General features: G+C 45.6%; 1 protein-coding gene and 1 pseudogene across 2 annotated transcripts; both read left to right on the plus strand.

Moving 5' to 3' along the window:
• Positions 1-100, plus strand: part of LOC137217365 (translationally-controlled tumor protein pseudogene) — a 676-nt pseudogene extending 576 nt beyond the window's left edge.
• Positions 101-9,161: 9,061 nt separating this feature from the next.
• On the plus strand, positions 9,162-121,640 carry CD99L2 (CD99 molecule like 2). Of its 2 annotated transcripts, XM_067723027.1 has the most exons (12): positions 9,162-9,295; positions 66,368-66,427; positions 75,584-75,652; positions 76,716-76,790; positions 95,512-95,580; positions 95,696-95,791; positions 97,899-97,964; positions 112,166-112,204; positions 112,687-112,806; positions 116,559-116,576; positions 117,858-117,923; positions 119,080-121,640. In XM_067723027.1, exons 1-12 carry the CDS (start codon positions 9,229-9,231, stop codon positions 119,142-119,144), a joined length of 810 nt encoding a protein of 269 aa, XP_067579128.1. In that variant the 5' UTR covers positions 9,162-9,228; the 3' UTR covers positions 119,145-121,640. The 2 variants fall into 2 exon arrangements, with proteins under 2 accessions (XP_067579128.1, XP_067579130.1); XM_067723029.1 differs by lacking the exon at positions 116,559-116,576.
• The last annotated feature ends 256 nt before the right edge of the window (positions 121,641-121,896 follow it).

Here is a 121,896-nt window from a genome sequence, read left to right on the forward strand (position 1 = left end):
TTCGTTGTCACTTTGGGTCTATCACCTGCTCATCATAACCGGCTGGCTACTGCCTTTCATCCACACAACACCGGGACTTAGACAAATGGGACTGATGTCATCTGGAGCTCTTCATTTTTTTTTTTTTTTTTTTTTGCGGTACGCGGGCCTCCCACTGCCGTGGCCCCTCCCTCCGCGGAGCACAGGCTCCGGACGCGCAGGTCCAGCGACCATGGCTCACGGGCCCAGCCGCTCCGTGGCATGCGGGATCTTCCCAGACCGGGGCACGAACCCGCGTACCCTGCATCGGCAGGCGGACTCCCAACCACTGCGCCACCAGGGAAGCCCTGGAGCTCTTCATTTTGATGTTGATTTGTTTGGAGCGGAGGCATTGTTTTTGAGAAAAAAAAAAACATGTCATGTAGGTTGTCTAAAAATAAAATGCATTTAAACTCAAAAAAAATGTGGTGCGTCCGTACAATGGAATATTATTCATCCATAAAAAGGAACGAGATCCTAATACACGCTGCAGCATGGATAAGCCGAGAAAGCACGTTATGCTGAGTGAAGGGAGCCCGACGCAAAATGTCACATATTATGTGATTTATTTGTATGAATTGTCCAGCATAGGCAAATCCATAGAGACAGAGAGGAGATTCATGGTTGCCAGGGGCTGGGGGAGGGGAACAGGGAGTGAGTGCTAATGGGTTGGGGTTTCCTTTGGGGATGATGGAAATATTCTGGAAGTGTTGTAAATAGAGGTGATTGTCATGCAATACTGTGAATGTACTAAACGCCACTGAATTGTATACTCGAAAAGGGTGAAATTTACCTCCGTTTAAAAAGAAAGAAGGCTTCCCTGATGATCCTATCATGTCACTAGGTTTGAGAACCAGGGGACCAGTGGAAGGAGACAGCAAATTTCAAAGCAGTAAGCCGGAAGTGAGGTAGAGTCCAGCGCAGAGGCCTTGGGAGTAGAAAGAATGGGCCCTTAACCCTTCCTGGGCTGGGAGCGGCAGTGCGTTCTACTAAGGCCTGAGGGGTAGAGTGGAGCCAGCTGGAACGGCAGGAAGGTCACTGCCGACAGTGGCAACAGGTAGGAAAATCTGGCGGCACGGAGCAGTTCAGCCGGCTCAGGCCAGCTCACGTAGGGCATTGTAGGCCGTGGACAGGAGCTTCGATTTGCTCTGATTGAGATGGAGAGCCCTTCACATGAGACTGACGGATTTGAAGCAAAGGAAAAACATGATTAGATTTACCTTTTAAGAGGCTCCCTCTGGCTGCCGGGTGGAGAACGGGCGGCAGTTATTCCCGACAGACACGGGTGCGCACGTCCAAGGTTGGTTAGGGGACAGAGTTTGCAGGCCTTAGTCATGGAGTGGGTGAGACTAGGAGAGGGGTTGAAGCTGCTTCCTAGCTTTGGGGCCCCAGCAACTGGGAGATCGTTGGTGCCATTTCCTGAGATGGGGACCACTCGAGGGAGTGGCAGGATGATTTTGGGGACAAGGCTGAACAGTCCTGTTTTGGACATTGCAGTGCCCCCTGAAAAGCCATTAGACAGGAGGCGATGCCTATTGAAAACCGAAAAGAGGTATTTTTAAAATGTTTTTAACTTTTTATTTATTTATTTTTAAAATTCATTTTATGCATTTATTTTTGGCTGCGTTGGGTCTTCGTTGCTGCACACGGGCTTTCTCTAATTGCAGCGAGTGGGGCCTACTCTTCGTTGCGGTGCGCAGGCTTCTCATTGCGGTGGCTTCTCTTGTTGTGGAGCACGGGCTCTAGGTGCGCGGGCTTCAGTAGTTGTGGCTCACGGGCTCAGTAGTTGTGGTGCACGGACCTAGTTGTTCTGCGGCATGTGGGATCTTCCCGGACCAGGGCTCGAACCCGTGTCCCCTGCATTGGCAGGCGGATTCTTAACCAATGCACCACCAGGGAAGTCTGACAAGAGGTATTTTTGAACACAATGTTATTACTATTAATCAGATGCTGTTTCCACACTTGCGTTCTGTAACTTTTTCCGGGAGGTTTCTTCAACTGCTTCGATGACATGCAAAGATATAAAGAGGCCAAACGCTGGTTTCTGTGGTTTGAGTCTCCCGAGTGCTTCAGGGAGACTTCACCGGATGCGTTAAATAAGGTCCATGTTTGGGAGGCAAATGTCAAGTCCTAGTACTTCAGAGGTCAGGGTTCAGAGTGGGAAATGCTGCCTCACAAATATTACAGAGAGATAAGTTATTTTTTGCCAAGTGCTTATGCAAATTCCATATTAACTCGACTGAGCACTAGGAAGAAATTTACAGAACAGTCTCTTGAATTAGGAAAATATGCAGGTATAAGGCTTTGCCCTGCTTGACTTGGCACGCAGGCTTCCAGAAGACGGGTTGGTGTTCTGCATTTAGATTTCCAGAGCAGAGGACTCCTTCTCGTGGTAACGAGCCTTGAAACTAGGTGGTGGCCCACTGCCATTTTGCACCTGTCTTCTTTTTCTCCTGGATTCTTGTCACCGTGACCATCATTGACATGATCGTCACTGTAGTGTGGTCCTCGATGTGTTAAGAAAACACTTCAAACACGCAATGGGAATTCTAACAGGGATCAAAAAGGATGAGAGGATTTGTGTCTCCTGGGAAGTTGTTGCACTGGATTACAAAATGCTCCGGTCAAAGGGTCCCTTCCAGGGGTGAGCAACTGTCGCATGCGGTAGCCATAGGAGTGAACGAGGGAGGGGGTTCTGTGGAAACACGGGATGCAAATCTGCCCACTGTCTGTGAAGCTGAAGCTCCTGGCCGGCCACACTGCCTTGTCTCCAGGCGACAGAGCTGGAGAGCGGAATCCCAGCCCGCCCCGAGGCAGATGCTGGGTTCTGTACAGCAGCGTCCTGAGTCTCCTGAAAGAAGTGGAACCATGAAATACCAATCTGATCTCGTCACCCTGCAGCCTCACCCCAGCCCCACTTAAAACTCTTTGGGGTTCCCAGTTGCGTTTGCATAGAGTCCAAACTTCACCTGCTCTAGGAACCCTGCATGACCTGGCTCCAGGCAGTTCAAATTCAAAGGCTCATTTCTCGGCTTTTGCTTCAGCGGTTCTCTTGGAACCCACATGCCCCGCCATCGGCACGGTGAACTATTCCTTTTCCTTTAAGTCAGCTCTTCGATGCTCCCACAGTGCCCTGTGCTCCCCTCTCTAACTGCCTCTATCACCTGACTGCTTGTTGCCTGTTTCCTCCCCACAGGGCACCCTGGACATCCTTTGTTCCCTGAGAACAGGGCCAGGTGGACACAGCCATCCTCTCCTTTCTATGGCCACTGTTGCCTCTGTCACATACATAGCCTGAATCCAGACACTTCTCTTCAGCCCCAGGCTCCCAGCTTCTCCGCCAAGATGATGCCAGTAGCCACTCCTGTGGACCACTCTCCCTGCCCCTCACTTTCCCTGTCTTTCTGCTGCTTAATGCTTACAACCCTTCAGCGGCTTCCCTCTGTTCTCGGGATCAAAGCTCTGCTCATTAGCATGGCATTCAAGGCTCTGCCTGACCTTGCCTTACTAGAAGATCCAAGAGAGGAGAGAATAGGAACATTGTGGAGAGGAGGAGGCGACCGAGGGATAATTCGCTTACAACTCGAAAAATATGAGAGGGAACATTGTTTTAGAATCCATTTTCAGGGCTTCTGTTTACACATGGGGTGTGTTCCAAAAAATCCCCATGTATCAGGGCCCTGGATGGGCTAAATATTGCTGGCATAGCCAGGGCTTCGCAGACTTGTGAATATCACTGGTGAGTAGATTTCTTTATTTTAAATTTGGAGATGGGCAGGGTTGCCAACATTTTATTTTGCAAAGCAGGCACATTGAACAAAACACTGCCATCTTTTCGTGAAATAAAGGACTTCTGTGTACCCAGAAAAGTCCATGATTTCAGGATAAAGGTCAGCACTCTCGCTTTATGGGGGGGAATTACCACAACAGTCTCACTTTCTCCTATCGCCTGAGACTGGTAAAGACTCGCCCCTGCTATCAGGCATTTGGGGAACTGTTGTAGCCCCTGGTGCACTGGCTCCCGCAGCTGGCTGTCTGCATTCCAGCGGTTTGCAGGGAGGCTATGTCTCTTTTTTTTTTTACATCTTTATTGGAGTCTAATTGCTTTACAATGGTGTGCTAGTTTCTGCTTTATAACAAAGTGAATCAGTTATACATATACATATGTTCCCATCTCTCTTCCCTCTTACGTCTCCCTCCCTCCCACCCTCCCTATCCCACCCCTCTAGGCGGTCACAAAGCACCGAGCTGATCTCCCTGTGCCATGCGGCTGCTTCCCACTAGCTATCTATTTTACATTTGGTAGTGTATATATGTCCATGCCACTCTCTCACTTCATCCCAGCTTACCCTTCCCCCTCCCCGTGTCCTCAAGTCCATTCTCTACGTCTGTGTCTTTATTCCTGTCTTACCCCTAGGTTCTTCATGACACTGTTTTTTTCCCCTTAAATTGCATATATATATGTGTTAGCGTACGGTATTTGTCTTTCTCTTTCTGACTTACTTCACTCTGTATGACAGACTCTAGGTCCATCCACCTCACTACAAATAACTCAATTTCGTTTCTTTTTATGGCTGAGTAATATTCCATTGTATATATGTGCCACATCTTCTTTATCCATTCATCTGTTGATGGACACTTAGGTTGCTTCCATGTCCTGGCTATTGTAAATAGAGCTGCAATGAACATTTTGGTACATGACTCTCTTTGAATTATGGTTTTCTCAGGGTATTAGTGGGATTGCTGGGTCATATGGTAGTTCTATTTGTTGTTTTTTTTTTTTTTTTTTTTGTGGTACTTGGGCCTCTCACTGTTGTGGCCTCTTCCATTGCGGAGCACAGGCTCCGGACGCGCAGGCTAAGCGGCCATGGCTCACGGGCCCAGCCGCTCCGCGGCATGTGGGATCTTCCCGGACCGGGGCACAAACCCGTGTCCCCTGCATCGGCAGGCAGACTCTCAACAACTGCGCCACCAGGGAAGCCCCCTATTTGTAGTTTTTTAAGGAACCTCCATACTGTTCTCCATAGTGGCTGTACCAATTCACATTCCCACCAACAGTGCAAGAGTGTTCCCTTTTCTCCACACCCTCTCCAGCATTTATTGTTTGTAGATTTTTTGATGGTGGCCATTCTGACTGGTATGAGATGATATCTCATTGTAGTTTTGACTTGCATTTCTCTAATGATTCTGTCTCTTAACTGGCCCGCATGGTGGGGGGCTGGGTGGGTGGGGGGAGTGCTGGTCCCTTTCCCACCTACTCTGGAGCCCATCCCGGCCCCTCAAACTACTTTGGTTAAAGGGATTAGGACCCAAGGCTGTGGGAGGAGAGGAAGCAGACAGAAGGACTGCTGAAGCCCTGAGCACAAGCTGAGCTGCCTTGGGTCCCGGGGCCAAAGGGTGACCCTGAGTCGGGGCAAGTCCTTTGCCCTCGCCCCTGCCCTCACGTGGACTCCGTCTCCACTCTGGTGCCCCAAGGATCAGGAATCGGCTGCTGACATGGACAGTGGTGCCCTCCAGATGGGCACCTTCAACAGTGATGGGGCTGATGGCAAGGCCATTCCAGAGGTCTGGTGGGCAGATGCTACCAGGTGGGTCTAATTTTGGCCACAGGTGAGGGTGGCCCCCTTGGGAGACTTTGCAAGGAGCGGTTTGTGGCACTTGGGAGCAATAACAGGAACTCTGTGCTAACAGTGAGAGACTAGCTGTTCTGTTCTGGAATTTAGAACACATCTTCCTAAGGACATGGTGGGGTGTGACGGAAGACCAGGTTTGCTCTCAGAAGCCTATGTAACTCAGATTAGCGTAAGCCCTCCCAGCTCCATCTGTGCCTCTCCTGAACTCCCAGACTAGCCTGGTGGCCATCTGTCCATGTCACACTTCTCTTCCTAGGTCAGTGCTGAGGAGAGGTGGGTGTTTTAGGAGAGGAGCTCGTCAGGCCAAATGGTTTTCCAAGTGGTGAACACCTGCAGGATATGAGAAGTTCAGGAAGGGGAGAGGAGTAGAAGGAGGGTGGTGTGGAGACAAGGCAGGCTTGGCGGGGGGTCAGTCCCAGCACCACATGCACCGGCAGTGGGGAGTGTGTGTATTCAGGGGGCACAGAATCATGGTTTCTAGGTGTAGAATTTCCTGTAGGTAAATCAGCTCCACGATCAATTGCAGTTCAGCAGGGTAGCAGCTACTGGAGAGGCTCACCAAGTTCCAGGGAGGTCCTTAGCCTGGTAGGTGATGTCATCGGTTCCCTCAGACTCACACTAACCTAACTTATAAGAGACTGAGAGACAAACCAGCGCTCGGATGAGTCATTTTACATAGGGAGAGTTATCTGGCAGGATAACTGACCTCGGACATTTGCAATATTTTGACTAAAGGCCTGTTTTTTTGTTCTTTGGGTTCTTTTGAGTGGGTGTCTTTTGGCACATGATAAACACGATCCTTTTCTGTTGCTTCTTGTTCCGGTGCCAGCTCCTGTGCTCATCCCCTGTTCTACAGGAGCACACTCTTTAGGCCCCGCACCATCGCCTGTTACTATTCATCCTTGCCATAGTTCAATTTGCTAGAATGGAGGCCAACACACTTTTTCTGTAAAGCGCTAGGTAGTAGATATTTTAGGCTGTGTGGGCTCCATGGTCTCTGTTGCAACTACTCAGTTCTGCGGTGGTAGCAGAAAAACAGCCACAGACAATACAGAAACGAATGCGCGGGGCTGTGTTCCCACCACTTCATGGATCCTGACACGTGAATTTCGTCTAAACGTCCCCTGTCACAAAATAACCTTCTTTTGATTTTTTCAACCATTTAAAGGTACAAATAGCATTCCTAGTTTGCAGGTCATACAAACGGGCGGGTGGACTGTATTTGACCTGCAGGCCGGTGTGCCAACCACCCCTGAGCTAGAAAACAGGCTTCCTGCATGTTACACTGTGGCCAGTGTCTTGCTGCTGGGATTGAGGTATCTCTACTACACATCGACCAGTTAGAGCCCCAGCTGCGAGTGACTGAGATGCCTCACTTAGAGGCCGCATTTTCCTCACTTCCTCAAGCCTCCTCAGGTAGCTGAGTGTGTAGGTGCTGAGGTTCACCCATCAGAGCCTGAAGGGCTCTAAAAGAGCATGATGTCTAGTGCCCTCCTTACAGGTGGGACTCCTGAAGCCCGAGGGCAAGGGAATGGCACAGGGCACCTGGAGTTAGTGGGAAAACTGGGGGCATATTCGCATCCTGGAATACACAGCAACTGCCCAACCTCACAGTAGCCAGTATTTCTTTAGCTGTTACAAGAGTAACAAGTAATGCGTCTCCGCTCACTGTGTCCGAGGCCACTTGCTTTCCAGTATCTCATTTAATCCTTGGCACGACCTTATTGCATCCAGCCAGGATCGCCACTCTGGCTCGGAAGCACATGTTCTTAGCCATTCACCTGCTGGGGTTCCTGGTGATCCCCCTGCCCCCCTTTGACACTATGGGACTGGACCTGGTTAACTCCGCAACCTCAAGGAATCTCCATTTTGCTCCTTTTCCTTCATTAATTATTGAGGTGATACATGAAGTTGTTGTGGGAATAAAAAATAAGAATAAAATGCCTGGAATATGCCATGTATATAATGTGTCTGTTCAATAACCACTAGCTATTTCTGTTAATTCTCCTGCTAGTGTCATAGAATAAGCACTGCCCTGAAAATCAGAATATCCACTCACTCCTTGTATGTTTTGTTTTTGCAGCCCCAAGATTCAGAGCAATGGAAAGAAGTCACAGAGGGAAAGATTTTGGCTCCATCTCAGGGAGACCCCCGCCCCCTACTATGGCTCAGAGGGTGGGGGAAGCCTCTGGGGGAGTATGGAGGTGCGGCCCTGTGGGAGACACAGGAAGCCTTCCGAAGGGACACTGCGGGGAGATGGTAGTAGCCACCCTCAAGGAGGATGTAGCCCAGGGCAGCCTGTGTCGAATAATGGCAGGGACAGGCTCGACGACTCCGGGGAGCAGCGGCGCTTTCTCTTTGTCTTTGAAAGCCGGCTGCAGCCGGAGCCCTTCTTGAGAGCGTTCACGTCAAAGGCTGCAGCGGGCAGTTTGCTGTTACAGTCAGTGTTGGAATCTGATTTCACCCGGTCCTGAAGATGGACTCGGTTGGAGGGGTTCATGGGAAAGGGCTGCAGCGCGCGTGTCGATCACCGAGCACGCTTACAGATCGACTCTGCAGATGTGAACTCGCGCTTTCAGCGCATTCATCAAAGCCTCGGGGGAGCTGACCCTGTCCCTCCTCCTTCCTCCCCCGGGCCCGCGGCGCTCGGCTCCAGGTCAGCCCGCAACTTCCCTCTCGCCTGTCCCCCGCGCCCCCGGCCTCAGGCTCGTTTCCTCCAGACGTGCCGCTGTTTGCCAACCGCGGCCAGCCACGAAAATGGCCCTTTCCTTTCATCTCTGGGCAGGGCTCCATTGCAGGATCAGCTAAGTGGGAAGGCAGACGGCGGTGCCGACAAACAAGTTCCGCCAAGGCGACGGGTGCCGGACCGCGGGTGCCGGGTCCTGGAGCCGCAGCTGGAGGGACCCCTTGGTGACCGGGGGGACACCAAGGCCAGAAGGGGAAGAGCCCTGTTCAAGGTCACCCGGCTGGCAGAACGCACCGGGCTTGTGCGCCGCCTCGGGTCCTGCTCCGGGCCCTAGAGGAGTCTGGCGCGCCGGGTGGAAATCACTGCATACCCTTGTTGCCAGCGCCTCCGTCTCCCCAGCCACTGTTGACTCACTGCTCCGGGCCCGCAGGGACCACCTCTGAGACTTCCCTTTCGAGGGAGTGGTGTGAAGGGGCCCGCGGGTCGCGGGCCGGCGCTGGCCGGGACCCAGACAGACTAACCTGCTGGGTGCCCGCGGGCTCCGCCTCTCAAGCTCCAGCCCCGCCCGCAGGTTGCCGCCCCGCCCCTCGTGCATAGGCCCCGCCCCCGAGACTGCAGGCTCGCCCCGCCCCTCGCACCACAGTCGCAGTCCCACCCCACCTCACCTCGTCTCCGTCGGGCACGCCCCGACGCCAGAGCTCGCGCGCGCCCCTCCTCCTCCCTCCCGGGGCCGCGCCGCGCGCGCGCCGGTTCTGGGCGAGGCCCTGCAGTAGCGGCAGGGTTCCTCCCTCTTCTGCTCCTCCTCCTCCTTCCCGGCTCCTCCCCGATCACCCCCTCGGGCGCTCTCGCGCTAACTGTGCTCCTCTGGGCCCCGTCCGCCCGCTCCCAGCCATGGTGGCCTGGCACTCGGCGTTCCTCATCTGCCTCGCTTTCTCCTTGGCCACTCTGGTCCAGAGAGGTAAGGCGGGCGGGGGGCACGCGGGGACCCCGCCCTCTGGGCCCGTGGGGCGGGGGCCCTGCGCCCCGCGGGCCCGGTGGTGCGCATGAGCGGCTCGGCCCCCGCCCGAGGGCCTGCTGCGGAGGCTGCCGGCGGGCAGGCGGGGCAGTGCGGGAGGATGGGGCTGGGGGGCTAGCCCCGAGCCCGCGGGGGCTGACCCTGCCGCAGCCCATGTGGCCGGTGGGGAGGGACCTGGACCCCTCCTGGTGCTGGGCTAGAAACAGCGGGATACTCCCCCCTTAAAATCCTGAACAAGGTGTCTCCGCCGGTGACAACACCTGTTCCCAGGAGATTGCCGTTGGAAAAACCTTGAAGAGAGCACTCATTCCCTGAGCAGGGCTTCTCAAAATGTGTTTCCAGGCCACCTGCAGCAGAAGCACCTGGCGAGCTTCCTGTGCTCACTCCTGCTTTGTCAGGATCTCGGCGGGGATGGGGGGTGGACGGGGAACGGCGGGGTGTAAGTCTAACCAGTTCCCCAGGAGCTTCTGGTACCCGCCCCAGTTTTCGAGCCATTGGTGTTATTTTGCCAAGGAGGAGGAGAGAGAAATTCTACCAAATCAAGGAAGCAAGTTTCTTAGACCCTCGCTACTCAAAGTGTGGTCCAAGGCCCGCAAGGACATCTCTTGGGACTTGTTAGGAAAGCAGCATCTCAGGCCCCGCCCCTGACCTACTGAGTCAGATTCTGCATTAACTAGATCCCCGGGTAATTCGCAGGCACATTTAAGTTTGAGAAGCATCTTCTTAGAATAAATGCAGTCTGTGGTTAAAAATAGGGTCGCCAAGGAGTCCCAGCAGAATCTTCTTACACTTAACTTACCTCATCTCCACATCAGAAAAAGAGGTTGAGGAAAACACTGCAGTTGAGCACAGAATTGTGCTCTGAGCTTCCTGACACAAAGGCAGATTCAGCTAGTTAAAAACACATGAGCTCAGCAAAAACAAAACCGTGTCCTCTAAGTGCGTTCTAGTGAGGGTTATGTTACTTATAAGGAACACTGGAAAACACTAGACAGTCCAAGGCAGTTTTGCAAAAGATGTAGAAATGTTTCTCATGCGGGCAGCCCTCCTGGAGTCTGTACAAGGAGAGCCATTCAGCATTCAACAAAGGTGCCAGGCTCTGTTCTAGACACTGATGCTGCAGCCGTGAACAAAATTCAGGCTCTGTCCTCGTGGAGCTGACATCCTGACGCGGGAGAAAATAAGTGCAAACATCGCAATCTATATAAGTGCAGTGAAGAATAATAAAGCAAGTTACAGGGTTGTTGAATTTTGTTTCATTTTTCCCTTTGGGGTTAAGATTTTTATTTTGTTTATGATGCATTTGTGGGGAAAAGTATGATCACTTGATTAACTTGCATCTAATGATATGGGACATTTTAAAGTGGAAGCGCAAAAAAGTTCGAAAAATGACGCTCCCTTCAAGGCTGTCTTCTGCAAGTCTTCAACATGGTAGGCACGTTGAGAAGGTGAGGAATTTAAATGATGAGGTGTCAGGTTTTCATCATCACGGGTTACACTAGGTGATTTACAAAGTGGTGGGGGAAACGGCAAATGGGTGCAGCCGTTTTACAGATGAGGAAACGGAGGCGCACAGAGGTGAAGTAACTTGCCTCAGGTGGCAAAGCTACGATTTGATTCCAGGCTTGTCTGATTCCACTGTCCTTGCTTTTAAGTACTAGGCATAATGCCTTTACACCTGGAGGCTGCCCTCCTCCTACACCTTACTGGCCAAGTGGCCTTGGGAAAGTGCTCTGAACTTGGTTCGGTTTGCTCATCTGTATAAGACCTAACAACTCATAAAGGTATCTCGAGGGAACCAGGCGTGTGTCGCCCTCAGATTTGCAGCCCTGCCACCAGCTACCATCTCCTGAGTGCTTGCTGTGTACCACTTCACATATATACTTTTTAGTTGCCCCAGGAGTTTGGCTTGTTAGGTATAATCCCCGCCTTCCAGATGAGGGGCCCCATGTCACATAACTCGGAAGGATAGAGCCAGGATCCCACCCATTTAAGATTGCTAGCCAGTGATCTTTTAAAATTTTAATTAACGCTGAACCAGAAGAAGCTTTTGCTTCAAGGTAGGGCCCCAGTTTCCTGGATCTTTTGTGCAGAACAACCTGACAAATACCGGTTTTGCACTGGTCCCCTCTGGGGATCCGGGCAGTTACAGTTTCAGAGCTACTGTGTCAAAATGAAGAAACACAAAGCAGGTCTCAGTTAGGTACCCACTGGCTCTCCGGGAGCCCCCAGGTGGTGGATCAGGTGGGTCTGCCCAAGAGCCACTTTCTTCTTGGTCCTGCTCCTCGGTAATGAGGTGTGACCTAGAAAGCCTGGCAGGCCTCAGGAGACGCTCAGAGCCTCGAAGCCCGATTGTGAAATCCGCACGGACTCGGGCAAGCTGAGACAGATTTTAGGCTCCCAGGAGTTTAAAAGGTGGTGAACAAGTCATTCCTGTTCTAATTACAGATGGGCTTTTAGTTCACTGTGTATTTTACTAGTTCTGAAAAATCGTCTGAGGACAGGTACGTCACCTGTCTGCACCTACAGAAATGGGAAGCGGTGCTTTTGACTTCCGGGGAGAAGAATCTCAGTGGTTCGGGTGGGTAACAGTCATACGAGGGCTCCACTTCCCCAGTGTCTTCCATGCGCCAGGCCCTCAGTGCCTCACACACGTTTACACCTCCTAACTAGCCTGAAAGCTTGGCACTGTGACCCATCTTGTTCCCTGATGTTCATAATGGCTGTTTGCATACAGCCTTGAAAAGTAACTGAGTGGTAACCCATAACTCAGATGCAAAACGTGGTCCAGTGAGGTTTTGGACTTGAACCCAGGTTTATCTGAGTAACCAAAGGAGGGGTCATAAATGCAGATATATCCAGTGATGGGGCAGGTGACAGAAATGTGAGCTGTGGCCAAGAATGTGTGATGAGCCTGTTGGCAGATCTCCAAGTGCCTGCTCCTTTAAAAGAGAGGTAGCCCGGCCAAGAGGGAGAGTCCCAGCTGCAGAGCAAGGCTGCCCAGCGCTACCACGTTGCAGGGCAAGTCGCTAACTGCTTGGTGCCTCAGTTTCCTCATCTGGAAAATGGGGATAATACCCCCATCCGCCCCATGGGGTTGTTACTAGGATTAAATGAGTGCAAATGGATAAAGTACTTAGCACAACACCTGGCTCCGAGTGAGCTCTGTGCTAGTGACTATTATTCCGAGCCACATTTAAAAAATACAGGGCAAACCTTGAAAGGATTATGCTAAGTGAAGGGAACCAGACACAAAAGCCCACATATTGCATGATTCCGTTTATATGTAATGTCCAGAGTTGGCAAATCCATAGAGACAAAAAGTAGGTTAGTGGTTGCCAGGGTCTAAGGGGAATGAAGAGTGACTGCTTAATAGGTACCAGGTTTCCTTTTAGGGTGATGGAAATGTTCTGGAACTGGATAGAGGTGGCGGTCGTACAACCTTGTGAATGTACCAAGAACCACTAGATTGTACGCTTTGAAAGGGTGAGTTGTATGGTATGTGGATTATATCTCCGTTTAAAATAAATTCACTGTGGGCTTCCCTGGTGGCACAGTGGTTGAGAGTCCGCCTGCCGATGCAGGGGACACGGGTTCGTGCCCCGGTCCAGGAAGACCCCACATGCCACGGAGCGGCTGGGCCCGTGAGCCATGGCCGCTGAGCCTGCGCGTCCGGAGCCTGTGCTCCGCACGGGAGAGGCCACAACAGTGAGAGGCCCGCGTAATGCAAAAACATAAAAATAAAAAAATAAAATAAAATAAATTCACTGCAGTCCAAGCAGAACAAATGAGGGAGGTGGCAGCATGTGACCCCTGGGTTGGGGTTGGTCTTCAGGGCCCCTGAGTTTGGTCGGGCCAGGGAGAGCCAGAGCAGAGGGGGCTGCGAGTGCTGGTGGTGCTGGGATCCAGGCAGAAGCCCTGTGGGCTGACTTGGGCTATTGGGTTTGAGCCAGACAGACCCCTGGGCACCTGCAGGATTGGCCTGAGTACAGCAGTGGCCCCTGCAAAGGTGCATCCTGGACAGGGGGGACCGTCCCTGTCCTGCATGGCTCAGGGTTGCCCCTATGCACCCGTCATTGCAGTGGACTGACAGGGTCTAGGGACTGTTTGCCTTTTAGTCTCACCTGTTTTGACTGGTTTGCAGCCCCTTCCTCACTGTCAAAGGTCACATCCCATCCCCTCCATCATTTTGGATACCAGGTAACAAAAATGTATGTGTTTTTTAAACACGTGCACACACAGAGAAATCACCCAAGAGTCAGTGTCAGCAGGCACTGGGGAGGGGCCTCCAGCAGAGGTGATGACGATGAGGGTGATGAGGCTGTTTGGCAGCTCGCAGGGGAGCAGCTGTCTTTGGTTTTTGTGAGTTCAGGAAAGATCCTTTCCAGGCGCACTGACTTTCCCGCTCTGGGCTCTTCCCCCGCCTGGTGTTGGTGCTTTCCCTGCTGTGTGTCCACTCCTCCCCTTTGCACTCGCTATGTATTCCTCTGCTGCTCTTGGTGTGTAGCGGGGAGGCCCGGCTCTGGAGGTTCCTGTTCCCCAGCCCAGGCTCGGCCCCCCCTGAGGCTGGCTCACAGGTCCACTGACTGGCCAAGCTTGGTTCGCATGGAAAAGCCTAAAGTCATCCTAAACGCGTAACAGAAACAGGGGAGAAATCTTTCACGCAGGTCAGTGTTCCAAATGGCCCCCAAAGATGTCCACGCCCTAATCTCTGGAACCTGTGACTATGGGAGGTTACATAGTGATTTCGGCCGGCAAGAGGACCTCAGTCTTTGTCTTCTTTGAGGAGAGAATTCAGCAAAGAGACTAAGACTGCAAAGCAGGTACAGACTTTATTAGAAGCATAGTACATGTGGGAGCGCACACAGGCAAACTCATGGAGTAGAGGTAGCAATGCCTTGCGCTCTGCGGTAGCTTAGGTGGTTAATATGGGGTTAGTCTTCTGGGGTTTAGATGAGGGTGACTCTCCTTTTTTCTCCCCTATGATCATGTCATCTGCAATTCCTTATTTAGGCTTCCACCAAGCACTATTTTTTTTCTTTAATAAATTTATGTATTTATTTTTGGCTGCGTTTGGGTCTTCGTTGCTGCGCGCGGGCTTTCTCTAGTTGCGGCGAGCGGGGGCTACTCTTCGTTGCGGTGTGAGGGCTTCTCATTACGGTGGCTTCTCTTGTTGCGGAGCACGGGCTCCAGGCATGTGGGCTTCAGTGGTTGTGTCACGTGGGCTCCGTAGTTGTGGCTCGTGGGCTCTAGAGCGCTGGGTCAGTAGCTGTGGCACACGGGCTTAGTTGCTCCGCAGCACGTGGGATCTTCCCGGACCAGGGCTCGAACTCGTGTCCCCTGCATTGGCAGGCGGATTCTCAACCACTGCGCCACCAGGGAAGCCCCTCAAGCACTATCTTGAATCTTTCTCGTGAGCACCTAAGCAAAACCCAGGGGGAGAGGGCGAAGGGTCAAAACCGCAATGCTAATGATATTACAGTGTGGCCAAGGTTACTAGAGGATGACCTGGGACCCCTTCTGCACATGTGTTGGGCTGGGAAATCTTGACCACAAAAATGAGGAGGCTGTGGTGGGCTGCTTTGTCTTTCAGCCAGTCATGGTGCTTAATTCTTGTTGGTAGTTTATCTCAAAGGGTCAGCATGAAACCAGTTGAAACCAGTTGCAGCAGGTTAACCCAGGGCCTATCTATCTCCTTCCTCAACAGTAGAGGGGAATTAAGGTAGCAGATGGAATTAGGTTGCCAATCAGCTGGCCTGAAAATAAGATTCTCCTGGGTTAGGCCGGCTAATTAAAGGATGAGGTTCCTTTAAATATCGAAGAGGAAGGTAGAGGAGCGAGGGTCAGAGTGATGCCACGGGCGAAAGATTCCACTGCCTTTGCTGGCTCTGAACGTGGAAGGGGCCAGGAGCCAAGGAATACGCAGACTCTGCCCTAGAGCTTCCAGAAGTAACGCAGCCCTGGCGATACCTTGATTTCAGCCCAGTGAGACCGCGTTGGACTTCTGACCTCCCAAACTGTAAGGTTGAAGTGTGCGTTGTAGAGCAGTACGTTGGCCATCATTTGTTACAGCAGCAAGAGGAAGCTAGGAGAAGCTAAGGGGTGGATATTAGCGTCCTCTTCATTCTTTGAAAAAACTAGCTTGTGGTGTTTCTTTACATTGTTTCAATTTTGCCATTTTAAATCAATCCCTAATCTGCTCTCAGTTCAGGATTTTAAAATAAATGTGCAGAAAATTGGATTATGGTGGTGCCCTTGGTGTGGCAATGAATGCTTTGAAGCACCTCTGAGGGCCCTGGAAGGCAGCTGGATTTCTTTGGCCTGCGTTTGATTTTAAATGACTCCTCAAGGAGATTGCAGAGTGCGCCCTGTGTAGTGGGCCACCTGTATCGGGGGCCCCCCGGCTGTGTCCGGAAAGGCCTTTCCTACGCCCCGCCCCCCAGTCCTGATGGCTGCGTTTGAAGCAGGTGCAGTCTGGGTACAGCAGACAGGCTTTCTTCTTTGGGCTGTGCCTGCCCCTTTGCTGAGTAGGAGGAGTGGGCTGCCGGCTAACCTTGTCCCCAGGCGGGTTGGGGGAAAGGGCCAGAGCAGAAATGGGTGGGCCTGGACCGCCACTCCGCCTTCAACTAGTTTTTTTTTATATATGTAAATTTATTTTATTTAGTTTTGGCTGCGTTGGGTCTTTGTTGCTGCACACGGGCTTTCTCTAGTTGCAGTGAGCGGGGGCTACTCTTTGTTGCGGGTCGCGGGCTTCTCATTGCGGTGGCTTCTCTCGTTGTGGAGCACGGGCTCTAGGCGCGTGGGCTTCAGTAGTTGCAGTACACGGGCTCAGTAGTTGTGGCGCACGGGCTTTGTTTCTCCGCGGCACATGGGATCTTCCCAGACCAGGGCTCGAACCCGTGTCCCCTGCATCGGCAGGCGGATTCTTAACTGCTGTGTCACCAGGGAAGCCCTCAAGTAGTTTTGAGCTCTCCTTTTGTTTGTTTTCTACATGGGGCTGCTCGTCAGATGTCACAGGGTTCTGCAACTTTAAAACAAAAACACTTTGAAAACTGTAGTGGAATCCCACAGAGAGGAGTGCTGCAGCTCAGTGAACATCTGTTTAAAGGAGCGGCCAGACAGCCTCTGGCTGGCATTCCAAGGTGGTTGTTTGGGACTGTTTTCCAACTTAGAGGCGGTACCCTCAGCAATAAACATTGTTGCAGTGCGGAATTCATTACCCCCCAAATAGTGCCAAGGCACTCAGGGCTCATTTTGACCTTGTTTGTATTTTTATTGCTGCTTCAGCTAGCCTGGGATGATGGAATTAACACAGGCCTGCATTCCAGTGTGGCCCCACCATTTGCTGGCCACAGTTGCCTTATCTGCACCAAGAGGCTGCTGACCTCTGCTTTGTCGGCCTCACAGAATTGTTGGAGTAGCCAATTAACTGCTAGTGCAAATAGGCTGTGTTGTCAAGATATTAGCCAAGTTAGGCTTCCCAGAGGGGAGGAGAATGGGAAAGAGGCCACCTGCCTAAGGGCTGCCTTGCTTGCATTGGTTCTAATGAGCATTCAGGGGCTTTCATTTACAAAAGCCTTTATTGACCAGAACCAAAGTGCCCACGGAATTCCTGAGCTGGGCTCAGAGTCCCAGTGAGCTCAGAGGAAGAACTGTCCCAGGAGCAATTCTAATTTAGTTGCTCTTCCTATCCCATTCGCCTTCTGTAGAGTTCTGGGCTATCTTTCGGGAGGAAAATCCCTTTTACTTTCTCACCATTCATTCATTAGGCTCTGTCATCCAGCTTAAAAAAAAGAAAAAAAGCAAAAATCCAAAGTAGTGCCTAAAAAGAAACAAACAAGAACTATATTTTAATCTTTCGTTCATAAAATACAATATACCATGTGGACTTGTAGTCGTTTGGGGCTCCCATTAATTTCCTCCCAACACTTGGCTTCCCACCCCTCCCTCGCAGCTGCTCCTGGCCAAAGTTAGTGATGACTTCAGTGTGGCTAGGTCCAAGGGTCATCTGACACCCTCCCCTGGAAGCACTTTCTTCCCTTGGCTTCTGGGAAGCCACACTGGTCGTTCCTTGCCATTCTCCCTCACCTCTGACCTTAGGGCTTGTGGGGATGCCTTGGGCCTAGTCTACCTGCTTTACTTGCACTCGCTTCCCAGGTGCTTTCACCAGCCTCATGGCTTTAAATGAAATCCCATCTTCAAGCTTTTGACTCTTCAGTTTCTATCCCCAGCTCTGATCTCTCTTGACCTCCAGGCTCTTGCATTCAACATCCCCACGTGGTTGTCTGATGTCTTGCTGGTGTTAAGTTACTGAAATTCTTCGGGTTCATCTGTTCTCCCCTCTCACCAACTGAGTCCTCGCCCTTCCCTCAGGATTCCTGGACCTCCCCATAATCCAGCAACCAAAGGGTCCGTGCCCTGTGCAGCCATGTTAAGTTATTTTGACCATTACCCTTGCTCATACGTGTCACTGAAGACCCAGTGCAAAACTGAGCTGCTGCTGGCTGCCTCCAAACCTGCTCCTCCCACCTGAGTAACTGGCAGCCCCATTCTGCTAGGGGCTCTGGCCACTCCTCCATGGCTTTCTTTCCTTCATGGCCCCCATCTGATCTGTCAGCAGACCACGCCTGTGCCCACCCTCGGAATCATCCAGCCTCCCACCTGTTTCACCTCCTCTCTGGCTACCTCCCTTGGCTGGGCCACTGTCCCCTCTCACTGGAGCCCTGGCAGTGACCTCCCAACAGGTGTCTCAGAGTTCACTTCTGCCCCCTACAGTCCAGACTCTACACAGCAGCCAGACCATCTTTAGAGACCTAAATCGCATTGCATCCCTCTGCCCAGAACCCTCCAGTGGCTTCCAGTTGTAATGAAAATAAAATCTAAAGCCCTCTGTGGCCTACAAGTTCCAGCAGAATGGGGGCTACGCATGCTCTGACCTTGCCTCCCGGCCCTGCCCGGGGCTGGCTTGCTGCTCCTCCAGTATGTTAAGCAGTCCATCGCCTTGGCATCTTCTTGTTTGCCCTCTCCTCTGGCTAGAAGGAGTTGCATGGTGGGCCTCAAGGGAGTTGCATGGTGGGTCTCAAGGGAGTTGCATGGTGGGTCTCGAGGGAGTTGCATGATGGGTCTCGAGGGAGTTGCATGGTGGGTCTCGAGGGAGTTGCATGGTGGGTCTCAAGGGCTTTGGAGTACCCCCATCAGGGTGGGACAGCTCGGGGATTTGACTGTTTCTACTTGGAGAAGGGTCACGAAAGGTGGAGCGGTTTTACCCCAGATAGAGGCCGTTGAGCAGGGCTTCTCAGCAATGGCACTGTTGACACTTGGGGCGGGAGAATTCATCGTGGGGGCTGTCCTGTGCATCATAAGGTATTTAGCAGCATTCTTGGCTTCTCCCCACTAGACACCAGTAGTGCCCCCTCCCAAGTCAGCCAACCCCAAATGAGTGCAGACATTGCTCAGTGGGCCCTGGGAGCGGAACCGCCCAGGTTGAGACCCGCTGCTGTACAGACAGACGTATTCTTTGTGATTCCACTCTCCATTTTCAGTTCCTCATGAGCCACTGGAGTTTTCTGTCATCGTCACATTGCCTCAGGATACACATGTGAGAGTAAATCAGGTCACAGCCAACCAGGAAAACACCGTAGGCTCCTTGGTGAGCTTTGAGCTCATCCTAGTTAGATCAGACGCATCGCCAACCTCCTTAGGTAGTTATTTTCTGCATAGATCCCCACAGGTGGCTTGTCCCACCTAGTTTGTGTTGACCTTCATTAGCTTCAGTTTTAGCTGACGACCTTGTCTTTTTAAATATGTTTTACAGTTTTCTGAGAACCGGTGAAAAAGAATAAACAGAAAAATGAGCCAAAGACTTGACCAGGCAATTCATAAAAGAAGAAATCAAATTGGACAACAAACATATGAAAAGATGCTCAACCTCATTAGTAATAGGAGAGATGCAAATTAACCTGTAATAAGATAAAATGACATACCCTCCAGTACGCTAAAAACTATAATGAAGTCTGATAATACCAGGTGTTTACATGGTTACGTGAGTAATATGTGCTCTTTGTAGTAAACTTTGAAGATGTAGAAAGGTGTCGAGAAAATGCAAACCCCATAACCCAGGGTTAACCACTGTTAACATGTTGGAATACGGTATTTGTTTTTTTTTAACTTTTTTTTTTTGCCGCACTGCACGGCTTGCGGGATCTTAGTTCTCCTACCAGGGGTTGAACCCGGGTCCTGGCAGTGACAGCGCTGAGTCCTAACCACTGGACCGCCAGGGAATTCCCTGGAATACCATATTTCAGTAGTAGTTTTTTTCTCTGTAGACATATATATTTCACATTATTAGTATTGACCTGTGTGTATAGCTTTTTCCCTTATTGTGAAATATGACAGATATAGAAAAGTGTGCAAGGCCTTTAACAAGTAAGTATAAAGTGAAGATCTGTGTCATCACCAATCAGGCCAAGAAATAGAATGTTGACAGCACCCACGTGGACCTCTGTGTGCCTCTCCTGATCACAGACGCACCCTCCCCCCAGAGGTGACACTAGCCTGCCTTTTGTGCAGTCATTTTTTTTTGCTTGATACTTCTACCACCTATGCATGTGGCCCTAAATAGTTTAGTTTGGCCTGTCCTGTATCCTTGTAGAAATGGAATTACACTCTATGTAGGCTTTTGTGCTTCTCATTGCCGTTTCTTCTCTTGTTGTGGAGCGCAGGCTCTAGTGCGCAGGCTTCGGTAGTTGTGGCACGTAGGCTCAGTAGTTGTGGTGCCCAGGGTTAGTTGCCCCGTGGCATGTGGGATCTTCCTGGACCAGGGCTCGAACCCATGTCCCCTGCATTAGCAGGAGGATTATTAACCACCGTGCCACCAGGGAAGTCCCTTGTTCTCTTACTGATGGATGTTTGGGTTGTTTCCAGTTTTTGAATGTTTCAAGCAGTTCTGTCATAACCATTCTTATGTAGATATGTACACATTTCTCTAGGGTACTGGTTCTTTTTTGTTTTTAACTTATTGAAGTATACTTGGTTTAGAATGTTGTTAATTTCTGCTGTACAGCAAAGTAATTCAGTTATACATATATATACATTCTTTTTCATATTCTTTTCCATTATGGTTTATCACAGGATACTGAATGGAATTCCCTGTGCCCTACAGTAGGACCTTGTTGTTTATCCATTCTATATATAACAGTTTGCATCTGTTAATCCCAAACTCCCAATCCAGCCCTCCCCCACCCCCCTCCCCCTTGGCAATCACATGTCTGTTCTCTGTTTGTGAGTAAGTTTATTTGTGTCATATTTTAAATTCCGCATATAAGTGATATGATATTTGTCTTTCTCTGACTTACTTCACTTATGATCATCTCTAGGTTCATCCATGTTGCTGCAAGTGGCATTTCATTCTTTTTTGTGGCTGAGTAGAGTTCCATTGTATATATGTATCTAGGGTGCTGGTTCTTAAACTGTGGTCTGGGGACCCTTGGAGGGCCCCCAGTGTGTTTTCAGGAGTCCACAAGGTCAGGCTATTTTCATAATAACACCAAGATATTAAATGCATTTTGCATTATTTTCTCATGAGTGTACGGTGTTTCCAGAGTTGGTGTGATGTGTAACATCATTACTCTGATGGCTAATGGAAGGTGGGCTTGCGTCTTCTTGTGTTTTACATTTTTCTCAGTTTTAATTTCTAGTATGATAAATGTCAATGGATATAACCCACCTAAACAAAAGCTTTTGGGGATTCTCAAGTTTTGAGTGTGTAAGACCAAAAAGTTTGAACATTGCTGTCCTCGGATTCTACCTAGGAGTGGAGTTTCTGGGTTATGTAGTATTTGTAACTTCAGTCTTAGCAGGTGATGCCACACTGTCTTCCAAAGTGGTTGTGCCAACACTTGGCACTGTCAGACTTCAGTATAATTTTAGCTACTAGTGGGTGTGTAATTTTATATTTTTATGGTTTTGTTTGCCTCTCTCTGGTTACTAATGAAGTTGGGCATCTTTCCATATGTTTATTGTCCAATTTGATTTCTTTATGAATTGCCTGGTCAAGTCTTGGCTCATTGATCTATTCTTTTTCTCTGGTTCTCACACACGATGCTTTATTTCCTCATGTGCTTGGTTATTTTTGGCTGTGTACTACTCATTGCCCTTGAAATATATATGTGGGGTTGCTTTGAAGTCTAGGATAAATGTACCTTCTTCCAGAGAAGATTTGTATTTGACTTTGTCAGGTGCTCTTAGGACATTATTAGCCTGGGACTACTTAAAACAAGTGCCTGATTTTTTCCCTTTGTTTCCACAGCACCAAGGAAGCCTTCCTTGCAGTCCTCTGGAGGCTGAATTGGGAAGGGGCAAGTTTGTTTCTGAGTCACCCTTACCCCAAGGGTATAGTCCTCTGGTGTCCCAGTTTAATGTGGGAAGAATTTTTCTATTCAATAGATTCCTCAATTTAGGTGGTCATGGTCCCAAACTACAGTCCCCTTTGCCTGTCTTGGAAGGTTGCCAAAATCCAAGGCAAAGTTGGTCCAGCTGGGTGTGCATGGGTTCCCGCATCTCTGGATTTCCTGCTGTCTCTTAGGTTTTGCCATGTTTGTTGTTGTTGTTTTTTACCATTTTGTCAGTTCTTCAGTGTTTTTAAGGGTATGTTTTTTAAAATCACCCATTTTAGTTGTTCTTAATTGGAAGGTTGCTCCAAATAATCTATCCTGCCATTACTAGAAACACAAATTGATATATCTTTATCCTGTTTATGTAACCTTACACTTTCTTGTGTAATTAAAATTGTTTTCAATACATGACTTCTGATGGCTATTAAGGTGGACTCCAGGTCTTTGCTATTATAAATTACATTTCAGTAAACATTTGTACATAATATTTGGTTGAGGATAATGGTACCTAATGACAGGGTGGCTGGGAGAGGGCGGAGAGAGAGGGTGTGAACCTTAGTGCTCCATTCACGTCAACTGTTGTTCCTCTTCTTATCACATACACACATGAGGTGGCCAAGGGGGCCTGTGGACGAGGAGACAGTCTCGTGCCGAGCGTGTGGGGAGCCAGCTAGACAGTTAAGGGTTGGAGGAGTAATGTCAGGTGACAAAAGGAGCCGATTAAGGAACGTGGATTGCCAAGGTACCCTGAGGGCCTGGCTTGAGTCACAAACCCTGAACTGGCAGCTGTGCCAATGCCAGTCAGCACAGGGATGTGAGACCTGCTGTTGCAGGGAGGCACCGCCCCAGAGCGTGGCCAGGCTGGTGGTTGCTGGGCATATGGTCGGTCCCGTCCAGGAGGTGTTGATTAAGTGCCTCCAGGCACCCTGCTCGGTGCTGGGCCAGCGGAGGTGACTCGGGCACTGGCCTTGCTTCCAGAAGGTCCCAGTGTAGTGGGGCTAGAGAGTGGGTCCTCCTCTCAAGGTTGGGGATTAGTAGGGTGAGAGCAGAACGTTGTGACGGGGGATTGCTGATGCTCGGGTCTCTGCCGTGACCACGCTGTGGCTGTACCTCAAGGAGAGCAGGAGGGGCCGCCAAAGGGGGCTGCCTGGCAGGCTCTGCAGGTCAGCTGGGGCAGGAGGTTCGGCCGGGATTGGGAAGACGGGGCCAAGACCAGAGAGTGGGATTTCCAAGGTGGTGCGGTTTCTCGTGCAGAGTGGGGATGCAGTTGCCTTTAGCAGAGTGAGGTAGGTGAAGGGCTTTGGAGATGCGGAAGGTGGTGAAGGGGCCGAGGGCAGGATCTGGAGGATACCCAGGCTGCAGTCAGCATACTAGGTTGACTTGGGCTAGAGAGGGAACCCAGCCACTGCCGGGCGGCTCCACTCGCACCATGACTCGGAGGGAATATGCTGGAAGTCAGGAGAGGATGGCCTTAAGGAAAGGGGCAGCAGCTAGGTAGCTGCAGCCTCAAAAGAGGAGGGAGGGCTGACTGAGGGTGAGGATGGGTCTCTTGGAGGGTCTGATCTTCCCTAGAGAGGAGGAAACAGGCAAAATGTCCTAAAGGTACTTGCCCGTGGTCACAGATGGTAACCTTTATAACCACTGCCTCTGAAGTGCAGAAGCCTTCGTGTAACAGGTTGATTTCCCTTCTCCTCCCACAAGTTGAAATAGTTCCATTTTCACATACCATACAATTCACCGACTGAAAGTGTACAATTCGGTGGGTTTTAGTATATTCAGAGTGGGGCGCCCATCACATTGCATTCTGCAACATTTCTGTCACCCCGAAAAGAAGCCCCATCCCTTCAGCAGCCCCTCTCCCAAGCCACCCCCCTTCCTCCCTGGCAGTCTGCTTTGTTTCTGTGTATTTGCCTGTTTTAGAGACTTCACAGGAGTGGAATCCTACAATGTGTAGCCTTCTGTATCTGGTTTCTTTCCATCAGCATAATGTTGACAAGCTTCGTCCATGTTGTAGCGCGTGTCAGTGCCTCATGCCTTTTCATGGCTCAGTAGTGTTCCACTGTATGGGTACAACACAGTTTATTTACCCATTCATCAGATGATGGACACTTGGGTTGTTTCTCCTCTTTGCCTACTATGAATACTGCTGTAAACATTCCTGTACAGACTTTCGCGTGGCTGTAAGTTTTCAATTATCTTGGGTAGAACTGCTAGGTCATATGGTAATGCTGGGTTAAGTGTCAGGTGGGTTTACAAAGCTGCCGCATCATTTTACAATCCCACCAGCAGCGTGTGAGCGTTCTAGTTTCTCCACATTCTCACCAATGCTTATTTTCTGTTGATGTAGTGTCTCATTGTGGTTTTGCTTTGCGTTTCCCTAGTGACTAATGACGTTGAACGTCCTTTCCTGTGCTTATTGGGTTATGTTCTTCAGTGAAAGTCTCTCCAATGCAGAGGGCACTGAAGTGGGAACCAGGAGGCTTGGAGCTAACTCTAGCCGTGCTCTGTTTCACAGTGGGCGCTTCTAACATTGCTTGTTAGATTGATTGATTCTCAGATCCTTTACGATATATTGTTCCTGTTATAAATATCTCTTACCATCCCCATGCCTTCTTGAGAGCAGGGACCTTGTTAATCAGATCCATCAGTTACTGTCTGTGTTTCAGTCAGCACCCTCTCCCTTTCCATGGTTCTTTTCACTCACCTAAGAATATGCTTAAGTTTTCCTTCATCCTGCAAAATCTCTCCTTTCCTTGCCTCCCTTTTAAGCTAATACCCTATCCCCTCCTCTTCCAGATCTCCAGCCCCTGGCATCCCTCTTCATCTCCCTTTATTTTCTCAATCAAACTGGAGTGTGGCTTCTGTCATTTGCCCCACCGGTCTACTCAGAGGTTTCACTGAGGCCATCAGGGCAAATGAATTTTTTAAGTAGATATTGAAGTAGCAGGTCCCAGATCATTGATACTGGTGACCTCACTGGGGTGTGGAACTGGAAGGAATGGGGTGATTCTCCCTTGGTACTGTAGGGTTATTGGGGAATATGCATACAGGGAGCTTCTTGAATTAGTTTAGTAGAGAGCAGGCAGTAGAGGTAGGGATGCATAGAACTGGTGGCAGGAAATGTCTAGACGAGTGATATTCAAATAGTGGGCCCCTGAGGCCTTTGAACTGACATCGGGGTCCGGTGTTGTCTGTAAACACAATCAGTGATGCAGCTGGGTCATTCATGTACTGGAGTTAAAAATGTATTTAGATGTTACTCTGATGAAACAAAGAGCAGAAATTTTAGAATCTCATACGACAGGGTTTTCTTCTTTTTAACATCTTTATTGGAGTATAATTGCTTAAAAATGGTGTGTTAGTTTCTGCTTTATAACTAAGTGAATCACTTATATATATATATATATATACATATGTTCCCATATCTCTTCCCTCTTGCGTCTCCCTCCTTCCCACCCTCCCTATCCCACCCCTCTAGGTGGTCACAAAGCACCGAGCTGATCTCCCTGTGCTATGCGGCTGCTTCCCACTAGCTATCTGTTTTACGTTTGGTAGTGTATATATCTCCATGCCACTCTCTCACTTTGTCCCAGCTTACCCTTCCCCCTCCCCGTGTCCTCAAGTCTGTTCTCTAGTAGGTCTGTGTCTTTATTCCCGTCTTGCCCCTAGGTTCTTCATGACCACTTTTTTTCAGGTTCTATATATATGTGTTAGCATACGGTATTTGTTTTTCTCTTTCTGACTTACTTCACTCTGTATGACAGACTCTAGGTCCATCCACCTCACTACAGATAACTCAGATTCGTTTCTTTTTATGGCTGAGTACTATTCCATTGTATATATGTGCCACATCTTCTTTATCCATTCATCTGTCGATGGACACTTAGGTTGCTTCCATGTCCTGGCTATTGTAAATAGAGCTGCAATGAACATTTTGGTACATGACTCTTTTTGAATTATGGTTTTCTCAGGGTATATCCCAGTTGTGGGATTGCTGGGTCGCATGGTAGTTCTATTTTTGTTTTGTAAGGAACCTCCATACTGTTCTCCATAGTGGCTGTATCAATTTACATTCCCACCAACACTGCAAGAGTGTTCCCTTTTCTCCACACCCTCTCCAGCATTTATTGTTTGTAGATTTTTTGATGATGGCCATTCTGACAGGTGTGAGGTGATACCTCATTGTAGTTTTGATTTGCATTTCTCTAATGATTAATAATGTTGAGCATTCTTTCATGTGTTTGTTGGCAGTCTGTATATCTTCTTCGGAGAAGTGTCTATTTAGGTCTTCTGCCCATTTTTGGATTGGGTTGTTTGTTTTCTGGTTATTGAGCTGCATGAGCTGCTTGTAAATTTTGGAGATTAATCCTTTGTCAGTTGCTTCATTTGCAAATATTTTCTCCCATTCTGAGGGTTGTCTTTTGCTCTTGTTTATGGTTGCCTTTGCTGTGCGAAAGCTTTGAAGTTTCATTAGGTCCCATTTGTTTATTTTTATTTCCATTTCTCTAGGAGGTGGGTGAAAAAGGATCTTGCTGTGATTTATGTCATAGAGTGTTCTGCTTATGTTTTCCTCTAAGAGTTTGATAATTCTTCTTTCTCTGATTGCTTTAAGTGCAAGGTTAGGTTGTTTATTCGAGATGTTTCCTGCTTCTTAAGGTGGGCTTGTATTGCTATAAACTTCCCCCTTAGAACTGCTTTTGCTGCATCCCACAGGTTTTGGGTCATTGTGTCTCCATTGTCATTTGTTTCTAGGTATTTTTGGATTTCCTCTTTGATTTCTTCAGTGATCACTTCGTTGTTAAGTAGTGTATTGTTTAGCCTCCATGTGTTTGTATTTTTTACAGATCTTTTCCTGTAATTGATATCTAGTCTCATAGCGCTGTGGTCGGAAAAGATACCTGATACAATTTCAATTGTCTTAAATTTACTAAGGCTTGATTTGTGACCCAAGATATGATCTATCCTGGAGAATGTTCATGAGCACTTGAGAAAAATGTGTATTCTGTTGTTTTGGATGGAGTGTCCTATAAATATCAATTAAGTCCATCTTGTTTAATGTATCATTTAAAGCTTGTGTTTCCTTATTTATTTTCATTTTGGATGATCTGTCCATGGGTGAAAGTGGGGTGTTAAAGTCCCCTACTATGAATGTGTTACTGTCGATTTCCCCTTTTATGGCTGTTAGTATTTGCCTTATGTATTGGGGTGCTCCTATGTTGGGTGCATAAATACTTACAATTGTTATATCTTCTTCTTGGATTGATCCCTTCATCATTATGTAGTGTCCTTCTTTGTCTCTTGTAATAGATTTTATTTTAAAGTCTATTTTGTCTGATGTGAGAATTGCTACTCCAGCTTTCTTTTGATTTCCATTTGCATGGAATATCTTTTTCCATCCCGTTACTTTCAGTCTGTATGTGTCTCTAGGTCTGAAGTGGGTCTCTTGTAGACAGCATATATATGGGTCTTGTTTTTGTATCCATTCAGCCAGTCTGTGTCTTTTGGTGGGAGCATTTAATCCATTTACATTCAAGGTAATTGTCGATATGTATGTTCCTATTCCCATTTTCTTAATTGTTTTGGGTTTGTTATTGTAGGTATTTTCCTTGTCTTGTGTTTCTTGCCTAAAGAAGTTCCTTTAGCATTTGTTGTAAAGCTGGTTTGTTGGTGCTGAACTCTCTCAGCTTTTGCTTGTCTGTAAAGGTTTTAATTTCTCCATCAAATCTGAATGAGATCCTTAGTGGGTAGAGTAATCTTGGTTGTAGGTTTTTCTCCTTCATCTCTTTAAATATGTCCTGCCAGTCCCTTCTGGCTTGCAGAGTTTCTGCTGAAGATCAGCTGTTAACCTTATGGGGATTCCCTTGGGTGTTATTTGTTGTTTTTCCCTTGCTGCTTTTAATATGTTTTCTTTGTATTTAAATTTTGACAGTTTGATTAGTATGTGTCTTGGCGTGTTTCTCCTTGGATTTATCCTGTATGGGACTGTCTGTGCTTCCTGGACTTGATTAACTATTTCCTTTCCCATATTAGGGAAGTTTTGAACTATAATCTCTTCAAATATTTTCTCAGTCCCTTTTTTTTTCCTCTTCTTCTGGGACAGCCTCTTCAATAAGTGGTGCTGGGAAAACTGGACAGGTATATGTAAAAGTATGAGATTAGAACACTCCCTAACACTATACACAAAAATAAACTCCAAATGGATTAAAGACGTAAATATAAGGCCAGAAACTATCAAACTCTTAGAGGAAAACATAGGCAGAACACTCTATGACATAAATACAGCAAGATCCTTTTTGACCCACCTCCTAGAGAAATGGAAATAAAAACAAAAAAAAACAAATGGGACCTAATGAATCTTCAAAGCTTTTGCACAGCAAAGGAAACCATAAACAAGAGCAAAAGACAACCCTTAGAAAGGGAGAAAATATTTGCAAATGAAGCAACTGACAAAGGATTAATCTCCAAAATTTACAAGCAGCTCATGCAGCTCAATAACCAGAAAACAAACAACCCAATCCAAAAGTGGGCAGAAGACCTAAATAGACATTTCTCCAAAGAAGATATACAGATTGCCAACAAACACATGAAAGAATGCTCAACATTATTAATCATTAGAGAAATGCAAATCAAAACCTCAATGAGGGCTTCCCTGGTGGCACAGTGGTTGAGAGTCCGCCTGCCGATGCATGGGACACGGGTTCGTGCCCCAGTCCGCGAAGATACCACATGCTGTGGAGCGGATAGGCCCGTGAGCCATGGCCGTTGAGCCTGCGCATCCGGAGCCTGTGCTCTGCAACGGGAGAGGCCACAACAGTGAGAGGCCCACATACCGCAAAAAAAACCCAATGAGATATCATCTCACACCGGTCAGAATGGCCATCATCAAAAAATCTAGAAACAATAAATGCTGGAGAGGGTGTGGAGAAAAGGGAACACTCTGGCACTGCTGGTGGGAATGTGAATTGGTTCAGCCACTATGGAGAACAGTATGGAGGTTCCTTAAAAAACTACAAATAGAAGTACCATACGACCCAGCAATTCCACTACTGGCCATATACCCTGAGAAAACCAAAATTCAAAAAGAGTCATGTACCAAAATGTTCACTGCAGCTCTATTTACAATAGCCAGGACATGGAAGCAACCTAAGTGTCCATCATCGGATGAATGGATAAAGAAGGTGTGACACATATATACAATGGAATATTACTTAGCCATAAAAAGAAACGAAATTGAGTTATTTGTAGTGAGGTGGATGGACCTAGAGTCTGTCATACAGAGTGAAGTAAGTCAGAAAGAGAAAGACAAATACCATATGCTAACACATATATATGGAATCTAAGAAAAAAAAAGGTCATGAAGAACCTAGGGGTAAGAGGGGAATAAAGACACAGACCTACTCGAGAATGGACTTGAGGATATGGGGAGGGGGAAGGGTAAGCTGTGACAAAGCGAGAGAGTGGCATGGACATATATACGCTACCAAATGTAAAATAGATAGCTAGTGGGAAGCAGCCCCATAGCACAGGGAGATCAGCTCAGTGCTTTGTGACCACCTGTAGGGGTGGGATAGGAGGGTGGGAAGAAGGGAGACGCAAGAGGGAAGAGATATGGGAACATATGTATATGTATAACTGATTCACTTTGTTATAAAGCAGAAACTAACACACCATTGTAAAGCAATTATACTCCAATAAAGATGTAAAAAAAAATAAGAGTTTGATAGTGTCTGACCTTACATTTAGGTCTTTAATCCATTTTGAGTTTATTTTTGTGTATGGTGTTAGGGAGTGTTCTAATTTCATTCTTTTACATGTAGCTGTCCAGTTTTCCCAGCACCACTTATTGAAGAGGCTGTCTTTTCTCCACTATATATTCCTGCCTCCTTTATCAAAGATAAGGTGACCATATGTGCGTGGGTTTATCTCTGGGCTTTCTATCCTGTTCCATTGATCTACATTTCTGTTTTTGTGCCAGTACCATACTGTATTGATTACTGTAGCTTTGTAGTACAGTCTGAAGTCAGGGAGCCTGATTCCTCCAGCTTCGTTTTTCTTTCTCAAGATTGCTTTGGCTATTCGGGGTCTTTTGTGTTTCCATGTAAACTGTGAAATTTTTTGTTCTAGTTCTGTGAAAAATGCCAGTGGTAGTTTGATAGGGATTGCATTGAATCTATAGATTGCTTTGGATAGTAGAGTCATTTTCACAATGTTGATTCTTCCAATCCAAGAACATGGAATATCTCTCCATCTGTTGGTATCATCTTTAATTTCTTTCAACCATGTCCTATCGTTTTCTGCATACAGGTCTTTTGTCTCCCTAGGTAGGTTTATTCCTAGGTATTTTATTCTTTTTGTTGCAATGGTAAATGGGAGTGTTTCCTTAATTTCTCTTTCACATTTTTCATCATTAGTGTATAGGAGTGCAAGAGATTTCTGTGCATTAATTTTGTATCCTGCTGTTTTACCAAATTCATTGATTAGCTTTAGAAATTTTCTGGTAGCATCTTTAGGATTCTCTATGTAGAGTATCATGTCATCTGCAAACAATGACAGCTTTACCTCTTCTTTTCCGATTTGGATTCCTTTTATTTCTTTTTCTTCTCTGATTGCTGTGGCTAAAACTTCCAAAACTATGTTGAATAATAGTGGTGAGAGTGGGCAACCTTGTCTTGTTCCTGATCTTAGTGGAGATGGTTTCAGTTTTTCACCATTGAGGACGATGTTGGCTGTGGGTTTGTCATATATGGCCTTTATTATGTTGAGGAAAGTTCCCTCTGTGCCTACTTTCTGCAGGGTTTTTATCATAAATGGGTGTTGAATTTTGTCGAAATCTTTCTCTGCATCTATTGAGATGGTCATTTGGTTTTTCTCCTTCAATTTGTTAATATGTTGTATCCCATTGATTGATTTGCGTATATTGAAGAATCCTTGCGTTCCTGGAATAAACCCCACTTGATCATGGTGTATGATGCTTTTAATGGACTGTTGGATTCTGTTTGCTAGTATTTTGTTGAGGATTTTTGCATCTGTGTTCATCAGTGATATTGGCCTGTAGTTTTCTTTGTTTGTGACATCTTTGTCTGGTTTTGGTATCAGGGTGATGGTGGCCTTGTAGAATGAGTTTGGGGCTCTAGGCATGTGGGCTTCAGTAGTTTCAGCGCGCGGGCTCAGTAGTTGTGGCTCACAGGCTCTAGAGTGCAGGCTCAGTAGTTGTGGCACACGGGCTTAGTTGCTTTGTGGCATGTGGAATCCTCCCGGACCAGGGCTCGAACCCGTGTTCCCTGCATTGGCAGGCAGATTCTTAACCACTCTGCCACCAGGGAAATCCCAATGTACACTTTATTTTTATATCAATATTCAAAAGTGAGATTGGTCTATAGTGTCCTTTTTCTATGCTATCTTTTCCAGGTGTCACTAAAAGATGGGAAGTTTTTCTCATTTCTCTGCTCTAGAAAATTGAACAGTAGAGAAATCATCTGTCTTTTGAGGACTGAAATAATTCTCATGTGGACTGAGCCTGGTTGATTCTTCTAGAGCAGTATTCATACACAGCTTTCACAGTTTTTTTCTCATGGTGCTCTCTTTAGGTTTTCTCTATTATATATATTCTGTCTATATGTTAGGCTTTCTTTCTTCTTGACTAATTTTTGAAAATTTATGTAGTTCTAGAATAATATCCATTTAATCTAGTTGCATATAAGCTCCATAAAGGCAGGGTTTTTTTGTCTGTTCACTCGTGTATCCTTAGGACCTAGAACAAGGCAGGGCACATAGTAGGTATGTATAAATATTGGTATTATTGTTTTGATTTCCGTTGTATTTTTCCTCCTAATTTGGGTATCAGTTCTTTTTTTTCCCCATGGTTAGGTTGGTGAGTGATTTAGCACTTTTGGTGATGATTTTTTAAAGAAATCTAGGCAGAAGGAGCAAGTCGCCTGTTAGAGGGGAAAAAAATAAGTCCGGTTCACTTCACTCTGCTTCATGACAGTATTTGATGCTGGAAGACATCGGGTTAATACCTCTACACAGTTTTGAGGGTAGAAGTTTGGATCAAGTTGTCATTCTCATGGAGAGGCAATACAAAGGCATTCTGAAAAATGTAAGGCTTCCTATACCCCAGTGTCGATAGCTTTATTTGTAATTACCAAATACTGGAATCAGCCCAAATGCCCTTTGATGGGTGAATGGATAAACTGTGGTACACCTACCCTGTGGAATACTACTGAGCAATGAAAAAGGAACAAACTGTTGATACACACAGCAACCTGGATGAATCTCGGATGTAGTATGCTGTGTGAAAGAAGCCAGTCTCAAAAGAATACATACTGCATTATTCCATTTCTATGACATTATTGAAATAACATCAATATAGAGATGGAGAACAGATTAGTGGTGGTCACAGGTAGGGGAGGGGAAGAGGAAAGGTGGGAGAGAAGTGGGTATGCTTATAAAAAGGCAGCATAAGGGATACTTGTGCCAATGGAACTATTCTTTATCTTGACTGTGGTGGTCACATTAATCTACACATGTGATAAAACTGTATGGTACTTAATAAACGTACAAATGAGTGCAAGTAAAATGGGGGAAATTTGATTAAGATGTGTGGGTTGTATCGATGTCAGTATGCTGATTGTGATAGTATACTATTTTGCATAATATGACCTTTGGGGAAACTAGGCACAGTATACGAGGGATACAAGGGATCTCTTTATATTATTTCTCTTTTTTAACATTTTATTTTTTATAGTTAAATATACAATATTTATTAATGTAATACTAACAGAATTAGGTTAATAGGTGTGGATAACAGTATTTTCTTTTGACTATTTAAATTAATTTTTTAAATTGAAGTATAGTTGATTTACAGTGTTGGTTTCAGGTGTACAGCAAAGTGAATCAGTTATACATACATACATACATACATAGATTCTTTTTCTGATTCTTTTCCCTTATAGGTTATTATGGGCTATTGAGTAGAGTTTCTTGTGCTATGCAGTAGGTCCTTGTTGGTTATCTATTTTATATATAGTAGTGTGTATCTGTTAATCCCAAACTCCTAATTTATCCCTCCCCCCGTATTATTTCTGATGATTGTATGGGAATCTATAATTATCTCAATAAAAATTTCAGTTAAAAAATGGAATGCTTTGGAAGCTATATGTCACTCAGCAACCCTCCTGGAGATATCTACTTAATAATACAAAACAGCTAAGCAAGAGGTGATTCAAAATAATGATTCTGAAAAGGGGACACACAGGGAGAGAGAAGTGTCTGGCAGGAAACCCTGGGCCCAGAGCTCAGAGCCACTTTGCCCGTGGGGATTTCTATTTGGTGTGGTGGGCATTAAGAGCTGCAATCACAGGAGGAGGTGGGATCTGGCTGGGAGACTGGGTGAACGTGAGCGGTAGCAATCTGGGGAGCCCCAGAATTGAAGAGGTGGCCAGAGTAGGACCAGCGGAGGGGAATGGGCAGCAAGAGAGGACAAGAGCTGGAGGAGGAGTGTGTCGTGCAGTTTCAGGACCCAGATTTCAAGGAAAGTCACTCAGTGGTGTCAGAGCTGGGGGAGGGTCAGGACAAGCCCTGAAGTCCACCACGTGTGAACCTGGCCATGGTGTTTCTCCCCCAGGCTGACCTCTCCCCCTGTGCTCCCCAGCTGGGTGGATGGTGTCGCCATTCTAGTCCATATGTCAAGGGATACGTGTAGGTCATCCTTACACTCCTCTCACCCCCGAAACCCCTCCTTAAGTCTCCCCACTGCCCTTCCCCAACCTGGCCTTCGTCATCTGTTGCCGCCTTCTCTGACCACTCCCTGCCGCATACTCGGTTGCAGCCCTCCTGACTTCCCCCTGCTCTCTGCGAATGGCTCCCGCACCCCCTGAGGCTTGACCACAAGGCCCTCTCCCTCTGCTCCCCTTTCCGATCTGAGCTCAGCTGCCACCCACTCCCTGAAGCCTGCCAGGCAGAGCTGGTGACAGCTGCTGTGATTGTCGGGCACCTGGCACACGCAGCTGTCATAACCCCGTTTGTTTAAATATCTCCACCTGTGGACTGAGGTCAAGAACTCTGCTTTTCTCATCTTTCTCTCTCTCCCAGTCCCTGGTCCCTGGTGTTTGGTGACTGAATAGTCCTGCGTTAACTTTTTGGTTCTGTAACCCTATGAGAAGCATTCACCGAAGGACTGCCTTCAAACGAAAACTCCTTAGGTCATTGACAATATGATTTGGATTTGCAGAAATCTGAATCAGACTTGTGTTATGTCTGAGCAAACCCTAGCAGCCCCTGGAAGTACGCCCTGTTTCGTGTTTGGGCAGTCAGGCTCCGAGCTTGGTTAGGGGCCAGGGGTATTTATAGAGGGCAAGATGTCTGCCCCCCCCCCACGCCCGTCCTCCCACGCCCCCTCCTGTGGGCTGGCTCCGCCCAGTTCCCTGTAGTCTCTGACTCAAGTCATCTTTCCAGTGGCTTCCCTGTGAATGTCATTCTGAAATGCAGGTTTCCTTTTTTTCTTTAATGGCTTAAGAAATTGATATCTAATTCACGTAACATAAAATTCACCCCTTTAAAGCGTACAACTCAGTGGCATGTAGGACATTCACAGAGTTGTACGACCGTCACCTCTGTCTAGCTCCAAGACATTTTCATCACCCAAAGAGGAAACCTCATACCCATTAAGCAGTCAGTCTACATTCTCCCCTCCCGCAGCCCCTGGCAACCACTCATCAGCTTTCTGTCTCTGTGGAGTTACCTCCTCTGGATCTTTCCTAGAAATGGAATCATGCACTACGTGGCCTTCTGTGTCTGGCTTCTTTCACTTCGTATAAGGTTTTCAAGGCTCATGCAGGGGGTAGCCTGGCTCAGTCCTTCCTTTCCTTTTTATCACCAAATAATGTCATGGCACGGATAGACCACTCCCAGTAGAATTCTGTGCCGTGAGGCCACCGTTTGTAGCTGCCTTTTTCGTGGACGTTTCCCAGGGCCGAGATCAGAGCTGAGCACCCGTCCTGCCCATCAGGAACTATTTGTTGGATGAATGAATGGAGCTTCCCGTTTAGTGATTCTGGGGGTCTGCTTGTATTTGTCAGTGGAGACGCAGCCGGGCTCGCCTCGCCCGGGGCTCGGAGGTGGGCTGCAGCCCGGTGGATGGGAGCTCACGGTGTGGAGAGGGGAAGGCTGTGGGTAGGGAAGGGACCAGTGAGCAGGCTGGGGCTGGCCTGAACAGGAACCCTCTTCCAGGTCGCAGGCCCATTTGGGCCGCCGGTTCCTCCTCGCCAGCTTGCTCGGTTTCTTTGGAGGGAAGACGTCCAGCTCCTCTTGTCGTGAGCGGGCTGCACAGGAGGCCAAGGGGAGCAGCAGGTCTGCACACGGTTCCGTAAGCTCCTCCCCTCCTCTCTCCCGCTATCTTCCTCCCCGACACTGACTTGAGGAGGGGGAGAGGGAGGGGGTCTTCGCCCCAGCTTCCACATCTCCTTCTGGACAGGGGATGTGCTCCTGAGCTTGGCTTCTCCCCACATCTGTTGTCATTACCATTTTTACTGGAAACATGTCATAGTTAGAAATTTGGGAGAATTAGCACCTGTATGATATCGCATCTTCCTATCCACAACCTAGTCTTTTCATTTGTTCAAGTCTTCTTTTGTGTTTTTCAGTACGGTTGACCCTTGAACGATACGGGTTTGAACGGCACAGGCCCAGTTATACACGGATACTTTTCAACAGTAAATGCTACAGTACCACACAGTCTGTGGCTGGTTGAGTCCGTGGATGCACGGGGCTGACCGTTAGTTGTACGCGGATTAACCCCTGCATTGTTCGAGGGTCAGCTGTACTGGTTTCATTTTTCTCCTTCACTTAGTTCTAGTATATGCTTCTTAAGTATCTTTTTAAATTGAGGTGTCATTTACATACCTCAGATGTTAAGATTCTCAGGAATGTTCTGCAGTAGCGTTTTAAAAATTTGTGTGCACTTGGTTCTAGTAAGGTTCTTAAGTAGTTTTTATTGAGGTATGATTTACATATAGTTAAATACTAAGGTATTAAGATCCTTAAGTTCAATCAGTTTTGGTTTTTTTTGTTTGTTTTTTTTTGTTTGTTTTTGCGGTACGCGGGCCTCTCACTGCTGTGGCCTCTCCCGTTGCGGAGCACAGGCTCCGGACGCGCAGGCTCAGCGGCCATGGCTCACGGGCCCAGCCGCTCCGCGGCACGTGGGATCCTCCCGGACCGGGGCACGAACCCGTGTCCCCTGCATTGGCAGGCGGACTCTCAGCCACTGCGCCACCGGGGAAGCCCTCAATCAGTTTTGACAAGTGCATGTCAAGACAGAACATTTTCATCATCCCAGAAAGTTCCTTCATATCACTTCCCAGCATCCCTCACCCAAGCAACCACTAAGCTGATTTTTACATTGTAGGTTAGTTTTGTCTCTTCTAGAATTTCATAGAAATAAACCATATCATATTTACCCTTTTGTGTCAGGCTTTTCTCACGCAGTATAATATTTTCAAGGTTCATCCATGTTATAATACGCGTCAGCTGTTCCTTTTCCACGTCTTCTCCAGCATTAGGTGCCCTTCAGCTCCTCTGACCTTGATTTATCTGCTGTTCTGATCTCATCCACCTTTGCTCTTCTAGAAGTTCGTCTTCGTCTTTGGATTGCGCCCTTTCTCCCCATCCCCTTGTTCCTGCTGCTTGTCTGAATGTACTCACTTGTGTGCTCCTTTCCTGATATTCCCCAGTGGTTTTGAGAGACAGGGGCATAAATGTGCTTGGTGGCCACCATCCGGAACGGAAAATCTGGGCAGATTTTTCGTTATCAGAGCAGTCTCTAGTGTGGCATTATATCTTGAAGGTCTCTGTGAGAAAGGACCAACTGTTCTCCCGTTTTGTCTTCTTCCTCTTTTCCACATTTGTTTTCAAAGCAGCGAAGAACAAAAGTGATGATGTCTGTTTCCTCCAAGCCTTCTGATAAAGGAGTATTAACCTTTCAGCTTAAACTTTACTGCAGGTCCAAGAATAACTTATTTAAGAGAAAATGGGACTGTTGACATTTTACGTGATTTTAAATGTTAAAGATCTTTTCATGGGTAGGATTGAATGGAAAATCTCTGAATGAGACGGAGGTCGAAGGCAAGGGGTAGGAATTGTTTCGCTAGGTTCTGGGAATACTCAGCCCCCAGCCTGCTTGTCCCATGGGCGACTGGTACCACCTCCTGGCTTTTCTCCCCCTTCTTAGGAGTAGAAGTGCACATGGTCCTGCTTGTAATGTCTTCAGAAAAGTAACTGATGCTTTTCCTTCCCTCCTGGGGTAATGCAAGCTCTCCCCAGAGGGTGAGGGACTCTAGAGCTGGTAGCGAGGGGATGCAGTGGAGTGAGGCAGTGGCTCTGGCTGTCACAGCCCCTGTAAGACAGTGGGAGGAGGTGGGGTCTTGTGGTAGCAATGCCCGGGCCTGGGCTGGCGGGAGCCTATGACCAGACATTAAAACGTGTCATCAACAAAACTCTAAGTTTGGGGTTTGAGGTATTGCTGAGGTGCTTACGGTTTCAAGAACAGAGTATGATGGACATATATCCACTACCAAATGTAAAATAGCTAGCTAGTGGGAAGCAGCCGCGTAGCACAGGGAGATCAGCTCGGTGCTCTGTGACCACCTAGAGGGGTGGCATAGGGAGGGTGGGAGGGAGACGCAAGAGGGAGGGGATATGGGGATATATGTACATGTATAGCTGATTCACTTCGTTATAAAGCAGAAACTAACACACCATGGTAAAGCAATTATACTCCAATAAAGAGGTTAAAAAAAAAAAAAGAAGCAGAATAGAGTATGCTGCGTCTTCAGAGCAGGATGAACAAGTTTGCACGGTGCTAAACTGCCAGGAAGCAGCAGCTCCATAAGCTGGAGGTGTTGCTACTTTTTTTGCCTCCACCTCTGCAAGGGCGGCTCGAAATCTCTGCCCTCTGTCATTTGTCCGCCTGTCTTTGGCTGTCTATTATAAGTCCATCAGGGATGTGTTGGAGAAACATGAACATGCTCTTGGAAAGGAGTGTTCCAGCCCGGGACGGAAGCGCAGGGTGCCAGCCCAGGTTGTTGGCCTGCCGACTCCACGCACTTCCCTTCAGTAGAACCTCTCACAGCCCGAGAGGCTGTGGATGGGGGTGGAGAGCAGGGAAGAAACCTAATTATGCAAATTTTGATCTTAAAGCTTTATTCATATGTTTCCTGGCAGGCTGTTCTTTAATCTCAAGAGCAGGATTGCTCAGAATTACCATATATTCCAGTTAATTGCATTAAAATTATAGCAAAGGTTGTTTTTGCTATAATCAAGAGTGATTTTGATTAATACTCATGAAATCAAATGCCTCGCCAGCGGTGGGGAAGAGAACCCCCTTCTCAGTCCGCTGGGCCTTCTCGTCCTTTCTACCCGTTTTTCCAGAGGCCAAAGATGCAAACATATCTGAAAGGTTTTTCTCTTTTAAACCAAGTTGCTTACACGGATAGTCATTTTTAAAGACAGTCTCTCAAAGAGGGAGTCTGATTATTTGCCTCTGTCCTTAGTGCAAAGGTTATAAAATAGCTTTTTATTGAGGGAGGCAAGGAGAGGGCCCGAGCAGAGGTCTCAGCTGGTGACAGTGACGAGCACATGCCATCTCATGGTGGGCTCTGTGTGGCCTGGCAGAGATTCAGACCGTCTCAAGAGTGTCTTCTGTTGGGTCACTGAGCATCGCGGGAAGATGTGCAAGTATGTCCCCACGTATGGACAAGGCATTAGACTCCCAGATGAGACAGACACAAAGTGCAAGTTAACTCTAGAGCGTGGTGGTGACGGCGGGCATGGAAGAAATGGCTAGATTCCAGAGAGATTTTTTTCAGGTGAATTGACTGACCTCATTGATGGGTGGGAGGGGGCGGGGAGGGGTCAAGGGCAAAATAACGCCCACATTTCCGGCTTGGGCAGCAGTAACTGGTGGTTCCGGTTACTCAGCTGGTGGTCATTTGGGGAGCGTGGTCTGGGGAGGGAAAAGAGAATGTCTGCTTTTAGCCCCACACGGAGGCAGCTTGGAGAACCAGCGAGAGACTCTGGAGTCATGCCAGGCTGTGTGCTTTCATCCCAGGGCTATGACTGTGCCTCTCTTAGCCTCGTCACTCCCCAGTAAGGGCTGGGATGAGACCCACTTGGCAGGGGTGGTCACGAGAGCATTTTGGGACATGATGGACGATGTAGAGCACCTCGCACGGTGCCTGGTACGGAGGGGGCCCTCAAACACCAATGAGAAGCCTCTTCCAGAGCCTTCCGTCTGCAGTAACAACCCTCAGAGGGAAGACAGCCCGTCTTCCCCATCGGCAGAGAGGTTTAGAGTTGGAGTTGGCAAGGAGGCCCAGAAAGTGTTAGCCCAGTGGAACGACTTGCCAATACCGACAGACTGATAACCTCAAGATGCTTTGTGTTTCAGAGCCCTTTTACTTCCTAAGTCTTTTAGCACAAGCTGTCTGATTTCTGCACCTAGGGCTACTGTCCTGAGTCCCATGTCTTTGAGATGTGGCGAACTCGAGGGAGAAGGAGGTTGAGGGCCTGCAGAGGGTCACACGGCACATTAGGTCAGAGCTTTGGAGTCAGCGCCTGCTGTGTGCCAGGTGCGACAGCAGCTCCGGGATTACCGTTGCCAGGTACTGAGGAGGAGACCAAGTCTCAGGAATGACTGCTTGTGGGAGAGGTGATGGTGGCCTGGGCTAGGGCTGGACCACGTCACCCAGGGAGTGAGTGGAGAAAGAAGGAAGGGTGGGTGGAGAGGGGGACAGCACACGTTAAAGCTGAGTAAGAGTTGCCAGTCAGGAGCCAGGGGAGGGACGGCCACAGAGGCAGAAAGAAAATCAGAAGAAAAAGAAGCCATGTCCGAGTTCCAGCTCACGTTCCTGAGAACGGTTTCCAGGAGCGGTGGGCAAAGCCAGCCTGCAGGGGGTGATGGAGTGAGGCCACCCTGGGGAAGGAGGCCCAGAGTCCCTACTCCTCCCGCCTGTGAGGGGCAGGATGGAGAGGGTAGCAGCCAAGGGGCAGGAGGGGCTGCAGAGAAGGAGCTGGTGGAACTGGAGGCAGGGGGAGGGTAACATCACCAGACGGGGTGCCCCTGCATGCCAGGCACACTCGCATCCCTGTCCACGATCTCATTTTGTCTTCCCAGTAGCCTCAGGGAACTACAGTGATGAGCCTCAAAGGAGGAAACGGAGGTTCTGGGAGACGCATGAAACCCGCCCAAAGTCACGTAGCTAGTGAGTGACAGAGCTGGCTTTGGACGCACTTGGCCTAGCACTTTCGCCTTTGACCAGGCTGCCAGCAGGCCCTTGGACAGGGCCCCCAGTCTGTGTTTCCTGCACAGGGGAAGTGTGATATTTGGACACACTCCCCATCCCCTTGGTTGGGCTGCCTCCCCCTTCCCGATCGAGTGGGTGTAGCAGCTGTGGGATTAGTTATCCCTCTGTGGTTCGTTCGTTCGTTCGTTCATGTTAGTTACAAAGATGAGGGAACCACAGGGCTGGGCTCTGGGACTGGGTGATCACTGTTGGGGCTGAGGACTGTGTGTCAAACACAGTTCAGCTCCAGAAATGGGTCCTGAGCCTAGCAGGTCCCTGTGCCTCTTCTGCTGGTCACCCCAACCAAAGCCCCTAAAGCTAGCTACTAGATTCATGTCAGGCCTCCTGGTAATGACCTGATGTACACAGGGAAACCCAGATGCTGCTCAGAGCCCCAGGGGTCCAGTGAAATGTATTACAGGGCAGCTCTGTAAGTGAGCTAGAAACTTCCACATCCTGTCATATCACGCTGCCCCTTCACTCTCTCATCCTTGTCCCCAAATAACCTTCCCAGTTTCATTGCTCAAGTTCACCCATGCATCTGTTGTTTTTCTTTGAGTTATAGTTCACATACCGTACAGTTGACCCTTTAAAGTATACAATTCCGTGGATTTTTGTTTTAGTACGTTCACAATTGTGTGATCATCGCCACTGCTAATTGCAGAACATTTTCATCACCCCAACCTGAAACCTGTACCCATTAAGCAGTCGCTCCGTATTTCTCCCCTCTTCCGGCCCCTGTTACCCACTAATCTGCCTTCTGTCTCTATGGACTTGCCCATTCTAGACATCTCACATCAATGGAAACATACAATATGTGGAGTTTGGGGTTTGGCTTCTTTAATTTAGCATCATGTTTCCAAGGGCCATCCATGCTGTAGCATGAATCAGTCCATCATCCCTTTGTATGGTGGAATAATATTCTGTTGTAGGGATGTACCACTTTTTTTTTTGTCCATCGTCTGTTGATGGACGGGCTTTTAAAAATTTTTATTGGAGTATAGTTGATTTTATATTCATGCCATTATACCCTGTGCATCACTGCTCCACTCAGTTGTATGTCTTGAGGACCTTTCCATGTAGATCTCTGTCATTCATATAAACTGCTGGCTCATATCCACACTATTGCTGTACCTGGTTAGATGGAGGTACTTCTCCGTTGATACCCAGCTGGGCTGTTTCCAGCGCTTCTGTGTAGCGGTGCTGCAGCAGGCATCCCTGTAGGAACCTCCCTGTGCACTTTTGCACAGGGATGCTGAGAAGGATTTGGGTTTCAGATTTGCCAAGTACCGCAAAGACAGTGTCTCCCCTGGAGTTGATGTTTTCGGTAACCGCTCTTAGTTAGGATTTTTATTTTTTCCTGTACGTTTTTCCTGTTTTGACCTGACTTCTGAGGGCAGGGCAGCCCTCTCTGGGCGAAATCAGAGCCGCTGATCACCACAACTGAGGCTGGCGATGAGTCTGGGTGAATTGTCTGTGTACTGGAGGCAGAGTCTAAAACATCTGCAAGAGCTTAGACCCTGCCTGAGACAAACGAAAGAACATTTCAAGGAGGTTTCTTAGGCTGGACACGGAACCAGATTCAAGGCCTCCAGGCATTCCTGCTTGTGACAACCTCCTTGAGGGCCCAAGGAGAAGCACAGGGGCCATCAAGACCCACATCAGGACAAGCTCATTCCCAGAACCTTTCAACTGATCATCGAGGGAAGTCCCATTCATTTGCCTTGACCGTGAGAGAGCCTATAGAAGAACGGACAAGCCAGCAGACTACAAAAGAAATCCTAGAAGTCCAACCACTTACTGGTTCGGTTTTAATTATCTTCTGTAATGAAACCTTTGCAAATGTGCTTCCGTGGGCTCTATTCAAAGGAATGAAGTCTCCATGGGAAGCCACCTACGTCCTTGAGCTTCTGTCCTCTTTTAAAGTTGGGGTGAGAAGTGGGATGAAGTAAGTCTAGGGCCCTGCCTGGACTTTTTTTTTTTTTTTTTTAATACTTTTTAGACCAGTTTTAGATTTACAGAAAAACTTCAAAGATAGCGTGGAGAGTTCCCATGTGCCCCACACCCAGTTTCCCCTATTATTGACATCTTACATTAGTATGGTACATTGGTCACAATTAATGAGTCAGTATTGATACATTATTATTAAAGTCCAAGCTTTTATTCAGATTTCCTCAGTTTTTCCCTTATGTCTCTTTTTTGTTCCAGGATCTAATCCCCTACCTGGCATTTTACCTCTGAGAATTACTGGGCCAAATAGTCAAGAATTCCAAGATTGGAGTTCCCAATGTCTTTGGGTCCTCCACAGTCTGAATGGTTGAAGGTTTCCTAAACTGGGTTTTTAAAAACACTACTACCCAAACTTCAACGTAGGTTTCATCTTCTTTTTCTTGTTGCTGTTACAGTTGATGGAGTTCAAGGTTACTCAGTGATTCTGCTTCCAAGTATGCCTGTGGAAAAGTGCACTACTGCTGGGGAGGGGGGAGAGTTGCCATTTCCGGAGACCTCCTGTGCACCAGTCACTGAGATGGGTCAAGGCCATCTTTGCCTCGCTAGTCTTTCTCTCTCGGCTCTCTAGTGAGGAGAATGGAGTTCATCTCGCTCCAGGGTCCTGGCCCACTGTCACCATGGGGGCCTTGTGAGGCCCCTCTTTCAGTCCATAGTTTCTATTCCCCTTCACCTCCCATCCCCACTTTCTTTCTCCTCCCCTCATTAAGCACTTGTTCTTGATATGTGTCATTCAATATGCACATGTCCCTTTGAGATATGTAGAGAGAGTGTGGGATTTGCTTCCTGTTTGCATTCAGTATGGTGTTCTCAAGACCTCTCCGTGTTGCTACATTGGGTTTGTTGCTTCCAGCTGCCCTAGGATATGGATTTTTTTGTAAGCATCACCATGTTGTACCTCCGTGCTCTGCCAGTCATGGACCCCCACCCAAGTTGTACCCAGTTTCCCACCTTGCACTCAGCACTGCAGCGAGCATCGTCCTCTGTGTCTGTGGGCCCTGTGCACAAGTCCCTCCCTGGGATTCGTGCCCAGGAGTAGGGCTGTAGGTCATGGGGTACACACATGTGGCTTCGCCCAAGTGCTGCCCGCAGGACCCAGAGGTTCCCGTGTTCCCACATTCTTTCCAGATCTCAGCTTTATCCGTCTTTCTCACTCTTGCCTTCACCATAGGTATAAAGTGGTGTCTCGTTGTGCTGAGCAGCTCTGATAAAGATTTACCTCTGTGGTGCTACCCATAGTGCTTCACGCACGCCTGTGCAGATGTCTTGTTATCTCCTGGCTGGGGAGGGATTCTGTATTTTTGTTGAATGTCCTTTGTCCCCTGTCCTTCTCCTTCCCAAGCTATGTTCTTCCTACTGTTAGAAGCTTCTCTTAAGGTTACAGCTTCCAGGAAGTCTTACTAGATTAACCCTACCTTTTCTACTCCTGACTCCGAATTATTCTAGAATGCTTAGGTAATGTGTGCTTATATCGCTTTCCTAAGGCTGCTCTAACAAAGTACCACAACCTGGATGACTTAAAACACCAACAGTGGGCTTCCCTGGTGGCGCAGTGGTTGAGAGTCCGCCTGCCAATGCAGGGGACGCGGGTTCGTGCCCCGGTCCGGGAGGATCCCACATGCCGCGGAGCGGCTGGGCCCGTGAGCCATGACGGCTGGGCCTGCGCGTCCGGAGCCTGTGCTCCGCAACGGGAAAGGCCACAACAGTGAGAGGCCCGCGTACCGCAAAAAAAAAAAAACACACCAGTTTATTTTCTCAGAATTCTGGAGGTCTGAATCAAGGTGTTGGCAAGACTGTGCTCCTTTGCTCCATCTCAGACTCTGGGTAGAATCCTGTCTCTTCCTAGCTTCTCTTGGGGGCTTGCAGCTGCACCACTCCAGTCTCTCCCTCCATCTTCATATGGAGTTCTTCTCCGTGTCTGTGTCCAAATTTCTCTCTTCTTATAAGAATACGAGTCACTGGATTAAGGGCCACTCTCATCTAGTATGACCTCGTTTTAACTTGATTACATCTGCAAAGACCCTGTTTCCAAACACGGTCACATTCACATGAATTTTGGAGGGGCACTATTCAACCCAGTACAGTGTTATAGGTAGATTTCATTACAGCAAAAGAAGTACAGTTGACCCGTGAACAACACGGGGGTTAGGGACACCGACCTCCCTCGCAATTGAATATCAAAGTATAACTTATAGTCAGCCCTCGGTATCCGTGGTTCCTCCACACCTGTGGATCCTGTAGTCCTTTACTATTTACTATTGGAAAATATTCATGTATAAGTGGACCCACACAGTTCAAACCAATGTTGTTCAAGGGTCAACTGTATACAAAAACCACCAAAAGAAGACTGTTCATGTCCTGATGGAAAGGAAGTCCATGTGGCTGCTCGTCTTGAGCCCATACTGCAAGATCTACATGGAAACGTGAGACAGGTACCCGTTGAATTCTCATTTCTTAACTTGCTGCCTCTGACTGGTTTGTGCTTTGGTCTTCTCACCTGAAAATAGGAATATAGTCAGCCTGCCTTTACATGAGTATTGTGGTCATTCACAAGATGAGCAAATCGAGTTCCTAGTGGATAGCTGATCCCCACTGAAAGCCTGTGTGTTTTGGGTTAGAGTCACCAAAAGATGTTTTTCTTAGGTAAATGAAAGGCTCTGGTAGTTGGACCACTGTCCATTGTTTTTCACCTTGTATTGCACTAATGCCCTGCAAGTACAGTAATTGGAGAAAGGTGCACAAATGACAGAACAACGGTGTAATGCTCACAAATGCCAACTTGTAGCAAAGGTCTAATAATATACTAAGTGTGACTTACAGACCATAATTAAGGCCTTTGTCAGTCATATTACCCAATTAGAATATACATAATTGTAAGTAGGACTTTTTTTTTTTTAAAGAATAATTGCCTGTTGAAATGACGACATTACAGGGTTAGCAGAATAGGATCTGGAAAGATTTCCAAGTGAATACTGCATGATGGTCACGAACAAAGGTGGACACTTGGCTTCTTTTGAACAGATGCCGGCTGTGCTGGTGACTTCTCTGGGCAGGTAATGTACTGTTCTTGCTTCCCCGGGCCTAGGATGATATCTGACACCAAGTAGAAGCTCAGCAGAGTTGTGTTGGCAGAAGAGATAAACCTGTACATAGAAGAAAGGAAGGGACTGTTCGTCTCCTGTAGCTGCTGTAACGACTTAACCACCAACTGGGAGGCTTAAAGCAGCACAAATATATTCTCTTACATTCTGGTGGTTGGAAGGCTGACTTGGGTCTTGCTGGGCTAAAATGAATGTGTCGACAGGGCTGTGTCCTTTCTGGAAGCTCTAGGGGAGAATCTGTTTCCTTGGCTTTTCCAGCATCTGGAGGTCACTTGCATTCCTTCTCTCATGGCCTCCTTCCTCCCATCACATTGACTTTGACCCTCCCTCATCCCTCTTTTTACTTATAGGGGCCTGTGTGATTACCTTGGGCCAACCCAGATACTCCAGGATAATCTCCTCATCTCAGTATCCTTCATCCCTTTTGCCATATAAGGTGACATATACATGTTCCAGGGGTTAGGATGTGGACATCCTTGAGGGGTCCTGCCTGCCACAAAGGGTATTGGTTGTTATAACATTAACTTTGCATTATGTTACATTGCTTTTAAAAAAATAGTTTTGTTTTTGAATGTAGAATTAATAGACTCTCAGAAAATAGGCATCACCTGTGGATAACTACAGTTACCATTTTGGTATATATTATTCCAGACTTTATGAAAACAAGAAATGAAGAAACCTAGAAGAAGAGGTTCATAAGAGAGGCTTATTGCAAGGACTTAGGCATATACATTTTTCCTCACAAGGGATGTATATCTCATTGTTTTTCACATTTAAAGTGTACAGTTTGATCAGTTCTGGCATATGTATACACCTGTGAAACCACCAGTACAATCGAGATCATGACTGTCTGCATCAGCTCCAGAAGTTTCCTGTACCCGTAGTCAATCCTTCTCTGCCCTTATCCCCATCCCCAAGTATTGCTTGCTGTCACCACAGGTTTCCATTTCCTAGCATTTTATAGAAATGGGGTCATACAGCACTTACTCTTTCTTTTTGGTCTGGCTTCTGTCACTTAGCATAATTATCCTGAAATTTATCCATGTTGGTGTGTATATCACTCATTCCTTTTCCTCCTTCAAATGAGGCAAGTCTCCTTTTTGAAGGTTTGGTGTTACTAAATATATATATATATATAAAATATATATAGTATTTATAATATATAAATATATAAAATACACATACACACAGGCTAGGTGACCTCATGTGAAAAATGTGCTGAGTACCCAGGGGACCTGTGCCACGCCCAGCCTCGCCTCAGACCTTCCAGACCCCCTTTCTGTGGAGAACATGGCCGTGAACAAAGTTAGAATTCAGCTTGCTGAATCTGTTCCTTTGTTTGACAGAGCTGCCAAGACAGCTCAACCAGTAGCACTGTGTTGCAACATTGGTTGCCACATAGATGTCTGATGTCTGCTGGTTGCTTGCCTGTACTGGTTGGAGATGGAAAGTACGTTTCTGACTGTGGACGATCCATGTCAGGTGCAGTTGGGGAGCAAACATGGTCTAAGTTGCTGAGGTTCTTAACGGTGAGCGTGCCTGCTGCTGAGCCTGGGTGGTTCATGTTTCCAGGGACGCACTTGGGCTGGAAAGGAGCTCAGAAAGTGGATAAGTTGGATTCTGCTCCGTGGTGCACGTCTCCGTTCCTAGCACCCACCACCAGCTTGCGTGCTGAGGGACAAGCACGGAGTGGGAAAAACGGGAAAGGTCAGCTGAACAGCTGTGGTTTTATTTTGCATAGTATTCATCCACTTATTTGACTTATACTCCCCCGTAGAACTGGCCGATTTAGGGATTTGGTTGGCCAAATCAAGCAAACACAGGCTTGGATAAGTTCTTTGGAGTTGCTGCGTAACCCAGGACAGCAATCTCTCTTTTTCCACCGATGTGGAAAATGGCAGCCGTGGGGGTGGGGACCCTCACTCCTGAGGATTTGTGTTGAAGGGTGAGCCAGATTGATCGGCTGCTCCAGTGGTAAGCTCGCCCCACAGGAGGTTACGGGGCGGGATGTATTTATACCCACAGGCTGACTCGTTCTGTGTTTTGACACTGCTCCTCGGATTGCTGAGTCAGTTTTTACAGAGCACCACACAAGTGCCAAGGGCTGTTGATAGAAGCGGCAATCTGCCGTTGGGTATATCAGGGAAAGAATTAGAGCAAGCCATTTCCTGCAAATATGATGCACGTGGACAGGTTCATGGAGAAAAGTCGTACAAGTCAAAGGGGGAAGGTGTTGAGGGAGAAGTGAGGAGTATAGCAGGATTCAGATGTCTGAAGGACTGTCATGGGCAACAGGGGATGGGCTTATTCTTTATAATGCCAGGGATCAGGGCCAGTTTTGGTGTGAACACAAAAAGAAGTTTCCAACAGCCTGACTCTTCCAACGAATGACCTTCAAAAGCACCTGCCTGGTCTCCCAACCCAGGTGATTCCGGGAGGGAAGCGGTTCCTAAACTTAGTCAGCCTGTCCCTCCTGGCTGAGAACCTCCGAGTTATACAGGGAGATGAGTTTGCTGCATTTTAAGGGACGGTTGATTAGATGACATTACAGATTCCGCCCAAAGTTAATGTGCCCGAGGTGGTTGTCTTTGTCTTTGTGAAGTTTCTTTTTAAGAAACCATCACTTGCTGTTATTTCTTTATTTTTAAGCGTGGTAAAAAAAAAAACCCATATAACCTGAAGTTCCCATCGTAATCACTTCTGAGGGTACAGCTCAATGGTATTAAGCATGTTCACGTTGTTGTGCAACCAGTCTCCAGAACTTTTTCACCTTGTAAAACTAACAACTAATGTTGTTCCCATTAAACAGCAACTCCCCCTCCCCACCCCAGCCCCTGGCAACCATCATTTTACTTTCTGTCTGTATGAATCTGACTCAGGTACCTCGTGTAAGTGGAATCATACAGTATCCATCCTTTTGTGATTGGCTTCTTTCACTTAGCATAATGTCCTCACGATTCATCTGTGTTATAATCACTCGCTTGTATTTTATTTCTTTTCTACATTTTCTAATGTTTGCACAGTGGACATACCTTACTTGAAAACAAGTAACAAAAATTACATAACAGTGAGAGGCATAGTACAAGAGAGGCTTACAGAGAGAGTTAGGCAGGGGCCACATCGGGCTGGGCCTTGCAGGCTGTAATCAGTCATGTGGAGTGTATACTCCTTGTAGTGAGGAGGTCTTGGAGAGTTTTGATCAAGGAAATGATGTGCTGTGATGTTTGTTTAAAAAAATAAAAAAGGTCTCCCTGGCTGCTGTGCGGAGAATGGGTTGGGATGGGGGAGCAGACCAGGGAGGACCAGGTAGGTGGCTCTTGTGGTTGTCTAGGTAAGAGATGATGGCTGCTGCAGAGATGTGGAGAAGTGGATGCAGGTGGCCGAGGGCATGCGGTAGAATTGACCGTGCTTCATGGTGTGGCTGTGGAACGTGAGAAGGAAGCTGTCCAGGATGATGTGCAGGTTTCTGGCATGGACAGTGGAGCGTGTAGCTGTACCATTCAGTGAAACAGGTGAACCCAGAAAGGGATCTAGGTCGGAGGGGCAAGGGCAGGCGTTTGGTTTCGCACCTGCTGAGTGTGAGGTGGCTGTGAGACATTGAGGAGTGATCGAAAGGGGAGGGGGTTGGAAGCATCGAGTATAAACAGCCATTTTATAAGTTTGGTTATAAACAGGAGGAGAGAGAAGGCAGCATCGGGCTAGGGATGTACAGTCAAAAGAGAGATTTGAGCATGTTTAAAAATAGACGGGATAATACTTCCCAAGTTGATTTACAGATTCAAGGCAATCCCAGTCAAAATCCCAGCTGCCTCTTTTGCAGAAAATGACAAATAGATCGTAAAATTCCTATGGAAATTCAAGGGGCCCAGAATAGCTAAACAGTCTTGAAAAGAAAGAATGAAGTTGGTGGATTCACACTTACTGATTTTGAAACTTATTACAACACAGCCGAATTCAAGACTGGATGGTACTGGCACAAGAATAGCCATATAGGTCAATGGAATAGAACTGAGAGTTGGAATATAAACCCTCAAATGTACGATCAGTAGAACTTTGACAAAAGTACCAAGACAATTCAGTGGGAGAAAGAATCTTTTCAATAAATGGTTCAGGGGCAACTGGATTTCCATATGCCAAAAAAAAAAAAAAAAGTGAAGTGAGACCTCTACCTCACACCATACACAAAATTAACTCAAAATGGATCATAGGTCTAAATGTAACAACTAACACTATAAAACTCTCAGAAGAAAATATAAGAGTAAATCTTCATTACCTTGGTTAGGCAAGGCCTTTGTAGATATGGCACAAAAGCACATGCGGTAAAAGAAAAAAGGTTAATTGGACTTCAAGATAAAAAGCGTTTGTGCTTCACCAGGAACCATCGAAAAAGTGAAAAGACAAACCATACAACGGGAGATAACTTTTGCAAATCACGTATTTGGTGAGAGACTTGTATCCAGATTTATATAAAAGAACTCTTACGACTCAACAAGAAAATACAACGCGATTGAAAACTGAGCAAACAATCTATGCATTTCTCTTCGTGGACCTTTTTCTCGTTTCTTCTCACTAGCCCTGTGGCATAGAGGACTCTTCGGTAAGAAAAGTTTTCACATCTTTTAGGCCACTAATCAGGGGAGTATTTTCCCTGAAAGTGACTTCTGTTTTCTGACTGATCCAAAAGGTTTGATTCAAAGACTTATTATCAGGAACAGATGGATTAGTAAGGAAGCATTTCCGAATTGAGGTTTGACAAAAGATAAGCCGAGCCTGAAGTTCAAAAGTGTTCCCAGGATCCTGTCAAATATTATCATTTAGAACAAGAAATCTGAATAAATGTTTTCAATTGTTGAACGTTAATAATAATGTTTTCAGCAACCGAGAAGGGGTAGATAACGTTTAAAGAAACGCCCCCCCCCAAAAAAATGGAAGTTTGAGGCCTATACGTTCATTGTCTTCCTAAGTTGCAGACACCAGCTTGTTATAAAGTTATTTATCAAAACTTCAGTGCTTACAGGAGAAACTGTGGATTTCCTTGGCAGAAGATCTGTCTGTTCACTAATTTAAAGAATAAGTTGTAAGTGTTGGTTCCCTGAACGTAGATGGTCTTGGGTTTCCAATCTAAGCATCTGCTAGGAGAGTAGGAGTTAATTTGGGGCAGTGTACTGAGTGATATTATAGGACAAGTCCTTGTGCTATATTCTCCTGTCTTCAGAGAGTTTACGGTCAAACGTGAGGGTGACAGGCCCAGATGTATCCGATACAGTTAGAGTAAAAGATGGATGACCCACGTGACAAGTTTTACTTGGTAAAGGGGGCGGGCATCAATGGGCTCCATGGAATGGGCACCTCTGAGGATGCCGACGGCATCTATAGGAAGAGAAGGGGGGTTGGGAAAAGAGAGCAGTGGGCGGGGAGGTAGAAAAGTACAGAGAATGGTCTGTTGTGATAATTGAGGTGAGAAGTTAAGGGAGTGACCACAGAAGCGGAGGTGACGGAATGGGTATGAGAAATATTTGGTGGTAAAATAGATAAAATTTGGTCTTGGGTGAATCATAAGTGAGGAAGGAAGAGCCAAGAATATATATACACTAATATGTATAAAATGGATAACTAATAACCTGCTGTATAAAAAAATAAATTCTAAAAAAAAAAAAGAATAATGGCCATGCTTCCGACTCGGTACCTAGGTAGGTGGTGATGTGTTCGCTTGAGCTCTTCTGTGCAAAAGGGGGAAGCCAGGCTGGGAAGACAAGGAAAGGCAGAGGCCAGTTTGGGCACGTTTCTTTGGAGCTGTGGAAATCTCCCTCGGGTGGCGTGACCTGCAGGATTGGATTTCGGGAGAAAGATCTGGGCTGGGGATGTACGGGAGCCGCCTTGGGCTGGCAGCGCCTGTCTCCCTTTGCGCTGAGCTGGCCTGGCCAGGAGGTAAGGCAGAAATCCTGATGGGCCTCTTAGGCGTAGACTCAGATTCTCCCGCCGATCCTACTCATGGGCATGGACGGGGAAGCCCCTAGCTTAGCGCCGTACCTCATGACACGATTGCTTGGCTTCTCCCTTGAAGTGGACTGGGTAGGTCAGGCTCTCGGTCCAGGCGGGCTCTTTGAGGGCCCATGATGCAAGCCGGGCTTCATCAGAACATATGTGTACTGCATAATGAGCTGTATTACAGTGAGATTCTCCTCTTTTTGTTTAACCAACTTGAAACAACCCACGCCCTCAACTCTATCCACCTTTTCATGGGTTCTGTTTATCTCAGAAATGAGTGGGCTGGACTAGACGATCCCTGAGGTCTTGTTCAGCGCTGCCCGGCTCTGATTGGGAAATTTGCATCTATGCAACATCAACCAGAGACAGCTGCCTCACTTAAGGAATTACACCAATATCCGCTTGTGTTTATGTTGGCTAAAGGGGAAGGAAATGCCATGCGCATTGCTGATTATTAGTCAAGAGCCTGTGGCTCAGAAGTGTTTCGGGATGGCCTTGTGACGTTCTTGTGCCTCGATTTCCCAGGCTTATATCACATCGGTAGAATCCAGAGGTTCGTCAGACGCTGGGTAAGTTCAGATCAGAATGTGACTTTGTTCTGTCTGCATCTATTAAGCTTTTGAACATTTCAGTACTCTCCTGTAAGCTCTTTACTCATACATATGTTTTGAAGGCCTTCTACTTGTAGATCTACCGGGCGATTCTACTTTACTTACTACCAAATATAATAGTAGCTGATAATTGAGAGATTCCTACGTGTCAGATAGTGGGCTAATCACTTTATATATAATGACCAATGTATTCCTCGCCTCAACCCACTGCAGTAGAATCTCTTATCTCCATTTTACAGATGAGGAAGCTGAGGCACAGAGCTGTCGAGGCTCTTGTGCAAGGTGTCTCTGCTGGTGAGTGGCAGAAAGGGACCTGACCCCAGGCTCTTTAACTCCAAAGCTGGTCATCAGCGCTGATATCCTCATGCGTTGTCTTGAAATGGCCTTGGACCAGAGTCGGGAAGCCTTAGGCTCCAGTTTTTGATGTGACACCAGCAGGGTTGCTTTTGGCAAGGCACTTAGTATCTCGCATTGCTTCTCAGAAACCGTGACCTCAGGAGCAGTGCGCTTCTTGGCGTTCATAGGGCTATCCTGAGACCCCTAGCCTCCTGGTACATCATCTTGGCACTTTATTTATTTGTCCATGGTTGCTTTGTTTCCATCATGCCATCCACCTCATTGCTTTGGGGGTTGAGCAACCAGATGTAGTAGCTTCAGTTTACGTACAGGAAGCAGGTCCCTTCTACGAGGTCCAGTGAACACTGCAGGACCCCAGTCAGTGAGTGGCAGAGCTGTGACGAGACATCGTATCTGCTGGCTCCAGGACCATTTCTGTTTCTGCTGCCGAATGATTAACTGCTGTGGTCCTCAGCTCCCCACCCTGATCTCTAAGGTCCCAGGGTACCCCCCTTGCAGAGCTGAATGCTGGGGACGATACCTGGCAACAGCTACTGCATTTTTAAATTGAGATATAATTTGCATAACATAAAATTCACCAACTGAAAGTCTACAGTTCAGTGGTTTGTAGTATATTCACTAGGTTGCGCAACCATCACTACTATCTACCTCTAGAATATTCCCATCATCCCAGAAGAAAGCCCATACTTATTAGCAATCAGTCCTCTTTCCCCCAGCCCCTGGTATCCAGTGCAGTTTCCTTTAGGTGGGGAGTCCCCTAGCTGTCAGCTCCGACTTCTGTGGAAAAGGTTATCCTTGCAGGCTTTCCAAGAACCTTTGGAATTTCCTCTGAGCAGCCATCATAGGCATGTACCTTTCTTTGTGGAAAGGAAGAAACTGTCCTTTCTTTTTTCTTCATTATTTTTTTTGAAACTGTCCTTTCAGTCAGCAAAGTGACTTATGCAATTTGTAAAACAAACAAACAAAAATCCTCCCCCGATATTGAAAATCAAGCTACCTGCCACGTATGTAGGACACTTAGATGCTTCCTGGAAATATGTACAAAGACTTTTAGCCATGTCGCCCGCATCTATGTCCTTCCCTGCATTACCAAGTTCCCTTTTACATAACAGGTGCCTGGCGAGAGGTGTGCCCTGTGAATGCGGGCAGCCAGCTGCCTGGGTTGGACACTGCAGATGTGTTGATGGTGGTGGCTGTTTGGGACTGAAATGCTGATCCCTGCCTTGTGGTGAACTGCTGCCTTTGCGTTGTTATTGTCCTCTCCTGGAGTGCTTTAAATTTATTCATGAAACTGGTGGGAGCTCAGGTGGCAGTAGGTAAATCCGTTTAGTAATCGGAATCATAGGAAAGCCATTTTCATGTTCCCTTGCAAGGCTGCAGCATCTAGCTAACCCAGAGGATGTTAATTACTCAGCATGCTTGGAGGTGTAAAAGCATACATTTATCAAGACACATGCGTTTGAATCTAGGTTGAGGCTACAAGAGTTAAAACGGTGCAGAAATTCGGGGAAATCAGGGACGAGCCTAACAGCGTCTTCAGTTTGCTCCCACCCTCTCTAGCACGAGGCGGGAGACAGAGAAAGTGTGTTCAAAGAGACGCTTGTAAAATTGACCGTGCGTGCCTATGACTTTGTTGTGGAGGTTCCCCACAGGCAGTCTTCAGGAGCATGTCCGTGGTCGGCGGGGAGCCCCTGCAGCAGAGGGGTGGGGGGTTGTTTTCCTGACCTGTAGGTTTGCTTTTTATTACTCGCGGCCCAGTGGTCCCCGGCCAGAGGGCTGGGGAAACGCACGGCTTTACAAGCAGCCGTGTCAGCCGAGGTCTTTATCATATTAAAGTAGAACATCCTTATTCCATGGTTCATTTCAGGTTCAATCAAGCTGTCCCCCCACCCCTACGTCAGTAGGTTCAGTCTTCCCGGGGCTGATTTTAGTCGTATTCCCCGAACTCGGATGATCAAGGGGCTTGTGCTGCGGTTCTATTTACTGGGTTATGATTTGACCCCTCCAGCGTGAATGTCATTTGGGCCGTCTTCTGGTGCGGATCTTCTCTTGTTAACAGCCTCGCTGGTGACCGAGTCATTTTCCTCTTGGATAGATAACTCCATTCCTTTGCAGTTGTGGCATAGATGCAGGCATTAGCCCCGATGCCAAGCAGGTGGGTGTTGTCCTGGGTTTCTCGGACAAACTTAAATGTAGTTTCAGTATTTATGGAAGCTTCACTCGGACAGACAAATGGGAAATCCAAAGATGAGGCATCTACAATTTACTTGTCTCAGATGTCCCTTGGGTTCTTTTTTTTTTTAACATCTTTATTGGAGTATAATTGCTTTACAGTGGTGTGTTAGTTTCTGCTTTATAACAAAGTGAATCAGTTATACATATACACATGTTCCCATATCTCTTCCCTCTTGCATCTCCCTCCTTCCCACCCTCCCTATCCCACCCCTCTAGGTGGTCACAAAGCACCGAGCTGATCTCCCTGTGCTATGCGGCTGCTTCCCACTAGCTATCTACCTTACGTTTGGTAGTGTATATATGTCCATGCCACTCTCTCCCTTGGCTTCTTATTCAGTCACAGAAAAGGGACAAGATTTGAAAATTTGAGAACCAAAGCAGTTTGGGTGAATATTTATTCATTTAGGATTTGTACCGGACCCATTACCCCCAAATTGAAAACTGCTTATACGTACAAAAGAAAAATGTGGAAAAGAAACTATCCTTAGAGAGCAGGGCGATGGACGTGACTGGGCACTTGAGAGGCACCCATCTCCCTGGCTGGTTTGCGACTTTGCCTCTGAAATCTTCAGTAAGCAGAGATCCCGGCTGCCCCTGCAATTCTGAATCCAGCAGCAGGGAGCAGACTGTCCCTCTGCAGAGATGAGTTTGCTCTTGGCATGAAACCCAAATGGATCTGTTACAAAGTAATATCAGGTACGATCTACTAGTAGCGCTCTCACAGCACGGGGACAGAGTTTGGATGATCACGGCAAACACACCTTGAGGGAGGGCCTTCTCGCTGCCAGGCCTCGTCCCCGCTTCCAGCAGCTCACCGTCTAGAGCGGCGATGATGGGTGGTTCTCTGTCGGCCTGTCCAACACAGTTGCCAGCAGCCACTCGTGGCTGTTAAGCATCGGAAGGTGGCTGGTGTGACTAAGGAACTCAATTTTTAAAAGTTTTATTGAATTGTAATTAATTTAAATAGCAGCATGTTGGACAGGGCAGGTCTAGAGAGGGTGAACATAACACCTGACGGTGGGGGGGTGTGCTTTCAGGATAAGCTCAGTAGAAGGGTGGGAGGACGACAGGGGAGAGAGGGAGGGAGGGCGTGATCAAATCCACATGAAAGGTACTTAAGGGGCACATCAGATGGGCTCTCTCGTGGATCAGATGTTTCAGTCAAGGCTTGGGCAGGTGCTGGATCTCAGCCACTCCATGGCAGAAACCTCTAACAAGGGCCTGCTGTGCCTGGTTTTATAGCCCTCATTAAATGTGCCCTTAGCTTCAGACACCAGTCACCCAGGCACGGTGGGTCAGGTTGCAATATAAGGTCAAGTTTGTGTTCCCTCCCAAAGGGGCACAGTCCGCTTCAGGACAGACTCAGGCTGTCGGGGCATCTGTGGATAGAACCGGCACTTTCCTTATTAGATGTATCTTCTCAAGGACACACACAAGCCCACGGGTACGGTTTCCAAAGTTCTGCCGTATGTTTTCAGATAGGTGTAACCAGCTCACTACATGCTTTTTCCATTAGAAGAAATTTGTAGCCCTCTGCAGTGGAACGAGATAACTTCTGCTGGATGCCGGAACACTGGCCTCCCAGGTACAGTGATTGGGGCCTTGTAAATTGGGCCTACGATGAGTCAGCTGCTTTCTAGGGTGTGCCTCGTGCCAGAGGGCGAAGCAGTGTCCCTAATGCACAGGATTCCTGTCTGCCTGTACCCAACCTGAGTCGTTGAGCTATAGGTTACATAGAAGAGCTGTGGGCTACAACCCTTTTTTATTTCTTCTTTTCTGATATGGAACTATCTCCCTGGTACAGTTTTATTTTTTTATTGAAGTATAACTGACCTACAACTCTGTTAGTTCCAGGTGCACAACACAGCAATTTGATATTTCTGTACTTTACAAAATGATCACCATAATACAACCCTATTTTATTATTATTTTATTTTATTTTATTTTATTTGTTTTTGCGGGATGCGGGCCTCTCACCGCCGTGGCCTCTCCCGTTGCGGAGCACAGGCTCCGGACGCGCAGGCCCAGCGGCCATGGCTCACGGGCCCAGCCGCTCCGTGGCATGTGGGATCTTCCCGGACCGGGGCACGAACCCGTGTCCCCTGCATCAACAGGCGGACTCTCAACCACTGCGCCACCAGGGAAGCCCACGACCCTATTTTAGACCATTTGAGGTGTGGTATCTCGTGAGAATATTTGTTCCCATCTTGATTTTAGCAGCTGTGCTTGGTTACAGACTCTGAAGTCTTAATAGCTCAGGATGTAGATTGAGATTTTGAATGGTTTTGTCCACAGATGGTTTGGGTCCATTGGATCCAAGGTCAACGAGGGATTAATAAATATTTCAAAATTGTGTTATTGCTCTTTTCTTAAAATTGAGGTATAGTTGATGTACAACATTATAAGTTTCAGGTGTGTAACATAGTAATTCACAATTTTTAAATGTTATATTCTTTTTATAGGTACTACGAAATATTGGCTATATTCTTGGTGTTGTACAATATATCCTTGTAGCTTATTTATTTTATGCATACTAGTTCGTACCTCTTAATCCCCTACCCCTATCCGGCCCCTCCCGTTTCCTTTTTCCCCCACTGGTAACCAGGATTTTGTTCTCTATATCTATGAGTCTATTTCTTTTTTGTTATATTCACTAGTTTGTCGTATTTTTTAGATTCTACATATAAGTGGTATCATACGGTATTTGTCTTTCTCTGTCTGACTTATTTCAGTTAGCATAATACCCTCCAAGTCCTTCCATGTTGTTGCAAATGGCAAAATGTCATTCTTTTTTATGGCTGGGTAGTATTCCATTGTGTGTGTGTGCGTGTGTGTGTGTGTGTGTGTGTGTACACCACATCTTCTATCTTCTTTATCCATTCATCTGTTGATGGACACTTAGGTTGCTTCCATATCTTGGCAACTGTAAATAATGCTGCTCTGAACATTGGGGGGTGCCTGTATCTTTTTGAATTAGTGTTTTCAGTTTTGGGGGATATGTACCCAGGAGTGGAATTGCTGGGTCATATGGTAGCTCTATTTTTAGTTTTTTAAGACACCTCCATTCTGTTTTCCACAGTGGCTGCATCCATTTACATTCCTACCAACAGTGCAGGAGGGTTCCCTTTTCTCCACACCCTCTCCAGCATTTATTGTTTCTAGATTTTTTTTTTTTTTTTTTTTTTGCGGTACGCGGGCCTCTCACTGTTGTGGCCTCTCCCGTTGCGGAGTACAGGCTCCGGACGCGCAGGCTCAGTGGCCATGGCTCACGGGCCCAGCCGCTCCGCGGCATGTGGGATCCTCCCGGACCGGGGCACGAACCCGTGTCCCCTGCATCGGCAGGCGGACTCTCAACCACTGCACCACCAGGGAAGCCCTGTTTCTAGATTTTTTGATGATGGCCATTCTGACCGGTGTGAGGTGATCTCATCGTGGATTTAATTTGCATTTTCCTGTGATTAACGATGTTGAGTGTCTTTTTATGTGCCTGCTGGCTATCTGCATGTCTTCTTTGGAAAAATGTGTGTTGTATTGCTCTTAACTCTTGATGACATATAGCAGGACATATCAGCAAACAGTAGGAGAATGGCTGAGGCTAAAAACATTATTACTTGTACAAGGTGTTATTTGGAAGAACCTACTCTCTCACTTCTTGGGTGAAAAAGTAGGGATAGAGTTTTGTAGGATGATTGGCTTATGATTTTGGAGGGGTTGATACAGAACTTTAAAAATTATTTATAATAATAATATAAATACTTATACATGATTAAAAACAAAAAGAAGGGTTTTAATTAATAGTACAGTGCTCCTCCCTGACCACTTTTCTCATTCCCTAAACATAATCATTGTTACCAATCACTGCGTGTAAGCTCCCTTCCAGAAGATTTTTACAGCTATAAATGTAGATACACACGCATGGAAAAATACTTCTCTGCACTTTGCTTTCTTTATTTAATACTGTATCTTGGAGCTTTCTCCCATGTCAGTATATAGGCTTATGCCATTCTTTTGTTCAAAATAGACTTAATTTTTTAATATCAGTTTTAGGTTCACAGCAATGTTGAGCAGAAGGTATAAAGTTTTCTCATATACCTCCTGCCCCCACACATGCACAGCCTCCCTCATTACCAACACCCACCCCCGCACAAGAATGCTACCTTCGTTACAACTGATTAACCTATATTGACAATATTATTATCACCCAAAGTCCATAGTTTACATTACGGTTCACTTTTGGTGGTGTACGTTCTGTGGGTTTAGACAAAGGTTTAATGACGTGCATCCACCGTCAGAGTATCATACAGAGTATTTTCACTGCCCTAAAAATCCTCTGTGCTCCACCTAGTCATTCCACCCCATACAACCCGTGGCAACCGCTGATCCTTTTACTGTCTTAATGTTTTTCTAGAATGTCAGATAGTTGGAATCATCCACTGTGTTACTTTACAATTGGCGTCTTTCACTGAGTATGGGCATTGAAGGTTCCTCTGTGTCTTTTCATGGCTTGATTTCTTATTTACTTTTAGCACTGAATAATATTCCATTGTCTTGGATGTCACACAGTTTATTTATCCACTCACTTACTGAAGGACATCTTGGTTGCTTCCAAGCTTTGGCAATTATGAATGAAGAAATTATAAACATCCTTGTGTAAGTTTTTGTTTGGACATAAGTTTCTAACTCCTTTGGGTAAACACGAAGGAGCAGAATTGCTGGATCATATGGTATGTATGTTTTGTTAGAAACCACCAAACTGTCTTCCAAAGTGACTGTACCATTTTGCATTCCTAGCAGTAATGTGATTTCCTTTTGTTCCACATCCTTATCAGTGCTTGCTGTTGTCTGCGTTCTGGACTTTTGGCCATTTGGATGTTTTAATTCGATTTTCCCTAATGATAGGATGTGTAACATGTTTTCATATGCTTATTTGCCATCTGTCTATCTGCTTTGGTGATGTGTATGTTAAGGTCTTTGGCCCGTTGTTTTTTTCTTGGTCAGCTTTTGTTTATGTGTATAGTTTTAGAGAAACATTCCAACAAGACATACACCAACTCTGACTCACATGGTTCATATCTTTATTTTTTCTTTATCTCTTTTTTCCCCAGCATTTTGACATACAATTGACAATGTGATGATTTGGTACATGTATATATTGTGAAATGATTACCATGATAACATTAGTTAACAGCTCCTCACCTAATTACCATTTTGTGTGTGTGTCTGGTGAGAACATTTAAGATCTACCCTCTTAGCAATAGTGTATTATATACCTGAAAATTGCTAACTATTGTCACCTATATTATTGTCTAATAATACTATATTAGATCCCTAGAACGGATTCATCATTAACTGGAAGTTTATACCCTATGACCAACATCTCCCCATTTCCGCCCCCCCTGCAGCCCCTGGCAACCACCATTCTACTCTGTTTCTATGAGTTTGGCTTTTTTAGACTCCACATGCAGGTGAGATCATACAGTATTTGTCTTTCTCTGTCTGACTTATTTCACTTAGCATAATACCCTCTTAGATATATCCATGTTGTTGAAAAGGCAGAATCTCCTTCTTTTCAATGGCAAATAAGATTCTATGGTTTGTATAGACCACATTTTCTTTATCCATTCATCTGTCAATGGTAGTTTCCATGTCTTGGCTATTGCGAATAATGCTGCAGTGAGCATGGTGTGGGGGGTGCAGATATCTCTTTGAGATAGTGATTTCATTTCCTTTGGCTATATGCCCAGAAGTGGGATTTGCTGGATCATAATTCTCTTTTTCATTTTTTGAAGACCCACTGTTTTCCATAGCGGCTGAACCAATTTACCTCCCACCAGTGATGCATAAGGATTCCTTTTTCTCCACATCCTCACCAACACTTAGCTCTTGTTTTGTTCACTCTAGCCATTCTGACAGGTGTGAGGTGATAACTCATTGTGGTTTCAATATGCATTTCCCTGGTGATTAGTGTTGTTGAGCATCTTTTCATATACCTGTTGGCCATTTGTATATCTTCTTTGGAAAACATCTTTTCATATGGCTGGGCCTGGATCCCAGGTCTGCAGGAGAAGACTAGTCACCAGGGACCCTTGGGATGTGGCCCATTTTTTAATGGGGTTCTTTGTTTTCTTACTATTAAGTTTTAAATGTTCTTTGTATATTTTGGATAACAGTCCTTTATTAGATGTGCCTTTGGTAAATATTTTCTCCCAATCTGTGGCTTGTCTTTTCATTTTTTGGCAGTGTCTTTTGCAGAGCAGAATTTTTTAATTTAAATGAAATCCACTTATCAATTTTTCCTTTCATGGATCGTGCCTTTGGTTGTATCTAACAAGTCATCACCAAACCCAAGTCATCTATATTTTCTGCTGTGTTAATCTTCTAGGAGTTTTATCACTTTGTGTTTTATATTTAGGTCTGTGATCCATTTTGACACTGATGCAAGAAATTGAAGACTACACAAAGAGATGGAAAGATACACCGTGTTCTGGGTATCAATATTCTGTTTAACAGTATTATTAAAATGATGATACTACCCAAGGCAGTCTACCAGTTCAGTGCAATCCCTATCAAAATACCAATGGCATTTTTCACAGAACTAGAACAAATAATTTAAAAATTTGTATGGAAACACAAAAGACCCCAAGTAGCCAAAACAATCTTGAGAAAGAAGAATAGAGCTGGAGGAATCATGCTTCCTGACCTCAGACTATACTACAAAGCTACAGTAATCAAAACAGTATGGTGCTGGCAGAAAAGCAGACACATAGATCAATGGAAGAGAATAGAGAATCCAGAAATAAACACATACACTTATGGTCAATTAATCTATGGCAAAGGAAACATGAATATATGATGAAGAAAAGACAGTCTCTTCAATAAGTGGTGTTGGGAAAACTGGACATCTGCATGTAAAAGAATAAAATTAGAACATTCTCTAAGGCTATATACAAAAATAAACTCAAAATGGATTTAAGACCTAAATGGAAGACTATATACTGTAAAACTCCTAGAGGAAAACATAGGCAGAACACTCCTTCTCATAAATCGCAGGAATATTTTTTTGGATCCGTCTACTAAAGTAAAGGAAATAAAAGCAAAAATAAATGAACCTAATTCAACTTAGTTCCCTTTGCTATGCAAAAACTTTTATCAACAAAACAAAAAGACAATGTACTATGATCCATTTTGAGTTAATGTTTGTGAAGGGTGTAAGGTCTGTGTCTAGATTTTTTCCCCATGTGGTTGTCCAGTTGTTCTAGCACCATTTGTTGAAAAGACTATCTTTTCTCCATTGTATTGCCTTTGCTCCTTTGTCAAAGATCAGTTGACTGTATTTATGTTGGTCTATTTCTGGGCTCTGTATTCTGTTCCATTGATCTGTCTGTTGCTAATACCACACTATCTTGATTACTATAACTTTATAGTAAGTCTTGAGGTTGTGTAGTTGTCAGTCCTCCAACTTTGTTCTTTTCATTCAGTATTGTATTGGCTATTCTGTCTTTTTTTCCTCTCCATATAAACTTGATCAGTTTGTCAATCACAAGATCATTTGCTGACATTTTGATTGTGATTGCACTGAATCTATAAATCAAATTAGGAAGAACTGAAATCTTGACAGTATTGAGTCTTCCTATCCATGGAATATCTCTCCATTTATTTAGTTCTCTTCTGATTTCTTTCATCAGAGTTCTGCAGTTTTCTTTATATAGATCTTGTGCAAATTTTGTTAGATTTATATCAGGCGTTTATTGGGGGGGCGCTAATGTAAATGGTGTTGTGTTTTTATTGCAAATTCCATTTGTTCATTGCTGGTACGTAGGAAATTGATTGATTTTTGCATTAACCTTATATCCTGCACCCTTGCTGTAGTTACTTATTAGTTCCAGGAGCTTTTTGTTTTGGGTTGTTTTTTGGGGGGTTGGATTATTTTGTATGATCATGTCCTCTGCAAACAAAGACAGTTTTATTTCTTCCTTCCCAATCTTTATACCTTTTTTTCCCTTTTCTTACTGAAGTAGCTGGGACTGCCAGTATGATGTTGAAAAGCAGTGGTGAGAAGGGACATCATTGCCTTGATCCCGATCTTCTAAAGCTTTGGTTTCTCACCCTTAAATATCACGTTAGCTGTAGGTTTTTTGTAGATACTCATTGTCAAGTTGAGGAAATTGCCTTCTAGTCCTAGTTTACTGAGAGTATCCCATTCTTTTAAACAGCTACGGGACATTTTATTGTATTGAAGAACCATATTTACCATATTTAATTCAACTATTCTTCTTTGAACACTTGGTCTGTTTCCATTTCTTTTTGCTGTTGTAAGCAGTACTGCTGTGAACATCCTGTACATAACTCTTTGGGCACATGTATAAGTATTTTTCTGTAACACGTACCTGGAAGTACAATTGTTGGAATAAGAAATATGTGTATTTAAATTATTTTAATTCTTTAAATGTTTAAACAGTTACAGACCTGCAGGAAACTTGCAAGTACAGTACACGGAACTTTTTTCCCCCCCAATAATTTAGGAATATGTTACCATGCCCTATCATCCCTTCTCCCACAGCATACTTCAGAGTCCATTTCCTATAGACATCCTTTTGTATATCATCAATGTAACCATCTGAATCAGAAAATTAACATTGATCCGTTAATACTACCTAATCCTAAGACTTCTTTCAAGTTTCACCAGTTGTTCCAGTAATATCTAATACAAGGAATTCCCATTTACTATTCACCTAGATTTCCCAGTTTTACCACATTTGCTCTGGTGTGTATATGTATCTCCAAATACCTTTCTTCTGAATAATTTCAGAATCAGTCCCAAACACGATGCCCATTACCTCTTGATACTTCAGTGTGCATTTCTTAAAAACAAGGACACCCTCCTCCACAACCAGAGTACGTCCATCAAGATCAGGAAATTGACAGTGATCCAGTATTACCATCTAGTCCACAGACCTCATTCAGATTTCACAGATTGTCCCAATGATGATCTTTATAGGTTCAGGATCCAATCCTGGAACACCTGTTGGATTTAGTGGTCATGATTTCCCTGATCTCAGGGACTGCGGTCTCTCAGTGCTTATTCAATGCTGAAAGCTGTTGCTTTGTGTTTTGTCTATTTTATGGTTGTTTATGATGGGAAAGCTAATCTAATACCAATTATTTCATCATAGCAAGAAGCAAAAGTCTACTTTAGAAGCTGGGTCATTAAGTGTAAGACTTTTATTTTATTGGTGGATTATATGCTTTATTCCCATAAAATATTGCTCTTTTCCTGTGTCTTAAATTTTATCTTTGTCTTATATTAATATTGTTTCCTTCCTGTTAGCATTTGCCTGATATATTTCTCTATTTTATATACACATATATATGTTTATATATATATATGTTTTGTTTTAGGTGTATATTTTGTCAACAGCACATAGTAATTTTTTATCCCATTTATCTTTTAAAAAAAATTTATTTGGCCACGTTGGGTCTTCTTTGCCCCGCGCGGGCTTTCTCTAGTTGTGGCAAGCAGGGGCTACTCGTCATTTTGGTGTGCAGGCTACTCTTCATTGCGGTGCACAGGCTTCTCATTGCGGGGTTTCTCTTGTTGCAGAACATGGGCTCTAGGTGTGCGGGCTTCAGTAGTTGTGATGCACGGGCTCAGTAGTTGTGGCTCGTGGGCTCTAGAGCGCAGGCTCAGTAGTTGTGGCGCACGGGCTTAGTTGCTCCGCGGCACGTGGGATCTTCCTGGACCAGGGCTTGAACCGTGTCCCCTGCATTGGCAGGCAGATTCTTAACTGCTGCGCCACCAGGGAAGCCCCCATTTATCTTTTGATAGGAGATTTATTCTATTTACACTCACTTTTTACTGATATGATTGTACATATTCTTATGTTAAAGTCCGTGTTTTCTATTTAACATGTTTTTGTTTCTTTTTTCCGTTTGGTGACTTTTGTTGGATTGAATTTTAGTTGTTGGTGTTGACCTTTCTTTTTTTTTCTTGAATAAGTTAGAGGTTATATATCCTGTAACTCTTTTAGTGATTACCTTTTTTTTTGCTATATAAAATGTATTTTTAAAAATAAACTTTTTAAGAACAGTTTTAGATTTACAATGCAAAACTAGTGCAAGGAGTTCTAATGTGCTCTACACCCAGTTTCCCTCATTATTAACATTTTATATTAGCATGGTACGTTTGTCACAATTAATGAACCAACATTGATACACTATTATTAACTAAAGTCCATACTCTATTCATACTTCCTTAGTTTTTACTTAAAGTCGTTGTTTTTGTTCTAGGATCCAATCAAGGGTACCACATGACTTTCCATCATTACATCTCCGTTGGCTCTTCAGGCTATGCCAGTTTCTCAAACTTTGTTTTTGACAGCCTTGACAGTTTTGAGGAGTATTAGTCAGGTATTTTGTCGGATGCCCCTCAACTGGAATTTCTCTGATGTTTTCCTTATGATTATACTGGGGTTATAGAGTTACACTTCCTTGAGAGGAAGACCACACAGGTATAGTGCCCTTCTCATCACATCATATCAAGGGAATATAGTATCAATATGACTCATCACTGTTAAAGTTAACCTTGATCGCCTGGCTGATGTAGTGTTTGTCAGGTTTCTCCACTGGTTTCTCCCCACCTTCTCATACTGTAATCTTGGAAGGAAGTCAACACTTATGGAGAGGAGAGATATCTACATAAATTAATTTGAATTCTTTTATTCTCTCCTTTTTATGTTTTTGTTCAATTATTTATATCAGCCTGGACTCATGGAAATTTATACTTAGGGTCATAATCCAATACCACTTTATTTTGCTGCTTAAAATTGTTCCACCTTTAGCCATTGAGAACTCTTTCAGTCAGTCCTGTGGTCCTTTGACCTATACCAACCAATATCAATATATTTTAAAGTACTTCCTAGCACTGTAATATGCTCCAAACTCATCTAGATATTTCCTGCCCCAATTCTAGAATCAGCCATTTCTCCAAGGAGCTCTGGTTCCATTTATTGGAGAATGGTATTTAGAAACCAAGATCTGGGTGCTCAGTGTGTTCATTGCTACTGGGGTGTTGTTGCTTCTAGGTCTTTGCACCTGACAGAGCAAGGGAATATATATCTGCATACTAACCCGTATATATACACATGTTTATGAATATTTCTATATGTAACCATCTGTATATATATATGAAGCTAAATGTGGTTCATACTGAGGTCTCCAACTCTGATCCACTATCACATGGGTCATTCTAGCCTTCTCTTCTTATCTGTAACCTCCCTCTCCAACAGTGAGAAACCTGGCTTCTATAATCCACTGTCCACTTACTTATTTGTTCAACTTCAGTATACACGCATAGTGGTTTGCTTGAGAGTTAATGTATATACCCTGGTGGGAAACTACATGCCCATCTAGAGGGAATGAAAGCTGTCAAGTTCAATAGCAGTCAGGGTTGGGCAGATGGGTCCACTTCTGAGGACAAATTCTCTTGTGAAAAACTCTTCCCCAGTGCCTTTTTAGTTATGTGTAATTAGTCAGAGATACTAGTCTAGGTGTAGTTGCTGGGATTGGGGGGAAGGTGCCCTGGGTTGCCAAAATGCAGAGCAGCCTTTATGTGAGAGCCGGGATGGGGTGAAAGAACTTGCCCATTATCAATGGAGTTTTGGGGCTCTGATACTCCCTGTTGCAAAAGTCATACTATAAAGTTTTTTAAAATAAGATTGTACTTCATGTTTAATACAGTTGAGCCTTCAGCCTTCAAGTAGACTGAAGACTGTTTGTTTTGTTGTTGTTGTTTTGGTAGCAATAGGTTGCTTGTCGAAGGATAACAATTCAATATATCTTTGGGTGGTTTCAACTGATTTCCTTTTGTGGCAGTATCTTCAGGACACTGTCTAAAGGGAAGTGACCGTTACGAGAGTATTTCAGTATTATTTTGTGTTTTGCAAACATAGTTACATTCAAAAATCTTTTTTTTTTTTTTAATTTTTAGGATCTGGGGACGTTGGTTTCAGTCTGGAGGATGCACTGGAAGAAACTTCCTCAGTGAAGCGTGAGTAGTAAATCAAACTATTAAAAGCAAATAATGATGCTTAATATGCACTACCCATTCAGAATACACATTCAGGGAAAACAGTAGATGGCCTGTATTTCACCTGATCCGATGGAACATGTTTATCATAAATTGCATTATTTAAAGAAAATCTGAGTATTTAAAATCCTTTGTTTCCTTTGTGGAGAATACCAAAAATGTGCAATAACTGATACAGGATTTTCTCTGGCTCAAGTCATAGCCTTTACTGGTGTGACACCTCAGCAGTGGCCTCGAAGGACTATCTTTTTCTAGCTCAGAAAAAGATACTTGGAAATGAATAAAGGATTTGTTTCTCCTTTTAGATCTTTTTATAACAGGTATTCTTAGAACCGTATCTACAGGTAATCTCTCAAATGCTAAGCTTTGTCATCAGTTTCTCTTTACATTTTTTTGAGAAAAAAATTGAAACCATTCTTTTAAAAAAAAATGCATGAATGCTTAGAAAGTAAAGTTGGTATTTCCATTGATCCCTCCCCATCCTACAACACCCACTCCCATCCCAAGAGGGAGCTGCCTAAGTCAGTTTAAGATATGCTGGTCCTGGGGCTTCCCTGGTGGCGCAGTGGTTGAGAGTCCGCCTGCCGATGCAGGGGACGCGGGTTCGTGCCCCGGTCTGGGAAGATCCCACATGCTGCGGAGCGGCTGGGACCGTGAGCCACGGCCGCTGAGCCTGCGCGTCCGGAGCCTGTGCCCCGCAACGGAAGAGGCCACAGCAGTGAGAGGCCCGCGTATCGCAAAAAAAAAAAAAAAAAAAAAAAAAAAGGAAAGATATGCTGGTCCCAACTAGTTTTCTCTGCTGTTGTGAACACCTGCACTCATAGATTATTCGGTGATTTTGTTTTACATAACATGTGTGGGGCTTTTTTTCATTTCAGTTATATGTATTTCACAACTTTTAAAAAAACGGAATATGTATTGAAGACCTGAGTGAATATAGCTATCTGTGTTAGTTTCCTTTCTTACAGGCAGCTGTAACAAAGTACCACAGACTGGGTGGCCTAAAACCACAGAAATGTATTCACTCACAGTTCTTGAGGCCAGAAGTCCAAAATCAAGGTGTCGGTAGGACCATACGCCTGCTTGAAGGCTCTAGGGGAAGAACGCTTCCTTGCCTAGCCTAGCTTCTGGCGGCTCCAGGTGGTCCTCGGCTTGCGGCTGCATGGCTCCAGTCTCTGCCTCCGTCTTCACTTGGCCTTCTCCTTGTGTGTGTGCCTTCTCCTCTTCAGTCTCTTATAAGGACACTTTTTGTTGGTTTTAGAGCCCATCTGGATAATCTTGAATGAACTCATCTCAAGATCTTTACTTAATTACATCTGCAAAGACCCTTTTTCCAAATAAGGTCACATTCATAAGTTCTGGAGCTTAGGACTTGGCTATATATTTTGGGGGCCACTATTCAACACACTATATTATCTATATATCTATATTTTTATACCTGTATCTCATTCACAAACGTATGCTTCATGGAGCTGGCATTCCAGTGGCGTGGCTTTGGCCGTGGCCAGTGATGCCACTTCTTACTGGCAGGCACGTGGTTTGTTTCTGTTTTGCACAATTACAAATGGGACTTCAGTGAACATTCTTGTCTATTTCCTTTGTGTCCAAGTATAATGAAACTATCAGGCCAAAGGGTATATGTATTTTATATTTTAATAGATTTTGACAAATTGTTTCGAAAATGCATGTGCCATTGTGTACTCCCACTGATGCTGTTACAAGAGTATGTTTTTCCCCCAGACCCGTACCATCGCCAGATTTCACCAATCAAAAACATTTTACCAGTATGATGGATAAAAAAACCATATATTTTTTTGCCATTTGCATTTTCCTCTTGGTGAATTGTCTGTTCATATCCTTTCCCCATTTTCTGCCAGGTTGCTTGTCTTTTTTTTTTTTTAATGAGTTTGAGAGGTCTCTTTGTATATTCAGGACTGACAAAGGCACGGGCTCTGGAGTTAGACTGCCTGTGTCTGAACCCTGCCTCTGCCACTTATTAACTGTTACCTTGGGTGAGTTATCTGACTTCTTTGCACCTCAGTTTCCTCATCTGTTGCATGAGGTTAATAATAATAAATTAATAATAATTGTAAGGGTTAGATAAGATGGCCCCTATGAAGTGTTCAGCAGAGGACTCCGTACAAGGTGAGTGCGCAGTGTCAGCCATTATTATTGTTCTTTGACTGATTTCATTGGAAGGACTTACTGCAGCTGGGTCTGTGGTGTAAGAGTCAGGCATACGTGAGGAATGCTCACCTGCTTAAACTGATCAACAAATTCAACATAATTCCCGTCAAACTTCCAGATAGAATTTTTGCAGACAAGCAGATCCTAAAATACATATGGAAATTCATGGAACCCAGAATAGTCAAAACAATCTTGAAAGAGAAGAAAAAGTTGGAGGACTCACACTTCTAAATTTCAGAACTTACTACAAACGTGCGGTAATCAAGATAGTGTGGTACTTATCCTAAAGATAGACATAGAGCTCAATGGAATAAAATTGAGAGTCTAGAAATGAACCATTACATCTATGGCCAGTTGACTTGTGACCAAGATGCCAAGACTATTCAATGGGGGAAGAATGGTGTCTTCAGTAAATGGTGCTGAGACAATTGGATATCCACATGCAAAAAATGAATTTGGATCCCTGCCTCATACATTACACAAAAATTAACTCAAAATAGATCATATACCTAAAAATGAACTTCTAAGAGCTTTATAGTTTTGTGTGTGGTGTGAGGTGAGAGCCTTGAGCATTTTCAGGTGTTTCCTGAACATGTCCACAGTCCTATACATGCAGGTGGCCTTTTAGATTCCCAGGAAAATAAATATACTTAATTTATTAGCAGTGATGGTTTTAATGAAATTGTTTAACATTTCCAAAACCAAACGTGACCAAACAACAAAACAAACACAGTAAGTATAAACAGACCCCTAACTAGTAAATTTGTTAATTTCCTGATGGAGGACTTTTTAATATTTATATCCCTTTGTCAACTGTGTGCTGGCTCTTCTGATCTTCATCAGCACCCATGAGCCAGTGTGTCTGGGACCTGCAGGACCACCAGCACATGGTGTCTTCGGTTGAATGGCATCCTTCAAGACCACATCGCTCTGCCATCCTTTTTTTCTATCTTGGCTGCTTTCACTTAGCGTAACACTTTCAAGGTTCACCATGTTGCTTTCAGAATTTGCCCCTCCCTCTCACCTGCCTTCACTCCCCACTTCCCTCCATCTCTCCCCTCATCTCTCCCTTTTTCTCTCTGTGTGCAATCATCTCACAGGGGGAACCCACTTCTGCTTTTGCCGAATCAAGCTTCTTATGAGTGCCCTGATTTTCTCCGAATGCCATGGCACTGTCGTTAAGCCACACCCAGGGGTGCGGCACACCTTATAAAGAGGTGCTCCGGGCAGGAGTGCAGTGTTGCAGGCAGCATTTGCTGAGCATCAGAGAATCCTTTCTACATTTGTCATTTTGAGCAAGGCTTCACAGGAACAGATGTCTTTATTTTAGGAGCTCTTTGCTTTGATGACGGTGACCTACTATTCTAATTCCTTGATAAGTAGCTAGACTTTGCTCATCTCAATTATGGATGACAATAAATCCCATTTAAAGGCTCACAACAAGAAAATCGGTAGTTAATGGTATCTTAAAAGTACACAAATCCAAGGTCATGCTCTGTATCACTGCAGGCTCAGGCTGTGGCAGAGCATCGGGTTCCCTAGACATGTAAGGAGCGCATTCTCTTGAACCGGCACCTGCAGATCTTCCGAGAAACCAGGCTCCTCAGAAACTGTGAGTAGTAGGGCAGAGGTCCACAAAGCTATCGAGATCAAGACAGTGTGGCGCAGCATAAGGATAGAACAGAAATCAGAGTTCCCCAAGTAAACCCTTCACATCTACGTTCAGTTGATTTCTTTTTAAAGCTGGAAAAAGAAATATTTTTACACAAGCACTGCATGAAGCATACGGATTTTAAGCTAATATTCTATAAGTGGCAATTGCTTTTCTGAAAGTTGCACAAATAATGGTTTCAGTAATGTCATTTCCCTTTCCTAACTGTACATATCGCCATAATATAAGGTATACATAAGGAGCCCCATTTAGACAGGTAAGCTGTACTTCTTCATATTATAGGTGCAAAGTCAAATGGAAATTATAGATATAAAACCATCTCTAAACTGATGATCTAGATTTGAAAACTACATAATGACAACAGATTATCACTTGTGGTTCCCTTACCGTAAAAATCCATCCACTGGTGTGGCCTCCACATTGAAGTATGCATTCGTGTACCCAAAGCCTTCACAAAGAGTGAAGGAAGTATGATCATTTTAAGAGAAAGACTTTCCGTATTCTCAACTTCCCTATATACTTTTACTAAAACTGAATTGTGGTAGAATGCACATGCAGTTGTGATGATACCCTCCTTTCCCACCCTTCCCTCTTCGTAAGTAAGCTATTGAAGTAAAATTCACGTAACATAAAATTAGCCATTTTAAAGCGAACAATTCAGTAGCATTTTAAGACATTCACCGTGGTGCAACCACCACCTCTATCCAGTCCTAAAACACTTCCATTACTCCAGAGTAAGAACCCTTACCCATTAAGCAGTTTCTACTCATTTCTCCCTCCCCCTAGCCCCAGACCATCATCAATCTACTTTCTGTATCAGTTGACTGATCTCTCCAAGATATCTCATATAAATAGTATCATATAATGTGGAACGTTTTGTCTTTGGCTTCTCTCACATAGCATAATGTTTTGGAGGTTCATCCACCTTATAGCATGTATCAGTGTTTCACTCCTTTTTATGTCTGAGTAATATTCCATTGTATGGATAGACCACAGTTTTATCTATTCATCAGTTGATGGACGTTTGACTGTTTCCATCTTTTGGCTATTATGAAGAATGCTGCTATGAACATGCATGTACATGTTCTTGTTTGCACGTACATGTTCTTATTTGAATACCTGCTTTTAATTCTTTAGGGTGTATACCCTGGGAGTGGAATCCCAAGGTCATATGGTCATTCTGTGTTTAACTTTTGGAGGAACTGCCAAACTTTTTTCCATAGTCGCTGTACCATTTTACACTCCTACCAGCAGTGTATGAGGATTCCAATTTTTCCACATCCTCACCAGCTTATTTTCCTTTTCCCCCCCAGACTTTTGTACCCTTTGACTGACACCTCCTCCATTTCCCTTTGCCCCAAGCCCCTGGTGACCACCATTCTACTCTCTATGAATTTGACTATTTTAGATTCCTCATAGAAGTAGAGTCACGTAGTATTCTTTTGTGTCTGCCTTCATTTAGCATGATGTCCTCCAAGTCCATCCATGTTGTCCCAAAGGGCAGGATTTTCTTATTTTTTAAGGATGAATAATATTCCATTGCATGTATATTCCACGTTTTCATTATCCAGTCATCCATCAATGGACACTTGAGTTGTTTCCATATTGTGGCTATTGAGATTAATGCTACAGTGAACTTGGACATGTTGTTACCTCTTTGAGATCCTTATTTCATTTCTTCTGGATATATACCCAAAAGTAGGATTGCTGGATCAAATGATAGTTTTTTTTTTTAAAATGTTTACTTATTTTTTATTTATTTATTTTTGGCTGCATTGGGTCTTCATTGCTGCGTGGGCTTTCTCTAGTTGCAGAGAGCAGGGGCTACTCTTCGTTGTGGTGCACAGGCTTCTCATTGCTGTGGCTTCTCTTGCAGAGCACGGGCTCTAGGCACGTGTGCTTCAGTAGTTGTGGCTCACGGGCTCCAGTAGTTGTGGCTCGTGGGCTCCAGTAGTTGTGGCTCATGGGCTCCAGTAGTTGTGGCTCGTGGGCTCCAGTAGTTGTGGCTCATGGACTCTATAGCGTAGGCTCAGTAGTTGTGGCGCACGGGCCTAGTTGCTCCGCAGCATGTGGGATCTTCCCAGACTAGGGCTCGAACCCGTGTCCCCTGCATTGGCAGGCGGATTCTTAACCACTGCACCACCAGGGAAGTCCCCAAATGATAGTTCTGTTTTTCATTTTTTTGAGGAACCTCCATACTGTTTTCCATCGTGGGTGTACCATTTTACATTCCCACTGACAGTGTAGAAGGGGCTCCTTTTTCTCCACAACCTCATCAACACACTATCTTTTGTGTTTTTTTTTTTTTTGGTTTTTTTTTTGCGGTACGCGGGCCTCTCATTGTTGTGGCCTCTCCCGTTGCGGAGCACAGGCTCCGGACGCGCAGGCTCAGCAGCCATGGCTCACGGGCCCAGCCGCTCCGCGGCATGTGGGATCTTCCCGGACCGGGGCACAAACCCGTGTCCCCTGCATCGGCAGGCGGACTCTCAACCACTGCGCCACCAGGGAAGCCCTATCTTTTGTTTTTTTGATAGTAGTCATCCCAACAGGTATGAGATGATGTCTCATTGTGGTTTTGATTTGCATATCCCTGATGATTAGTGATGTTGAGCATCTTTTCATGTACCTGATGGCCATTTGTATGTTTTCTTTGGAGAAATGTCTAAGTTCCTTTGCCCATTTTTTAAAATTGAAGTATAGTAGTTGATGTACAATATTATGTAAGTTACAGGTGTACAGTTTAGTGCTTCACAATTTTTAAAGGTTATACTCCATTTATAGTTATTATAGAATATTGGCTGTACTCCCTGTGTTGTACAGTATATCCTTGTAGCACATTTTATATATAATAATTTGCACCTCTTAGTCCCCTACCCCTATCTTGCCCCTCCCCCCTTCCTTCTCCCCACTGGTAAATACTAGTTTATTTTCTATATCTGTGAGTCTGTTTCTTTTTTAAGTGTTCACTAGTTTGTTGTATTTTTTAGATTCCGCATATAAGTGCTATGGTACAGTATTTGTCATTCAGTTATCATAAAACCCTCCAAGTCTTTCCATGTTGTTGCAGATGGCAAAACTTCATTCTTTTTTGTGGCTGAGTAGTATTCCATTGTGTGTGTGTGTGTGTGTGTGTGTGTGTGTGTGTGTGTATACACATCACTTCTTTTTCCATTCATCTGTTGATGGACACTTATATTGCTTCCATATTTTGGCAATTGTAAATAATGCTGCTGTGAACATTGTGGTGGATGTATCTTTTTGAATTAGTGTTTCTGGGGTTTTTTTGGATATATACCCAGGAGTGCAATTGTTGGGCCATATGGAAGTTCTATTTTTAGTTTTTTAAGAAACCTCCATACTGTTTTCCACAGTGGCTGGACCAATTCACATCCCTACCAACAGTACAGGAGGGTTCCCTTTTCTCCACATTGTTGCCAACATTTTTTGTGTGTGGTCTTTTTGATGATAGCCATTCTGACAGGTGTGAGGTAATACCTCATTGTGGTTTTGATTGGCATTTCCCTGATGATAAGTGATGTTGAGCCTCTTTTCATGTGTCTGTTGGCCATCTGCATTTCCTCTTTGGAAAAATGTCTGTTCACTTCTTCCCATTTTTTAATCGGGTTGTTTGGGTTTTTTTGATGTTGAGTTGTATGAGCTGTTTGTATGTGTTGGATGTTAATGCCTTATCGATCAATCATTTGCAAATATTTTCTCCCATTCAGTAGGTTGTCTTTTTGTTTTGTCAATGGTTTCCTTTGCTGTGACAGAAATTTTAATATGTTGTGTTCTTATTTTCATTCATCTCAAGTGTATTTTATGATTTCCCTTGTGATTTCTTCCCTGAACCATTGGTTATTAGGAGTGTGCTGTGTAATTGCCATATAGCTGGAAATTTTTCAAATGCCCTTTTGTTAATGATTTCTATTTTCATTCCATGGTGGTTGGAGAACACAATTTGTATGATTTCAGAATTTTAAAATATATTGAGATATGTTTTGTAGCCTAGCATGTGGTCTGTCTTGGAGAATGTTCCATGTGTAATTGAGTAGAATGTGTTTGCTGGTTTGAGGGCATGCGTTCTATAGATGTCTGGTAGATCTAGTTGGTTTATAGTGTCGTTCAAATCTTGTATTTCCCTTTTGTTCTACTTATGATTGAAAGGATTGTATTGAGCTATCCAACTATTGTTGAATTGTCTATCCTTCCCTTCAGTTTTGTTACATTTTGCTTCATATATTTTGGGGGTTCTATGGTTAGGTGCACATGTTTAAAATTGTATATCTTACTGCGGGTTTATCCTTTTATCAGTATAAAATGTCACTCTTCGACTCCTATGACAATTTTTGTCTTAAAGACTATTTTATCTGATAATGGTGTAGCTCCCCCAGCTCTCTTATGGTTGTTATTTGTATACTATACCTTTATCCATCCTTTTACTTTCAACCAATTTCTATTTTTGCTATTTTTTTCTGGGTAGTTGATTAATTGTTGAATGGTTGCCGTGCACACAGCCAAACCTGTTTCATCTCTGCCTCTCCCATTACTTAAATTTCATTTCCTTCTTCCACCTCTAATTGTAGGAACAGTTACAGCATAGTCTTTTTTGGGAGGCTTCATTATTTTTATTTTTTTAACAACGTAGTCTTGAAGTTCAAGAAAAACTACTGGAAAACTCCTGTGTGGCATGCTACGTAATTGATGTGCAAGAAGTCCACAATTTTAAAGGAATATGGTTGAGCTGAAAGACCTAGTATTAACAGCAGTAACCACACTTATATACAATATTTTGTTGGTGTTGTAACCACTTTCAGCTGATGAGACACTCCCATACTCTACTGGGAACATAGCGTCACTTCATCCCTGGGCAGTATTACCTGTGATTACGGTGCCGGGTTGAGAGTGGTGACAGCCAAGGCTTGGAGCTCTCGGGTTGTGCTCCAGCTCTGGGACCCCTGAAGCATGTGGTCATCTCCTGTAGATCTGGGCTCAAGTCCCAGCTCCACTAATCACCAGATCAAATGCGGGATCATGTCCACCTCACCACCCATCCTGTGAAGAAAAGCAAGCAGAACTCGTCTCCTGTAAACCCTCTTGCATCTCTTTGTCATCCTCAGGGTGGCTCTTCAGAGGCATCAGAGGGACCTCAGGACCAGGACAGGAGTGCTGTGCTCATGCTGTGACTTCCCTGAGCCGTGCAGGGGCTGCTGTGTGTGTTACTAATTGTGCTCCCCTTGCTGTCCCCCTTCCCCCTTTAGAGAGATGGGACCGTGTCACCACCACAACCAGGAGACCGGGAGCGACCAGAGCTCCAGCAAAGCCTGCAGGTAACACGGCTGTTCTGAGGAGGGCACTAAGGAGGGACCCCGTGGAGCTCCTTCTGGGATAGTATCCAGTTGAACTACCCATAGTTTTAAGTCCTGTGTGTGTAATGCCAACCGAGACCTTCATCTGAACACTGGGTTTAACTTAATAGAGTATGACCAGTCACTATGACTTCTGTGTGTTTTATGAAAAGTCCTGCTTGGGAGAATTTCAAGAGAAAAATGCATTTGGACTTCCTCCCCTTTTCAACCATTTTACACTCTAAAATCAGGGAAGATATAATTGTTTAGGTTTTATGAAGCCCATCAAACATTTTCTTTAGGCAGATGGAGCATTTTGAAATGGCATTTGCTTTACAGTGTCATCTTTCACTGAAGGATTTTGGAACTTGTTGCTTCTTTGTGACTCTTTCCTGGAGCTGTTTTAACTTTTCTCCAGATGGGCCATTTTACTATTCAGATATCTTCACTGATATAAAGAGAAACGTAGCCTTGGGGTGGGGAGCGCAGTCGTTGCTCCCATCTGGCAACTTGTTACTAGTACTTAAGGAGCATGCTACCGTGTTCCTTGAAGTGGATAGCTACCTTTCTTCTGAAGAGACAGTCATGACCCAGAAGAGTGAGTGCTGCTTCACAGTTTGCCCTCACGTCTTCACATCTGCAGCCTCAAAGAGGCGCATTGTGACCACGTAGCCTCCCTCTTGAGTGTCCAGTTTCTGACTCTATGCAGCTGGTTTTGAATCTTGGGTTAATACCTATAATCAGTGAGTTTACTGTTAAAATGGTCTGACTGCTGGCCTAAGCAAAGCACGTGTGGGAATATAAAGTAGTGGAAAATTGGTAAATATATTGCAAAGGCAGAAAGCAGTAACTTGCTCCATCCTGTTGGTATTTCCATTATCAGTGTCTGTAGAAGGAGTCAGACCCCAATTTAAGTTTCTTTGTCTTAACTCATTGATTGCGCTGATCAGCAGAGCCCACGAATGTTGACTTGTTTTTTTGGAATCTTGTACCCAGTTGCTAATCAGTTGGCTGTTTTTTTTTATGTTTTGGGGCTTCACTGAAGGTAGTGAATTTGACCTGGCCGATGCCTTGGATGATCAAGATCATGGCCACAGGAAGCCGAGTGCAGGAGGAGGAGGTAAGTCACAGCTGGTTGAAGGCACAGGCCAGTGCTGTAGCTCCCCGGTCAGGGTGTAGCTCATTAACTACAGCAGCGCACAGAGCCACTCCTGGCCTGGCAGAGCTGGGGGCGCTTCAAGGCCCAGGAGAACCCTACCACAGTGGTTCTCAAGCGTTTTGGTCTCAGGACTCCTCAAATTATGGAGGATCTCTATTGAGGTGTGGGTCACGTCTATCAATATTTATCATCTTTGAACTTAAAACTGAAAAAATTTTTTTTAATATTTTTATTAATTTTAAATGAAAAATAATACGGCCATAACTGTTAAGATAAATAGCATATTTTTATGGTAAATGACCATGCTTTTCCTAGTGGAAGAGCTGGGCTCTCACATCTGCTTCTAGATTCAATTGTTGTGATATATTGTTATGGTTGAAGTATATGAAGGAAATCTGGCTTCCTATAAATATACAGCTGGAAAATGGAGGAATATTTCAATTGACTATTCATGTAATTATGGACATTCTTCTTTGATGCGACACAAAAATTCAGCCATTGGTTGTTTCTTACAGGTTAAGTGCAGTGTGGAGTATGAAACCGCATGAATGAATCTTCCGTCCTTGACCCCAGTGACCCCCCCCTGTTATCCTTTGAAGGGATCTTTTACTGGTCGTGGTTTGGGAGCATCGTCGTGCACTGGTCCCTGGGAAGATGTCAGTGCCCTGCCTTATGCAGACCTTCCCGGTGCTGACGCATTCCATTCTACACCAGAACATCACCTGTGTTACTATCACCACCCATCTCATTGGAAAAAGTCTTTAAGTATCGGGAAGCTGTCAAGCTCACAGTAGTAGTTTTTCAAAATTCTTAACGTTGCTTGAAATCTTAAATTTTACCATTGGCAAAAATACTGTTAGTTGTTTCCCTTGAAGTGAAGGGCTCACTTCATTCATTTGCAAGAAAATGTCTGTCAGATATTCAAGTCAGTATAACCGTAGTCGTACTACTGAATCCTTCAAGGAAGAATCTTGTATGAGAGAAGTGGCTAGCAGTGCTTAGAACTGATGCAGTCACGCAAATGCTTTTCCTGTGTCAACCTCTGTATTTTGAGGTGCCACAGAAAAGCTTTAAGCATACTTGCTGTTTTATCAGAATATTAAAAGGGCACATTTTCATGAAAGTAATAATTTTTCTGCTCATGTTGGTGTTCCAGTGCTGCCTAACGTATTACCACAAACTTGCTGGTTTAAAACAATTTTCAATTATTGGGTTGGCCAAAAAGTTCGTTCAGGCTTTTGGGTTTTTTTTTTTGGGGGGGGGCCAATCCTATATTTTCTTTTTTCTTTTTTTAGCATCTTTACTGGAGTATAATTGCTTTACAGTGGTGTGTTAGTTTCCGCTTTCTAACAAAGTGAATCAGTTATACATATACATATGTTCCCATATCTCCTCCCTCTTGCGTCTCCCTCCCACCCTCCCTATCCCACCCCTCTAGGTGGTCACAAAGCACCGAGCTGATCTCCCTGTGCTATGCGGCTGCTTCCCACTAGCTATCTATTTTACGTTTGGTAGTGTATATATGTCCATGCCACTCTCTCACTTCGTCCCAGCTTACCCTTCCCCCTCCCCGTGTCCTCAAGTCCATTCTCTGCGTCTTAAATAAAGTCTGCGTCTTTATTCCTGTCCTGCCCCTAGGCTCTTCAGAACCTTTTTTTTTTTTTAGATTCCATATATATGTGTTAGCATACTGTATTTGTTTTTCCCTTTCTGACTTGCACTCTGTATGACAGACTCTAGGTCCATCCACCTCACTACAAATAACTCAATTTCGTTTCTTTTTATGGCTCAGTAATATTCCATTGTATATATGTGCCACATCTTCTTTATCCATTCATTGTCGATGGACACTTAGGTTGGTTCTGTGTCCTGGCTATTGTAAATAGTGCTGGAATGAATATTGGGATACACGTCTCTTTTTGAATTATGGTTTTCTCAGGGTATATGCCCAGTAGTGGGATTGCTGGGTCATATGGTAGTTCTATTTTCTGTTTTTTAAGGAACCTCCGTACTGTTCTCCATAGTGGCTGTATCAGTTTACATTCCCACCAACAGTGGAAGAGTCCAACCCTATATTTTCTAAGTTTCTCTGTGCTGCTGAAGTCCAGATGTTTAACTGTCAAACCTTTTTTGACAAAATAACCTTGATTCTCAACTTTCCCTTTGCCTACTTTTATTTTTTGTACTTTATTTGTTTTTATTTATTTATTTTTGGCTGTGTTGGGTCTTCGTTGCTGCACGTGGGCTTTCTCTAGTTGTGGTGAGCGGGGGCTACTCTTCATGGCGGTGCATGGGCTTCTCACTGCAGTGGCTTCTCTTGTTGCAGAGCACGGGCTCTAGGCACACGGGCTTCAGTAGTTGTGGCTTGCGGGCTCTAGAGCACAGGCTCAGTAGTTGTGGCACATGGGCTTAGTTGCTCTGAAGCATGTGGGATATTCCTAGACCAGGGCTCAAACCCGTGTCCCCTGCATTGGCAGGTGGATTCTTAACCACTGCGCCACCAGGGATGTCCCCTTTGCCTACTTTTAACAAATTTATTTTTAGATAATTACAGATTTACATGTAGTTGTAGGAAATACTACAGAAAGAGCCGTTATTCCCTTCACCTAGTTTTCCCCAGTGGTAACATGTTGCAAATTGTACTATAATATCACAAACATTTTTTTGTTTGTTTTTTAAAAAAACTCATGTATTTTTTAAAATTTGGTTTTTATTGAGGCAACATTGGCTTATAACATTATATAAGTTTTATGTGTACAACCTTATATTTCTACTTCTGTATACACTACAGGGTGCTCACCACCAAAAATTTAGTTTCCTCCATGACCATAGAGTTGATCCCCTTTACCCATTTCACACCCCGCCCCCACTCTGGTAATGACTATTCTGTTCTCTATATCTGTGTGTTTGTTTTTGTTTGTCACAACCATTTTATTCAGATTTCCCAGTTTTTACTTGTACTCACTTCTGTGTGCGTGTGTGCTTAGTTTTTTGCAGTTTTATCACGTGCAGGTTTGTGTATTTGCCATGATAGGCAGGCACAGAACAGTTCCATCATTATAACTATTGTTGTTGGGTGAACTGTTCTCTATATGTCACTTAGATCTTGATGGTTGGTTGTGTTTACTGGTTCTTCTACAACCTTGATGATTTTTTGTCTAGTAGTCCTGTCAATTGCTGTGAGTAGGACGTTGAATTCCCCAACTGTAGTTGTGAATTTGTATCTCCTCTTAGCTCTCTGTTTCCGCCTCATGTATTTTAAGTCTGCTTTTTTGGTGCACCCAAATTTAGGATCATGATGTCTTCCTGATAGGTTTATCCTCTTATCATGATGTCCCTTTTTTCTTCTCTAGCACTTTCCTTGCTCTGAAGTTTCCCTTATCCACTATTAATATAGCCACTCCTGCTTATTCTTTTTTTTTTTTTAGTATTTATCAACTCTACTTTATTTTATTTTTTTAACATCTTTATTGGAGTACCATTGCTTTACAATGGTGTGTTAGTTTCTGCTTTATAACAAAGTGACTCAGTTATACATATACACATGTTCCCATATCTCTTCCCTCTTGCGTCTCCCTCCCTCCCACACTCCCTATCCCACCCCTCTAGGTGGTCACAAAGCACCGAGCTGATCTCCCTGTGCTATGTGGCTGCTTCACACTAGCTATATATTCTACATTTGGTAGTGTATATATGTCCATGCCACTCTCTTACTTTGTCCCAGCTTACCCTTCCCCCTCTCCACATCCTCAAGTCCATTCTCTAGTAGGTCTGTGTCTTTATTCATGTCTTACCCCTAGGTTCTTCATGACCTTTTTTTTCCCTTAGATTCCATATATATGTGTTAGCATACGGTATTTGTTTTTCTCTTTCTGACTTACTTCACTCTGTATGACAGAATCTAGGTCCATCCACCTCACTACAAATAGCTCAATTTCGTTTCTTTTTATGTCTGAGTAATATTACATTGTATATATGTGCCACATCTTCTTTATCCATTCATCCGATGTTGGACACTTAGGTTGCTTCCATCTCCTGGCTATTGTAAATAGAGCTGCAATGAACATTTTGGTACATGACTCTTTTTGAATTATGGTTTTCTCAGGGTATATGCCCAGTAGTGGGATTGCTGGGTCGTATGGTAGTTCTATTTTTAATTTTTTAAGGAACCTCCATACTGTTCTCCATAGTGGCTGTATCAATTTACATTCCCACCAACAGTGCAAGAGGGTTCCCTTTTCTCCACACCCTCTCCAGCATTTATTGTTTGTAGATTTTTTGATGATGGCCATTCTGACCAGTGTGAGATGATACCTCATTGTAGTTTTGATTTGCATTTCTCTAATGATTAGTGATGTTGAGCATCCTTTCATGTGTTTGTTGTCAGTCTGTATATCTTCTTTGGAGAAATGTCTATTTAGGTCTTCTACCCATTTTTGGATTGGGCTGTTTGTTTTTTTTGTTATTGAGCTGCATGAGCTGCTTGTAAATTTTGGAGATTAATCCTTTGTCAGTTGCTTCATTTGCAAATATTTTCTCCCATTCTGAGGGTTGTCTTTTGGTCTTATTTATGGTTTCCTTTGCTGTGCAAAAGCTTTGAAGTTTCATTAGGTCCCATTTGTTTATTTTTGTTTTTATTTTCATTTGTCTAGGAGGTGGGTGAAAAAGGATCTTGCTGTGATTTATGTCATAGAGTGTTCTGCCTATGTTTTCCTCTAAGAGTTTGATGGTTTCTGGCCTTACATATAGGTCTTTAATCCATTTTGAGCTTATTTTTGTGTATGGTGTTAGGGAGTGTTCTAATCTCATTCTTTTACATGTACCTGTCCAGTTTTCCCAGCACCACTTATTGAAGAGACTGTCTTTTCTCCACTGTATATTCTTACCTCCTTTATCAAAGATAAGGTGTCCATATGTGCGTGGGTTTATCTCTGGGCTTTCTATCCTGTTCCACTGATCTACATTTCTGTTTTTGTGCCAGTACCATACTGTCTTGATTACTGGAGCTTTGTAGTATAGTCTGAAGTCAGGGAGCCTGATTCCTCCAGCTCCATTTTTCTTTCTCAAGATTGCTTTGTCTATTCGGGGTCTTTTGTGTTTCCATACAAATTGTGAAATTTTTTGTTCTAGTTCTGTGAAAAATGCCAGTGGTAGTTTGATAAGAATTGCATTGAATCTGTAGATTGCTTTGGGTAGTAATTTTCACAATGTTGATTCTTCCAATCCAAGAACATGGTATATCTCTCCATCTATTTGTATCATCTTTAATTTCTTTCATCAGCATCTTATAATTTTCTGCATACAGGTCTTTTGTCTCCTTAGGTAGGTTTATTCCTAGATATTTTATTGTTTCTGTTGCAATGGTAAATGGGAGTGTTTTCTTAATTTCACTTTCAGATTTTTCATCATTAGTGTATAGGAATGCAGGAGATTTCTGTGCATTAATTTTGTATCCTGCCACTTTACCAAATTCATTGATTAGCTCTAGTAGTTTTCTGGTAGCATCTTTAGGATTCTCTATGTATAGGATCATGTCATCTGCAAACAGTGACAGCTTTACTTCTTCTTTTCCGATTTGGATTCCTTTTATTTCCTTTTCTTCTCTGATTGCTGTGGCTAAAACTTCCAAAACTATGTTGAATAAGAGTGGTGAGAGTGGGCAACCTTGTATCTTTCCTGATCTTAGTGGAAATGCTTTCAGTTTTTCACCATTGAGGACGATGTTGGCTGTGGGCTTGTCATATATGGCCTTTATTATGTTGAGGAAAGTTCCCTCTATGCCTACTTTCTGCAGGGTTTTTCTCCTAAATGGGTGGTGTTTTTTTTTTTTTATTATTACTGTTCACATGCACATTTAGACACCAGGACTGGAGAAGCTGTGGTTTCTTAAGGCTAAGTGGCATATCAGTAAACTTTCCTTATTTGTTTTCATTGAACCTTATTGGACTTTCTTACCCTTTGAATGAATCTTTTGCCCATTCATGATTTTGTAACGTCCTACATACATTTTCTGGAAAACACTAGTGTCCTGAGTTGTGTTGAGCTTTTAAATGATGACACCTTTCCTTATGCAATATTCAAATGTCATATTTGTTAATATCACCAGTGATCTGATAGGAAGAGTCTTTATTGGGAAGCTGACAGGCTCATGGTGCCAGTTACACGTTTTCCAAAGTTGTGTATATTTTTTTGAAAGCTAAATTTTCTTATTGTCAGCTGATACTGTCAGTTGATTTCCTTGAATTGACAGGCTCATTTAATTCATTTTCAAAAAAATTTTTGGCAAATATTCAAATATGAATAGACACAGTTTGCTATAATTTACTCTTTGAAATAAATTTGTTCTTCCATGAGAAAAGCAGCTAATTCAGCTGAAAACTGAAACAATCACACAAGTGACCTTCCTCAAGTCACCTGTGATGCTTTGGTGTGCAACAAAAATGCTTTAACAATCCTTCCCATTTCATAACACAGAATGTTAAAATGTTGATATACTCAAGGTTGAGTGCTCATGAAATATTTTTGCTACTCCCTCTTATTAATTTTATATTGCCTCATAATCAGGTAGCATAAATTATTGAGTTAAAACAATTTCCATTCATTCTCTTATTTCCCTGGGTCAGGAGTTTGGGTTCTGTTTAGCTGGGTCCTCTGCTCTATAACTCCTACAAGGCTGCCATGCAGGTGTCAGCTGGGGCTAGGGTCTCATCTGAGGTTTGAGGTTGTGTTAGTTTCCTGTTGCTGCTCTAACGAATTACCGGCAACTTGGTGGCTTAAAAAACACACATTTATTATCTTATAATTATTGAGGTCAGAAATCCAAAATGGATCACAGTGGGCTAAAATGCATGTGTCAGCAGGGCTGTTTCTTTTTCTGGAGGCTCTACAGAATTAGTAGAGAGTCTGTAGAGTCTGTTGTCTCCTTGTCTTTTCCAGCTTCTTCAGGATGCCTGTATTCTTTGGCTCATGGCCCTCTCTCTCCATCTTCAGAGCCAGCAGTGTAGGGTAGCATCTTCAGATCTTTCTCTCTCTCACCCCTGCTTTTGTCATCACATCTTTACTTGGCCTGTGACCCTCCTGCTTCTCTATTTCTCTTTTAAGGACTGTTGTGATTACACCAGACCCACCCAGATAATCCAGGATAGTGTCCCCATCTCAGTGTCCTTGATTTAGAAACATCTGCAAGACCTTTTGCCATATAAGGTAACATATTCACAGGTTCTGGGAATTAGGACATTGACATCTTGGGGGCGACATTTTAATGCTAACACATCTGTCGTCTGGCTCACAAACCTTCATGTCCCTTCCACCTGCAAAATACATTGTCCATTCCAACTTCTTTAAAAGTTTCATCCCGGGCTTCCCTGGTGGCGCAGTGGTTGGGAGTCCGCCTGCCGATGCAGGGGACACGGGTTCGTGCCGCGGTCCGGGAAGATCCCACATGCCGCGGAGCGACTGGGCCCGTGAGCCATGGCCGCTGAGCCTGCGCGTCCGGAGCCTGTGCTCCGCAACGGGAGAGGCCACAACAGTGAGAGGCCCGCGTACCGATAAAAAAAAAAAAAAAAAAGAAGTTTCAGCCCATCACATCGTCAACTCAAATTGCAGAATCTCATCGTAATTTCATAAGCAGAAACGTCCCAAATCTCATCATCTAAATTATATAAGTCAGGCATGGGTGAAGCTTTGGCTATAACACTTCTCCATCTACAAACCTATGAAAGTCAAGAAACAAGTTATCTGCTCCCCAAAATACAACGGACAGGCATAAAATAACGGTTATAGGCATTCCATTTACAAAAGTGAGAAAACATCAGGCAAAAAGATTTCAAGCTTTAAGTGAAAAAAAAAAAAAAGACTTCACCAGTCTCAAGAAATTCCCAAATCCAAGTCCTTTAGGTTCCAGGCCTAGGGATGATACACTGTGTTTCACAGCTCTACGTTCTGAGTTTGCAGCTCTGCCCTCAGAATCAGCCTCCCTTGTTCAGGAAAAATAGCACATGTTTGCAACTGAGTAGTTATATCAGCGTATTTTCTGCCTGTAGAATTTGGGGAGTCTAACAGCCTTCTTACATTTTTTTCTCTTTCTGTCCCTTTTAATTGCAGGCTGGCAGTGTTCCTGCTGTTCTAAAATTCTCACGAACTCTATGGGTTTCCCTCGTTTATACTGGTGATCACCCCACTGGGAAAGAGACTCTTCCACAGATCTTTCTTGAATGACGCCGTCTATACTTCTGGCTTCTGCTGAGATGGCAGAGGGGATCCATGAATAATCTTATGTTTAATCTGACCTTTTGACCCTTCCAAGGTACTCATATAATGTTTTCCCGCCACACCATTGACTTTCTCCCCAGAGCTTTCTTGACAGCGAGTCCCCTAATTCTAGCATTTTTTGGCAATTAGGATAGGCTGAAATTTTTCCAAATCATCAAGTCCTGGTTCCTTTTTGCTCAAGAGTTCTTCCTTCAATCTCTTCCTTTCCTCTTGCATTTTACTATGAGCAGCAAGAAGAAAATAGGCCATACCCCTAACACTCTACTTGGAAATCTCCTCAGCTCAAACATCCAGGTTCATTGTTGAGAAGTTCTGCTTTCCACGTAACTATAGGATGCACAATTCAGCCAAGTCTTCTGCCACTACCTGGTAAGCATCTACTTTCCTCTGGCGTCCAATAGCATTTTCCTTGCTTCCATCTGAGACCTCACTGGCGAAGCCTTTAACATCCACATTTCTGTCAACAGTCTGTTCGTGATGATTTAGGCGTTCCCTAGTATGATACAGGTTTCCTCTACCATGTTCCTGACCTCCTTCTGAATCCTCACTAGCTGTTACTAGTTGTTCTCGTCTGTATTTCCACTAAGTCGGCTCAAGGCAGTCAGGCTTTTTCTATCATGCTTCTCAAAATTCTTCCAGCTTTTGTCTATTACTCGATTCCGAAGTTGCTTCCACAGTTTTAGGTATTTATTTAGGGATTTCCTATTGCTGTTGTAATAAATTACAAGAACGTGCTGGCTTAAAACAGCACAAATTGATTATCTTATAGTTCTAGAGGTGAGAACTATGATTTGGGTTTCACTGGGCTACAGTGAAGGTATGGGCAGGGCTGTCTTCCTTTTGGAAGCTCTAGCCTGTTTCCTCGCCTTTGCCTGCAGTTTTGCCTTGCTGGAGACCTCTTCCATCTGCCAAGCCAACAGAATAGCAACCTCAGATTTCTCTCTCACTGTCACCCCTGCTTCCATCATCGCGTCTCCTTCCTTGACTCTCCTGCTGGTCTCGTTCTCTTACTAGTATTCCTGTGATCACATTGGGCCTGCCTAGATGATCCAGAACAGTCTCCCCATCTCAAGGTGCTTAGCTTACTCACATCTGCCACGTCCCTTTTCCCACATAAGGTGACATATCCACAGGTTGGGACTGTTGGCAGAATTCCATTCTGTGCAGCTATAGAACTCATGGCCACTTGCTTCTTCAAGGTCAGCAAAAGAATGAGAGTCTGCTACCTCTAATGTTAGCTCAGGGAAGGCCTACAGCCCTCTTTCCAAGGACTCACTTGATTATGTCCAAATCACCCAGAATACTCTGCCTTTTGAGTAATCTGCAAAATCCCTTCGCCTCTGCCATGTCGTAGCCTGGTCATGGAAGTAGCTCAGTCCGTCCCACGCTCAGCAGGCTGGCATTATACATGGTGTGTACACCAGGGGGCGGGAGTCTCGACAGCTATCTTCGAGTAGCGAAGGATCTAATGACTTCTCATAGCGCTCAGTGCTCCTTACTTCCTTGGTTCAGGCAAAGGGCCTGGAGGTTTATTCACCATTGCATTTGTATCACAGTGCAAATGTCAACCCTGTAAAAAGGGCAAAGGACACTTGAGGATGATTACGAAAATAGTTATGACCTGACAGACCCCTGGGGTCCATGGAACACTCTTTGTGAACTACTGACTGAGAAGATGCCCTTACATATTTATGTGGCGTCAGTGTGTTTTCGTTCGAATCCGTGATCTCGTCCATGTTAATGTGCAGTGAACATGTATTTGTGGAGTTGGGGCGAGCGGGAGGATGGTTTTATATGTCTTCTGTTGTATTGAGCCTTACCTTTACAGTTTCACTTCTCTAGACAGTTGTATAAATTAGTTCAACCTTTTCAGAGGGCGATTTGATAAAATCTTTGAGCAGTTCTGCTTCAAAGCATTTTCCGTCTGGGTACAGAGTTATGCACACGTGCACAGGTACATTTGAAATGGTGTTTGCAGCTTTCTTGCGTTTCGTATCAGCCAAAAATTAAAACACTCTTGAATAACACCGTTGAATACATAAATTCTAAACCATTCATAGTCTGCAGCCATTTCAAAGAATAAGGTAGATCTCTGGAACTGGCATGAGAAAAGCAAGTTACAGAACAGGATATATATAGTACGAATTAATTTCTATCAAATTTAAGTGTATGTGAACACACACACGCACGCAGAAAGACACGGACATGCAGAGAGACATATGGGCAGAGAGAGACACAGAAAGAGAGACATGCACAGAGAGACACACAGAGAGATGCGAACAGAGACACGGACACACACACACACAGACGGGGAGAGAGACACAGGGAAAGAAAGACAGGGAGACACAGACACGGAGAGAGACATGCAAGAGAGAGAGACACAGAGAGAGGGGCACACACACACACAGAGACATGGAGAGAGAGCGAGACAGACACATGCAGATCTGAAAAGATTGAGAGTAGCTACCTGTGGGGATAGATTTGGCTGTCTTTTATATTTTCTTTCTTAGGATTCTACACCATTGGATTCATTTTTCTACTGAGCATATATTAACGTTTATAATAAGCCAGCAGTGTAGCTGGCCTGGGCCCAGGCATTCTGGCTTCACCCCAAGGGCCTCTTCCTCTGTGTGTGTGGCTCTTAGAAGTGTTTGCCCAGGAAGGTGGTGATGACCTGAAGGTGAGCATAGGGTCAGCTCGTGCACCTGGCCGTAGAGGCGCCAGCACGGGCCTCCTCATCCGCAGGTCTGCTGGGCAGTTTCCTAGTCCATGGAAGATTCGCTCCAGTGATCTAGAAAGCTGAAAAGGGGACTGGTCTTTAAGAGGTAGGCACAGTGTGATAACAGAAAAATAGTGACCCGGGCCCTCTCGAAGCGTGTATGTTGTATCTTCACTTCAAAGAGGAAAAGAGCTGTGCTGTTTGCTCTGTAAAGATATTCTCTCTGGAAGATTTTCAGTGTTGTATGAACCATTGGGATCAGGAAAGAATCGGCTTCATTTGTCTGGAAAACGTCCTTGTACGTACCGCCTCCCTTCTCGATGTTCTTCCTGCTGCTCTTTTCCCCTAAGGTGAGGTCTACACGATTCGCTCCTTAGTTTTTAAGGTCGACAATAGACATTTGTGCACCCCTGAAGACCAGCTATTTACGTGTCAGACTTTTTTTTTTCCCTATGAGAAATGACTACGATGCTCAAATCAATCATTAACTATTTTCGGATTGACATTTTCTTCAGAGCTAACTGTAAAATTCACATCAATGTGTAAGAAACACTCCAGAGAGATCCCATCACACTGTACCAGTTCCCCAATGGTAACACCTGAAAAATTATAGTACAGTGTCACAACCAGGATCTTGACGTTGATATAATCTAGTGATCTTATTCAGATGTTCCGTTTTACTTGTACTCGTGTCTGTGTGTGTGTCTTCACGTCTGTGCAGTTTTGTCACCTGTGTAGGTTCATACATCCACCATGGTAGTCCAGACAGAGAACAGTTCCATGATCACAAAGACCCTCGTGCTGTGCTTTATAAAAACAACTATCTCCCTTCTGCTGTGCCCACCCCCATTTCCCGTCCCTAAGCACTAATCTTTTCTCCATCTATAGAATTTGGCAATTTAGAAAATGTTATGTAAATGGAATCATGTAGTATGTAATGTTTGGGGATTGGCTTTTTTTCACTCAGCATAATTCCCTTGAGGTCCATCCAAGGCATTGCATGTATCAATAGTTTGTTGCTTTTCCTTGCTGAATAGTATTCCATGATGTAGATGTACTATAGTTTATTTATGAAGATCATCTGGGTTGTTTCCAGTTTTGGGCTCTAGGTTTTTGTATGAACATGAGTTTTCATTTCTCTGGGATAAATGCCCAGGTGGGTAATTGCTGGGTTCTATGGTAGTCATAGGGTTCGTTTTTTAAGAATATTGCCAACCTGTGTCCCAGACTAGCTGTACCATTTTATATTCCCACCAGCAATAAATGAGTGATCCACTTTCTCTGCATCCTTGTCAGCACTTAGTGTTATCACTATTTTTTTTAGTCATTCTGATTGGTGTGTAGTGATACCTCATTGTGGTTTTAGTTTGCATTTCCCTGATTGCATGTGCTTATTGGCCATTCATGTAAACCCGTCAGTGAAATGCCTCTTCATGGCTTTCGCCCATTTTAATCGGATTGTTTGATTTTGCTGTTCAATTTTGAGAGCTCTTCATATATTCTAGACACTAGTCCTTAGATGGGTATGTGTTTTGCAAATATTTTCTTTTACTCTATAGCTTGTCTTTTCATCTTCTTAATAGAGTCTTTCACAAAAGGAAATTTTTAATTTTGATGACGTCTGATTTATCCATTTTTTTCTTTTGTGGATCATGGTTTTATGGTCAAGTCTATGAACTCTTCCCCAAGCCCTTAGTCCTGAAGATTTTTCTCATATCATTCCTTCTGAAAGTTCTATAGATTTACATTTAAGACCCAAAAAAGTCATCAATTTTGAGTTAGGGTTTGAATGAGGTGTGTGAGGATTAGATCAAGGTTCATTATTTTTGCCTATAGATGCCTAGTTGCTCCAGCACCTTTTGTTGGAAAGGCTGTCCTGCTTCCATTGAGTGGCTTTTGCACCTTTAACATAAATCTCTTGAGCATATTTGGGCAGGTCTTTCTAGGTAGTTCATTCTGTTGTACTGTTCTATGTGTCTACCCTTCTGCCACTGTCTTGATTACTATAACCATAAAGTAAGCCTTAATACTGGGTAGGCTGATTTCCCCCCACTTTATTCTTCTTTCTCAAGGTTGTTTTAGCTATTCTAGGGCCTGTGCTTTTCTATACAAGTTTTAGAATAAGTTTATTTATGTCTACAGAAAGCTGGCTGGGATTTTGATAGGACTTGTGTTAAATATGTAGATGAATTTGGGAAGAGTTGATGTCTTTAAGGGAGTCTTCAAATCCATGAACACAGTATGTCTCTCCATTTATTTATGTCTTCTTTGATTTCGCTCATAAGCATATTGTAATTTTCAGCCTGCAGGTCCTGTACATGTTTTTCAAGTGTACAGCTAAGTATTTCATTTTCTCTGGAACAATTTTAAATGGTTATGTGTTTTAATTTTAGATTCCGTATGTTCATTGCTATCATATGATTGATTTTGATATTTGTTGCTCCTGTATCGTTAGACCTTGCTGAAGTCACTTACTGATTCTTTTATTTCTCATTGCAATGTTGAACCTCCCATGCTATGTTAAATAAGAGTGGTGAGAACAGTGTCCTTGGCCTGTTCCTGATCTTCAGGAGAGAGTGTTCAGTCTTTCACCATTAAGTCTGACAAGAGCTATGGGTGTTTTCTAGATGCTCTCTGTGAAGTTGAGGGGTACTTCCCTCTATTCCTAATTTGCTGAATTTTTTTCATAAATGGGTATTGGATTTTCCATGTTGATAAGATTACAGGCAGACCTCGTTTTATTGCGCTTCACTTTATTGCACTTTGCAGATATTGCGTTTTTACAAATTGAAGTTTTGTGGTGACCCTGCGTTGAGCCAGTCTATCGGTGCCATTTTTCCAACCGCATTTGCTGACTTCGTGTCTCTGTGTCACATGTTGGTAATTCAAAACTATTTGAAACTTTTTCATTATTATTATATTTGCTGCGGTCTGTGATAAGTGATCTTTGATGTTCCTGTTGCAAAAAGATTACTACTCCCTGAAGGCTCAGATTATGGATAGCATTTTTTAGTAATAAAATATTTTTTAATTAAGGTACATACATTTTTTGGGGGGCATAATGCTGTTGCACTTTAATAGACTACAGTATAGTGTAAACATAATTTTTTTTTTTTTTTTTTTTTTTTTTTGCGGTACGCGGGCCTCTCACTGCTGTGGCCTCTCCCGTTGCGGAGCACAGGCTCCGGACGCGCAGGCTCAGCGGCCATGGCTCACGGGTCCAGCCGCTCCGCGGCATGTGGGATCTTCCCGGACCGGGGCACGAACCCGCGTTCCCTGCACCAGCAGGCGGACTCTCAACCACTGCGCCACCAGGGAAGCCTGTAAACATAATTTTATGTGCACTGGGAAACCAAAAAAAAAAAATCATGTGACTTGCTTTATTAATATTCGCTTTATTGCAGTGGTCTGGAACCATCCCCACAGTATCTCTGAGGTATGCCTGTATATGAGTTTTTTCTTCTTTAGGCCACTGATATTGTAGGGCACATTGTTTTTCAAATGTTGATCCAGCCTTGCATAACCAGAACAAGTCCCATTTGTTCATGATGTATAATTCTTTCTATACATTCTGTTTAGCTTGCTAATATTTTGTTGAGGATTTTATATATTAGTTCATGAGAGAGATTGGGCTGTAGTTTTTTCTTAATACAGTCTTTTTCTGTGTTTATTATCAGGTTAATGCTGGCCTCATAAAATAAGTTGGGAAATATCCCTCCTCTTTATTTTCTGGAAGAGGTTTTATAAAATTGGTGTTAATTCCTCTTTAAATGCTTGGTAAAATTTACCAGTGAAACCATCAAAAAGCCTGGAAATTTCTTTTTTTTAGGAGCTTTTAAATTAAAAATTCTGTTTCATTAATGGTTATAGAAATATTCAGATTGTGTTTTCATCTAGGTTGAATTATTTTTTTATTGTGGTAAACATACTAACATAGAATTTACCATTTTAACCATTTTTTTTTCTTTTTTCTTTTTTTTTTTTTTTGCGGTACGCGGGCCTCTCACTGTTGTGGCCTCTCCCGTTGCGGAGCACAGGCTCCGGACGTGCAGGCTCAGCGGCCATGGCTCACGGGCCCAGCCGCTCCGCGGCATGTGGGATCTTCCCGGACCGGGGCACGAACCCGTGTCCCCTGCATCGACAGGCGGACCCTCAACCACTGCGCCACCAGGGAAGCCCCATTTTAACCATTTTAAATGTACAGTTCATTGGCATTAAGTACATTCCCAGTGTTGTACAACCATCACCACTATCCATTTCCAGAACTTTCTCCTCATCCCAAACAGAAACTCTGTACCCAGTAAACAGTAACTCCTCATTTTCCTCTACCCTGAACCCCTGCTAACCTCTGTTCTACTTTCTGTCTCTAAGAATTTTCCCATTCTAGGTACCTGAAATAAGTGGAATCATACAAGATATGTCCTTTTATGTCTGGCTTATTTCACTTAGCATAATGTTTTCAAAGTTTGTCCATGTTGTTGCATGTATCAGAATTTCATTCCTTTATAAGGCTGAGTAATATTCCATTGTGTGTATATACCATATTTTATCTGTTTATAAATTGGCAGACGTTTGAGTTGTTTCTACCCTTTGTCTGTTGTGAATAGTGCTGTATTGAACATTGTGCAGGTATCCGTTTGAGTCCCTGCCTTCAGTCCTTTTGGGCTTATACCTAGAGGTGGAATCGAAGGATCAGGTAGTAATTCTACGTTTAAATTTTTGAGTAATCACCAGTGTTCTCCACAGCAGCTGCACCATTTTATACATTCCCACCAGCAACATACCAGGGTTCCAATTTCTCCACATCCTCACCAACATTTGTTATTTTTCATTTTTCTTTTGATAATAGCCATCCTAATGAGTGTGAAGTGGTATCTCCTTGTGGATTTGATTTATATTTCCCTAATGACCAATACTTTGAGCATTTTTCATGTGCTTATTGACCATTTATATATCTTCTTTGAAGATATGTCTATTCAAGTTCTTTGCCCATCTTTAAATCTCATTTTTTTAATTGTTGTAGGAGTCCTTTATATAGTCTGGATTTTAATCTCTTACTGGATATATGATTTATGAACATATTCTCTCATTCTGGGATTGTTTTTTGATTCTTTTGATAGTGTCCTTTGCACAAAAGGCTTTACTTTTGATGAGAGCCAATTTATCTATTATTCCTTTTGTTGCCTATGCTTTTGGTGTCATATCCAAGAAGTCATTACCAAATCCAATATCATGAAGATTTTCCCCTATGTTTTTTCCTAAGAGTTTTATAGTTTTAGCTCTTATGTTTAGGACTTTGATCCATTTTGAATTAATTTTTATATATGGTGTAAGGTAAGGGTCCAACTTCATTCTTTGGCATGTGGATATTCAGTTTCTTGGTACCCTTGTCAAGAACATATTGACCATAGTGTTATGTCTGGGCTTTCTGTTCTGTTCCGTTAGTCTATATGTCTGTTCTTATGCCAGTACCACACTGTTTTGATTGCTGTAGCTTTGTAGTAAGTTTTGAAATCAGGAAAGTGGGTTCTTCTTTTTCAAGATTCTTTTGTCTATTTGGGGTCTCTTGAGACTCCATATGAATTTTAGAATGGGGTTTTCTAAGTCTGCCCAAAAAACTGTTTTGGATTTTGGTAGAGATTGCACTGAATCTGTAGATCACTTTGGGTAGTATTGTCATCTTAACAATATTAGTCTTACGTTACGTGAACACGGGATTGAGTTGAGTTGTGATAGTTTGTGGATTTCAAGGAATTGGTCCATTTCTTCTAAGTTGTCAAATACATAAAGTTGTTCATAGCGTTTTCTTATTATCCTTTTAATAGTGCAGAATCTATAATGATATCTGCTGTTTCATTCCTTATATTAGTATTTTGGGGTTTTTTCCTTCAGTTATATTTGTTAGTAAGGCTAGAGGTTTATCAATTTTACTGACTTTTTCAAAGAACAAGCCGTTTGGTTGATCTATTTTACTTTTCTATTTTCAATTTCATTGACTTCTGCTCTTACATTATTTCCTTCTGTCTGCTTGCTTTGGGTTTGTTTTTCTAGTATCTAGCTCGTCATTTTCTAGTATCTTGGGTTAGGAACTTGGATTATTGATTTGAGACCTTTCTTTGTTTCTAATTTAAGCATTTAGTGTTATAAACTTCCCTCTCAGCATTACTTTAGTTACATCTCCCATATTTTGATATGCTGTATTTTCATTTTCATTAGGGCTATTTATTCTTAAAATTTCATTTTGAGACTTTCTCATTGACCGTTGTTTTATTTAGAAGTGTGTTGTTTATTTCCAAGTGTTTAGAGATTTTCTTGTTTTCTCTTACTTGTTTTTGGTTTGGTTGTTTCTAGTTTGATTCCATTATAGTCAGAGATACCACTCTCTATCACTTCCATACTTTTAAATTTGTTGAGGTTTGCTTTCTGGTTCAGGGTGTGATCTGTTGGTGAATATTCCATGGGTGCTTAAACAGTTACTTACTCTGCTGCGATTGGGTAGTGTCCATTATGCCAGTTACATCCTGTTAGTTGACTGTGTTGTTTAGTTCTTCTATATCCTTGCTGGTTTTCATTCTAGTAGTTCTGTCAGTTGCTGAGAGTAGAGTATTGATGTCCCCAACTATACCTGTGGATTTGTTTATTTCTTTTCTCAGCTCTGTGAATTTTAGCTTCATGTGTTTTGAGACTCTTGTTTGGTACTTACACATTTACGATTGTTGTGTTCCTGGTGGATTGGTCCTTTATCATTATGTGACATCCCCCTTTATTGCTAGTGAGAACTGGCAGGTCATGTCTTACTGTGTTTTTAACACTCTTTCCAGAAAATTCAGACTTATAATTCTTTGATCCATAGACAACCCCAGGCTCTATCCAAAAAAGATAGGTAATGCATTGTAAATTACCTGGGCAGTTTGAGGATTACGTTATTGATCTATAAAAGTCATTGAGGTTTTTTCCCCCACAAACATTGCTGCTTCTATTCTAAGTGCTTCCTGTATACAGCACTGTCTATGCCTTTCCCTTCCCTTAAATTTCCTGTCCCTCTGCTACCTCCAATTATAGGAACAGTTATGGGAGTCTTGAAGTTCAAGAAAAACTACTGGAAAACTCCTGTGTGGCATGCTACGTAATTGATGTGCAAGAAGTCCACAATTTTAAAGGAATATGGTTGAGCTGAAAGACCTAGTATTAACAGCAGTAACCACACTTATATACAATATTTTGTTGGTGTTGTAACCACTTTCAGCTGATGAGACACTCCCATACTCTACTGGGAACATAGCGTCACTTCATCCCTGGGCAGTATTACCTGTGATTACGGTGCCGGGTTGAGAGTGGTGACAGCCAAGGCTTGGAGCTCTCGGGTTGTGCTCCAGCTCTGGGACCCCCTGAAGCATGTGGTCATCTCCTGTAGATCTGGGCTCAAGTCCCAGCTCCACTAATCACCAGATCAAATGCGGGATCATGTCCACCTCACCACCCATGCTGTGAAGAAAAGCAAGCAGAACTCGTCTCCTGTAAACCCTCTTGCATCTCTTTGTCATCCTCAAGGTGGCTCTTCAGAGGCATCAGAGGGACCTCAGGACCAGGACAGGAGTGCTGTGCTCATGCTGTGACTTCCCTGAGCCGTGCAGGGGCTGCTGTGTGTGTTACTAATTGTGCTCCCCTTGCTGTCCCCCTTCCCCCTTTTAGAGAGATGGGACCGTGTCACCACCACAACCAGGAGACCGGGAGCGACCAGAGCTCCAGCAAAGCCTGCAGGTAACACGGCTGTTCTGAGGAGGGCACTAAGGAGGGAGCCCGTGGAGCTCTCTGGGGCCATGTCCAAATGAGCTGCCTGTAATTTAACCAACTGACTTTGTCTTTTACGTTTTAGGGCCCCCTGACGAAAAAGACTTTGACCTGGCCGATGCCTTGGATGATCGAAATGATCAAGATCATGGCCACAGGAAGCCGAGTGCAGGAGGAGGAGGTAAGTCACAGCTGGTTGAAGGCACAGGCCAGTGCTGTAGCTCCCCGGTCAGGGTGTAGCTCATTAACTACAGCAGCGCACAGAGCCACTCCTGGCCTGGCAGAGCTGGGGGCGCTTCAAGGCCCAGGAGAACCCTACAACAGTGGTTCTCAAGCGTTTTGGTCTCAGGACTCCCCAAATTATGGAGGATCTCTATTGAGGTGTGGGTCACGTCTATCGATATTTATCATCTTTGAATCTAAAACTGGAGAAAAATTAAAATGAACAACAGCAAACACACACATGTTAATAACATAAATAGCAGATTTCATGAGAAATAACTATGGCAAGATAAAGACAATTTAGTGAGAAAAGTGGTATCATTGTACATTTTTTGCAAATTTCTATAATGTCTATCTTAGTAGGAAAGCTAGGGGACTTCCCTGGCGGTCCAGTGGTTAAGACTCCGCACTTCCTGGTTGGGGAACTAAGATCCCGCCTGCTGTGGTGCGGCCAAAAAAGAAGAGCTAGACTCTCACATCTCCATCTCCTTCTGGGCTCAAGTTGTGATATGTTGTTACAGTTGATGTATATGAAGGAGATCTGGCCTTATAAGAGATACGCCATTGAAAGGGGAAGAATATTTTAATAGACTTTTCAGAACATTGATTCACATCATTTTTCTTTGGTGAGACACCCAAACTCGACCACTGGTTGTTTCTTATAGGTTAAGTGCACTGTAGAATGTGAAACCATATCAATGAATTTTCCATCGTTGATTTCATTAAACTCCCCAGGGATCCTCATGTACTTTTTAGTGGAACTTTACCCATTCATGGTTTTGTGCATTACGCATTGCTCATTTGGAAAATATTGTTCTTAAGTCTTTTGACCTTCCAAATAATGCCATATTTCATTATGCAGTGCCCCCAATTCACATCTGTTAATATCACCACCATCTCATTAGAAAAAGTCTTTAAGTATTGGCAAGTTGTTAAGCTCGCAGTGGTAGATATAGATTTTTCAAAATTCTCTTTTTTGTTTGAAATATTATCACTGGCAACAAGTACTGCCAGTGGTTTTCTTTAAAGTGACAGCCCCATTTCATTCATTTTCAAGAAAACACCTTCCAAATACTCAAGCTGCCATACCACAGTTAGCCCATCATTCTTTCTTTCTAGTAAAAGTAGTCTTTCATGACAGAAAGCAGCTGATAAAAGCCGAATTGAAACAGTCACACATGTGCTTTTCTGAGTCAACTATAGGACTTTAGAGTGGAACAGAAATGCCGTAAGCATGCTTCCCACTTTATCACAGAATATTAAAAGATGTGTACTCAACGGTTGAGCTATAATAAAATTAATTTTTCGGTTTCCTTGTATTAGTTTTCTGTTACCACCATAACAAATGATCACAAGCTGTTTCTTTGGGTGAGGAGTTCAGGAACAGCTCAGCTGAGTTTTTCTCTCCAGAACCTCATACACCTTCAGTCACAGTGTCATCCAGGTCTGCAGTCTCAGCTGAGGTTGGGTTGTCTTCCAAGCTCGTGTGCTCGTTGGCAGAGAACCGTTTCCTTGCAGTTCTAGAACAAGTGAATACTTGCTTCTTAAGACCACCAGGAGAAAAAACAGAGACTAGACGGAAGGGAGAGAAGGGGGGAGGGGGAGGGGAGGGGGGAGTAGAGAAGAGCAGGGAGGGGGAGAGGAAGGCTAAGACTATTGCTTCTAGTGTTTGAGCTCAGGAGGGCCTCAACCCTGTTTTAAAGGGCTCACTTGATTAATTTCAGGCTCACCCAGGAAAATCTGCCTTTTGATTAATGCCAAGTCAAACTGATGTGGTAACTTAATTACGTCTGCAAAGTCCGTTCACCTCGGCATGTAATATAACCTAATCACGGGTTGATAGCCATCCCATGCATGGTTCCACTCGCGCCCAGTCATGGCATACTGGGGTATGTACACTGATGGGAAGGAATCTTGGGGGCCCCTTTAGAGTTTTGCCTATGCATTCATCAAGGGTCCTCTTAAGTGGCAGTCACTTTCTGGGGCTGTTGGACAACATTAAGTAACAAATTTCTTGTCTCTGAGAAATGTGTTTGGCATTGAGATGCGTGTTTCGTTTCCTCCAGGTTTTTCAGACAAGGATCTTGAAGACATAGTAGGGGGCGGTGAATACAAACCTGACAGGGGTAAAGGTAGGAGCACTGATTTGTCCAAATGCCTTATTCTTGTTAAAGACGGGATTATACAGCAACCAGGCTGATTGGAGGTGTTCTTACTCAGACTCTGGGAAATCAAAGGTAGTTAGTTCCTAGACATCCCTGCTTGCAGTTTGGGGTTGACTTGGAATGATACAGAGACTGTGCAGCTCAAGGGGGCATTTATGAGCCAGTTTGGAAAAGCCACACATTTTCCCTGATGTTCCTTAAGCCAAGTTGCTGCATGGGTTAATGTGTCCACACTAGCAGAAGCTGTTTGCCAAGGCAGCACCAGTTACAGTAACTGAAGGTCAGAGGACTCATTGGGAACAGCCTTCGCAACCTGGGGAGCCTGTCACTCTTGGGATGGGGGGAGCAAAACTCATCATGACAAGAGCTTTTTTAAGACACCCGTAGCAAGTCAGATATCTTTTAAAATCTTTTCATTTTGCAGTAGTTTGAGTCACAAGAAGTTGTAAAAATAAACAAATTGTTTAGGAAAATTCCTGTGTACCCTTCACCCAGCTTCCCCTGATATCTTGACAAAACTATAGTTACATTGTCAAAACCAGGAAGCTGACAGTTGTTCAATATTGTTATTAAGTCACATACAGATCTTATTCAGATTTCATCAGATTTTGCATGCACTTGTGTGTGTGTGTGTGTGTGTGTGTGTGTCTGTACACATGGACACATGCACTCATGGGTCTGGGTCGATGAAATTGTATCAGATGTGTCAGCCCTTCATAGTCACACCCTCCCCCAAGGCAGGTAGTTTTAGTTCCCCCGCAAATCACCCAAAGACTTAAACCTTTTGTCTTAATATGTTGGCAAGATCTGATCCTAGTATGGAGACAATGTTAGCCAGACTTGATGTGGCAAAATAAGTTAGGGTTGTAATTTGTGGTTGGTACTTGTGGTTGTAACCTGTTCTGATGGTATGTTGTGATTATAAGTTGTAGTTCTGGTGGTAAGTTTTTATGATTGTAACTATTGTGATGGTAACCTGTTGTGATGCTAAGTTGTGGGTATAGCATTTTTTGGTGATTCCCTGTTGTGGTTGTGATTTGTGGTTGTGAGTGTAACAGCAAGTTCCGAGTGTAACATGTGATTGTTTCCAGTGTCAGCCTGCTGTACTCCCCACAGTCTAGGCTGTGGCACTAGCATCTGCTTCTTTCTTGTAGGAATTGTGTGCCTTCCGTATGGGAACAGTGTTGTTCTGATTAAAGGATACTGTAGTCGAATCTGTCTTTCAAACCACCTTTCCAAACAGTGTCATTTTGAGTAAAAAGCTCCAAAAACCTCTAAATGAAACTCACAGGTGTCAGGAGAACATGGAACATTTAAAGGGCAAACCCAGCAAATTAGCCAGTTACTCCCGGGTGACAAATGGTATTTCCAGATGGTGAGAAGAGAGGGGTTTCCTTATTAAAAGTACCTGTTTTAACAAGGAAGAAGTGCTAGGAAATTCATTAATTAGGCTCAGATTTGAATTTCTCTTGTAAAGAATAATCAATTGTTAGCATAAGATATACTCTGTCATTATAGGTGTCAGTAAAAGAAAGTAGAGAGTCCCGGCAAAAAATACGAGTGTGAAACTGAACCTTAGGTTATGATAAGCACACGATGAAGTTCTCAGACAGTCTTCTCTATGCAAACGTGCTAATGCCATGTATGAAGATAAAACACCACATTTAAATAAATGACGATCTTCAGCATAAAAACAGTCCTAATTAATGCATTTTCTAACTGTGGGTTTTAGGCACACAGACTCAGCTATAGTTTTGGAGTGTATTTCTGAGATAGTATGTTATCTGTTGTATATTTTTTCTCAAGAAAACATTTCTAATGGCCCTGTAGGTGCCCCATATTTTGTCTGTAGGTAGTAGCGACTGTCTCTCATCAACAGGTCCCGTCAGCCTCCTCCATTCCCTAGCATTTTCACTGACTGAGAAGCTCGAGCCAGTCAGTTTCATCTCGTCATTGCCCCCTCTGTGGTCTACACCTTAGTGTATGCAAGCCTTTCCTCCCATTCCCCCGGAGTTGCTATTTGGTCCCCAGTCATCTCTTGGTGGTCACAGCCCTCTGTCCCGTGTGACCTCTGCAGCATTTCACTTTGATGACCACCTCCTCCTTCACGTTCTTTCCTCCTGGGCCCTACCTGGCACTCTCCCACTTTCTTGTTCTCATTCACTTCTTCTTCCTGAACACTGTTGCCTGGTGGGTCTCTTTCCTTGAGCGTCCGGTGGTATGTCATTCTCTTCCCCACTGAAAGGGAAGGGTATTAGAAACCAAGATCTGGGTGTTGAGTGCATTCATTAGTGGGATGTTGCTACTTCTAAACCCTTTAAGTGGGCACAACTAGGAAACACATGGATGTATTTTATTAATAAACCGTGTGTATATATGTATCTATAATTATTTCTGTATCTATTCATCAGCATCTGTGTTAACCTAAGCATAGGTTCATACTTAAGCCTTCTGGCAGTAGGTTACAGTTGGAGACATATTTTAGTATTCCTTTCTTGCTGACCTTTAACTTCTCTCTCTGAGAGTGAGAAACCTACCGTCCATCAACTGTTTGCTTACTTGCTCAATTCTGGTATTATACGTGTATAGCGCAATCGTAATTGTTAACCCATACCCCTGTGAGACGCAGCTTTACCAACTACAGTCCAGTGTTTGTTTTTCTTCTTTTGTCTTTACCTTACAGTTTCAGTCAAAGTACCGTCTTTCTAAAGTTACTTGCATAGCTCCTTTATGACCCCTCCATTCAGTGCAGTTCTGACATACGTTTATAATGCAGATACATTCATTTGTCACAGTCTACATTCCATCCTGGGATCCCCCACCAACCTGGTTGGTGTTTTGCCTGCATACATTAAAGGTCACGCCTTGTGGTACACATTTGTATGGGTTTTTACAAATGCATATAGTCATGTGTCCACCACCCAAGTACCATACAGAACAGTCTGTCACCATAAAAGTTCTTCTGTATACCCCTTTGGTACTCAGCCACTCTCTGTTTCCTCAACCCTAATCCATTTTCTCTTCGTGCAACCACTAATCTGTTTATCATCTCCATAGCTTTTGCCTTTTGCAGAATGTCATATGGTTAGAATCATACAGTATGTAGCCTTTCCAGACTGGCTTCTTTCACTTAGCAATGTGCATTAAAGGTTCCTATATGTTTATTCATGGCTTGGTAAGTCATTTCTTTATAACATTTCATTGTCTAGATGTACCACATTCACCTATTGAAGGACATCTTGGTTGCATTTAGCTTTTGGTGATTATAAATATATAAAGCTGCTATAAATATTTACATACAGGTTTTTGTACAGGCGTAAGTTTTCAATCCACATGGGTAAATACCTAGGTGTATAATTTCTGGGTCATATGGTAAATCTATGTTTAGCTTTGCAGTACACTTCCCAGCTGTCTTCTGAAGTGGCTGTACCATTATACTGGGTTGGCCAAAAAGTTCGTTTGGGAAACCCGACCTCTTACATCTTATGGGAATAGTCGAACGAACTTTTTGGCCAACCCAATACTTTTCCATGAGTAATGAATGAGAGTTCCAGTTGCTCTACGTGCTTATCAGCAATTGATATTGTCAGGGTTTAAACAAATTTTTTTTGAAGTATATTTGATTTACAATGTTGTATTAATTTCTGCTGTATAGGAAAGTAACTCAGTTTTATATATATATATATATATATATATATATATATATATATATATATATATATATATATATATATATATATATATATGTACTTTTCCATTATGGTTTATCTCAGGATAATGAATATAGTTCCCCATGCTACAACAGTAAGACCTTGTTGTTTATCCATCCTATATATACTAGTTTGCATCTGCTAATCTCCAACTCCCAATCCTTCCCTCCCTCCCTCCTCCCTTGGCAACCACAAATCTATTCTCTGTGTCTGTGAGTCTGTTTCGTGGATATGTTCATTTGTGTCATATTTTAAATTCCACATGTAAGTGTTATCATATGGTATTTTTCTTTCTCTGTCTGACTTACTTTGCTTAGTATGATAGTCTCTAGGTCCATCCATGTAGCTGCAGATGGCATTATTTCATTCCTTTTTTCATGGCTGAGTAATACTCCATTGTATATATGTACCACATCTTCTTTATCCATTCATCTTTCAGTGAACACTTAGGTTGCTTCCAAGTCTTGGCTTTTGTAAATAGTGCTGCAGTGAACATTGGGGTGCATGTATCTTTTTGAATTGTAGTTTTGTCTGTATATACGCCCAGGAGTGGGATTACTGGATCATATAGTTCTATTGTTAGTTTTCTGAGGAACCTCCATACTGTTTTCCATAGTGGCTGCACCAATTTACATTCCCACCAGCAGTGTAAGAGGGTTCTGTCAGGGTATGTTGTTTGTTTTTTTTTTCATTTTAGGCATTCTAATACTTGTGTAGGGGTATCTAATTGTTTTTTCATTGTATTTTCCTAATGGGAAGTGATGTTGAGCATCTTTTTATATTCTTATTTTATACTGTTCTTTGAAGTCTGTTCAGATTTTTTGCCCATGTGAAAAATTCAGTTTGCTTTTATTAGTCCTATTTTTAACCTGGATACAAATCCTTTTTCAGGTATATGATTTTAAAAATATTTTTTCCCAGTCTGTGGCTTGTCTCTTCCTTTTCTTCATAGTGTTGTTTACCAAATAATAAAATTTATTTTTTTATAAAGTTCGATTTATCAATTTTTTTTCTTTTACGGATCATGCTTTGGTGTTTTAAGAACTAAGTTCATGAAGATGTTTTCTTATGTCCTCTTCTAAGAGTTTTATTGGTTTTGCTTTTACATTTATGCCTTTGTTCCATCTTTTAGTTCATCTGTGTGTGGTGGGAAATAGGAGTCCAACTTTATCCTTTTGCGTGTGGATATCCAATCGTCCTGGCACCACTGGTTGACAAGATTTTCCTTTCCCTACTAAACTGTCTTGGCTCCTATGGAAAATCAATTGACCATAGATGTAAGAGTTTGTTTCTGGACTCTCAATTCTGCTCCATTGCTGTCCGTAGCTGGCCTTCAGCCAATACCAGTACTGTCTCTGCTGGGCACGTCCTCAGCTTCGGGGCAACCAAGGCTACGTGGAGAGTGTATCAAGCCCCCTATGGTTGTCTCACGTCTCTGTTAAATCCCTGGCTAGTTGACCGGTTAGCTTGCTCAGGCTAAAGGAGCTGCTGGCTCTCCAAGTCATGTGGGTCCCGTTTGGCAGCTGTAGTACCGTTGCTGATTTCCATGGCCTGTCCACCTCTCCCCAGTTAAACTAGCTGCTGAAAGACCTGGGAGAAGGGGAAATGAGAGCAACCCTGGGGGAAAAGGCCTCAGATTCCAGGTGTTCTCACAGGAACTAAATCTGTTTCCTGAAATGGCTGTCTTTGATTGTCCAGGGTTATAGTTGCTGTTTGAGAAGAGGATTCGTTGACCTCCTCAACCCCTCATGCCAGACATCCTCTCTGCTAGTATCTTTGGAATTTGGAATATTCCTTCTCTTTGCCTCCCCTCAAGCCCAGGCCCATATCACCTACCCTTGGGTCATTACCTTAATCTCTTAACTGGTCTCCTGGTTCCAGCCTGTCCTCCATGCAGCTGCCAGAGAGAATCACCAGGAACACGATCTTGTCAGTCCTCTGTTTAAAACTATTGTGTAATAATGAAAAGACAAACAGCCCAATTAAAAAACGAGCCTAGGGCTTCCCTGGTGGCGCACTGGTTGAGAGTCTGCCTGCCGATTCAGGGGACACGGGTTCGTGCCCTGGTCCGGGAAGATCCCACATGCCGCGGAGCGGCTGGGCCCATGAGCCATGGCCGCTGAGCCTGCGCGTCCGGAGCCTGTGCTCCGCAACGGGAGAGGCCACAACAGTGAGAGGCCCGCGTACCACAAAAAAACAAAAAACAAAACCAAAACAAACAAACAAAAAACGAGCCGAAGAGACACTTCATAAAAGAAGTTATATGAAGATGCTCAAAATCTTTATTGGGGAAATGCGAATGAAAACCATGATGAGTTATCACAACACAGCCACCAGAATGGCTAAAATCGGAAAGACTGACAGATACTGAATGTTAGTGCGTAAGTGGAGCAACTGGAATGCTCGTACGTTGTTGGCGTGAATGTAAAGTTTCTTATAAAACTGAACATAGACCTCCCCAGTAACCCAGCAATTTCACTTATTTTTAAGAAAAATGAGAGCTTATGTCCAAAAAAGATTTATAACAGAATTCTAAAAATGACTTTATTTATAATAGCAAAACAACAACAAAAGAAACTGTAAACAGCCTAATTATCAATAGGAGAATGGATAGACAAATTGTGATATATATTCATACAGTGGAATGACTTACTGATACACAGAGTAACATGAATAAATGTCAAAAATACTATGCGGAGTGAAAGAAGCCAGTGAAAAAAACAGTACATACTATATGAGCCCAGTCATGTGAAGTTCTAATATTTGTAAAACTAATTTCTAATGTTACAAATGAGATCCACGGCTGCTGTGGATTGGGGGGAGAATGCAAATTAATTGGACAGGGACATGAGAGAACTTTCTGGACTGATGTTAATTCTGTATCTCAGTGGGGGTATGGGTTTCACAGGTGTGTGCATCTGCGAAAACTTACAAAATGGTACATGTAAGGTTAGTATTTTATTATACGTAAATTTTACCTTAAAAAAGGAATCACAAGCAAACATGGAATTCTAGGTTATAATATGTGTATGGGCGAAGCATACAGATGTCTGAGACTTACTTTGAAATGCATCACAAAAATAAGATTGGATGGGTAGAGGGATGGATGGACATATGATAAAGTGAATAATGTAAACTGTTAATTATAGAATCCAGATGGTGGGTATATGAGTGTTCACTGTACAGTGTTTTCAACTTTTTTGAATGTTTGAACTTTTTCTTAATTGTTGGGAAAAAATTTTTAAGCCAAAACAACAACAAGTCTCTTGAGTGGCTCCCTAATGCCTATAAGTTCAAGCCCCTTATCCTGCTGACATATCTTTCTGCCCTAGACCGTCAACTTCATTTCGCCTCCAAACATGTGAACGAGCTGGTCCATGCCTATCTTTGTGCCTTCACATGCTGGTCCTCTGTTTAAATGCCTTTCTTCCACCAGATGAATTCCCACTCATGTCTAGCAAATGCTCAGCCACTGATCCCTTAAGGGACACCTCAAAGATCCCCTCCTCTCTGGAGGCCCCTCCCCTCTGTGGCCCTGTGGCACAGCGCCCATCTCGTGCCTTTGGTTCTCGTAGAACTTCTGTCATCCTGCTGGTACAGCATAGCCCCTGTCATTACTGAGTCACACCGAGTCATGTGTAGCTTTTTCACTCCTGCTGTATGGGGCTTCTGAAGGCAGGCACCTTTTTCCTTGTGTATCCCTGACACCCCCAATAAAAGTTTCCTGAAGTGAAGGGGACCAGGATGGACCAAACACCTGGCTTTGCTCTCTACCCTCCCGCCCACGCTTTCCCACGAAGAGTGACACATTTGATTGGCTAGGCTGACGACCCTCTGGGCCACATGAGTGATGGCATCGTGGCATGAAATGCTTTCTTTTGGACCCCAAAGGGAACGATGAGGGAGGCTGTGCCCCGCATGTAACTGGTGGGTAAGTGTGCACTCTTACGGGAGGTGAACTCTATAAATCTGATCTGTGAACCCAGCTCTCCCCGAGGTGGTTTTGTGAGGGGGGGGGGGGCGGAGCGGAGAAGTACTCGGAAGCCCTGTTCATGAAGTGAACGCCTTACCTGATCTTCCTCTGGCTCCTGGTGTCTGTCTTCAGTTGGGAAAGAGCGTGGAGGGGAGCAGGGATGTCATTAGCAGAAAATACTGCACCATTGTTTTTAGTCAAAAAAGAAAATTTCATATTAGAGCCAGATTGAGCACTCTTCACTCCCAGATGGTAGTTTTTAAGGCCAAAGCATGCAGTTCTTAAAACCAGAGGCAAGAGTCAAAACCCATACCTCTAAAGAGATGTAGACGTTCCCCTCCAGGTGTGTGAAGCGGGAGCCCATCACCTTTACTTCCCAGGGTTAAATGAGAAGCTGTTTTTGGCTGTAGCTTCCAGTGTTCTTTCCCTCCAGCTGCAGCATCTTGGATTGCCTTCCAGGGCTTTGCACAGACAGCTTCCTCTGCTCTCCCCTCTTGTCTCGCAGGTGCCTGGACAGACTCAGCAGACTGCTTCCTGCCTTTGAATTTTCATTCCACTTGTTTCTCTTCTAATACCACACATGGGAAGCCTTGCTGAGGCCTCTGCTTGCTCCCCACCTGGAACCTCCAGTCTTCTAGAGTCTTCCAGGCCCCCAGGGTTCCTTACTGAGTTTAATTTTTTTTGTTGTAGTAAGATATACATAACATTTACCATTTTAATCATCGAACGTGTACAGCCGTCACCACCATCCATCTCCAGAACCTTCCCAAAGGGAAACTGTACCTATTAAACAGTTATGCCCCAGTCTCCCCTCCCCGCAGCCCCTAGTAGCCACTAGTCTGCCTTCTGCCTCTGTGAATTTCACTACTCTAGGTGCCTCATTTAAGTAGAATCGTATAGCATTGCTTCTTTTACTTGGCATGTATTCAAGGCTCATCCCCGTTACAGCACGGCTCAGTACTTCATCTCCTCTTCCGGCTGAATAATGTTCCCTTGTGTAGATATACCACGTTGTGTTTATCTACTTTCCCTCCCGAGTCTAAAGAAATCGTTCCTCTTCCATTTTGACTGTATTTACAGTCACTATCTCGAAATATCTGGGCGCTGTCATGGTCCCTTCCAAGCCATTAAGTTGATCTCATGCAACAGGGAATTGGGTCTCGATGGGAACATAATCATGGCAAAAGAGCTTAAGTGGAAGGGCTTACCCCAGCAACATTGCCTTCTATTGGGAGCTGAAAAAAGTTAGGGACTTGCCACCAGACAGCCCTTTCTGTGTCTCTCTATGGACCCATTTCTGGGTTTTTTTTCAGCTTTCATAACATGAAGAAATAGGATGTTTCAGATGTGAAGAACAGCTCTCTGGTTCTAGTGTTCTAGAATGTGAAAAAACCCACATGCTCCCTCAGAGCCCCTGCCCCCAACACACGTGCACGTACACACACACACGCGCATGCACGCACGCACGAGGGCAGCGTGAACACAGGGCTTTTCTCTGAGATAACTTCTGGTGTCTTGGGAGCTTGCCATAGGTAGGTGGGGTGTACAGCTCAGTGTTGGGTTGGGGCACCTGTCACGTTATCTAGAGGGTAGGGTGACCGTTCTCTTCCCCGAGGTGGGGGATGGAGGAGATGGGCTTTGGAGACTTTCAGGGAGCCATGTTCTGGCTGACTCTCTTCAGTTCGATTTGACTTTGTAACCATGGGTCATTTGAAACAAGTGTTTGTCCCTCTTTGTTTATTCATTTTTCAGTTTTTTAAAATTTTACTTTGCATTTCTGCTGCCACTTTTTTTAATATGAAGATAATTTTTAAAATCTCAAACTCCTAGCTGTGGCTGCTGGAAGTCTAGCATACTTACAAAGGTCCTGAAACACTTGAACGTCCCCCCTCGGCCGTTCTAGCTGTTATCTACCACTGTCACGTGGCTCTCCATGCCCATGGCAAATCAGACGTGTCAGGCACTGGCTGTGAGCCTGGAATTGCACAGTTGTCAGTGAGGGACACGTCAGTGCATTGCATCCCTGTCTGACAGGCATGCGGCTGTTGTGACTCAAGATTGACATGTCTGTACGTATCAGTGTGTGTGCATTGTTGTCTTTTATGTTGGAAGATGCTGAGGTAACATTTCTGTTGACAACAGGGTAATGCCTCCTGTTCTACAGTGTTCTCTGTAGCTACAGTGGTCACTATAGCTATAGGAGCCCTTATAGTTATGGTGGGCACTATAGCTATGGGGTCCCTTGAGCTATGGTGGCAGTCCCTACAGCTATGGCAGTCACTATCGCTATGACAGTGGTCCCTAGAGCTCTGGCATTCCATAACTATCTACATGTATAGGTGTCTATACTCAAAGCAAATTGTAATCTGAGGTATGCTGTACCGGGGAATTTCTAGTACAATAGAAGGCGACTCTAGACTCTTTGGTATGTAGTTGTGATGTATAATTGTGAACTCAGAAGGCAGGTGAGGATACAAAACATATTGTCCATGAAAATGAAGGTCCTGCCAGTGACCTGTGAAATAACCTCTTTGAATTATTTCTCCAGTTGTGGGAAAGTAGATGTGGATAGATTTGCGTGAGGCTTGCATATTTTAAACATTCTATGAAAAATAGTTGTTTATTGTTTTACCATCTAGGGAGTACTCTTTCTATGCATAAGGTATATATTCGTAAATATTTTTACAAAAATGGGATTGTGTTACCTTTTTAAAACCAGGTTTTTAAATTCAATAATACCCTGAATATCTTTTTCTGTATTAGGGAGTCCTTTAAAAAATCATGTCAACCACTGCGTAATATTATGTTTCACTGCGACTTCCTTAACCAGGGCCTATATTTGTACAGAGAGGGTTTTTCCTCCAGCTTTTTACTACTGTGCACAGTGCTGGGATGAACTTCCTCATCGCCAAATGTATAAAACCTTAATTGTCTGTCAGACAAATTCCTAGAACTTGAACTGCTGAGTCACAGGAGGTGTAAATTTTTAAAGATGCCGCTCTCTGAGTGTACTGCCACATGGCATTCCTTTCCAATTGTGCCAGCTGCCATTCCACCACTAGGAAGGAAACAGCTGTCTGTTTGCTCATATACTCACTTTCACTGGGTATTTTAGTTTTGTAATCTTCGCAGGTTTGATTAGTACAAAATGCTATCCTGTTTAAATTTTCCATGTCTTTGCATCCAAGAAGTGAAACACTTTTCACCTCTGTCTTATTAGACACTCTTACTATATTGTGTGAATTGCCTATTCATGCCCATTGTCCCATTTTCTACTCATTTATGGTAAGGGCTCCTTTTACATTAGGGATTATTAATCTCTTTTCATACCTTCCAAAGACATTTTATTTACCCATTCATCAATCGATGAACCTTTAGGTGGTTTCCACTTTTTGGCTTTTACGACTAATGCGGCAATGAAATCAGTGTACCCGTTTTTGTGTGGTCAGGTGTTTTCAATTCTCTTGGGTCTGTATACCTATAAGTGGAATTGTTCAGTCTTGTGGTGACTCTGTTTACCTTTGGGAGTAACCACCGACCTGTTTTCCACAGCAGCTGTAGCATTTTACATCCTCATCAGCATTGCCTGAAAGATCCAATTTCTTCCCATCCTCACTAACACCTATTTACCGTTTTTGGATTGTAGCCATCCTAATGCGAGTGAAGTGGTATCTCGTCGTGGGTTTGATTTGCATTTCCCTGGTGACTAAGGATGTTGAGCTCTTTTCGTGTGCTTATTGGCCATTTGTATATCTCTCTGGAGAAGTGTCTTCCCATCCTCTGTCCATTTTAAAATTGAATTATTTGCCTTTTTATTGAGTAGTAGAAGTTCTGTATTCTCAATACTCATCCCTTGTCAGATATAGAATTTGCCCATGTCTTCTTCCATTCTGTGGGCTGTCTTTCCACTTTCTTGATGATGTTCTATGAAGCACAAAGGTTTTTAATTTTGACAGAGTCCAATTTATCCATTTTTCCCTTTCGTTTCTTGTGCTTTTAGTATGGAGGTTTTGACTTTTGATATAATCTTTTCCATTTCAGGCTCCTGGCTTGAGGGCCAGGTTTAGGAAGTCATTCGTTACCCCAAGACAATATAAATGTTGTCCTGCATTTTCTTGTAGTGCTTTTATGACTTCATCCACTTTATATTTATTGGAAACGTACTCCCATTGGTGGTGCTGGTTTGGATAAATTTGTGTTGCCAGTGGGGCCTCAGTTGGCCACTTTTTGCATGGCGTGCCTTTCGTAAAGGAGCTGGGTTCAGCCTGTGCTCAGAGGAAGTGAATGGAGCTCAGTGGCCAAATAGGGATCCAAACTGTGACATTGGCTTGGCTAACTCCAGTGGCAAGCCTTGGTGGCTGACTTTACTTCAGGCTCATGCAACTAGAAGGGATGGAAGGATCTAGAATGCCTGGGGTCTTCTTTTCCAATTGTTCTTTAACCTCTTAGTATCTCAGCCCACGTGCCCATCTGAGCAGTGAGTGACCCACAGGATGGGATCACATTTGTCATCTTCTTAGAAAAATGCTTTTGTCCAATCACAGATGGTCAGATAGTCAGGGATTCCTAGAGACTGAAGAATTGAGCATTTGAATATTTTTGACGGCCAGGGGGAGCCAGAGCTCTCCAGATGCCCCTGGAGATCATGTAACACCCTCATAGCTCCTGGCCATACAGATTGTGAGGTTCAAGTTGTTGTGAATCCTCGTGATCAAGGATTAATCGGGAAAGGGAGACTTGGGAACACTCAGCTTCATTCCAGCTCAAGGCGAACCAAAGAGTGGGTTGAATTGCTCATTCCTATCTGGAAATCTAGTGACATGAACACGTCAGCAGAGGACGCCTGTGAGGGGTAGCCGCTACCCTTGATGACAGCCGCCTCTGGCGCAGCAGAAGGGACCAGTGATGGGCCAGTCCTCACGAGTGACCTCGCTGTGCACACGTTAATGCACAGGGTGACTCATGTCCTCCTCTCTGCTCTGCTTCCTCCGACAGCAGTGATTGTGTTTTTGAAAACGCCACTGCTCCTTGTTTTGTAAATAACCATTCATTTCCAATCATGGATGTCTGTAAACTGCATTTAACTCAAGGATTCAGTCCCAGGTGGGAACATAGCAGACCTCATTTTCTCCCCCAAGACTCTTATTTTTAAAAAAGACTTTATTTTTTAGAGCAATTTTAGGTTCACAGCAAAATTGAGCACATTGGACAGAGAGTTCCCCACGCCCCCAGCCTACCCATTAGCCGCATGCCCCACCGGAGGGGGTACATTTGTTACAATTCATGCACCTACATCCCCCCAGCACACTAGAGCAGTTTCCCCCAAGAACCCTGGGCTCTGGGAACACGGGCTCCCTCCATTAATGAGCATTATGTCCTGAGGAGAAGAGGGTGCCTGTGAACGGGGTGCTCAAGGCTAATTAATGTCCTAAATGGCACCGGTGGCTTATTAGGGAGCTGCTGTCTGGGCAGGGTGTGTGTGTGTGAGAGAGAGTCTGTTTCGTTCTATGAAATTTTATCACATGTAGGTTTGTGTGGCCACCACTGCAGTTAAGAAAAGAACACTTCTGTCACCACGAGGATCCTTCCGGTTTCCCTCTTTTCATCACAGCCAACTCCCTCCGTCTTCACCCTCACTAACCCCTGTCAACCACTAATCTGTTCTCCATCTCTGTGGTATTTCAGAGCCTTTTGAATTTCAAAATCCCAGATAGGCGATTGTCAGCCTGCATTGGATTATGTTCCAAGAACAACTCAAACTCTAGGCCAAGCCAGAAGTGGACGGCCCTTAAAAAACTCCTGATTACCACTTAATTCTGTAGCATATCGTCAGGGCGCCGTATGTGCACCTAAGTTACATGAGCAGAAGCACCTGGATTTGAAGAAAACCAGGTAAAGGGCGAAGGACAGGAGGAAAAGAAATTGAAATATTAACTGTGAATCTCTTTGGGTAGTAGGATGATGAAATATTTCTATGCTGGTCTTTCGTCCTTTTTTAAAACAAAGTTTTACATCACCGTGTTTCTATAATTAGGTAAACGATAAATATATTTTACAGGGGACACTAGATGCATGGGACCCACGCAGTGTCATCCCTCAGAGGCAGGCTCGCCTGGCGTGGGCTCAGCTCCGCCACCTGCCGGCAAGTCCCCCACCTGCGCACCTCTGCTCCCTGCGCTATCGCTGGGGATGGTTGCTGGGCGCACCTGCCCCAGCGGACTGCGTGTGAAGAGCCAGGATGTTAACACGTTCTCAGTGCACAGTCGCTGTCACTTCAAAAATAAAACGTCCCACCTGGGCTTTGGCAGGTGACAGGCATAAGGAAGCAGGTCTTGCTACAGTCAGGGCAGAGCCCACAGGGGCTGTGCTGGCAGGGCCTGGGGCAGAGGTGGACCCGGAAGGCTCAGCCAGTCGGGAAGGAGCTGTCCCTCCCGACGCCGAGCAGGTGGTCACGGAGGACACTGACGGCTTTGTCCTTTCTGCAGGTGATGGCCAGTATGGCAGCGAGGACGACTCAGGATCCGGTGAGTTTGAGTCCCGAGGTTTCCGCTGGAAACCACAAACTGGCCCGCTTTCGTCTCAGAGCTGGTCTTCCCGACCCTCCCGTGACGGTTCCTGGTAGAGACCCGTCAGTGAGGCCACCAGCAGAGGAATGCAGCCATTTAAAGGGATTGAGCGTGAAGCTCTGGATCCCGGGGAAGTGGCCCCAGGGGCAGCCCGCTGGCCTATCTGAGCCTCAGCTGGCGGGATGGAGGCTGCAGCGCCTCCACGGCCACCTTTCAAGCCGCTCAAAATGGAAATCCTTACGGAAAACGGGAAGTACTTGGTAGACCCATGGGCACACTGTGTCATTTTCCGCCCTTCGGTATAAGTGGCACAGCCCCGCACACTGGCTTGGGGGTCACGGGCCCTAGAACCAGCTTAGCTCGCCGGTAGAGGAGAGCCAGGTGCCTGAGCCAATCCCTGTGGTGTCCTGGGCTTGACCCCGCCTCTCTGCCTTCCCCAGGCATGTCAGCAGAGACCGGCACCATTGCCGGCGTGGCCAGCGCTCTGGCCATGGCCCTGATCGGCGCTGTCTCCAGCTACATCTCCTACCAGCAGAAGAAGTTCTGCTTCAGCATTCAGCGTAAGTGGACCTGCCCTGCGGCCGCCTGCACCCTCCCGCTGCTCGACGTGAACAGAGGGGCCAGGGCTTTGGAGGGGAAGGGGCAGAACCCCGAGCAAGTTAAGATTCAGTAACCTTCCACAGCCTGCCCAAGACACCTCCTCAGCAGATCTCCCCGGGCTGAGGTGGAGGTGGTGCTGCACTTTTTAAAACCCTTGGGGACAGACGTCGGCCAAACTGAAGTGAAAGCGGCCTGGAAGAGAGGACTGGGCTGGGCCCAGTGACCTTGATCTTCCAAGGGTGAGCCCTGGGTTTCTCATAGAACAGGAGAGCCCCTGGATATCCACGTGGCCCCAGACCTCACCCTGGGCCCTTCGGAGGCAGAAGGCAGGCATCCCCGGGACCTCGGAGGTCCTGGCAGCCCTCCCCTCCCTCTCAGATCCCAAGGCGCCGCTGCCCGCTGCCTGAGCGCCCCCCGCTTCTCCCCGTGAGCCAGAGAATCATGAATTGTTTTAAAGGAAGAGGAGAGTGTGGTCCCCGCCCCGCAACGTTACACACCAGCTTCGTAACATAGGCGGCTTTCATTTTAGGCTGTAGCTGTGACTCTATCCGAGGTGTGTGAACTGAATAGTTACAGATGGAATGTGTCTGAGACGCCCACCCACGGGAGCCCTGTGTCGGGGGAGCCCCGTGTCGGGGGGAGCCCGTGTTGGGGGGAGCCCCGTGGGGATGCCATTATCGATGGTTTCATAAGCACAGTGTCGATGTGTTGCTGTTTGCCAAGAGTGTCTCTGGTTGAAGACAGGCGATTTTTAGTTCAAGTGAGAGACCCTGACTCAGCCATAGTTTTCCTCTTTCCTGCAGCTCAGGACCATCCCCTGTGAGGCTTCCCCTTCCCTTGCTCTGGGCCTCTGCACTTAATTCTAGCCTGGACCTGAGCTTCCCAGGAAACGACTTGGGTCCCAGAATGCTTTGTGTGTGGACATTGCTGCCGTCTCCATTGTGTTTGGTGCGCCACAGGCTGTGCATAGCGGTGCTCCAGGGACAGGGTTCACATCTCAGTGCACGACCTGCACAGCTGTTCACGGCTGCCCTGCTTGAGTTCCCACCCACTTGCTGTCGTGCCAAAAGCTTGGCTGTAGAGTGGTGTGAACAGGAAGAGTGAGAGGGAGTGCAGAGCTGGAGGCTGGGTTGGCCTTAGAGCTATCACTTGTCCCAGCTCAAGAGACTTAAAACAACAGATCTATTCTCTCATGGTTCTGGAGGCCAGAAATCCAAGATCAAGGTGGCAGCAGTGCTGGTTCCTTCTGGAGGCTCTAGGGGAGGAGCCTTCCTTCCTCTTCTGGCTTATGGCTGCATCACTCCAATCTCTGCGTCTGTCTTCAGGTGGCCTTTTCCTCTGTGTCTGTGTCATCTTCTGTCTCTTAAAGGGCACTTGTCATTTAGGTGTGGGCCCCACCCTAAATCCAGGATGATCCCATCTTGAGATCCTTAACTTCGTCACATCTGCAAAGACCCTTTTTCCAAAGAAGGTCACATCCACAGGTTCCAGGGGTGAGGACGTGAACATAGCCTTTAGCGGCCACCATTCACCCCAGTTCAGCATGGTGGCCCTAACAGTGACATGCGTGCAATCCACGGTTGGCAAATACATGCCCACTGCAGAGCTGGGCCAGTGGCTCGTGTGCCACGGGATGGCTTTTGAGACTTTAAAACGCATGTTGGGTAAACGAGAAACGAAAAGCTGGGCCTAAACTTATAGTAAGCATGGCTTCCCAGGCGCTCCACGCTCGCCAGCGCCCGACACTGAGTGTGGGTCACCACCCTGAGCACTCCCACAGCCCGATGGGGCAGCCGTGCCGGGCACCCTCATTTTATAGCTGAGGAGACAGAGGCTGAGGGGATTGTTGAAGGAACTCACTCAAGACGGGAAGCGGTGAGTCTAGAAGGGAAGGGGTGCCAGTAGATGGGAACAAGGAGGGAGAAAGAGGTTGATGTCCAAAGCCAAGAATAGATGGATTCTGGACTGTGTGTCTGTCCTGGTGGGGGCACTCAGGTGAAAGTACATTTTCACACTTGCTTCCTGAAACAAACAGATGTGAGGTTTTGCAAACTGGATTAGCGGGCAAAACCCAATAAAATGTGAGAACATGAAGGCCTTAGTACATAGAGTTGAGCGATTGGTGTGGCGTTTGGGAGAGAACAAACGAAAAAGAAGGGGCGTAGCTGACAGTGAAAAGCCCTGTGGCAGCAAGGCTGGAGGACGTGCATGTGACCTCTCTCTCTGGGGGCTGGCCTGGAGGTGAGGGTGTTATGTTGCTGGGCTGGGTGCCGGGGGCCCAGGCCAGGGGGCCCGGCGTGCTTGCAGGGCTGACGGGGGCTCCCACGGGCTCCCAGGAAGCTCACGGAACCTGAGGGCCTCTCCCAGCCGCCCGTTCCGTCTGAGGGTGGGTGACCCGGGTGACCCTCCCCCCGGTCCTTTTCCCTTAGTCTGTCGGTGATGTCCTTGTCATTGCTAAACCCACACTGTCCTGAGCCCCTCAGCTGGACACTCGTGCGAGTACCACCATCACCCCCAGTTTCCTTAGAAGGGAACTGAGTGCGGCGCATCCCCACATTTGAAAAAGCCCCCCGTTGCTTCTGTGTCCGCCCGCTGTGCTACCAACATTTTCTTTCAAGTGTGTAAGTTGTATCCGCTCCCGCCTCCCCTTATGAATCCCACCAGCCCTCCTGGGTCCTACGTCCCCTGATGTGACATCAGCGGGGTCCCTGTTCCTGGGGCTCGTGCGCAGCTCTGCTCTTGGGCCGCACCTCTCCACCGCCCTGGGCCTCCATCTGGATGGTTCCATCAGCCCCCCCGCCTGCCCCGGTCTCCCCCACCATTCTCCCTGCTCTGAGCAGCCTGCGGGACCCATTTCAAATGCACACTTCCTCCCGGCCCAGCCCCTGGGCTTCACATTCACAGCCCTTCATGGTTTGGCTCCAACCGCATCCCTTCTCTTCCCTGCCCGTGGACGCGTCCCCAGAAGCCTGTCCACAGCCGCACTGACTTCCCCGAGTGGGCGCCGCTTGCTCCAGCATCCCGCCCGGCGTCCCGTTTACTCCCCTAGCAGCCCTCTTCCTTCAGGCCTGGGACCCCCTCCCAGGCAGCCTTCCCGCCCTCCCAGCCTGTGGGCCAGAGGAGATGTCTGCCTTGCACGCTGCCACAGCGCCCCCTGCTGCCCCGCCGTGCCGCCGCTGGGGCGGGACGGGGCTTGTGGGCTTGTGTCCGCGGCTGCTGCCCCACCCCCCAGCCCATCGCTCTCCGTGGGGGGCTGTGTGTGTTTCAGCCACTGATGTGTCCCTGGCACCTAGGCTGGGCTGGCATCAGGAGGAGCCCCATGGACGTCCGTTGGGTGGTTAATCCCCTGAGAAGCTGGGGGACAGGACCTCCCATGCCCACGCTTTCTGTTAAGCGTCCGCCCAGAGTGGCCTCAACCATCTCCTCGGGGAAGTAAGTCAGGGAAGGTGGAGCAGAAGCTGCCCTGCACCCGGTGCACGGGGACGCCCTGGGGGATGGCATGTGACTGCTAGGAGGGCCTGACCCCGCAGTGGTGCTCGGGGGCTTGCGGTATTGACTGCCACCAAAGGGGTCCCGGCCTGGGGGACCCTCTGCTCCCCATGTCTCTGCCCTCAGCGCCAAGGGTCGGCGTGTCGCGTGGAAAGCCCACGTGGCTTGTTGCCGGGGGCTGAGTTCTTGCTCCAGGGTCCTAAGCTTTGTGTCTTGCCTTCAGATGCAGCAGAAGGTCAAGGTAACGACGTGCTTTGACTTACTCATCTTCCTCTTCCGCTTTGGCCTCTACACTTCATGTCCACCCCCCCTCCCCTCCCCTCCCCTCCCCTCCCCATTTCTCTCGTTCCTTGTCGCCGCTCTCCACCCCGCGCCCCCGTCCCCTTGTGCTCACCGACCTGGCTGAAACCACGACCATCTTTAGTTTTCCACGTGCGTTTCGGGGTGCTGGGGCGGGCGTGGAGGTCCTGTTCAGGACTCACGCCCACTGGCGGTCACCCCTGCGAAGCACCCAGAGGCCTGCCCGCAGGCAGCTGCACAGAGATCAGGAGGCTCAGGGCGCTCCTCCTGGCCCTGGCCCATCCGCTGGGAACAGCTTCCACTGGCTCTGTCACCCATCCCACCCCACACCTGCCGCCAAGCGACACCCGCATTTTCCCTGGGCCCATCTGGCGCCCGCCTTGAGCCCGGCGAGCACCAGGGCAGGCAGGTGAGGAGCCTGAGTGCAGCCCGGGATGGCGGAGTGACTTACGCTGGCGCCTGCTCAGTCGGTTGGTTAGAACTGTGGCCCGAGTTTCCCACAGGCCCAGGGCTCTGATGAGGCTTCCAGTCCCCGGCTTATCCAGGGCTAAGACATGGCCTCTGAGTCCCCCCACGCAGCGGCAGGGGTGGGGTCCACTCAGTGGCCTGAGTGCTGGCCTGCAGAGGTTGCTTTGTAGAGTCCCCAGGTCCCTCTTGGACGCAGGTGGGGAGGAAGCCCAAATAACTCACTGGACCAGAGCAGCCGTCCGTGGGTCCTGGGCCCTCCACTCTGGGGCTGGGACAAACTTCTTCCTGCTGCCCAGCGGAGCCCATCCAGCCATCTGCCTCGCCCCTTCTCCATCAGTCACTCACGCGGTGCCGGGCTCCCTCTTGGCCTCCCTGGCTCCTGGGCCAGCACATGGACCCAGGGGTGGCGCTGAGCCCTGCCATCCGGTGCCCCTCTGCTGGGCGGAGCTGCCGTGTGGCCCACAGTCTCACAACGTGGTGGCACCTGCCAATGGGGATGGGTGTCGGGGACTTTGCCGCATGTCACATCAGGGGGGAGGACGAGAGGTCCGGGGCAGGGCAACACGTTCCCGGCCGCTCTGCACCCAGATGCGGGGACAGAGACGTTTGGGTGGCCCGGGCTGCAGGGGTCTGAGTTCGTCAAGGGGGTTGGGCTTTCTCACCATAACGGAGGGCCTGGTCAGGCGTTCTGCCTCGTGGCCGGGGACCCTTTGCTTCCGCGTCAGTCACCAACTCCGCCCTTTGCCTTTTGCAGAGGGTCTCAGTGCGGACTACGTGAAGGGGGAGAACCCGGAGGCCGTTGTGTGTGAGGAGCCCCAAGGTGAGGACCTCCAGGTCACTGTCTTGCTGAAGGCCTCCTAGCGGCTGGGCCCGGCACCGAGCAGACCTGGGCTAGGAAAGCAGGGATGCTCAGAGGTGGCCATTTCTAGAACTCCCAGCCAGAACGATGGGCTGATGCCAGGGACACGGGGAGCACGGCCAGGGCCGTCTGCTCACCGTGCGGGCTCAGCCTCTGCTCCCCGCCCGCGGAGACAGACTCGCGCCAGCCAGATGCCGGCGGAAGCTGTGGGGATCCTTTAGACCTCGACCCGGGCCCTTTCCATCTGAAAACTGCCACAGGCAAGAGGGAGGCCCACCCCCGCCGTCCTGTGATCGTCAGGCACTTGCCGGCTGCGGTGAGCCGCCAGCGGTTACAGGCTGCGAGACGCCAGGCTGCCGGCCTGGAGTGGCCAACCTCTCAAGGCAGATGCAGCCTGTGGCCCCAGAATGCCAACGAGGCGACCAGGAAAGGCCGCTTGTCGTCAGCCGAGGCCGGGGAAGGGCTTCCAGGCCGGGGTGGGCGGGAGCCCAGGTGTGCCTTTGCTGGGCTGGGCGCTGAGGCTGCGGCCGGGAGGGACCGCCCGGGGCTGCCATGGGCGCGCTGGCGGGGGGGGGGGGGGGTGGCATCCGGTCGCTTAGGATAGGATGCCGGATGGATTCGCTAGCCCTGGGTTTCAAACGTGGGAAAAGGGACTCTACAGCTGCAGTCACTGTACTCATGTTTTCAAGTCTTGGCCACCACTGTGTTGGTACCTACCATGGGCCAGGTGCTGTGTTACGTGCTTTATTTAAAGTACTCCTCCCTTGGGAATTCCCTGGTGGTCCAGTGGTTAGGATTCGGTGCTTTCACTGCCGGGTCCCGGGTTCAATCCCTGGTCAGGAAACGGAGATCCCACAAGCCAGGCGGCGTGGCCAAAAAATAGAAAAAAATCGCAAAAACTGCTCCCAGCCACTGTGCCGGGACCATTCCCACTTTACAGATGAGGAAGTAGAGGCCGAGCTCGTCTCCAGGGCCACAGCGGGCGCCAGGGGCCAGTTGTCTGGGACAGACACGCAGGGAACCGGATTTCTGTGCCCAGGAAAGGACATGATCATGTCTCTGTGTCTTCGTGTGGGGTGGACATGACTCCTTCCTGACGGGTTTCTCCTGTCCCTAGTGAAATACTCAGCACTGCAGACGCAGTCCGCGGAGCCACTGCCGCCGGAGCCGCCCCGGATCTAAGGGGCTGAGGATGCTAGGCCCTGCCCCGCCAGGCAGGCTGTGGGCACACAGGGCCGCTGCTTGGGACCCAGCTCCTTGTTTCGTTTGGACCCACGGCTGCCACGCTGCTCCTTCGATGTCATTGGCTTCTTGTCGTTCTCAGTTTTCCGGACGAGCTCTGGGTGTTCGTGAGTTTGGCTCGTGCGCCCGCCCTGCCGCAGGGCCTCCGGAGAGCCTTGCTGCGGAAATCCTTAGTGAGCTGGGGAGGGGGAGACCGAGCGGAGGGCAGCCAGAGGACACGCGTGCTGCAGGGCGAGAGTCTGAACCCAGGGCCCTGCCATCCCCTGCACGCTGCACTGCCTCGCTGGGCGGCTTTCAGCCGCAGGAGCACACCGGTGAGCGCCGGGTGACACCGCTCACATGCCACACCCAGGGGTGTTTTTATTTCTGTCCTTCGTTCCAGCTCCAGCCCTTATGCCGCTGGGCTTCCTAAGCGCTGGTGCAAGTGGTGGCTTTTCATTTAAGTGAAAACGTGCATGTCACAGTATCCCTGCCTTGAGAGTTCAGGAATCTTCTGGATGTGTAGGAGGCTGTGGCTCTCAGGCCTAATTCCCGTATGATGCTGTGGGACCGGACATGGTCTCCAGGCTGACAAGATTAGTTCAGTGAGTTTTCTACTGGGGCTGGGGGCGTGTGTGCTTATTTTGGTAGCAAAAGCTACAGACGTCAAGAATGAGCATCAGAGCCTGAAGCATGCCCGTTGGTTGCCTAAAGATGTACATGGTGGGGAGGGGAGGGGAAAGGGACGTTGGTTTGGTTTGGGAGCTCACCTGACTCGGCGAGTCTCTAGTCACCCTGCCTGTCCTCTGACGGACAGCGCGTGGGGGCCCGCGGGCACCCGCACCGGCGGCCGCCGTCGTGATTGGCTGGAGCAGAGCTGCCTTCCTGGAACATTTGTCAGGCCCACGTGTGGTCCTGATCCTGGGAGCGCTGCTGTCGGGCTGAGCTAGAGTCTAGAGCCCCCGTCTATGGATAACGAGTTTGCGGTGTCAGAGAGCACTTCTGGAAGCATCGTGTGAGTCAGCAGGAAGGCGGGGTCCTATTAATCCAGCTTCACATGCTGCAGGACTGCTGTGTCAGCCCCTCCACTTCCGCTAGGTCGGGATGAGGCAACTCCGACTTCTTAGGGAGACAGTTGACATCTGAACAGACCCCGCAGCTTAGATGGCCTCGTGTGTTCGTGTTATACAGGGCATGCCGTGGGCCCCCCGACACCCCCGCCTGCAGGCTCACGCCGGGCAGGCTGGATCGTGTGCGGCTCCCGGAAGTGAGCAGCAGAGGGGTCGCTGGTGAGGTCAGCCTGTCCCCAGGACCTCCCCGCCCTGCCCTCGTGGGACAGGCTGTTGTCAGCTTTGCCAGGCTTGTCCCTGCCAGGCTGGCCAGGGCTGATGTCCCCACCCCTCTGCTGCTGGGCTGGAGGCGGCCCTGAGGGACTTTAGGTGACAGCAAGCTATGAATGCAAAACAGGGTGACCTCAGGGCCCAGGGAGGGGCCGTGTCCTGAGTAACAGGAGTTGGGTAGGGATCAGGGCGGTGCTCGGAAGCTCATTGCGTTAGGAGGGCTGCTCACCAACGTTCCCAGGCATTTTAAAGAAGGAGACGAGGCAGCACTTGTGTGTGGTAAGATGCTTTTCTCCCAGCCACTGGGAAGTTTGGACATTTATAGAGAAGTCACAGTCACGGCAGTGACTAGGAAGTGACGTGGCCCATGTGATTCTGGGCATGGCCAGGCATGGCGCCCCCGGTGGGCCACCTCAGCTCTGCGGCGAGGCTCATCTGAGGTGAAGACCCTGAAATCCTATCTGTGATGTGAAGTCAGCGCCCTCTGCAAATCCATTTTCTCAGTAGCACTGACTTTGGTTAAGAGAGACCCATCACGCTCTTGTCTATCTCGGTGCCCTCTGTGGCAAGCCCAGAGCCCAGCACCCAGCCCTGTGCCAGTGACCGGAGAGGCCTTGAAAGTCACTCACCCACCCACCCGTTTGCAGGGCTCACATCCTGGGACGGGGTGTGGGGGACCGACACTGGCTGATGCCCGGGGGCTCTTGTAGCTGTGTCCACCTGGAGGCTGCACCGACCAGCTTGCCCGTCCCAGGCGGTAGTGGAGACCGTGAGTGAGCTAGAAAGGCCAGCTGACAGTATCTGATCACTGTCAGCTTAACTGGGGGCGGGGAGAGGGGGCTCAGTGTTTACGATAGCAACTCCGAGCCCCTGGGGGAAGGAGGCAGGGCAGCCTAGCCGGCTTGGGCACCCTCCCCCTGTGGCACCCAGAGAGCAGTGCCAGGCCCACCGCCTCGGCTGCTTGGGGTGGGGGTCAGTACCAGTTCTGAGGAAGAAGAGGCTGACACTGACCTCAGGATCCCCGGTACTTTCTCTGTGCTCGTGTTTAATTGTGAATTGTAAGCTCTCTCGTGTTCGCATTAAACGAAAGGGAGCCTAACGGACCCCTGTATTCTGACGGTGTGAAGGCGCTCCCTTTGTTAAGCGATGCTGCTTTTTCCTAATTAATTATATGGAGGCGACCTCCTTCCCCTCCCCGCCAGTCAAGGGCCTTTCTCAAGAGGGTTAGGGCTCTTGCACTTCCCCTCTTGCTGTGCGGCTTCGTGTGGGGCTTCCCGGGGGCGGTCCCCTGCGTGGCACAGGGAGCTAAGGCCGTGCCCCACGTCACGGGGGTAGGGAGGGGCAGAGGCAGGCCCCCAACTCGCGACTCCTAA

Source organism: Pseudorca crassidens, chromosome X (assembly GCF_039906515.1).
Source record: "Pseudorca crassidens isolate mPseCra1 chromosome X, mPseCra1.hap1, whole genome shotgun sequence".
Lineage (NCBI taxonomy): Eukaryota > Metazoa > Chordata > Mammalia > Artiodactyla > Delphinidae > Pseudorca > Pseudorca crassidens.

Excerpts from the sequence above, each read along its gene's own strand:
- CD99L2 (XM_067723027.1), top strand. The coding sequence starts at position 9,229 with ATGGTGGCCTGGCACTCGGCGTTCCTCATCTGCCTCGCTTTCTCCTTG. Across the intron at positions 66,428-75,583 it reads AGAAACTTCCTCAGTGAAGC|AGAGATGGGACCGTGTCACC; the intron begins GTGAGTAGTAAA and ends TTCCCCCTTTAG. Across the intron at positions 117,924-119,079 it reads TGTGTGTGAGGAGCCCCAAG|TGAAATACTCAGCACTGCAG; the intron begins GTGAGGACCTCC and ends TCCTGTCCCTAG.